Source organism: Lithobates pipiens, unplaced genomic scaffold, assembly GCF_037356315.1.
Source record: "Lithobates pipiens isolate NorthernLeopardFrog02 unplaced genomic scaffold, aLitPip1_a1.2 Scaffold_16, whole genome shotgun sequence".
Taxonomy (NCBI): Eukaryota; Metazoa; Chordata; class Amphibia; order Anura; family Ranidae; genus Lithobates; species Lithobates pipiens.
This window is the reverse complement of record NW_027507748.1, coordinates 444,268,068-444,382,526: the sequence shown is the minus strand read 5'-3', so window position 1 is coordinate 444,382,526 and position 114,459 is coordinate 444,268,068. Positions and strand designations below refer to the sequence as shown.

General features: G+C 44.5%; 2 protein-coding genes across 4 annotated transcripts; one reads left to right on the top strand and one right to left on the bottom strand.

Annotated features, from left to right (window-relative positions):
• Positions 1–15,253: 15,253 nt before the first annotated feature.
• MRPL30 (mitochondrial ribosomal protein L30) lies at positions 15,254–33,425 on the bottom strand. 2 transcript variants are annotated; one of them, XM_077482733.1, is made up of 6 exons: positions 33,271–33,425; positions 30,689–30,775; positions 27,008–27,091; positions 23,396–23,542; positions 22,529–22,602; positions 15,254–15,433 (listed from the first exon to the last, which is right to left on the bottom strand). In XM_077482733.1, exons 2-6 carry the CDS (start codon positions 30,737–30,739, stop codon positions 15,301–15,303), a joined length of 489 nt encoding a protein of 162 aa, XP_077338859.1. In that variant the 5' UTR covers positions 30,740–30,775; positions 33,271–33,425; the 3' UTR covers positions 15,254–15,300. The 2 variants fall into 2 exon arrangements, with proteins under 2 accessions (XP_077338859.1, XP_077338860.1); XM_077482734.1 differs by lacking the exon at positions 30,689–30,775 and having other exon boundaries at positions 33,271–33,393.
• On the top strand, positions 33,425–77,925 carry MITD1 (microtubule interacting and trafficking domain containing 1). 2 transcript variants are annotated; one of them, XM_077482732.1, is made up of 7 exons: positions 33,425–33,680; positions 39,485–39,586; positions 42,406–42,542; positions 50,873–50,959; positions 68,829–68,944; positions 71,231–71,291; positions 75,183–77,925. In XM_077482732.1, exons 1-7 carry the CDS (start codon positions 33,542–33,544, stop codon positions 75,276–75,278), a joined length of 738 nt encoding a protein of 245 aa, XP_077338858.1. In that variant the 5' UTR covers positions 33,425–33,541; the 3' UTR covers positions 75,279–77,925. The 2 variants fall into 2 exon arrangements, with proteins under 2 accessions (XP_077338858.1, XP_077338856.1); XM_077482730.1 differs by having other exon boundaries at positions 68,826–68,944.
• Positions 77,926–114,459: the final 36,534 nt, after the last annotated feature.

Here is a 114,459-nt window from a genome sequence, read left to right as displayed (position 1 = left end):
ACACAGAACATGGAAATGCAATATTTTAATAAATATAAAAGGATAAATACCTTTTTTCACCAGCAGTATATACCCTGTTTCCCCGAAAATAAGACCTAGCGTGATTGTTGGTGATGGCTGCAATATAAATCCTACCCCCAAATAAGCCCTATCCTGTTTCCCCGAAAATAAGACCTACAAGGACTTTAACTAGGGCTTATTTGGGGGGGGGGGGGGTAGGGCTTATATTGCAGCCATCACCAACAATCACGCTAGATCTTATTTTTGGGGAAACAGGGTAGGTTTTATTTTCAGGGAAACAGGGTAGCAGTCTTGTGACTTCTATCAGTGTCTGGCCGAGCACTGGTTAAAGCTTGTAGGAGAAGTTTTCATTCTCCTCTGACTGTCCTATGAGGCTGAATGACCCCTGACCCTCTGTCTGGACAGTGCTGATTGGCCCTGTGCTTATCACATGCACTCTCCAAAAAAAAAAAAGGAAAAAGATTCCTAGCAATATGCACCAAACTGAGCATGTGTAGAGTGCCCCCTAGGGCCCTGTTCTATCAGCAGATTAATTGGGGACAGTAAAAGGGGAAGATTAGAGAAGAAAGAATCAAACAGCCTCTTTACACAATCGCAGGATTAACCCCTTAGGTTCCACAGTGAGTATAACAAACATATTTTTGCTATGGCTGTAAGATTCCCTGGTCAACAGCAAAAAAAGGTTGGTGACATCATTGTCCAAATATAACCACTCACTCCTTTGTTTACTTTCAGCTGTCAGCTGACTGGGGCGAGGGATGAAGCATCCGTTGCTATGATGCTGGTGGCTACACAACTGACAGTGTTTTGGCTAGCAAGTAGCTGAAAATAGAGAAAGTTTTCATAGTATGAGCATTCCAATCTCAGTGCCACCCCTTCTCCATGCAAAAGATTTAGGTACCTGTTGCCAACATATACATACATATCTGTCACTCACAGCACATTTGTCATGTGGCAGAGTGATGGAATTCTAAAGAGTTTTATGAATTCCCCCCATTCTATTAACTGTTTGGGGAATAACTGTAATTCTAGTATTCAGTATTTAAATGCCTTTTTCCTATGTGGCTTTATATTTTCTTCACATTTATGGTGCATGCAGACAATGCAGTATTATGTACATGAATTGTGTTTTTTATTCTACAAAAAAATTTACTTTGCTATTTTGATCTTTAATGTTGCTAAATACTTACTATACACTGGCAGCTGTTAAACAAGTGGGGTAATTGGCATGCTTTTGTCCTTTCACCAAATCATGATCACATGACTGGACACCAAGGGAAGGTTTTTCTTCACCGAATCCTGATCACATAATTGGAACATCAAAAAAGGGGGTTTTCTTCACTTCCTGGAGCCAGAACTACAGACATTACAAGGGGTCCCACTATTTTGTGTTGGATTGTTTGTTACGTAGTTGAGTTGATTTATTAATTGAGTAGAGAATCTTCACAAAAAAATGTCTAAATATTCACTTCAATTATCCAATCAAGTGTATAGCATCTAAACATTAACAGGCATTCAAGACGAACAGAAATCTTCTTTGCACGATTGAATAACTGCGGTGAAAATTATTAGTGTGAACTCCATTAATAAATCAGCCCCAAAGGAGGTCCTTGACAGAGGTATATGAGCTAGGAAATATAAAGAACTATACCAAGCCACTGATTGATATAGTAAACAGCATACTTTTGCCCCTAAAGGTATATAATTCTAAGAAGATGCTATCACTTGCTTCTATTACCTTTTATCCTTTGTAAATTGTTCAAAACTAGGGTTGTTTTTGTACCCTAAAATACATACATTCAACGTGTCATACTCACATGCTCTCTGCAGTGTTTGTTTTTTTGCACAGAGCAGCCCCAATCCTCCTCTTCTCAGGTCCCTCGCTGGTGCTCTCTGTCCCTCTCTCCTGTCGAGTGCCCCAAAGCTCGCAATGGGGACACCCATCAGGCTCATTCCTGAGCCGCATGTCCATTCATAAACAGAGCCACAGCTTGGCCCCGCCCCCTAAAATAGTGGTAGTTCCAAATTTTTATGTCACACGATATTACCACAACATTTCAGTAAAATATACTTTAGTTAACCTAAGGGCACAAAAACAATAAATTACCCTTTTTTTTTTTTTTTGGTAAAACATAAAAGATAAGGTTACACCAAGTAAATAGATACCCAACATGTCAAACCTTAAATTTGCGTGTGCCCGTGAAATGGCTACAAACATAATATTACATAATATTAGTACCCTATAGTACCCTATATTTTTCCATAGGCAACACTTCATTGGTCATCAGTTTAGCGTTACGGAAGAGGTCTGGCGCTAGAATATTGCTCTTGCTCCAGTGTGCGCAGTGATATACAAGGTGTATTGCAATCTGCGTTTTCATGCTTTGGCATCCCCAAGGTGTGCGTTTATGTTCCTACCTGTGTATATGTGGGGGCGGGGGGCTTTGGTGTAACTTACATTTTTTACTAGTTAAAGGAAATTTTTTTTTAATCACATAGGGGACAAATAGTCCCCTATGTGATGATTCTTTGGTGACAGGTTCTCTCTAATGAGACATCCGGGGCTGTCTCCCCTGAGCTCCATGTATGTAATACAATGCAGATTGCCAGGTACACTGAGAGACAGACTCAGAAGTGACATCAAAGACATCGCTTTCCTGGTCTGTAACAAGCAGGAGAGGGGAGCGGACCGCTCTTATTTCTCCCCTCTTTCCGGTGGCAGATGGGCAAGCAAAGCCCAGGATACATTGCAGGGGGTGTGTGTGGGGGGGCCTGTTATAGAGGGTGTGGCATGTAGCCACCGGGAATGTGTGTAAACCCCCCACTGTCAGTTCTGTACGACGTACAGACATGGTAAGGAAAGGGTTAACACTATCCCCCCACCATCTCAAGAAAAGAGATGAGCATTGGAGGAAGAGACTGGGTAGCTAGAGAGGAGGTGATCTTGAGAGGAGCAGAGAGAACGGCTTGGGTGATATACTGAGAAAAAAATGGTGATGTAATGTAGCTTGGGCCTGAGTTGTAAATGGATTTGTATGTTAGTATTTTGAATTTTATTCGCAATCGGAAGCCAGTGGAGGGATTGACAGACAGACTAACACTGAGTAGTTGTTAAGGTGGATAAGTCTGGCAGCAGCATTTATGATTGAATGAAGGGGGAATAGCCTTCTTAGAGGTAGGCCTCTCAGGAGGGATTTGCAATAGTCAAAGCAAGAGATAGCAAGTGAGTAAATGAGTTGCTTAGTGGTTTCACTGGTTAAAAAGGGCATATTTTGGTGATGTTACAGAGTTCAAGACTACAAAATTTGGACATTGATTGGATTTGGGGCTGAAAGGAAAGGTCAGCGTTCAGGATTACACCTCGCACCCTGGCACAAGGGAAGGGACTGATAGTAGTATTATTGATCTTGATAGAGAAGGAGGGGGCGAGGGGGGGGATATTTGGTTTCATTTTAGAAAGATTGTGGTTGACGTACTGGTGTGACATTCATACTGATATATCAGTTAATAAGTTAGTAATGCGAGAGGAGACTGAAGAGGTGAGGTTGGGAGTAGAGATAGATTTTGGTGTCATCAGCATAGGATTGGCATTGAAAGCCATGGGAGTTTATCAAGTGATCAATGGAGGAGGTGTAAATGGAGAAGAGAAGGGGCCTGAGGACAGTACCTAGGGGTGGAGGGGACCCCTACAGAAAGAGAAGGTGGAGAGAAGACAAAGTTGTCAGCAACACTGAAGGAATGCTATGATAGGTAGGAGGAAAACCAGGAAAGAGCAGTGTCTTGGAGCCCAAGGGAGTACCATTTTTTGAGTAGCGGGTGACAGCAGTAAGGTCTAGTAGTAGGAGTATGGAGTAGTGCCATTGGTTTTAGCAGTTAGTACATAGTTAGTGAGTTTTAGTAGGGCAGTCTCTGTGGAGTGTTGAGAGTGAAAGCCAGACTGTAAGGGGTCAAGAAGGCTGTGTTCACGGAGATAGGAGCTCAGATGGTTGTAGACTTAGCATTCCAAAAGTTTAGAGGCACACCTCGCGGGTAAACTACACTCTGAACAAACTTTCTATGTACCTTACACCTGTTGATTTCCCAGTCTTGACGGATAAGTATAGAGACAGACTTGACTCCCCTATAACTTTAAAAGAGGTCCAGACAGCTATTTCCTCTCTTCAAGCAGGGAAGACTCCGGGGCCAGATGGCTTTCCTGTAGAGTTTTACAAGGCCTATGCAGTTGATCTGGCACCAAGGTTTCACACTTTGCTTGTGAAATCATTGAGGGATGGGACTCTTCCATCGACACTGTCTGAGTCGGTGATAGTTGTTGTGTCTAGTCCGGGTAAAGATCTTGGGCTTTGCACCTCTTACTGTCCTATTTCGCTATTAAATGTGGATGCTAAGCTGCTCACGAAAATCCTGGCTCATCAATTGAACACAGTTATCACTGCCTTAGTACATCCAGACCAGTCTGGCTTTATGCCGGGCAGAGGGACAGACGTAAATATCAGGCGACTATTCACCCACGTTGCTGTAGCAGATGAGGATTCCCCAGGAGTCGTAGCTTCTCTTGACAACGAGAAGGCGTTCGACTCTGTGAGTGGGAATTTCTCTGGATATGATGGAGTGTTTTGGGTTTGGTCCCAACTTCGTTAATTGGTTGAAGCTGCTGTATCAGAATCGGATGGCTAGAGTTAGGGTTAATGGAATACTTTCTGCCCCCTTCACGTTATCTAGAGGGACACCACAGGGCTGCCCTGGGTTTGTTTGCCTTGGCTATTGAGCCTTTGGCGATTCTTCTGTGCCATGACCCTAGGGTGAAAGGAAACCGGGTGGGACCTTTGCATGAAAAACTCTCCCTTTATGCAGAGCATTTTGGGAGTCGTTGATAAAAGAGCTCAATGATTGGTCTCTGCAGCTTTATCCACATATGGTGTTACTGGGTATTATGGAGGATGTTGTGGCCTCTAGCTAGCTGAAGATATTCTTATTTTTTGCACTATACTATGCCTTCAGGGAGATTCTGAGATGGAAGCAGCTCACTCCGCCCACACTAACTTGCTGGGTGTCTGCAGTCTTACCATTGTGCAAACTAACTTATGAAAGTAGAAACTGTCCCAAGAAGTTTGATAAAGTATCATCCACCTGGATCAATGCTCATGGGCCAGCTGAGATGACTGGTGGGTAACGTCTTTTTTGCAGTTTGGGTTTCAGAATTACTTAAGTTTCCTCCCTACTTTACTTATACTTGTCCCCCCATCCTGCCTTCCCACCCACCCTTTTTTTTTTGGCGCTACCTCTTTTCCTAGGGTGGTAGGGTGAACTTTTGAGTCTTGGGACATGGTATTATCTTTATGTACTCCCTGTTGATACCTCATGATGCTTCCATATGAATGATACTATGATTTAAGGTGTAATTTACTCTTGTCCCTATGTGTTGGCTCTCAATTTTTCAACCTTGTATGTAATATGGTAATTATGGTGAAAGTAATTTAATAAAACTATATCTGTTTAAGAAAAAAGTTTAGGAGGTAAATGGAAGCAAGGAGATGGGTCTTAGGTTCTTCGGGTTAGTGGGGTCCAGTGAGGGCTTTTTAAGTATGGGGATGGTTGGTGCATGCTTTAAAGGGGAGGGGTGGTGCCAGTAGAGAGGGAGAGATTGAGAATGCGAATAAGGGAGCATAGGATAGAGCAAGACAGTGACTGTAGTAGTTGCGGGGGAACAGGTCTAGCAGACAGGTGATAAGGTGGGTTTGCGAGAACAGTTTGGCGACCACTTCTGAAGTAACCAGGTCAAAAGTGGAAAATACTGAATGTGACTCTGAACAGGGTCTGCTAAGTGGGTAAATATCTGTGCAGCGAGATGTCCCCAGAAATCGCATCAATCTTGTTTTTTAAGTAATTGGCAATCTCATAAGCAGTGGGCGAGTTACTGGGCAGAGGTGGACAAAGTAGACGTTAAAAGTAGAGAAGGGCCAACAAGGACTGGATGACAGAGTATTAATGAAAGTGACAAAGTAAGATTGTTTGGCACCATTGAGGGAGGAATTGTATTTTAGGAAGGAGATTTAAATAGGGTGAAGGCTTGCAGTAATTTGTTTTTTCACCACAAATTGCTCCAGTAGACGGCTAGGTCACATAAGCACAAGGGCAATAGTCCAGGCCAGCTTGCAATCAGTTAACATTGCCAGGGGGTCTTGAATGTGTCCCCACAAAAAATTCTAATACACAGTGGGGAAAATAATTATTTGATCTCCTGAAGATTTTGTAAGTTTGCCCACTTACAAAGAAATGAAGGGTCTATCATTTTCATCATATGGGTATTTTAAAATGACAGAATATCAACCAAAAATCCAGAAAAAAAAACACAATACGTATGTTATAAATTAAGTTGCAGTTCAGTGAGTAAAATAAGTATTTGATCCCCAAGGAAAACATGACTTAGTACTTGGTAGAGAAACTCTTATTGGCAAGCGCAGAGGTAAGACGTTTCTTGTAGTTGGTTACCAGGTTTGCACGCATCTCAGGAGGGATTTTGGAACACTCTTCTTTTTTTTTAAACAAGTTTTATTTGCAATAACGTGCAGAAGACATACAGGCACAGTGCACAAATCACATAACAAAGAAGTATCATTTTACAAACGTGTGTAATTTTCTACTTTTTTTTTATCCCCTCTTCCCCTCCTGAGTAACTATAAAGGCCACATTAAGCACATTTACATCTAGATTTCTTGGTTATCCTCATTATGTTCATCAGCTTTGTTTCTTTAAGCCCCATACACACTATCAGATTATCTGCTGAGTTTTTCCTTCAGATTTACCAAAACCATGTAGTAGAAGGGCCTGCCTGATTGCATACACATTGAAACTCCTAAGGTTTGTCCTCATATGGTTTTGGTAAATCTGAAGGAAAAACTCAGCAGATAATCTGATAGTCTGTATGGGGCTTTATAGTATGTATGACTCTTACGAATGTTCCCGGCAAAGGTCACACCAGCGATATCCATTAGCTCCTGGTATACCAGGCAGTAGTTAGGCCTATTCCATACAGGTGTCCGGTGTAACGAGCCATCTATCCCAGACCTTATGGTATTTGTCCGGGCATCCCCTATGTTGATATATAACCTTTTTGTGCGGTAATGTTGCATTAACTTCCCCAATCCATGCTTGGACTGAAGGGGGGGGGGGGCACTTTGCATCCAGAACGTTGCTATAATTTTTCTGGCACAGAATAATGATTCACACAGGAAGATGGATTGAAACTTGTCTGCCGATGCAGGCAGTTTTTGGGATGTAATTTTAGCGGCAAGCCCATGCAGTCATGCAGGAATTGAATTACCTGCGTCCAGTAGGATTGGATGTCTAGGCACGTCCACATTAGATGGTAAAATGAGCAGGACCGATCGGTACATCTCAGACACCGTGGATCCCGAGTGCTCTGGTATTTGGCAAGTCTTTCAGGTGTAAGGTAGGATTTATGTATAATATATAATTGGATCAATCTGTCAGAGAGTCTGGGGGAAGCTTTTTTAACGTTTTCAAGAATCTCTTCCCAGTCTTTGTCCCCTATGGAGCCCATCTCCTCCTCCCATCTATGCTTGGCCGTGTCTATTATCCAAGCTACTGATCGACTTCTTAACCCGGTGTATAGGGTGGATATCATTTTACAGGGGTCTACACCAATTATCACTTCAGTCACGGGTAAGGTTTGTGGGCTAGGGAGACCGTCCTTAAATTGGGCTAGGAGAGCGTGGCACAACTGTGCATACCTATATGCCATGTGTGGTGGTAGCCCAAATTCGTCCTGTAGTGATCGGAAGCTGTGCACTCCTATCGGGGTGATCACCTGATGTAGGTATACCACACCCTTAGATGCCCATAAGCTGATACCGGGTAGCCTCTTTAGCTCCTTCAATTCGGGGTTATTCCAGAGGAGCGTGTGGGAGTGCACAAAATAGGCAACAATCATTTTAAGCGCAGACTCACATATGCGTCTGTGGTGTGCAAATAATTGATTACAGCCTTTCCCACCCTTCCCCCCTCTAAAAAGTACTTGTAAAGGGGAGTATGCACAATTGTTCAGCTTATTGCAAGTTAGGGCCAGGCATCTAGGTCCGTTTGTCTTGTGTAAGTGTAAAAAGTGGGATAATTGAGCCGCTATGTAGTATGCACGTATGTCCGGGAGGGCAGTTCCCCCTGAGGAAGTTGGGTTCTTAAGAACGTTCCACGCCAGTTTATGTCTGCTTGGCCCCCATAAGAAAGTGTTAAGGATAGTGTCAAACGCTTTGAAAATTTTCATAGGGATATAGATCGGCGACTGCCAGAGCTTGTACAAAAGCTTAGGCAGTAGGATAATTTTTACTAAATTAATTCTCCCCATCACCCCTAGTGGGAGTCGGGCCCAGGATTGTGTTTTGGTATAGGCAAACAAGGGCTCTATATTATTTTTTATGTATTCTAAAGGATGCCTGGTAATTTGGATTCCCAAGTATTGTATAGTATTTACTCTGTGTATGGGAAGAGACGCAGCTTCTTGTGTCGGAGGGAATATATCAAGAGGTAGAATCTGTGACTTAGTCCAATTTATGCGCAGACCTGAGTGTTGCCCAAACTCTTCCATGGTTTGAAGGACAGACTGGAGAGATGGGCCCGTGTCCTTGAGATACAGGAGCATGTCGTCTGCGTATGCTGACCATCTCCACAAGGGAACCCACTCTAAGCCCTCGAATGTTCGGCTTAGTCCTAATAGATATAGCTAGGGGCTCCGCAGCCAGTGCATACAGCAGCGGGGACAGAGGGGAAATAATTATTATTGCCTGTCGAAGAGAGTGGGGGAGGGCCTCAGACTCAAAAATGTAATTATATAGCCTAAGGAGCTCAGGGATCAGTGCCTCAGCATATGTCGCATAGAAATCCAGTGGTAGGCCATCGTGCCCGGGGGCCTCGGCCACCGCCAGGGCGACCTTGTCGCTAGTAATTGGTGCCTCCAGGTCCACCACCTGGGCGTCGGACAATTGGGGGAATTGTACACATTGTAGAAATGCTCGTGTGTCCTGCACCGGGGCCTCAACTTGAGATGTGTACAGGTCCCGCATAATAGGAGCGTAATATATCCGCCACCACTGCCGGATCTGTAATGAGGGTGTGTTGTGCATCTAATATGGATACTACTACTGGTGGTCTAGAATCCTGGTGGGCCAGGTAAGCCAAGAGCCTGCCTGCCCTTTCCCCCTGCTCAAACACCCGTTGTCTTGAGAAGAAATGTTTGCGTTTGGCTTGTTCGTAATGTAAATGGTCTACTATTTGTATGTAATTTTAGCATGGAGGCGTTATGCGGCGTAGGGTCTGATGTAAATGCACTGGTAGTGGACATTAATTGCTCAGAGGCTTGTTTAAGCTGTATACCTGTAGAGGCTTTCAACCTATTTATGCGCTTGGACAGGATGGATCAGGCCTGTAATTTGAACATCTCCCATACCGCACCCACCGATGCCGTGTCTTTATTGGTATTAAAGTAGAACCGCCACTCTTCGTCTATGTCCTCCTGTCCCCCTAGGGCTGACAGTTAGAAGGGGTGAAGATGTCACAGGCGCTGACCTGTCTGGGGGACAAGACGAATAGAGGTCCAACATGGGGCATGAGCTGACAGTGATCTGGTGTGATATCCCGCGTCCTCTACCAGAGGGATCAACACGTCCGATACCATAATATAGTCTATTCGGGACATAGTGGAATGTGATGCTGAGAAACAGGAGAATGTCTGGTCGTCAGGGTACTTATGTTGCCATGCGTCTGTCAAGGAAAATTCTCTAAAAGTGCGGCTCAGGTGGGAAGCATTGTGAGGTGTTATGGCGGTCTGCAGATGTAGCCTATCCACGGCTGGGTTTAAGACCATATTGAAATCTCCGAGCCATATGACCGGAGTTGCTGGACGTTGAGCTATAAATGATAAACCCACATTGATCAGACTGACATTATAAGGTGGTGGTATGTAGCAGGCCAAAATTAGGTATTGTTTGCCATATAGGGTACATTGCATAAATATGAACCGGCCCTGGAGATCCGTTTGCATAGATATTAAGTTGAATTGCATTGTCTTGGCTATTAGAACTGACAAACCACGGGAGTATGGGGTGTGCGTGGCATGGTAGGCCCCTATCCATGGACTCTTCAGTGCCAATTGGAGCTAGTCTGTAACGTGCCTCTCAACCAGGGCGGCAATGGCAAACGCGGTGCGTTTGATTATTACACAGATCCCTCGGGCATTCCACGTTAATAATTTTATGGTGGCCATATAACTGTAAGCACAAAGTTATCACATCGGATAACTGGGACAAACCCCAGGGCAGGATCACCTCTACATCCACAAGAGATACACACTATGTAGCATTGCACTATTAACCTTTGCCATGTATGCCATTGTAACACATAACCGATTTTCTTATGCACTAACAAACATCCCAAACACCCCTCCCTCCCTTCCCACCCAGCCCTCAGCGTCCCCAACTATGCTGGAGCATTCAACCCAAACCTGTTACCACCTAGACTAGACATCACCATATCCTGCCACGCCTGCAGCAGAGCCGCTAACACCCGTACCAAAATTTCAGGGTACCTGGGTGGTGGACATTGTGTCTAGCTAAGCAGGGGGATAGGCCTGCGTAGTGTATGAACTCTGCTGTAGAGATTAGTATCTCGTATTTCCTGGAGTGTTCATAGTCCCACTCTCAGATATTAGAAACATTATAATGAAGGGGAAGGGTATTACCATCCAGAGTTAAGAGGTATAGTCCCCCTTCCTGCGAGATCTGTGCAATCTTAACCATAGCAAACAAAACAGAAAAAAGGCGCAAACTCACCCAGCCATCTTATATCTTGCAGCCCATGTTGCCTCCAAAACAATATCTATAGGGGTTTCTATGTTTAATCCACGTTCACTAGGTGAGCAGGGTTAGGGCTGGCTCTATCAAAGCATAAAACAGTGAAACACATAGCACCTGTATTATCCAGAGGCATTGTAGTCAACCAAGCCCCGCTTTCCCCACGCCGTCAGTCCCGGATAGGCGAATCAAAGTCAACAAGTAACCATCTGGGTGCATAGACAAGGTGAATGGTCTTACAGGAGCAGAAATGTTACCCCCTGCACAGGGCAACCGTCACTTAGTTTCAAACATTACGATTCCTGTCCGCCTCCCTCTGGTCCAGCCATCCCGATACCTGTGCTGGGTCCTCAAAGAAGTAAGTTTTATCATCTCCAACAATGCGCAACCTCGCTGGGAACAGCATCGCGTATTTCAGGTGATGAGCCCTAATGCATCTCTTGACATCCATAAAACGGGCCCTCTGTTTCTGGACCTGTGCTGAAGTCCGGGAATACCATCACATGTCCCGCCTGAAAGGGAACGTTGCCCTTCTCTCGGTTCAGTCGCAGGATGGTGTCTCGGTCACGATAAAGCGGAGGTCCACCCTAAAGTGGACCTTCCGCTCATTGGAATCCTCCCCCCCTCCAGTGCCACAATTGGCACCTTTCAGGGGGGAGGGGGGTGCAGGTACCTGTACAGTACAGGTATCTGCACCCACTTCCGGCATAGCCATCTGCGGAAAGGGGCGTAGATTACGCCCCTTTCCAAAAGTCCCCCGCTGCCTGCTGGGAAACACACGGATCCCAGAGGCAGCGGGACCATCCTTATTGCGCAGCGCGACTCGCACATGCGCAGTAGGGAACCGGGAAATGAAGCCGAAAGGCTCCACTTCCTGATTCCCATACCCAAGATGGCGGCGGCAGCACCCAAGAGACGATCGAGAGATCGGCTTCGGGTGCCGACGTCGCGGGCGCGCTGGGTGGGTAAGTGTCCTTATTTTAAAAGTCAGCAGCTGCAGTATTTGTAGCTGCTGGCTTAAAAAAAAAAAAAAAACGGTGGAACTCCCGGCGGACTCCCGCTTTAAGTAATTTGGCGATGAACGTGTGCGGTGGAGCTCCCTCAGGTGGGCGGCGTGTGGGCATTCAATGAGCCTGCTCCACCACAAAGGTGGCGGACGGGGCCTCTCTGCCATAGGTCTTAATTAGGAGTTTTTCCAAGAATGTAAACTGATCCGATCCCTCAGCCTTCTCAGGTAAGCCAATGAATCTGAGGTTCGATCTGCGGGCTCTATTTTCCAGATTGTCGTGCTTTTGAGCCAATTGCTGAATCTGGCGTTGTATTTCCTCTTGTGCGTGCTGCAGGGGGTACAGGACATCCTCCGCCTGACTGATCCTAGTTTCTGCCTCTTTGACCCTATCACGGATCTTGGTCATGTCCTGCCTGATGAGAGAGATGCCCACTATCATCGCCTCAATTTTTGTAGTTAGAGACACACAGAGATTGCCTCAAGCACTTTGTTGGTATCTGTCCCTGTGTGTTCCGGATGAGCAGGCGGGGAGCCGCCATCTTGTTCCTCGTGGCCCTTCTTCACTCACCTGTATTTATCCAGCGATGAGGCAGCGTTCTGCTTTGGAGGTGACATTGCTGGTACACAGTGGGGATCACAGGCAGCCGGAGGTGTTGTTGATAGACCGGAATGGGCACTCAGGATATTAGCAAAGGATCTCTACCGAGTGTGAAGCTCCTCTCACTTGTGTCCTATACCATCGCCATCCAGACCATGCCCCCGGAACACTCTTCTTTACAGATCTTCTATAAATCCTTATGGTCGCTTGGCAACTTGAAGTTTCAGCTCCCTCCATACATTTTCTATAGGATTAAAGGTCTGGAGACTGGATAGGCCACTCCATGACCTTAATGTGCTTCTTCTTGAGCCACTCCTTTGTTGTCTTGGCGGTATGTTTTGTGTCATTGTCATGCTGGACCCATCCATGGCCTATTTTTAGTGTTCTGGCTGAAGGAAGAAGGTTTTCATCCAAGATTTTACAACAATACATGGCCCCATCACTGGGTCCCTCAATGCGGCACAGTCGGCATGTACTTTTATCAGAGAAACAGCTCCAAAGCATAAGGTTTCCACCTCTGTGCTTGACTGTAGTGATGGTGTTCTTAAAAGTCATAGTCAGATTTTTCTTCCTCCAAATAATGGCGAGTCAAATTAATGCTAAAGAGCTCAATTCTGGTCTCATTTGACCACAGCACTTTCTCCCAATCCATCTCTGAATCATTTAGATGTTTATTAGCAAAGTTCAGATGGGCCTGTACATGTGCCTTCTTGAGGAGGGGGGCCTTGCAGGTGCTGCTGGATTTCAATCTATGGTGGCGTATTGTGTTACCAATGTTTTGTTTGGTGATTGTGGTCCCAACTGCCTTGAGATCATTCACAAACTTCTCCCGTGTAGTTCTGGGCTGATCCCTTACTTTTCTCATGATCATCCCTACATCATGAGGTGAAATCTTGCATGGAGATTCAGACCAAGGCGCTTAATGGTTGTTTTGTATTTCTTCCATTTGCGAATAATAGCTCCAACAGTTATCTCCTTCTCACCAAGCTTCTTGCTGATGGTCTTGTGCAGATCTACAATCTTGTCCCTGATGCCCTTTGAAGGCTCTTTGCTCTTGCCCATGATGGTTAGGCTTGAATGATAGAAGAGATTCTATGGACAGGTGCCTTTTATATACATAACAAGTTGTCATTGGGAGCACCTTCTTAAATTGACAGGACTAATCTGTGTACCACATGAACACATACTGTAGCCAGAATTATTGTTGGTTGGTAGGGGATCAAATACTTAATTTAACTCACTGCAACTCAATTTAACACATTTGTATCATGTGTTTTTCCGTATTGTGTGATTGATATGCTGTCTCTATCATTTAAAAAACACCTATTGTAAAAATTCTAGACCCTTCATTTTTTTTTGTAAGTGGGCAAACTTACAAAACCTGCAGGGAATCAAATTATTATTTTCCCCACTGGACGTGCCTTGCTGTTTATTTATTTAAAGTAATTCTTTAGCGCCGTCACTTTACACAGTGCTTCACATATCTGTCCCTGTCCTCAAGGAGCTTACAACCTAAGGTCCCTAACACATTCATACATACTAGGTCCAATTTAAACAGGATCCGATTAACCTACCAGCATATCTTTAGATTGTGGGAGGAAACCCACGCAGGCACAGGGAAAACATGAAAACTTCAGGCAGATGGTGTTGTAGTTGCAACCAGGGACCCCTTTTACTGCTAGGTGAAAGTGCTAACCACTACACCACTGTGCTGCCCTACTGCTGTTCAAGTGTATCTGTCAGCTACAGCTCCCTTTCTACAGTCTGACTCGTTGTCTTGTCCACACCTTATTTGTTCTGCTTTTGGTTGTCCAAAATTGAATACCTCAGTCTATAATCTTTAATGTATAATTAAGAAAAAAAAAAAAATGATATATCATTTTTTTTTTTTACTTTCTTAGAGTATATTAAAGGACACAGGTCAATCCCCTCTCTTCTTATGTTCCATTCCTACTATTGCTTGCTGCAAATTTAAGGCAGGCTGGGAGTGGAAGGGTGTATGCTGGGCCGTTCTTACAGTACTGTTTGCCAGTTTCCAACTTCCTGAAGGCAGTAGCATAACCTTATGTACCTGCATCATTCATCCTGTGTTCCTTAAACCTTAAAAAGCTTTTTTTTTTATAAGCAAGTCAAAATACTACTTAGTTTATACAGCTGTAAAAAGCTTTACTAGAAGTTGGTATTGAAAGTTGAACTCCAGACAGCCAGCTAAATACACAGTTGAAACACATATTTAGAATTTGTTTTTACCAGCCAAATAATTTGTATTTCTGTCTATCCATTTCGGACCTTTAAAAAAGCTTGACCACACAGCACAATCAGATTAGGGGTCTGAATTTTCTCTGCCCAATTAAGCAGTTTAGCTAGGTCAGCTCCCTGCCCCCAACTTATGACTGGACATAGAAGTAGCAGCAGTAGGCCGAGGAACTCATCTTTTTAATCTGTACATGTCTGACCACATATACTTCAGCAGTTACCTAGTATCAAGTTTTATTGTACAGGGATTAAAGTGGCTGATATCAAGTCAAATGCGGGCGTTTTAGCTTAGCTGCATTAAAAAAAAAAAATGCATCCGATGGTGTTTAAATGAATTCAAGTGTGTGCGTTTTCTTTTCTGCTTGAAGTTTAGCTTGAATTGACAGATCTCAAAATGCTTCCTTCCAGAGAAAGAAGCAGATAAACGTTTCATGAACACTTTCAAGACAGAATATTTATCATACAAAATGTAGCTGCAAATATGTAATTGACAAGGAGCACAAGTTCCATACAAAAGATTTATTTAACAAATTACACAGATAGAACAGGCACTATGATTCCACAGATTTGGTTTCCACTGGCTGTAGCTTTTTACAAATGATCAGCTCATCCTTAGTGTTCAGATAAGCACCAGCCATTTCCTCTTCTGTTGGAAGGCCATATGGCAGTTTCAATGGCTTAACTCTGGGGGTAAAAAAAAGAAAAGAAAACATCTCAGTTGGTCAACCCATATTATTAAAAGACTCCAAATTTGTATGTGCATCCGAAGGTCAGTAAATAAGCAAGTATGAAGGCCACTGAATCAACAAGGCATCAAATTAGCCAGCAGTGGCTAATTTGTGGCGTCTTCAATTAATCCTTTGAGGGTGGTTAGGTTATTATTGATCCATCATGAAAATTCATCTATATCTTGATGGTGTGCTAACTCTTTTGGGTCTCCTATAAAAGATGCGTGGGGAAAGGCGGTAGAAGTAATTTTGAATTTTTTGTTATATAGTTTCCACAACGGATATGAGTGAGCTACTAACTGATTAAGCTTTTCTAAGGTGTGATTGGGAAATTATCCTATAATACCCCGGATATAGAATAAGGTAGTACCGAGTCCTTTTCAAATATAACCCATGGGATTTTGGGATTGTGTATGTGCCATTGGGATATCTGGAACCATCGTGCAGCTAAATAATATGACCAGAAGTCTGGGAGTCCCAAACCGCCATGTTTTGGGGATTTGTATAGTACTGATTTAGCTATACGAGGGTGGGAATCTGACCATATAAATTTATTAACATCTGTTTGAAATTTGGTAATCATCAGCTTAATTAATCTTATTGGAAAGGCCCTATATAAGTATAATAACTTTAGTAGAATAGACATTTTGATGGCTGTTATTTTACCTAAAAATTATATATTGAATTATTTCCATATTTTTAAGGTCAAGCTCAATTTTTGCAGCATGGGTGCATAATTTTTAGAGGATAAGTTATTGTTGTCTGGAGTGAGGTGGATACCTAGATAGGGTAGAGTGTATTTAGACCATGTAAAGGTGAATGAAGTGCGAATGGTGTCTAATTGAGATGGTGGAATATTTATTGGCATGCCAATGGATTTTGAGACATTTACCATATTTATCGGCGTATAACACAGGCCGGCGCATAACACGCACCCCAAGTTTAGGAGGGAAATTTAAGGAAAAAAAAAAAAAAACTTACATTTAAATGCCCATCAATGTAGCCTTATCAGTGTCATTTGCAGCCTTGTCATGCAGCCTGTCCATCATTGCAGCCTTGTCATGCAGCCTGTCCGTCATTGCAGCCTGTCCGTCATTATCCCCTTGTCAGTGTTCATTTCAGATTTTAAAAATGGCGCCGCCGAGATGTCCTGTGTATCTCGGCAGCACCTGGTAGTTCTTGGCCGCCTTTGGCCCTTCTTGCGGTTTTCGGCCACCTTCGGCCGTTCTCGGTGGCTTTCGGGCCGCTGATAAGGGCCGAAGGCGGCTGAAAGCCGCCCAGGGCTCAAAAATCGCACGAAAATCACAGAGGATTGGCGTATAACACGCACCCGTGATTTTCCCCTGATTTTAAGGGGGAAAAAGTGCGTGTTATACACCGATAAATATGGTAATTGACAACCTGATAGCGTAGAGAAATTGTTTTCAATAGGTTTGGTTAGCTATGTTAGGTTGGGTGTTGTAAAATTGCCGCTGCTAAAGGCTCAATTACTAGGGCGAATAATAGGTGAAAGGGGGCATCCTTGTCAGGTCCCTCTTCCCACTTTGAAAAGTTACAAGAGTTACAATCTGGTAGTTTTATTCTAGTGGAGGGGTTGTGATAGAGAGCATGAAATGCTTTAATAAATTCCCCTTTAAAGCCATATTTTTGCAAAGTTAAATCAAGGTATCTCCATGTTACACAATCAAAAGCTTTATGATATCAAGACTCAATAAAAAAAACGTTTGAGATTTGATGTTTGTGTCTTGGATTATGTTTGTTATTAAACTAATGTTGTCTGTGATCTGTCTGCCTGGTATAAATTCAGATTGGTAAGGGGATATCAGAGAGGGGATTATCATTGCTAATCTGTTGGCTAATAATCTAGAGAAAATTTTGAGGTCATTATTAATTACCAATATTGGTCTATAGTTTTGGGGTAGTGCATGGTCTTTGGTTTAGGAATTAAGGACATGTTGGCCAACAACATCTCCTTAGGGAATAATTTTCCTTTCAGGATGCCAGTGTATAGTTTTGTTAATGTTGGGGTAAGAAGTTGTGGGAATTGTTTATAATAAAAGGAGGAAAATCTGTCTGGGCCAGGAGCTGAATTTCTTTTAAGGGATTTGATAATTAAAATAATTTTGTCCTCAGTGCAAGAAGCATTTAATATGTCCATCTGAGTAGTGGTCAGTGAGGGTATAGGCATTTTGTTTAGCCATTCTAGCTTAATGGGTGGTATTGTAGAAGTTGGTTTAGAAAGAAGGTCTGAATAAAATTTGATGAATATGGAGAGTATTTCTTGCGGATGAGTGATCAATTGGTTGGTATTATTCTTAAGTTTATAGACGTGAGTTGGTTTAATTGTTTGATTTAATATACGGGCGAACATTGCCGAGTATGTGTTAGAAGAAAAAAAAATTGCTTTTGACCAGTGGAGTGCTTTTTTGGCCTTGAAGGTGAGTAAAGAGTCTAACTCAGTGCGTTTTTGGGAGAATAAGGTGTAGATTCCAGGGTAATGTGTGTAATGCCACGTACACGACCAGACTTTCTGGCAGAAAAGGTCAGACGGAATCATTCCAGCAGATATTACGATCATTTGTGGGCTTCATCTGACTTTTTTCTTCAAAAATTCCAATGGACCTAGAAATAGAATGTTTCAAATCTGTCCGACGGAATCAAATACGACGCAAGGGCAGCTATTGGCTACTGAAATTCATTTTCTAGTCCCGTCATACATCATCACGTTCAAAATGAACGGACTTTGGCCCGTTCGTGTGTGGGCAAGTGTGTTCGGTCAGAACTCCGTCGGGAAGACAGTCGGACCTTTTCCGCCGGAAAGTCCGGTTGTGTGTACGCGGCATTAGAGTGTTCCTTATAGAATTTATGAAATTCTTTCGTTAGGGAGAATATCTTGTCCCATCTCCCTCTGTTATTTTGAGAGGCTAGTTTGATAAGGCGGCCACGTAAGGCCGCCGTATGTGTCAGCCAAAAGGTAGTAGGGGATGTCTGGTGTGGCATTTGTTGCGAAACAATCTTTGATTGCAGAAGCTATCTCATGTTGATGTTTAAGGTCAGTGAGTAAAGCTTCATTAAGTCTCCAAGAGTATGGAGTTCAAGAAAGTCCTATGAATTGGGTGTCAAATGTAGTGATATGATAATCTGACCATGTGCATGTGTGTATTGAAGCTTCGCATGTGCTGGCCAGGATAATGGGTGCAAAAGATGTAATCCAGGTGGGAATGAGAATTATGGGGATGTGAATAAAAAGTGTATTCTTATGCTCTTCATGAATAAAGGAGTTGCAATTCATTAATATATCTAGAGGTTGTATTTGATGTTAAATGTTTTTGTGGATTGGTTTTGTTTACCACGGTCTAAATTGGGTTGTAATACTGAGTTGAAGTCCCCACCTAGTATTATATGAGGTGAATGATAATGTTGTAAGGTGTGAAAAAATTGTGGTAAAAAAAATGTGGTTTGTGCATCATTTGGTGCGTAGACATTGGTGATTGAGAGTTCTCTACCTGAGAGTAAACCTTTGATAATACATTTTTATTATTTTCTTCACACAAATAGAGCTTTCTTTTGGTGTTATTTTATCACTACTGTTTTTTTTTATAAAAAAAAATAAAAAAAAATAAAAAAAAGTTAGTTTCAGTCAGTAAATTTTGTAAATAAGTAATTTTTCTCCTTCACCGATGTGCGCTGATAGGCTGCACTGATGAGGTGGCACTTATGGGCACTGATTAGGTGGCACTGATGAGGAGGTACTAATATGCCGCACTTATAAGCACTGATAGGTGCCACTGGTGGGCACTGATAGGCGGCACTGACTGGCATCACTAATGGGCAATGATCGCTGACACTGCTGAAGCTTTATTGTAATCAGGGTACTGATGATCAGTGCCCCGATTAACCTGCCTTGCTGTCCCCTGCCAGGAGATGCCGCTGATAGTCTCTCCTTGCCACACACTGTCAGTGTGAGGAGATGAGAGATGATTACCGGCACTTCCGTGTTTACATGTGACCGACTGTGATTGGACACAGCCGATCACATGGTTAAAGAGCCAGGTCAGTGGCTCTTTAGAGATCGGGGTCGCGCTGTGTCCTGGCAATAGGGCGCGGGTGCACCATCATTTGATGGTGGGTGGGCGGCAAGTGGTTAAAATACTATAATTTTTTAGATTGGCAAATATACTGTAAAATACTGTATATGATTGATTACACCCCGTACCCAAACTCTTCCTATGGTTGCGCCTGCACATTACAGCACTTTAGTCTTCTATGGGGTTGTGTTCCAAGGCTAGAGGTGAAGGGAGATGCTGGGAAATACAGCCTCAGACTTCTGCCAGAATGTAAACAATCACAGAAGGCATCTCTCATTGGATCACACATCTCTAGTATATGTACAGTGCATCCGGAAAGTATTGACGGCACTTCACTTTTTACATATTTTGTTATGTTACACAGCATTATTACTCCAAAATGGATTACATTTATTATTTTCCTCAAAATTCTACAAATAATACCCCATAATCACAACGTGAACAAGGTTTGTTTGAAATCTTTGCAAATGTATGAAAAATAAAAATTGACAGCCCTTGCTCAATACTTTGTTGAAGAACCTTTGGCACCATTTACAGTCTCAAGTCTTTTTGAGTATGATGCTACAAGCTTGGCACGCCTATTTTTGGGCAGTTTCTCCCATTCTTCTTTGCAGGACCTCTCAAGCTCCTTCAGGTTGTATGTGGAGCGTCTGTTCACAGTCATTTTTAGATCTCTAAAGAGATGTTCAATCGGGTTAAAGTGTGGGCCACTCAAGGACATTTACAAAGTTGTCCTGTAGCCACTCCTTTGTTATTGTGGCTGTGTGCTTAGGGTCATTGTCCCTGTTGGAAGATGAACCTTTGCCCCAGTCTGAGGTCAAGAGCATTCTTGACCAGGTTTTCATCCAGGAGGTCTCTGTACATTGCTACAATCATCTTTCCCTTGATCATGACTAGCCTCTCATTTCCTGCCACTGAAAAACATCCCCACAGCATGATGCTGCCAGCACCATACTTCACTGTAGGGATGGTATTGGCCAGGTGATGAGCGGTGCCTGGTTTCCACCAGACATGATGCTTGCCATTCAGTCTAAATAGCTCAATCTTTGTTTCATCAGACCAGAGAATTTTGTTTCTCACGGTCAGAGTCCTTCAGGTGCCTTTTGCCAAACTCCAGGTGGGCTGTCATGTGCCTTTTACTGAGGAGTGGCTTCCACGTGGCCACTTCTACCATACAGGCCTGATTGTTGGAGTGCTGCAGGGATAGTTGTTCTTCTGTAAGGTTTTCCTCTCTCCCTAAATAAGGCCCTTCTCCCCTGACCTGGCCAGGTAGCCAGCTCCAGGAAGAGTCCTGGTGACTCCAAACATCTTCAATTTATGGATGATGGAGGCATTGTGCTCATTGGGACATTCAATGCTGCAGAAATGTTTGTGTACCCTTCTCCAGATCTGTGCCTCCATGCAATCTTGTTTATGAGGTCTACAGGCAATTTCTTGTACTCCATGGCTTGGTTTGTGCATTGACATGCACTGTTAACGGTGGGACCTTATATAGGCAGGTACGTGCCTTTCCAAATCATGTCCAATAAACTGACTTTACCACAGGTGGACTCCATTCAAGTTGTAGAAACATCTCAAGGATGATCAGTGGAAACCAAATGCACCTGAGCTAAATTTTGAGTGTCATGGCAAAGGCTGTAAATACCTATGTACATGTGATTTTTTTTCACTTTTTATTTTTAACCACTTCAGCCTTGGAAGATTTTAACTGGCATACAATGCTGTACCCAAATAAAATTCGCATCCTTTTTTTCCCACAAATTGAGCTTTCTTTTGGTGGTATTTGATCACCTCTGCAGTTTTAATTTTTTGCTAAATAAATAAAAAAATGAATCTAAAATTTTGAAAAAAAAACTTTTTTTTCTGCGTTTCGGTTATAAAAATTTACTCCTTCACTGATGTGCACAGATAAGCTGCACCGACAAAGGGCACTGACGGGTGGCCCTGATATGCAGCACTGATGGGTATTGATAGGCGGGACATATGGGCACTCATAGGTGGCACTAGTGAACACTGATAGGCAACACTAATGAGCAATGAAAGGCTGCACTGATGGGTACTTATGGGTGGCACTGATAGGCATCACTGATGGCACTGGCAGGAATTTTTAATGGGCACTGATTGGCATATCCCTGGTGGTCTAGGGCTGCATAACTGGTGGTCCTGTGCGGTGGCCATCCCTGATGGTCCTGGCAGCATCCCTGGTGGGTCCTGGGTGGGCATCCCCGGGGGTGCTGCACTAATAAACAAACAATCAGCACAGACCCCCCATCAGGAAAGCCGCTGATCGGCTCTCCTCTACTTGCGTCTGTCAGACGCGAGTGACAAAAAGCTGATAAATGGCTCTTCCTGTTTACATCATGATCAGCCATGATTGGACATGGCTGATCACATGGTAAAGTGCCTCCATTTAGGCTCTTTACTGAGATCACAACTTACTGAGAAAATAAAGTCCTACAATCAGCATCTTTGGGGCATTGCGGGAGTGGTGTATACACATTTCCTAAAACCCCCCTGCCATTGAAATCAATTGCCAGCGTTGCCAAAGTGCCTGCAAAGCGCTTTGGCAGCTGTGTATTTGACCCTTTTTCGGCCGCTAGCGGGGGTTAAAAGCTAAAGCTAGTGGCGATTTACTGCCGAAGCCCCCCTCCCCGCGTGTAAATGCCCAAAAGGACATGTTACTTTTTATAGCCCAAAAATTTACAAGACACTGAATTGGCAGTGTCAAACAAAAGAGTGAACACTGTATACAGCCAAGACCTGAAGTTATGACCCATACTTATTGGGGCTAATGTTATATACAAAAGGCACACAGAAAAATGTTTCTGAAATCTATAAAGGAGGTACACATGATATAAACATCCATCTTGTTGCCCAGTATTTTAAGTTTACTTGCAAAGTTCTTGGTGCCCATTATTTTAAGATTACTTGCAAAGATCTAAGAAAAAGACCTATAAATATACCTAACCAAGTGCTTGATCATTTTAAGTTTTTCGTTGACTGTTGGGATGTTCTTATGTATAACTGGCTTTTGAGCCTGAAAGAAAAAAAAAAGAAAAATAATAATTTAAAATAAATCTTGTTAAAACAATGTACATTAAATAATGTAGGTTTCATACAAACTGCTCTGTCTCTGCTGCTCCTCTCTGTCAATCTCTCCACTGGCTTCCACTCACACAACAAATTCAAAATACGAACAACTACCTACAAAGCAATCCACAACTCTGCCCCCAGCTACATCACTGACCTAGTCTCAAAATACCAACCTAATCCCTGAAAACTCATTTATTCAGGGAAGCCTATCCCACACCCACCTAACAACTGTGCCCGAGCCACCCCCATCAAATCATTCTCTGCAGCTATTACCTTTTGTACCACCTCCACCCCCTCCCTTTAGAATGTAAGCTCTATGAGCAGGGCCCTCCTGTACCTTTTGTATTGAACTGTACTGTAATGGTGTTGTCCCCCCTATACACTGTAAAGCACTGCGTAAACTGTTGGCACTATATAAATCGTGTATAATAATCGTTCTCTTCAAGACCTCCTGCTCACTTATCAACTCCTCCCATGCTCGCCTCCAGGACTTTTCCAGAGCATCTCCAAGCCTATGGAATTCCTTACCCCAATCTGTCCATCTATCTCCTACTAGATTGTAAGCTCTAACGAGCAGGGCCCTCTGATCCCTCCTGTATTGAAGTTGTACTGTCTTCCCCTAGTGCTGCGCAAACTGTTGTCGCTATATAAATCCTGAATAATACATATACACATATACACACACACACACACACACAAAAAAAAACTTTGCACATCTGTCAAAATAAGTACACTACCTTTTGAAGTCCAAGCTTCCTTACTACATCCTTTTCCCAATATGGTCTACCAATAAATGATCGTACTCTAGTGATAACATGTAACTTGTGTGGTTGTTCAGCATCTCCCCCATATTTTTCATGGTCTTCTGGCTTTGGTTGAAATGTCTGAGCGCATCATAAGAAGAATAAAAAAAAACAAAAAAAATAAAAACACACACACACCATTAAACAGGATCACAATAAAATACACATTATAAAATGTTTTCATTTAAAAATGAATTAAAAAAATATAATCTAATAAAAGGTTAAACACTCAAACAGCGAGATATGAGAATTGGAAAGGTTTTATACCATGAAACTGCTTCTGGGAACTCTCAGAGACTCCGGTGAAATATCTGCACCTCTACCAGGGAAGATGTGTAGAGGTAATCCCATTTAACAGGTCAAAAATAGATACCTCTAGGGACTGGTAGATCAATATATTTATCAAGAGACTAGTATATATTTTTTTAAGCTACATATCTTACAGCAAGGTTTAAAGTAAAATTAAAACGGTAACTTTTTTGTTTTAGTTTTGGATAGAGTGGAGCTGGGTTAGAACCCTTGTCAGATTTTATTGTTGTCTGTGCCCCTGATACGGAGATTCACCCTCTCTATTTGTCCCGTTTACATTGTATTTCATTTTAAAGTGAAAGTAAAACAAAAAAACACTAATTTTAAGTTGTCCCCAGAAAAGTAATAGAGGGGACATCGTCCAATGGGGACCTGGGTGTCCCCAAAAGATTTGTTTATTTTTCAGGCATTTCCTCTCAAGTTTTGCCAATAGTTCTACTTTAAGAAAGAACTGCTTAATAAAAATGATGCTATACCTCATGAACTTTGCACATGTTTTCATTTGCCTTACAGATCTGCAGGATATCCACAATAAGGATGTAAATAATCCTTTGGGACTGTATGACGGTGAGCGTCATACAGCCACTTCCTGTCTTTTACAGTGACTCCCTTCTGTAGTTCCAGGGACTACAGAGGTGACAGAATGATGTTCATAACCCTGCTACTAAGCAGGAATAAAAAGATACAATTTGCACAGAATCCCACCCAGTAACACCTTCCAACCAAATCCTGCTAGTATAGTATGGTTTATAGGAAGTGATCAGATAACATAGAAGAATTAAAAGTGCAAGTATGTAAGCAGCTATAAGAGATACCATACTTGGAGAGGCAAGTAAATCCTGGAGTTGAGCTTTAAGAGCTTAAAAGTAGAATTCCAGTCTATTACGAACTTATAAACATTCTCTCCCCTATCCTAACACTATATTAACTAACCTGTGTAAAAAAAGAAGAAGAAAAAAAAAAAAGAAGTTGATATACTTACCCATTCTCAGGCCGTCCTGTCCAGTTATGTGATCTCCCCCGTATTAGCCAGTGCCGGCTACGAGGGAGAGGAAAGAGCAATAAACAGCGGCTGGTAATGCCCAATCGGTGATGTCACCCATAGGTTTACTATAGCCCATCCATTGTCAGCACTTCCCCCTCTTATCTGCAGCAGCCGCTGATTGGCATAGGGAAGCCAATCACGTGACCGGACTGGAGCAGCCTAATAATAGGTAGGTATACAGATCTTTCCTCTACAAGGTAGATAGTATAGGTATTAAGATGCTATTGGTAACACAATATGCCACCATTGATTGAAATCCTGCAGCATCTGCAAGGTTCCCCTCCTCTAGAAGGCACATGTACAGGCCCGGTCTGAAGTTTGCCAATGAACATCTAAATGATTCAGAGAAGGATTTGGAGAAATTGCTGTGGTCAGATGAAACTAAAATTGAGCTCTTTAGCATTAACTCGACTCAGTGTTTGGAGGAAGAAAAATTATGACTATGACCCCAAGAACACCATCCCTACAGTCAAGCATGGAGGTGGAAACATTATGCTTTGGGGCTGTTTTTCTAAAAACAAAAACACTGAAGACGAGTCGTGGATGGGTCTTCCAGCAAAAAAAAAAGCACCCATCATAATTATCGAAACGCTTTGGATACTCACTCATGGATGTTTCCCATTTATGTAGTGAAAAATTTGGCCACATTTGTCATTTTTATGGATGTATGACTGTCTGCTTGAATACATTTTTAAATATTTTATTAATAAATTGAATTACTTTTTATCCTAATATTATTTCTTAATTTTTTTTTATTAATTGCCTTAAAAATCCCATATTTAAGGTTTCCTTTTTCAAAAAGAAGCACCCATTCCCTCTGTAATATAACAATAAGTGCCACTGTGTCTGTTATATAAAAAAATATGCTAATCTGTACCTATAACACAGTGGCTCCAGGCGATCACATGACTCCTCGACTTTCTCTCTCTCTCTCCTCCGCTGGGCAGAGGAGAGAGCTGGCGAGTCACCTGATCGCCAGGAGCCTCTGTGTTATAGGTACAGATAAGCATATTTTTTTTATATAATAGACACAGGGGCACTTATTGTTATATTACAGAAGGGATGGGAGCTTTTCATAGACGTGGGTTAACAACCACATTAAGGTCATGTGGCCTAGCCAGTCTCCAGACCTTAATCCTATAGAAAATGTATGGAGGGAGCTGAAACTTCAAGTTGCCAAGAGACAGCCAAGAAACCTTAAGGATTTGGAGATCTGTTAGCCCTTGTACACACGGTCGGAGATTCCGACAACCAAATCCGTCGGATTTTGTCCGAAACTGCGATGTGATGACGTTATTTCATTACGACGGGACTACGTTCACGCTAGTAGCCAATAGCTTTGATGTAGGAATTTGATCTGAGCATGTGTGGCACTTTGTCCGATCGGAATTCTCTACACATGATCGGAGTATGTCCGATCGGAGCATCTTGTCGGAAAATTTTACCAAGTTGGAAAACTTGGTCCGTCGGATACTCCGACGGAAACAGTCTGATGGAGACCACACACAGTCGGAATATCAGAGAAAACGTTCCGTTCGGACACATTCCGTCGGAATCTCCGACCGTGTGTACAAGGGCTAAGAGTGTACCAAAATCCCCGAGATGTGTGCAAACCTGTTCACCAACTACAAGAAACGTTTTACCTCTGTTTACCAACAAGGGATTCTCCACCAAGTACTAGGTCATGTTTTGCTTGGGGATCAAATACTTATTTTACTCACTGAACTGAAACTCAATTTATAACATTTGTATCATGTGTTTTTTCTGGATTTTTGGTTGATGTTCTGACTCCATCATTTAAAATACACTTATGATAAATATTATAGAGACTCTTCATTTGATTTGTAAGGGGGCACATCCTGCACATTGCAATGCCAGGCATACAGGCAGCCACTACACACACTGCAACATAGATCAATTAGGACTACGGCCTTTTGAGAAACAGGAAAGCCTTGTACATATCCAAATCTCAATTCTTGACACCACTGCGTTTTATTACTTATACTTTTATCTGTTGGACTTTTTATACATTGCCTCTTCAAACATTACTGTATTGATAGGAACCCCTATCCCAGTCAGAAAACAATTTTTTTCTACATTACTTTTGACCACTGCTATTCTGTTTATCTGTTTGTATGGAAGTATTAACATTCAAACATGCGACTTCAAAAGAGATAATAGTAAATTCTCACCTCTTCAGGAAGACGAGACCTTGTGAATTTATGGCGGATTGATCCAGGCAATACCAGTGACATGGCAGGGTGCTTTGTAAAGATCTGCGTACCAAACATATAGTCAGCAATAATGAGCATTATTCATCAAAAGAAAAGCAGTCACAAAGATGAAAATTGCTATGTAAAAATACTCCAGATGAGGCTGCAATTCTCTAACTCTTAAGCAACATACTAATTTGAGGAAAATCGTGTTTTGCAGGAGGAGGGGGGCCTCGTAAGCCCCTGTACACACGGTCGGAGATTCTGCCAACCAAATCCGTCTGATTTTTTCCGTCAGATTTAGTCTGACGGATTGTGTCCGAAACTGTTGCATACACACGGTCGGACTAAGTTGTCGAAAAATCCGATCTTTCAGAACGTGATGACATCATTTCGTTACGATGGGACTAGATTCAGGCTAGTAGCCAATAGCTTTGATGTAGGAATTTGATCTGAGCATGCGTGGCACTTGGTCCGATCAAAATTCTCTACACATGATCGGATTACGTCCGACCGGCCCAGTTGGTCGGGAAATATTTCCAACATGTTGGAAAATTGGGTCAGACGGAGATTCGGACGAAAATCAGTCCAATGTATACCACACGCAGTCGGATTATCTGACGACATGATCTGATAAGACGCATTCCGACGGATTCTCCGACCGTGTGTACGCGGCATAAGAGGTCCTCCAATATTTGGACAAGGTTGTCCGGTACCACATCCTACCAGAAATTTGAACAGAAAAAAACCCATAAACAATAGACTTTAACAAGGTACCAACAAGTTTTCAATTTCTTACTGTGTAGTATACAGCTATTTCTTCACATATGTGACTTTGTGTTATGTTATGTCCTCATTGTATGTATTTTTTTGTTTTAACAAGTTGTTATAAAATACATTTTGATCATTTTTCAACAAACCGTATTGGTACCTTTAAAGTCCTTTGTTAGTTTATAGGTTTTTTCTAATACCAATTTAAGGACAGTGACATTGAAACTATTCGGCTTACAAGCAAATTATATGACTGACCCAGAACTGGTATGCAGGCCAGAAGTTAGAGTATGCTAGTTTCCAATCACAGACTTCTTACAAGCATTTGGATCTGGCATTTTCCTGGCCCAGCTGCTAAAGAAAAGGTTATGTTGGGAGGTGAGGGGAGGGGCAAAAGAGCTGGGCCAGTACAGAAAGTAACTAGACACTCCCAGAAGAGAAGAAGGCGATGTGGCAGAAGGCGGGGAAAATGGATTATGCAAGGGACCGGACTCTTCCAAGATAATCTATTGCCTTGCCAAGTTCACAGGCACATTGCAAGTTCTTACGAAAAAAGGTTTATGAAAAGTAAAAATGCTGCAAATAAGTATTTAGGATATTTGATTTCTGTCTGTTTGCCTGCATTTAAAAAAAAAAAAAAAATGTAAACACTAACAAATAACTTATTTTATTTGCTCCCTTTTAGCCTGTTAAAATACCATTGAAAAAAAACATTCATTTGTTAAATCTGTTTGAAAGGTGCAAATAAACTTGGTAATCTTCACAGAATTCAGAGTTGTTACGTGTGCTCTGCACTCTGTCTGTTTTATGTCAAAGAGCCTTGCTTTTTTATTTTAAAGTGATTGTAATGTCTCATTTTTTTTTCTTCTCTAAAAATAACAAACATGTTATACTTACCTCCTCTGTGTAGCGTTTTTTTTTTTTTTACAGAACAGTCTCCTCTTCTTGGGTGCCTCTTCGGTGCTTCTGGCCCCTCCCTCCTGTCGAGTGCCCCCACAGCAAGCAGCTTGCTTTGAGGGCACCCGAGCCAAGTTACAGTTCTCCGTGTCCTTTCAGACACAGAGCCCCGTTTTGGCACCTCTCCTGATTGGCTAACTGACTTTGATTGACAGAAGCGCCATTGCTGTGTCTCAGCCAATCAGGAGGAGAATGCCAGATGGCCGAGGAACTCGTGGGCATTGCTGGATAGAGACAGACTAGTCACATGACACGCTAAGACATGACCAATTACTACTCCTCCTGCCCTCATTGTTTCCAATGAAAATATAAAAGTGCAGAAACTTTTTGAAGACCCCTCGTACTTGTCGGTTGCCAATGCATAAGGTGGTGCTTAAGACAAAACAAAGAGCATAATGCATACCCTCTCCTCAGTGATCTTCCAGCGCTTTCCGGACAAGGATATGGTGTATTTAATTCATGTCATGGCCTTCTTGAGTCTATGTTATATGAGGAGCCCTAAAAACATGATTGCAGGGCATTGCTACATTTGGCTCCAATCCCCTAATGGGGAAATCTCCTTCCCTCCATTCTCAAGTGTCCACTGCTTAAAGCGGAAATCCACTCAAAAAGAAAAGTTATGCTTTAAAAGGGGTTGTAAACATTCAAGGTTTTTCATCTTAATGCATTTTATGCATTAGGGTAAAAAAACTTCTGTAGTGCAGCAGCCCTACAGAGCCCCCCTTTAACTTACCTGAACTCAATCGTTCCAGCGACGGGGATGAGCACAGCAGGTCCAGCTGCTGTCTCGGGTCCTCACTGGATAGATTGATAGCAGCAGGAGCCACTGGTTTCCACTGCTGTCAATCAAATCCAGTGACAAGGGAGCCCGGGGCTGGGGCTGAGTGCTGCTGTCTGTGTCAATGGACGCAGCAGGACTCGGGAGTGTGCCCGCACGAGTGGCCCCATGAAAACAGCTCTCCATGGGGGCACTCGAGAAGAGGAGGAGCCATGAGCGACGCTGAGGGACCCCCAGAAGAGGAGGATTGGGGCCACGCTGTGCAAAACCCTTGCACAGAGGAGGTAAGTAGAACATGTTTGTCATTTAAAAAAGAAACTTTTACAACCCCTTTAAATCCTCATCCCCTGCTGCATTATGCATGTCATTTTGTGTGCGTGTGGGGGGAGGGAACGACACCATTTTTTTTTTTACCCCCAGAGTGAACCTCCGATTTAAGAGCTGGTCTTTTATCCCCTTTCTCCTTCATCTCCTACAACCCAACCCCCCATCCTTTTTTTTTCGTTATTTCCTTTTCATATCCCCCTATAATCATACTGATTGTTGTGTATACGTTTTTGATGGCCAGACTTGTTTTTAACGCTTCTTTCTTCAATCTGGTCATATAAATAAAAATTCAATGTTACCAGTAAATTTGTATGAAAATTCAATAAAAAAAACTTAAATTCTTCTGAAAGTCATACTGAAACTTGCTAATACTGGTTCCAGTGTGGTGGCAGTATAGGCAGAGAAGCTGTAACTAAGGCCTCATACACACTATTAGATTTTCTGCAGTTTTTTTGTCTTCAGATTTACCAAAACCACATAGTGCAAGGGCCTGCCTGATTGCATACAAATTAAAACTCTTAAGTTTTAGTAATAGTGTGTATGGGATCTAACAGTAGCTTTTAAGCAATCTAGCTCCCAGTAAGGATTTACTGCACTCAAAGCATGGCCACACAGATTTTCCAAATTACAAAGAGTTGACATGTCAAGGATGCCCATTTAATGTGACCAGCGTCCTCTAAAAGCAAAACAATGGACTATGAAAAATTTTACATGTAAACATGTACAAGTGCTTTTTTTATTTTATAGAAATGTGACTACAAAAAAAATGCTTTGTTCAAGGTAAACTACCAACCACAGAAACAAAAAGATGACCATGTCAGATATACCTTTAATCCTACTGTTCTTGATTGCACAGCTTTATAGAATGCCAATGCCATTCTTATTTACTCAGCTTCTAAAGTCCTAAGAAATAGCTAATAAAAAAAAAAAAGAAAATAGAAATAAAGAAAACATTTTGCACTAAAACTAACATTGGTATTAGAAATGTACTCTTGTCCCCAGCCACAAAGTATACATTTATGAAGACATTTTACAGAAAATATCAGATGTTACTAAATACTCAGTCCAAATAAACAAAGTTAATTGTTAGAAATTAATCTATATTTTACTTCCTTATATAATAAAACAGTACATTTTAATATAAAAAATAACAGATTTTCAATAAACCATTTCTTGTAAAAACGTTGGAATCTTTTATAAAGAGTCCAAAAGACTTACAGAAAGTAAGCAGAGCTTTACAAGTAATACCCCGTTTCCCCCGAAAATAAGACCTAGCGTGATTGTCAGTGATGGCTGCAATATAAGCCCTACCCCTCAAATAAGCCCTAGTTAAAGTCCTTGTAGGTCTTATTTTCAGGGAAACAGGGTAGGTCTTATATTGCAGCAATCACCGACAATCACGCTAGGTCTTATTTTCGGGGAAACAGGGTAGCAGCTTGCCCTGCAAAAATATACCTGAAAAGAAAAAAGTTAAATTATATACTTCCCTTACTTCTGTTTGTTCTCACTTTACACATAGTATGGCTTAAGATTTGCTTTAGATTAAGGCTAGGTTCACACTTGTGTGGACTGCATTTGCTCAGGCAGGACAGCCCATTAATTTGAAGGGGCTGTTGTGCCCCATGAAACGCAGGAAAAAAAGTCCTTGCACTACCTTGGAAATTGCAGCCTACACAGGAACAGAGAATATATAGTGTGGTTCCCAGTTTGGGTGCAATTTCCAGTGCGGGCGGCATGCCATTAGGATTAATGGCACCTGCCTGGAGGTCCCGTGTTTTACTGTGCGAGCGGTTGTAGCTGTGGGAATCTGTGTGGGTTCCGCAGGATCACCTGCATAGGTGTGGACTAAGGATGGGCTCTGGCGTGTTCGCACACACTACGTGCAGAGCCCGCCAGGAAGTCGGCGCAGCACTGTGCTAATCACAGGCAGTGAGACATTGCCCCGATGCGTGGCTGCAGAGATCGGGCAATGTCTCACTGCCTGTGATTAGCACAGTGCTGCATCGACTTCCTGGCAGGCTCTGCACGTGGAGTGTGCGAACATGCCAGAGCTCATCCTTAGTGTGGACCTAGCCTTACCAAATCTAAGATGTATTATAAGAACTGGAGCTAAACTATCCAATCAACTTGCATCCAATGGGGGATTACACCGATTAGAGTTGCACGATTAATCGGTAAGAATCGACATCGCAATTTTACCCCCCTCACGATCTTAACAAAGCATTTTACCGATTTTATGTCGAGAGTTCTCTGCTCAAGCCGACTGCTGTCAATAAAGGAAAAACAAAACAAAACAACAAACAACAGGCAGTCTGCCAAGTTTCACAACATTCCTCAGCCTGAGCTAACTATAAACCTTGTAAAGTTTTGTTCTTTAGATCAAAGGAATGAACTTCAGTCTGTAAATGAGGGACGTTTAACCACTTAAACTAAGACTAAAACTTTTTCTGACACTTCTGCAAGTAAATTACTTAGAACCTCCAAACATTATAAATTATATATATTTTTTAGCAGAGACCCTAGAGAATAAAATGACAGTTGTTGCAATATTTTATGTTACACTATACTTGCACAGCGGCCTTTCAAATTAAATTTTCTGGGGAAAAACAAAAACAAAAAACTTTATGAATTAAAAAAAATAAACAGTAAAGTTAGCACAATTTTTTTGTATAATGTGAAAGATGACTTTACGCAGCAAGAATCGTGATCTTTATTCTAAGCAAAAAATTGTGATTCTCATTTTGGCCAGAATCGTGCATGTCTAACATAGATCATAATAAGATTGCACAGTCAGATTGTAAGGTGTGTAGCAAGCATTACATAGATAAAATCTAAAAAGCGTCTTCACACTTTTCACAACAGGTGTGTGAAAACCATACAAAAGGTTGCGTGTGTGTGTGTGTGTGTGTTCTCTCTCTCTCTCTCTCTCTCTCACACACACACACACACACACACACATCAACACGCTGCCCTATGCAGACACACGTGGGTGCCATTAATTATTGATGGCACTCACATATATCTAGCAAATACACATGTACTATTGTACCATGCATTTTGGTGCGGTGCTCCTTTAAAAATTGTGCTGTCACTATTTTTGCACATCTCACATACATAGAGGTGTAGACTGAGATCAATGGGCTGCACAGGAACACGCGCACAAAAATAAATCATGGGCGTTCGGACGCACCTCCTGTTGTAACCAAGCCCTTGAGACAACCTTTTTACCTGTAAGGAATTTAATCTCATTTCTGAATGATTAAATATTGCAGTTCTGAAGTATAGCCACAATGTGTGTTTTATGAAAAAGAGTGTTTAAGGGGAATGCCTTCTGTTAAGTGTCAATGCTGAACATTGAGGCTCACACAGGGAGCCCCTGGATAAGTCCAATATGAGAGACTCGAGCTACCTGTATCAGCTGGGGGGACCGGCACCCCGATGTCCGCTTAGGAGCTCCGCACCCACAAGGTCACAGCATGGAACCCCTTGTCTTCTCTCCTAGGACCTGTCATAGAAGACCGCGCACGGGGATGACGTCATGCACAAACACACAGACACGTGATCCTGCGGTGTTTCCGGTGTGTGGAACGCGGAAGTTTGAACGTCTCAATTTGAGGCTCGCTCAGTGATTCATTGTAGCAGTGTTGTGTGGGGGGAGATTCCGCATCACAAGTGTCGTTATGTCTGTGCTGTCCGGTATGGAGAATTCGGCAGGAGTGGTGCTCAGGAGAGCAGTGGAGCTGGACAACAACGGCAGGTTCCAGGAGAGCTTGGTCTGCTACCAGGAAGGCATCGATCTGCTGCTACAAGTGCTGAAGGGTCAGTTTATAGGGGGGGACTGTATACAGGGGGGTGAAAGGTCGGTGAATGGCGGTAGTTGGGGTGATTTGTGTTGCCTTGTTATTATTTTTTTGTATAATTGTATATTATATATAGTAAGTCCAACATTCCTAGAGAAATATGAGAAAATATAAGAACAGGAAGGTCAGCTGTGCCAGTCTTTACATTTATCTTAGAAAGGTGCACTTCATAATTTGAAGACCCAAAGAATATAAACTGAGCGCATAATGAAAATATACACTCACCGGCCACTTTATTAGGTACACCGGCTCAATTGCTTGGCGACTAAGGATGAGCTCAGGCGTGTTTGCAAGACCATGTGCCCGCCAGGAAGCTGGCACTCTGCAGTGCTGATCACAGGCAGTGAGACATTTCCACATCTGTGCAGCCGCGGATCAGGAAACGTTGCGGAGTGTCGGCGTCCTGGCGGACACGCGGACTTGCAAACACGCCTGAGCTCACCCTTATTGGTAATCTGCCAATTATATGGTAGCTACTCAATGCATTTAGGCATCTAGACATGGTGAAGACGACTTGTTGAAGTTCAAACCGAGCATTCGAATGGGGAAGAAAGGGGATTTAACCACCTCAATACAGGGCACTTGCACCCCCTGCCGAGGCCATTTTTCAGCTTTCAGCGCTCTCACACTTTGACAATTGCGCAGTCATGCTACACTGTAACTATGTGAAATTGTTCTCATTTTCTTCACACAAATAGAGCTTTCTTTTGGTGTTATTTAATCACCCCTGGGTTTTTTTTATTTTTTTTAGGAAAAAATATTTTGAAGAAAAAAAAAAGTTTTTCTTAATTTCTGTCAGTAAATTTTGTAAATAAGTAATTTTTCTCCTTCACTGATGGGCACTAATGAGGCAGTACTGATGAGCACGGATATGTGACATTGATGGGCAGCACTGTCTGGCATCACTGATGGTTGGCACTGCTGGCAGTGGTGGGCAATCATTGCTGCCACTGGTGGGCCCTTAATTGTGATCAGTGCCCTGATGATCAGTGCCCTGACTACATACCTAGCTGTGCCCTGTGAGAAGATGCCACTGATTGGCTCTCCTCTCACTCTGTCAGTGTGAGGTGGGGAGTGCTGATTACTGGCATCTCCTTGTTTACATGTGATCGGCTGTGTCCAATCACATGGTTAAAGAGATGCAGCCGCAGATCGGGGTCGCACTGTTTCCTAGCAAAATGGCGCGCCCGCGATCACCGTGCTGCGCGCCATCGTTCTGGGAAGCCGTCATATGACATCCACCCACAACGAGAGCCGCAATACTCAGCCGTCATTTGACGGTGGGCGGGCAGCAAGTGGTTAAGGAGTAAAACCTCAGAGGAAAAAAAAAAAACCCTGCAAGACAAAGGCATAATGAGCTAGTATGCATCACATACTAGCTCATTATGAAATACTTACCTTAGAACGATATCCTGAATCGGTGTCAGCACTCCTTATACATATTGGACATCTTCCACCGGAGTTACTTCTGGAGCCGCGATGACATCACGCTCGCGAATGCGCATGGGAGCCACCAGTCACGGCACAAGTCCTGAAGGAACTGCGCTAACGGCCCGTTTTTTCAGTGCTCATGTGCTGATGACGTTGGCAGCAGCGCAGATACTCATTATCTCCTAAACTGCAAGTTTAGGAAATATTCACGGTACCTGCTGGTAAGCCTTGTTATAGGCTTACCTGTATGTAAAAGTGGTGTAACAGAGTTTACAACCACTTTAAGTGACTTTGAATGCAGCATGGTTGTTGGTGCCAGATGGGCTAGTCTGAGTATTTAAAAAAAAAAAACTGCTGATCTACTGGGATTTTCACACACAACCATCTCTAGGGTTTACAAAGAATGATCTGAAAAAGAGAAAATATCCAGTGTGCGGCAGTTGTGTGGACAAAAATGCCTCGTTGATATCAGAGGAGAATGGGCAGACTGGTTCGAGATGATAGAAGGGCAACAGTAACTCAAATAAGCACTTGTTGCAACCAAGGTATGCAAAATACCGTCTTTGAACGCACAACACATCAAACCTTGAAGCAGATGGGCTACAGAAGCAGAATACCACACCAGGTGCTACTCTTGTCAGATATGAACAGAAAATTAAGGCTACAAATCACACAGCCTCGCCAGAATTGGACAATGGATAATTGGAAAAACATTGCCTGGCTTGATGAGTCTCGATTTCAGCTGCGACATTCAGATGGTAAGGTCATAATTTGACATAAATATGAAAGCATGGATCTATCTTGCCTTGTATCAACGGTTCAAGCTGGTGGTGGTGTAATGATGTTTCTTGGCACATGTTGAGCCCCTTATTCCCAATAGATTATCTTTTAAACACCACTGCCTACCTAAGTATTGTTCCTGACCATGTCATCCCTCTATGACTACAGTGTACCAATCTTCTGATGGCTACTTCCAGCAGGATAATGCAGCATGTCACAAAGCTCAAATCATCTCAAACTGGTTTCTTGAACATCACAATGAGGTCACTGTACTCCAGTGGGCTCCACAGTCACCAGATCTCAATCCAATAGAGCACCTTTTGGGATGTGGTGGAACGGGAAATTCACATCATGGATGTGCACCTGGCAAATCTGGAGCAACTGCGTGATGCTATCATGTCAATATGGACCAAAATCTCTGAGGAATGTTTCCAACACTTTGTTGAATCTATGCCATGAAGAATGAAGGCAGTTCTGAAGGCAAAAGGGGCCCAACCCGGAACTAGCAAGGTGTATCTAATAAAGTGGCCAGGGAGTGTATAAGCTGGCATTAATAATGTACTAGTCATACTCGTTACTAAGTCCAGCAGTATATGGAACTCAAAATCTAAAGTTTGACTCTTTCCTGCCTGCTACTGAAAAAAGGATAACTACAGGTTAAAACTTTATTTGTATTTTTGTTTTAGTATTGAACAGAGTGGGGAGTGATTAGAACACCTATTAGGTTCTTATTGCTGTCTGTGCCCCCAGTAGGGAGATTCTCCCTCTCTATTTGTCCTTCCAGTGAGGACACTAGTTCTAGTGACAACAAGGGATTCACTCACTTTGGAGGGATTTCCTGTTTTGGTTGTGAAGGGAAATGTCTCCAATAGAACACAGATGGCAAAAATAAACTCTGACAGGGGTTATAACCCTCCCTTATTCTATCCAAAATGTAAAAAAAAGTTTTGCTTTCACGATGGCCCCTTTTGTAGGTATAGCTTTGTTAAACTATAAAAATAAGTTCCTATACTGCTAAAAATCCACAAATAGACTGTCTCGCCCTGCTCTGCACATGCTCATTTTCTCTCTATTTTTAGCCATTTTAGATAGAGGCTGCCTTAAAGCGGAATTAGCCCCTGGTCACACCGGTGCGACTTGACCGTTTCAAATCACAAGTTGCATCCTATTTTCCGCATTGGAAGCGGTCAAAATTTTTAGTTCCTGCACTGCATTTTGCAAGCTCAGATGTGACTATAGACGTCTGTGCATGAAGTCACAGATGTCTTTCAAGTAGCACTACTTTGAAATCGCGCTACTTCAAGTGAAGTATCATGATTTCAATGTCGAGATCGGTGTGACCGGGGGCTTAAACCCTCCTATACTTTACAGCCAAAGAAGCTGCTTCTGTTTGTTCTCCAACTGCACATATGATCAGTTATGACACCAGCCGTTTGACAGTTTGGTTGATGATACAAGCAAGTGTGACAGTTGACAATCCCGGCATTCCAGGAATGTAACTTTTTTGAAACTGTTAAATCAAAATTCATTCCCCTTATGATTTACTTCTGCTCAGGGGCTCTGTGCTTCAACAAAATGTCAGCCTCCAGCAAGAAGAAACGGGAGCAATCCTGGGGGCAATTTACAGCACACACTGATTTTTGGTAGCATAATTATTAAAGTGGAGCTTCAGTCTCCCCCCCAAAAAATTACAAATACTGTAGCTGCTGACCTTTTTAACATAAGGAAACTAAACTGTCCAGGTATCCAGCAAAGTCCGCATGCGAGCTGATTCCGCTAGTTTGCAGGCTTTGCAAAAAGTGGCAGTGGGGGGTTGGGGGGTTCGGGCGCAAACAAACGGAACACCTTTTTTCAGGTGAATGCATGTTCTTTACTAAAGAACATTATTTTTTATAAAGTTATGGGTAAAGTTTCCCTTTTAAGGTTCCGTATTGTGTTGGCAAGCCTCACTAAAGAAGAAGACCTAGAAGTTAAAGGTGAACTCCGGCATTTTCCAGACACATCTCTATCTGAGAGTCCACTTTGCAGCACATGTAAATGAAAGGGTGGGATGCTGGTGATGGGAGTGCTCTTATATGAACACATCCCATATTTAGGTAATGTCATTATCCCACCTCTTTTTCTAGTGTGCTGCAGACCAGGGAATGACCCAGTCCATAGCTGATTGGACTAGAAAATAAAGCCAAGTGGAGGTTCAGATAAAGATGAGTTCGGGAGGACACCCAAGCTCATCTCTACAGGGAAGGTAGGATGGCGGCTGGGGCAAACTCAGATTTAACAGGAAAAGTCAACATTGATATATAATTTAAGCTGCCAATTTGTCTCACTTCGCTAATCCTTTTCACATGTGGCTTTCACTTTAAGGTAACATTTAGGCCCCTTCCACATGCAGCAAAGTCCCATCAGCAGGGGATCTGTGAGCAGATCCCTTGCGAACTGAACAGATGAGAGTGTGTTGACATTGATGCCCATTCAGTTACTGACCGGTGGACCCATTAGTGCTATGGGCAGATGGATCTGATCAGAATAGGCACCCAAAAGGGGCATGTGGGTTTCTTTTTTTTTAACATTTTTATTATTTGAAATGTCCTATATAGCCTCTGGTAATGAATAAGCGCACCTGTTAATGTGTGAAACGCGTCTACCATTTGTACTGTCTGTAACACTTGGGATGTTCTTTATTAAACAAGAATTTTGATGGATCTTGGAGTGCAGCCATTTCTTCAGTGTTGATCGTATGCGGAGGCGGGCACCTGTGATATCATTAGGCTTCCTGTCTCACCTGGAGCAGCGAGTTCTTTTGTTTGGATATCCTATAAAGCCTCCCTTTAACCGTCTCATGCAGATATACTGTGGCAGAATGGCTCTCCTGGGTGAAATCCCGTGTGTGTATATACGGCTTTGCCCAGGAGTGCCACCAGAATGTGCGTGCCCGCTGCACAGCGGGGGACCTGATTCACGTGGCCGGCCACACATGATTGCGTGCACTAGAGCCAGCATGGGGATTTGTGTGTGTAAACACACAAATCCCTGTGCTGTCAGAGGAGAGAAGACAGATAGTGTGTTCCTACAAAGTAGGGACAGCAATCTGTCATCTCACCTAGTTAGTCCCATCCCCACACAGTTAGAACACAGTGAGGGAACACACCATTAACCCCTTGATTGTCCCCTGGTGTTAACCCCTTCCCTGCCAGTAACATTTATATAGTCTCAGATCTGTTTTTCACAATACTGCTAAAACTCGCAGATCACCATCATTACTAGTAAGAAAAACTTATTGTGATGGAAAATATATATATATTTTTTTTTCAAAATTGTCACTTTGTTTTGTTTATAGCTCAAAAAATAAAAACGGCTGAGGTTTTGTGGGGGGAAAAAAAAGGACACAACTTTTGTTTGGATGTAGCATTGCATGACGGCGCAATTGTCAGTTAAAGCTACACAGTGCCAAATTGTAAAAAGTGCTCTGGTCAGGAAGGGGGTAAAATCTTCCGGGCCTGAAGTGGTTAAACATTGGCTTAAACAAGTTTTTTTTTTTTTGGTTGTTTTTAGGTACAAAAGATGAACCAAAGAAAACGCACTATAGACAGAAACTGCGAAGTTACATGGACAGAGCTGAACAAATTAAACATCATGTGGTAAAAGAGAAAGAAGGTTAAATGTCATCTTCTGATATATTTGTTCTTGTTTAATAAAAAAGTGATCTTTTAATTCTGTTACTTCATGGTTCTACCTGATAAGATTTTTCTGGACTATCATCTGGTCTGTAGGTACATTTCATCATCCTTTTCAGTTTGTGTGCTTTCTTAGTTGTCTGGTTTATATAATAAACATTGGTAGATCTTAAAGTAGAGTAGATTAGATCTTCTGTTAATTGCTGTGTTCCCACCAGGGGATGTGCCCCTCTTGGTCCCGGTGGCCATTGTCACAGAGACAGAAAGTGAGGGGAAATCAAAACTTTTTGAGTTGTCATCGAAGCAAGAAGTGAGGAAAAAAAATCTACCTGTGGCAACGTATTTCTTTTACAACTCTCTAAGATGGGATTTTGCTTTTGGAGAGATTTCTCTTCATTTACTGCTGTGTCTAGTAGAGGTAACTAGCTTGTAGGAGGAGTTTTCATTCTGCTCTGATTATCCTATGAGGCTGCAGGACCCCTGACCCTCTGTCTGGACAGTGCTGATTTGGTCCTGTGCTGATCACATGCACTCTCTCAAGAAAAAAAGAAAATCTCTCTAGCAATACATACCAAACTGAGCATGTGCAGCTTGCCCCCATGACTCTGTTGTATCAGGAGATGATTTGGGGTCAGTGGAGGAAGGGAAGGATCAGAGAAGACAGGATCAAACAGCCTTTTTACACAATGCAGAGGATTAACCCCTTAGGTTCCACATTGAGTAGAACAAGCATGCTTTCCTTCATACACAGACTGATTTTACTGTTGTGGGTTTAGTAACACTTTTAAGGGGAATTCCACTTAATTTTAACAAAAATTATATGTCTTAAAAAAATTGCCATACAAGCGGTTTTTCTTTTTCCATTTTACACTGAAGCTGCTATAATTTTTTTAAACTTTCAAAAATCTCAATGCAATATGTCAATCCTATGGCATTCTGTACACACTTTGTAAACAGGATGCCCCCAGAATTGTCATTTTCTGCCCTTGTGATTGGCTCACTAATTTTGCATCTGCAAAGATATAAGTAAAATTGTATGCATCCTCTTGAATAGGAATTGCATTTTTGTTGAGATACTCCCTAAGGGTTACTACTTCTGAAGAAATTCAGACCCTGCAACTTTACCCATTAGAACACCAAGAGTACACCTGGTGGTGGAACACAGAACCCTCCCCAATCCTTATTCAGGAATCAGTCTTGCGAGGACGCTTTTTCTATTTCGTATTTTACTCCATTGTTGTCTTTTGTTTCAAACTGTTCACACCTGTACAGATAAGCTGCAGAGAAATCTCATCCATGTCTCATTAAATATAAAAGGTAACTGCTTGCACATTGGACGGTAGGGATGTAAGATGCAATTTGAATGGTTTGCACCCATTCAGACCGCCTTTCTGCCATAAGTGTGGCTGGCCTTATCAATATCTTCTTGGTTTACTCACTTCAGAGAAAGAAACATCACTAATGGGCTGATCTTCATGAGTATAGGAAGCTTTAGATGAGCAATTTTCACTGAATTGCTTCAAAGTAAAATCAAAATATATTACAGACCAGTTTTAGTTCTTGGCCATGGAAAAACTAGAACATACCTGATATGCTATTTTTCATTTGCAGTGCCACCACCTCATCTTAATTTCACTCTTAATGATGGGTTAAAGCGGTATTAAACTGAAAAGCAAGCCTTTTTTTTTTTTTTTTTTTATATACTGCAACTTAATTCTTGAATGTGATGGCTGTACTAGTTTTCCTTTTAGACTTTCATTCTTTTCTTTTTTACTTGGTGAGCTTGCCAGTAAGTCTGTTGTTTTTCATCAGAACAAGCTGTCCTGCAGATGTATTGTTAGATAGTTGAGACAAACCATTTAACATTGGGTGCTTACGTTAATCAGCTTTTATTAATTTATGTAAAACCTTTAGCCTAAAAGGAAATATATAATGTTGCTGTAACTGCTTATAAAGTATTAGCTTGAGTTTTGCTCCAATTTGTTAGTGTATTTAAATTTGCTAGTACATCTAACACTCCCCTCCGCCCAGACTGACAATGCTGCTGTCCAAAGGTTTCTCTGTGCTCCTTTATCCAGATTGTCAGCATCCTAATACAGGAGGTGTCCTATTTGTCAGATCACCAGGTGAAAATGAGGGGGGAAAAAAAGCCTAAAAAGTTACCACTTTAATGCAGTTGTAAAGGTGTGTGTGTGTGTGTGTGTGTGTGTGTGTGTGTGTATATATGTATGTATGTGATATATACATTTTTTTTTTTTTTTTTAAAGAATAACAAACATGTTGGTATGCACATGGTATTGCACAGAGCAGCCCCAAACCTCTTCTTTTGGTGTGCCCCACCAGCGCTTTCAGCTTCTGTTCTTGGTGCGCCCCTATGCTTCCTATGGTGGTGCACTTGTGGGCTTGCTCCCGAGCTGGGCTGTTAGTGTCTATCGACACACAGCTCGGCTCGGACCTGCCCCCCCCCCCGTTTCCTCCTCACAGATTTTTAATGATAGCAGCTAGAGCCAATAACTCCCACTGTTGTCTCTGAGCCTGTGAGAGGGGAATGAGAGAGCTAGTGCTGCTGAAGATGGGCACAGCACTGGACTGATACTGGACTCAGGTGGGTATTTAGAGAGAGGGTTGGGAGAATAACTAGTGGAAGGCTTTCTACATTAATGCAGGTAATGCATTAAGGTAATACATCTTTTGGCTTTAGGATCACTTTAACATGAAATTTAGCCAGAATTATGCACTCAAATTGTAGTCCAGATTAATTTGCTTCTGGTTATTGACACTTATCCTTTTTTAACACAGAGGGAAAATATCACAAGCAAATCAAGATTGTAGAAAATGCAACGGGTTACAGTTATGAAAACCTTTTCAAGCCATATGTGGATGAAACACTAACAGAAGTGTGGGTGGAGGACCCATATATCCGGCACACTCATCAAGTAAGTGTGAACAGGGTTGTCTAGAAGGCAGCAGTTATTCTCACACATAGGAATTATGTATATATCGAAGCCTGTCTATATTTCCAGTGCTGTAGGAGATAGAAATGTGTTTATACTGCTACCTGTATAGCTATATTTAATGTGCTTATGTGGATTATATTCAAGTATTTCATTGTAGCTTAGTTCCAAAAGATTACCTTGATGACAAGCACTAGATGCCTCGGATTCAATAGCGATTTGTTTCGCTATTTTAAACTTTAGAAATAGAACATGTTTCAAATTTTTCTGCCGGAACTCTGCCGGACCCAGTTCCTATGGAGAAATCCGTTCGTATGTATGCTAGTCTGACTGACAAAAACCGACACTAGGACAGCTACAGGCTATGAACTTCCTTTATTCTAGTCCGGTCGTATGTCATCGCGTTTAAATCCGTCGGACTTTGTGGCCAAGTCTGTTCCTTCGGAAAGTCCATCGAAACTCCGCCGAAAGACCGTTGGACCTAGTCCATCGAAAAGTCCGGTCGTGTGTACAGGGCACTATCAGATTTTTTGCTGAGTTTTTCCTTCAGGTTTACCAAAACCATGTAGTGCAAGGGCCTGCAACTCCTAAGGTTTGACCTCATATTATATGGTTTTGGTAAATCTGAAGGAAAAAATCAGCAGAAAAACTGATAGTGTGTATGGGGCTTTAGCCCAGGTTCACACTGACAGCGGGAATTTTATTATGTTTCTGCACAGATTTTAATGGAAATCGCACCCCAAATCACCAAAAGTAGTACAGGAACTACTTTTCTAAAACAGTGTGGCTCTGCCAATACGGCGTCTCACGGATTCGGACCATGCCATTGCTGGAAAGTGCCACCGATTTGACATGTAATATTGCATCAATGTGAACCAGGGCTGTTGGGTGGAGGTTTAGGGCCTCTAAATGGGGGGTGTTCTGGAATATTCTGGTTGAATTCACATGGCCCACTCTAGTAAGCCATGTGACCTCAATTTTAAATGAACCAATTATAATCAGGCTCTTATCTAGCCTGACTATACTGTGGCAAGACTCACATGGCCTACCCCTATATGCCATGTGACCTCACCTCAGGTCGCTAAACCTAAACAAGGCTCACAAAGGGGAGCCTTGAAACTGCCCCCTGTCATCCCATGAGGAAAGGGGGGGTTCCTGGAAGCATTTTCCCCTTTCCTTTCATTCTTGTATAGAATTAAAACAATTATAACGTAGCTGTACTGTCTCACTCCATTTTGTAAAGCATTGCACAAACTTTTGGCGCTATACAAACCCTGTAAAGTAATAATAGCTTGAGACCAGAAAGTCAGACAAATTGGCTGCTTCCATTGCACAGTTTGGTAATGAGGATTTGGCTATCCTGGAGATTACATTAGAAGTTTGAGTATTCATGAAATACAAACTGATAAACCCGGGTTCTGTAAAAAAAAAAAAAAAAAAAAAGAAGTCCTATTTATATTGATCTTTATTCATGAATTGCAAAATTGCAACTCAGGAGCTCGAAGAGTATTGGAGCTCTGTGAAAGCTGTATTTTAGATTCCTCCTCACCTCTTGTCCCATGTTGACACAAGAACAGGATGTAATGTGAAAAAACAATGTAATGTCCTGTGAGCCACCACTTACTATAAGCCCAAAATAGGGTCTCTCAAATGACACTATAATTTTGAATCTGCAGCTAGCGTTGCACATGTCTTATAAATCATGCAAAGATCATCCAGTATTCTAAAGTACGCTGCGCTTTCAAGCTTAAAATACAAATAGTGAAACGAAAAGAGGTGCTATATAACAGAAATAAAGTGATAACGTGCTGTAAGTGAATACATACAATATTCCAAATAAAGTGCTTTCATGCAGGATATGATAAAACGTTCATATGGTGAGGGGGAAAAAAAAGCAATCAATAAAATGTACTGTATTGGCCCTGTCGGCCATTTACATCCCGGAAGTGGAGAACTGGCAGGCGGACTATCTGAGTCTGCAGATGCTGGACCCAAGAGAATTTGCGTTGCATCTGGAGGTATTCAGGCTACTGTGCCTGAGGTGGGGCACACCAGACGTAAATCTTCTGGCCTCCCGTCTCAATTGGAAGGTGCCGAGATTCGTGTCCAGGACAAGAGATCCGTGGGCAGACGCATCAGACACGCTGGTGGCTCTCTGGGATCAGTACCAGCTGGTCTACGCCTTTCCTCCACTCCAACTGTTACCACGTCTGCTCCGCAGAGTGGATGTCGAGGGGATCCCAGTGATTCTGGTCGCCCCAGATTGGCCTCAGCGTCCTTGGTACGCAGACCTAGTGCGCCTGGTGGTGGACGCCCCATGGCGTCTGCCGTTACGAGAGGACCTTCTGTCTCAAGGTCTGATTCTCCATCCTGCTTTACCATCGCGGGTTTTAACGGCATGGCTATTGAGAGCCAGGTGTTGAGGAACCGGGGTCTGTCAGACTCGGTGATCCCAACTATGTTGAGGGCACGGAAATCTTCTTCTCGGAAGATAAATCATCGTACCCGGAAGGCTTATATCTCCATGTGTGAGGAGAAAGGATAGCATCCGCGCTCCTTTTCTATATCCAGGATCCTGCTGTTTCTTCAGCAAGGAGTAGACCAGAAATTGGCGTTAAGCACCATTAACCACTTCAGCCCGGACCATTTTGCCAAAGACCAGACCGCTTTTTGCGATTCGGCACTGCGTCGCCTTAACTGGAAATTGTGCGGTCATGCGATATGGCTCCCAAACAAAATTGATGTCCTTTTTTTTTTTCCCACAAATAGAGCTTTCTTTTGGTGGTATTTGATCACCCCTGCGGTTTTTATTTTTTGCGCTATAAACAAAAATTTTGAAAAAAAAGCATTATTTATTTTTTACTTTTTGTTATAATAAATATCCCCCAAAAATATATAAAACTTTTTTTTTCCCTCAGTTTAGGCCGATACGTATTCTTCTACATATTTTTGGTAAAAAAAATCTCAATAAGCAATTATTGATTGGTTTGCGCAAAAGTTATAGCGTTTACAAAATAGGGGATAGTTTTATGGCATTTTTATTAATAATTTTTTTTTTTTTACTAGCAATGGCGGCGATCAGCGTTTTTTTTTATTTTTTTTTTTATTTTTTTTTTTATTTTTTTTTTTATTGTGACTGCGACATTATGGCGGACACATTTTTGGGACCATTGTCATTTATACAGCAATCACGGCTATATAAATGCATTGATTCCTGTGTAAATGACACTGGCAGTGAAGGGGTTAACCAGTGGGTGGCAGTGTAGGGGTTAAATGTTCCTAGGGGTGTGTTACTAACTGTTGGGGGCTGGGCTTTCATTTCGTGAACACTGATTTCTGCTGCAATCACATGGAGCAGAGATCAGCGTCACTAGTTGTTAGGCAGAACAGGGAGATGCTGTTTACAACTGCATCTCTCCGTTCAGCTGCCCCGTGAGACTATCACGGGTATGCCCGCGGCGATCGGTCACGGGTCCCGCAGACTCTGACTCACGGGGGTCCCAACCCCGGCACGTGAGCGCGGCGGCGCGCTCGCGATGGCAGGGCAGCAAATTTAAAGGGACATGCAGGTATGCCCATTTGCCTGCCCGTGCCATTCTGCCGACGTACATCGGCATGCTCTGGTCGGCAACCGGTTAAGGGACAAATATCAGCATTGGCTGTCTTTTTTTATTTATTTATTTATTTTTTTTCAGTGATCCCTGGCGTCTCACTCATTAGTGAGTATCTTTGTTCGGGGGGTGCGACATGTAGTCCCTCTGGTGTGTCCACCGTTACCCCCGTGGGATCTGAGCCTGGTCTTATTGGCGCTTCAAAAACCGCCGTCTGAAAATATCAGGGAGATTCCCCTGTTGGCTCTTTCCCAGAAAGTGGTCTTTCTAGTGGCCATCACATCGGCCAGGAGGGTTTCAGAACTGGCGGCCTTGTCCTGCAAGTCGCCTTATCTAGTTATCCACAAGGTGGTGTTGCGTCTGCAACCGTCTTTTCTGCCGAAAGTGGTCTTGGCTTTTCATATCAATGAGGACATTGTATTGCCATCTCTGTGTACTAAGCGGACACATCCTCAGGAGGTGGCCCTTCACGCTCTGAACGTGGTTCGGGCTCTGAAGGTGTATTTGTCTGCCACTGCTCCCTTTCGGAAGTCAGACTCGTTGTTTGTTTGTTTTGGTAACTGGTCCAAAGAAAGGCGTGGCAGTCTCGTCTGCCACCATTTCCTGGTGGCTCAGACAGATTGTAGTGCAAGCCTGCACCTTGAAGGGGCAGGTGCCCCCCCTTTCCGGTCACAGCCCACTCCACAAGGGCAATCGGAACATCTTGGGCCTTGCGATACCAAGCGTCTGTCGCTCAGGCGTGTAAAAGGGCAACCTGGTCGTCTGTCCACACTTTACCAAGTTTTACAAGGTAGACGTCAGTGCATCGGCTGATGCCTGTTTTGGGCGAAGTTTTGCAGGTGGCCGTATAGTTGCAATTGAATATGCAATATATTTAATTTTTTCCTGGTTTTTCGATAAAAACGCAGTACCATTAAGTTAATGCGCTGTTGCATTTATATTCCGCAGTTGTTGGTGCAGTTGTGGGTAATCACTCCTGTTGAGGGTACCCTGGTTTTTGTATTTTTTTTTTTTATTTTTTTTTTTTTGTCGGTAAAGTTTTTAACTAGTTCCCACTTGCTATGGCGGATGAAGTTTTCTATGCTGTTTTCCCACCCACCCCTCGTTTGGCACTGCTTGGGGACGTCCAAATGGCTAAGAGAGGAGCTGTGTCAGTCGGTGAATATAAGAGAAAATAGGATTTTTTTGTACTCACCGTAAAAATCCTTTTCGCTGTAATTCACCGACCGACACAGCACCCGCCCCTCCGACCGACACAGCACCCGCCCCTCCTTTTTTCTCTTTACGTTATACTGCTTGTTGACGTACTGATGACTGCATGGCAGGCTGGAGGGTTGTTGCCCAAGGATGGAACTAAAGAGTTCTGAGTTTTACATAAGTAATGCCTAGTATTCTCCTAGTAGTGGGCATAACAACCCAATGGCTAAGAGAAGAGCTGTGTCAGTCAGTGAATTACAGAGAAAAGGATTTTACGTGAGTACAAAAAATCCTATTTTTCTCTTTTTTAGTAGATACAGTAATAGTATGGAAAGTATGGAAGAATAATATCCTCTGCCAGGCTTTAGTGCTGTCCTTGTCTTCACCTAGTGAATTATTTTCTCCTTATTTTTCATATATGTGTCTTAGGAACAGAAAGTGAGAGTGAGAAGTTAGAAAGTGAGAGGAAATCATCTCAGACAGTAATAAAACTTGAGAGATGTTGTAACAATTATTTTCTCTATCCAAAACCCCAAAAAATTGTTTGGCTTTATTATACTACTTTAAATCAAATGCAGATTCAGAACATATAAAACCTTGTATAATATGGTTTATGCAGTCTGTGTTCTGAGAGGAGTACACAATCATCAGTTATGTCCCAGAATATATGAAAGGGTAGAGGTTGAAATGATACACTGCGAAACGCATGGTAAATACAGCAAAATAACTGGCAGGTGACACTGGTTTGAAACTGGCAGGTGGCACTATTGGCACTGGCAGGTGGCACTATTGGCACTGGCAGGTGGCCCTGGTTGGTGATGGCAGGTGGCCCTGGTTGGCGATGGCGCTAGTTGTCACTGGCAGATGGCACTGATTGGCGGTGGCACTGGTTGGTGTTGGCAGGTGGCATTAGTTGGCGGTGGCACTGATTGGCGGTGCCACTGGCAGGTGGCACTGATTGGTAGTGGCAGGTGGCACTGGTTGGTGGTGGCATTGGTAGGTGATGGCAGGTGGCACTGATTGGCGGTGGCAGGTGGCACTGGGTGGTGGTTGGAGGTGGTATTGATTGGCGGTGGCACTGGTTGGCACTAGCAGGTGGCACTGATTTGTGGTGGCAGGTGGCACTGATTGGCGGTGGCACTGACTGGCGGTGGCAGATGACACTGGCAGGTGGCACTGGTTGGCACTGGCACTGATTGGCGGTGGCAGGTGGCACTGATTGGCAGTGGCAGGTGGTATTGATTGGCGGTGGCACTGGTTGGCACTAGCAGGTGGCACTGATTGGCGGTGGCGCTGGCAGGTGGGACTGGTTGGCGCTGGCAGGTGGGACTGGTTGGCGCTGGCACTGATTGGCGGTGGCAGATGGCACTGGTTGGTTGCAGGTGGTATTGATTGGAGGTGGCACTGGTTGGCACTAGCAGGTGGCACTGATTGGCGGTGGCACTGATTGGCACTGGCAGGTTTCACACGGAGCACTCTGTTACTGAAATGTAACAGAGGAGCTGGCGGGACCCTGCCGGGTGTGAAACTGACAAGTAACAGAGAGGTGGATATGTCAGATTTCAGCCTGATGTCGGGGTGGGCGGGACCCGGCCGGGGTGGGCGGGACTCAGCAGCTATCAAACACCAGCCAACGATTGGGCTGCTTAAAAAAAGGGGCGGGCCACATACACGTAGCGGCCCGCCCAGATCCCATTGGCTGGTGTTTGATAGCTTGCTGGGTCCCGCCCCCACCCCGGCCGGGTCCCGCCCACCCCAACATCAGGCTGACAGATCCTCCTCTCTCCATTGCGTGTCAGTTTCACACACAGCGCGGTGCTGCAGAGTGTGAAGGAGGGAGGAGGACGGCAGTCAGTGTTAATGCTGCTGCATGTCTGGGGCATCGATAGTGAGTGGGCTGGTGGCAGCTTAGGCGCCAGGTCGTGATTTCTGGTCGCATTGGCGACCTGGCGCCTGGGGTTTGTCGAGCCCTGTCCTAAACCATGTAGGTTTAAGAGATATTTCTTGGACCTACAGGTAAGCCTTAATCTAGGCTTACCTGTAGGTCAAAGTGTGTTGTAAGGGTTTACAACCACTTTAAGGAGCTGGCACCCGCCAGGCTCCTAACAACCATTACTCATCCCTGCTGTCAATGAGGGACTCCCGCTAAACCCTCTGTGTCTAATCCCTGCGATCTAAACAGATGTGTTGTATGGATGAATGCTGAATACATTATCTAATAAATACATAGCCATTTAAGCAGAATATAGAACTCTGTGTTTTAAAATATCTGAACAGTTAAGCCTGTAAAAATGTGAGAGATACATAAACTTACTTTCCAGGTAATTGTTACAAAAATGTTTTAAATGTATCCCCATCAAAAAACGAAGGCGCCTCTTCCATGTTGACAGATCCCATTGATCATCTTCAATAATTTTATTTTCAAACTTTTTGTCAATCAGAATTTCAGTGTAGATCCCTGCTGTTGCCAATTAATATACTGTAGGAGTGCCTACAGGACCCCTATGCATTATGACTTTAAGAAAGTAATAGAATACTCCCCTATATGATCAAATGGGAACAAGAAATCTCTCATTCTCCGCCCAAGATTGGGAAATATGTATTATTAATAATTTACATAAATGTACTAGATCAATTACGGTTAGAGACTGCATTAAAATTATTCACCAGATGGTACTATACCCCAGTCAAATTACATTCCATATTCCCCACAACACTGCAAATATGCTACAGAGGCTGCAATTCCCCAGGTTCATACTCACACATTTTGCCTCTGAGATCTCAAATAGTAATATAAACCTAACTTCACACAACTGTCTCTTATTTGCCCCTGTCACTAGTCTCTCCTCTCATAATATGAGATTAATACATACAATCTGTGTTGCAATTCATTGGCTGATAGCATTTCATTGGAAATCCCAATCCACTCCTCTGGAACATTTAAAAACCAGAATCAATAACATTAATCTTATGGAAAAGATATTTCATATCACACAGAATACCATCCATTTATATAATAAAAAATGGGACCCTTGGATTAAACATTCCACATCTTTTTTTTTTTTTTTAACCCTGTTCAAAAATTATTGGCCACAAGAGGCCGTCTAATCTCATATATACTGTACTATTATAGATCACATTCACAATTTATACTAACACTAGTCACAAACTATGGCAATATATATATTTACCGCATTTTGTGTGTATATATACTATTTTTCTAAAATTTTCTAATGTACGACCCGCTATTATTGTAATTATTCTGTTATATTTATGCATTCTTTTTGTACTACATTTTGTACCAAATAAAAATAGTTTGTAAACAAAAAAAAAGAGAAAGTAATAGAATATGTGACTATTTTTGTTTTCCATGATGTAAATGAACAAAGACATATTGGATGTTTTGGTTGTTCATGTTGCAGATTAAATCATTCTAGTAAGAATAATTGATTGCAAAAGATTGTTTGTATTTCATACTCATTTGAACTGTCTTTATTTTTACAGCTGTATAACTTTCTACGATTTTGCGAAATGCTTATTAAGGGGCCTTCCAGGATCAAGAAAATCAACTTACTGACTTCAAGAGATGAAGTACGTTTATCAGTATTTCTGGTCATATACTGTATATGGGCTAGGATGATTTGAACTTACAAAAGCTCAGTTTTATTAATGAATGAATAAGTGGGGGTATCCACAGGGGGAAAGGAGAACAGATCAGTGCTAGGTCTTAGTACTATCTAGTGACTGACCTCCACCTCAGTAGATTGTGTATAAACTCAAATACTAAGCTAGACCTCCACAGGGTCGCAATTCAGAGTCAATCTGATTGATCCTCCACAGAGTGTGGTGAGATCCTAAGTGGTGACACAGGTGTTAATACGTGAGGTAGTGCAGTCCAACTGTCTCTGTAACAGTCCAAGAGGCCATTCAAACAAAATATCACAATGCTATGCTGGTATCCACTATATCACAGCCATTAGTGAAGCCACCCATCAGCACATGTAAAGCATAAATTCATGGCAGACGCATCAAGCAATAAGCAGGTGCAACCAGAGCAGCAGGGGAGGAGAGCAAGATCAGCAGACACCTAAACAGTCTTCACCGGGCGAGCCACATAGTAAGGAGGCAGCTCATATGAACAGTTATAGTCCTGGCAACCACCTCCCAATAATCTCACCCGGAGGTTGTGTAAGGTCACTAGCTGCTCCTGTTGACATCCATCGACTTTGTGCTGTATCCCCTCCAGCCACGGCTAATGTTTGTGCACAGGCCGACTCAGTGGCATCTCAGTATGGTGGAGTCAAGCCGCCAGGCTCTAGCAATCAATGTGAAGTGGCAGGTGGATGAGCCACATGGAGTGATCTGGAGTGCAGGCAGAATGACGTGAACCTTAATGCATTTCGCTCACTGGATCATGTGAGCTTCTTCAGGACGCTGTGGCTGTCTCATAACAGGCTTATAAAGTGGCTGACAGTCATTTCCAGATTTAACTCCTCAATAGCTACAGTATCATTCTATCAAGATCATGGTCATAATTATTCATGAGAATTATTGGTAAGTGCATAAAGTCCTGAAGTAGACCGAAGAGCCAAAAGCTAAATACACATTATACTTATCTGGGTTTTCCATGCATTCAAAAATACCCAAAAAAGAAGACCTGTGAACCACTTTAGAGCAGTATAAAGGAATTTACAAAAAACACCCTTAGATGATAATATATTCAAGATGTTCCAACACATAGGTCAGGAGAAAAGAGGGGAAAAGGAGGGTGGAGAAAAGGGAAAGCAGGATAACCTAACAATATAGGGAACCATTCACATAGGCAATATAAAGGAGAGAGCGCTCCTAGTTCCATTAGAAACTACAAGCTATGGTTCATGAAACGCCTGCATACTTAATTTGGTGTTGTGTCCCTTTGGCACCAATGTCTCCAATCTAAAAGTCCACTCCTTTTCCTTTCCGCAAGGGGGCTATATAAAAGTCATCCCTGCAGTCGGATAGATTAAGCACAACAAAGCCTTTTATCTTGAGACCTTCCGGACATGCGTTTTTATAGAAGGTCACAAAATGTTGAACAATGGAAACCTTATAGTGTTTTGTTTTTTATACTCCCAAGAAGTTCACCAGTGTGGACACACGGTTGCCGTTTTTAGTTTTACCAACATAGTTTTTGCACAGGCACTCTAATACCTAGAGAACTCATGCCGTTCCATAACTCACAAATAGTTTTATGTAGCTATAAGCACAAAAATCTACAATAGAAGCACTGGGGGATTATATGAGTCTGTACAGCCACAGACCAGTGTTGTAGAAGCTGGTGGCTGATAGATGTAGTTCCACATCAATGGAAGACCAAAACAGTTGGTGCAAACATAAAATATATTGTTATTGGTCCAACAACAAACTTAAGAGAGAAGCTCCTATGTGGACAGACTAGTCTGTATAGATGTCAGTCACATATTGCCATCTGGATATGGGATCAGAAACTGCCGCCATGACGACAGCCTTCTGAGAGATTGCTCCACGGAACGCCGTTGTCATTTCCTGGTTCCACACTATACACATCCAGTGACCATCGCGGCCTGGACGTCAAATCTGGCATGCTGTCCGGAAGCTTCGGCCATCCACCCTCTGCCTGAGTCTCCCGGAGTTGCCTTGGGATTGACCGGCAAGCCAATGGCCCCACTGCACAGCCTTATGTCATATCTGGCTGCTACAATACAGCCTTTGCTTTTCAAGATTGGGCCAGAAATTCATCACAGCAATACACATTGTGCTCTCCACTATATCTTCCATGCAGCATCTCTGCATTTTTCCATCTAGGGCAGTGATGGCGAACCTTGGCACCCCAGATGTTTTGGAACTACATTTTCCATGATGCTCATCCACTCTGCAGTGTAGTGGAGCATCATGGGAAATGTAGTTCCAAAACATCTGGAGTGCCAAGGTTCGCCATCACTGATCTAGGGGAATGAGTGGCTCTACCCGGGCAGACCATCTCCTCTCTCCCCTGCAGCACCCGCTTGATCAATGGTGTATTGTTTCAGCCTTTCAAGTTGCGTTTATGTGGGATTATGGCAATATGTGACTGACATGTATACAGACAGGTCTGTCCACGTAGGAGCTTCTTTCTCTCAAGTTTGTTGTTGGACCAATAAACAATATATTTTTGCAACAACTATTGTTTTGGTCTTCCATTGATGTGAAACTACATATACCAGCAACCAGCTTCTACAACACTGGTCTGTGGCTGTACAGACTTATAGAATCCGCTTCTATTGAGGATTTTTGTGGTTATAGTGACATGTTTGGGCACCATTTTCACCTTCCAGCCATGAGGGATCCCAGTTTTGTACCACCATTTATGAATTGAGTAATATTGCATAGTGCCTGAATTGTCTAATTTTGCAAATTGTTTTATGTCTCAGACCTTATGCTGGTCCACATCGGTGAATCTATCAGTTCAATCCACAAACCTGCAGATATGGCAGTGTCCACATGGAAACATACCATTCAAACGGGTTAGGTCAGTCAGCCAATTCCTAGAGGCAGTTTGTACAAATTTAGATTGCACCAGATTATCCCTTAAGTTTCTGGCACACAACAGTCTCACATCTGATGATAGATTAGCCTTTGAACTCAAGGAGGCCCCTAAACTGGTAATAAAACCTAGTGACGGGGGGGGGGGGGGGGGGGTGTGTAAGGTAGTTCTCCTGTCGGAAAAGACCTATGAGCAGGAGGTTATGCGGCAACTAGGTGATCAGTCTACATATATGAAACTAAGCAGCAACCCATTCCCATCATTGGTAGGGGGTGCGCATCATCCCTGGTCTCGTGATTCGATTAAGATTGTCCTGTTCAGGCTTTGATTCGATTCCGCAATGCATCCCAATTATTGCGCATGGGTTTTTATCCAAGAATTCAAGCAGTCAGAAGGATCCCATTGCTTTATTTTCATCTGCTCGTAGTGCAATATCCTGTTTGGGGAGGGTAATTCTCATAACCATACCAAAAGAGATCTACAAGTTATTCACCTAGAGGAAAACTCAAAGGTTTATTTGCTGTAAGAGCTGTGAAAATGTGGAATAGACTGACTCTCTCTCAAACTGTTTTTGGGCTGCTCAGTAGATTGTTTTAACAAAGACCTGAAATACATTTCTGTCCTAAATACACAAAATATAAGTGATAGAGGGATGGTGGTGGGTGATGGGATCCAGCAGAAGAATGGTGGTTGGGGCCATCAGGCAGAGGGAGGGATGGATGGGATCAGGGAGAGGGAGGTATAGTGGGATGGATATGGGATCAGGGGCAGAGGGGTGATGGCAGTGGAGGGATGGGATCAGTGGCACTGGCACTCACCAGCTCTTCGTGTCAGTCAATTCCTGTGATTTATATTCAACGCACCTACTCATTGGTCAACTCCTTGAATTACAAACTGTTCCTAGCATAAGAGCCAGACCTTGACACTAAGAGGGCGTGGGACTATTTTCGGGTGGATAAATATAATACTCCCACCATCTATGTAATCCTCAAGGTACATAAGAACCTAACAATTCCCCCATGAAGGCCCATAATATCGGCCATCAAAGGACCCCTGGAACGAATTGGCAAATTCTTAGATGCCCTAATTAAGGGAATGGTGACAGAATTGCCATCTTATGTCCAGGATACAAGAGATGAGCTGTTGAAGATAGTGCAGAGTGGACCATCCTTGTCTGTATCGACATTGAGTACCTTTTACACCTCCATCCCGCATGGCTGCGGTGGCTCACTTACTGGAAGTAGAGTATCCATCCATCCATGGGTTCCCAAAATGAGTTCATCCTGGAGCTCCTAGCCTTTGCTTTAAACCATAACTATTTCAGGTTTTCTGGGGTGAACTTCTGACAGAGAAGTAGACTCTCCATGGGGGCTTACGCTTGTGTCTATCTTGGATGGTGGGAGGAGGATTTGGTCTACTGCTCCCCGATGTCCCTAATGTACCGATGTTCAGCTATGGCTGAGGTACATCGATGATCCTGGTTATATGGAATGGATCAATTGAACTGCAGGATTTCCTGGTGGAGTTGCATACAAATAATAATAGAAACATCAAACTCGCATATACTTTTGATCACAAAAAAAAATTTCCTTTCTTGACCTTTCCATTTTCATTGAGGGCAGGAAACTAGAGACTAAAACCTTCAGGAAAGAGACAGTGGCCAACACTCTTCTATTGGCCTCTAGTCATCACTCTAAACCATTTATTAGGGGTATCCCAATAGGGCAGTTCCTGCGTATATAGATGAGCTCAATGGGAGATTTTGTGAAAGGGGATACTCCCATAGGACAATCAGATGCTCCAGCAAAATGGCCTCGGCACCAAAACGGGAACTCTTGATCACACGTGAAAAAGATCCAACCCTGCAGAAATCTGCTCCAGTTCACATTATCGCTCATTATGGATCTCAATGAGAGCAGGTCCATGCAGTGCTAACCAAGCTCTGGCACATTCTGACACAGTCACCTGGTATGTCTAAGATTGTGGGCCCTAGACCTCTATTAGTTGCTAGAAGGGCCAGAAACTTGAGGGATAATCTGGTGCAATCTGAATTTGTACAAACTCCCTCTAGTTATTGGCTCATTGACCTACCCTGTTTTGAATGGTATGTTCAAAAAGTGGGAAAGGAGGACGGGATTATTATGGTGCCAAGAAACTTCGCACATACAGCAAATTTAAAATACGTATACAATTTATTTTTATTACGTCGACAATGGTTATAAAGTGAGAGTACTAAAAACCATACAATTATAGGGAGCGATATACACACAATAAAGGCTCTTGTTGGTAATCGGTCTATGGTATGATATACAAGTTGGATCTTCCCTACATGTTTCGCCAAACTATTGGCTTCCTTAGGGTAATAAAATACACTGACAAGTTGGTAGAAAGCTCTACAAAGATAAAAAGAATGAACGATGAAAAAATACGATTGAATTTAATAGTAAATTTCGCACACAAATATAAATACAAAAATGACCCACTGTACGATATTATGGAGTGGCCTGAAACAAAAAGGGCAGATCTAATCAACTGCTCCCACGAGGGTATATGACCACCAGAGTGTGGCTGCAGGGCCAACAGCGGGTAATAGAGCTGAAAAAAACCAAAACATGACATTTTTAATGGGCATGAAACATTTTGGCTGAAACCGCCAATATGTTCCAGGCACCAAGGGCCAACAAGGCCTCACTACCTACCTAGTCAATCAATGCAACCAAATATATCAATCGGGGATGCTGAAGAGATCATTTAATAGATGGTAACTTCAATGTGCCAAAAACAAACAATGGTGATCACTAAAAGGATAAAAACAATGAAAATAGGAATTAACATAAAAAAATAAAAAAACACCAACAACTTACCTGACATCCGCCGTTCGTATCGGTGTGTCGGTTTTAACCAAAGCACCAATAGATACAAAAGAGATAACCTAAGGATAGAGATCCTCCAGATAAAGGGCAAAATCGTCCTGAAAAGCCCAGCCACAATTGTCCTAAACCAGGAGAGCCAAAAAGTCCCGTGTGGACACTGCCATATCTGCAGTTACAATTTGTGAATTGTAGAATGGCATGGGTTCTCTAGATTTTTTGAAAGTGCACACTTATATGTTGGTAAAACTAAATGCCAGCTGCGTGTCCACATTGGTGAACACCTTGGGAGTATAATTGAAAACAAAACACAATAAGGGTGCCATTGTTCAACGTTTTGCAACCTTCTATAATGCTTGTCCGGACAGTCTCAAGCTAAAAGGCTTCTTTGTGCTTAAGCTATCCATCCATTTAATGTAGTCCTCCTGTGGAAGGAAAAGGAGTGGATTTTTAGATTGGCGACACTGGTGCCAAAGGCACCCAACACTCAATTAAGTATGCAGATGTTACTTGATCCATAGCTTGTAATTTCTAATGGAATTGGGAGCGCGCTCTCCCTTATATTGTCTCCTTATTCCTTTACCCCTTTCTGTGGTTCACCTGTTTTTTCTAATTTTTCGGGTATTTTTGAATGTGTGGAAAACCCAGATGGGTATGTGTAGCTTTATCTCTTTAGTCCAATTCAGGACTTTATGCACTTGCCAATAATTATGATCATGATGTTGATGGAATGTGTAGCTATTGAGGAGTTAAACCTGGAAATTACGTCGGCCCTTTTATAAGCCCATGATGCAACAGCTACAGCATCCTGAAGAAGCTCACGTGAGCCAGCGAGTGAAATGCTTTGACGTTATCACGTGATCCTGCCTGCCCTCCAGACCATTACATGTGGCTCGTCCACCTGCCACTCCACATGTCACTCTGCCAGACACTAGCAATCAATCATGTGAGTAGCCATTTTTCTGGAAATATCAGTTGGTTTTCTGATATAAGCACTATTGGCGATCCTTTCTTTATACATGCTTTTTGGTGAGACTATTATGATGTGAGGCAGTGGCATCAAGGAGGAGGAACGAGGAGAAAAGGAAACCATATACCTGGTGGCACTAGAAAATATGTTTGTCCGAACTTAAATGTGAGGTCACAATCATTCAGGTGAGAGTACACCCAAGGGGGAGCATGAGTGAGGTGTCGGACAGGCATATTAATTGAGCACCTTAAAAAGTAAACGGAGTGAGAATCACTAGGAGGTACTGGTTTATGGCAGCACTGTATCAATAAATAGACTTTTTTTCACTGGAATGACACTAAAGACTGCACTTATTTTTATATTTATTTTCTTACACCATGATTTATTGGCACATTATTTGTGTGAATTTTAATATTATTTTTTTCTTAGAGATTAGACACTATATATGGTTTTTAAATTTGGCATTGGTCAATAGGAGCACGGCACATTGGTTTCTTTGGCGTGACTCCATAAAATTGAGACGGTACTGAGTCGGCCCATGCACAAGCCCATGCACAAGCATTAGCCGTGGCTGGGGATACAGCACAAAGTCGATGGAGGTTGACCGGAGAAGCTAGTGACCTTCCACAACCTCCGGTGAGATTATCGGGAGGTGATTCTTGGGACTATAACTGCTCATATGAGCTCCCTCCTCACTATGTGGCTTGCCCGGTGAAGACTGTGTTTGTGTCCGTGGCTCTTGCTCTCTCCTGCTGCTCTGCTGCACATGCTTATTGCCTGACTGCTTGAAGCATCTGCCATGAATTTATGCTTTTACATGTGCTGATGGACGACTCCACTAATGGCCATGCTATAGTGCAGTGGTTCTCAACACTGTCCTCAAGTACCCTCAACAGGCCATGTTTTGGGAATTAGATGTCCAAAATAGCAAGCCATTGACTCTGATTTAAAGCACCTGTGCAAGATAAAGGAAAACCTGCAAACATGGCCTGTTGGGGGTACTTGAGGACATGGTTGAGAACCACTGGAACCAGTGGATACCAGCATAGCTCTGTGATACTTTGAATGGCCAATTGCCCTCTTACAGAGAGAGTTGGACTGCACTACCTCGCATATTAATCCATGTCACCACTTAGGAATTCACTACACTTTGTGGAGGATCAATCAGATTGACTCTGAATTGCGACCCTGTGGAGGTCTACCTTAGTATTTGAGATTATATACAAATACTAAGTGGCTCACCTCCACCTCGGTAGATTAACACCTACCACTGATCTCTGTTCTCCTTTCCCCCTGTGAATACTCCCACTTATCAGCTGCTGCTGGTCCCCATTTCATTTATAGCTGCTATTTACCTCTCTGTTGCTAGTATCAGTGTGTGTGTGTATGGTGAGGAGTCTGTGAGCTTGATCTATGTTTTTAATAGTACTTGACAACATTGTCTTTTGTCCTTTTATTGGGGTATAGTGAAGGTTTTGTGTGTTTTATATCAAATTACATAATTTGTTGTTAAAGTGTTGCCAAAACCATTTACTATATCTGGTCTCCCACAGTACACAGAACATGGAAATGCAATAGATTTAGTAAATATAAACTGCTAAACACTTTTCTTATCGGCAGTTAGAGCCGTTTTGTGATTTCTGTCAGTGTCTGGTTAAAGCTTGTAGGAGGAGGTTTTTATTCTCCCTTGTTTTGTCCTAGTGCTGATTGGCCCTGTGCTGATCACATGCACTCTCCCAAGAAAAAAAACACTGTAGCAATACACACCAAACTAAGCATGTGCAGACTGACTCCACTAACTCTGCCTTATCCAGAGATGTTTTGGGGAGGATCAATCTGTGCATACAGGATCAAACCGCTTTTTTACACAATGCAGAGGATTAACCACTGGTTTTACTGTTGTGGGTTTATTAACGCTTTAATAAAACTGAGCTTTTGTAATGATGCAGTTTAGTTCCTGCTTGGAGCCCATTTTTTGATGCAAACTCACCTTGAGTTCAAATCATCCTAGCCCATATACTGATTTAAGGTTCCAGTAACACCATCTGTAATTTTGGCGAGTCGGCAGGTAATTTACTTATAACACAGTGGTATACCCTTTCCATTTAATTTTTGTTCCATTATATTGTCATATACTGTAACCTATACACAAGCTCAATTTATCCCTGCCTCCATGGTTTGCTCAGGTGTGACCAGTAGAATAATTACTAAGAAAACATTTAAAACACCCAAATATATCTTTATGTAAATTAAAGTCTCATTTAGACTGAGCATATTTTTCCACAGCACATTTATGGACCGAAATCTAGGGCTATGAGTATCACCTACATGGAGAATGGAGACCAATACTCATACATGTCCCTAAGGTGCTGGAAATAGAAATCTGTGACGATGTTAACAGAGTAGCTAAAGTTTGTCAGCATACTGGAAGTTTTTCTTCTTGTCCTCATTTTTGTTTTTACTGAGAGTAGCATTTTATCACCTTGTAAATCATTTATTTTTCGTGTACTTGTACTAATTCATGGGTGGGCAACCTTTTGAGCACAGAAAAATGTTTTCAAAAAAATTGAGCATGCTGATTTTAGAACAAAAAAATGTCAAATTCACACTCTCGATCACGAAAAGGATTTTTTATAAAGTAAATGCTGTAAACTGCTTTAGTAGTGAAAAATTAACATCCTGCACTCTCACACCTCAGATCAGTGCCAATTCCTGCAACTCCACACCTCAGATGAGCCCCAATTCATGCACCTTCACACCTCAGATCACTGCCTCCCCTGCAAATCTGTTTCACCACTGTACCTCCTTGATCATCTGCCCCACCACTGTACTACCCTGCACATCTGCTCTGCCACTGTACCCCCCCCCCCCCCCCCCCGCTCATCTGCCCCACCACTTTATCACCCTGCTCATGTGCCCCACCAATGTACCTCCTTTTCTCATCTGCCCCAGCACTTTAACCCCCTGTTCGTCTGCCCCAGCACTTTAACCCCCTGTTCGTCTGCCCCAGCACTGTAACCCCCTGTTCGTCTGCCCCAGCACTGTAACCCCCTGTTCGTCTGCCCCAGCACTGTAACCCCCTGTTCGTCTGCCCCAGCACTGTAACCCCCTGTTCGTCTGCCCCAGCACTGTAACCCCCTGTTCGTCTGCCCCAGCACTGTAACCCCCTGTTCGTCTGCCCCAGCACTGTAACCCCCTGTTCGTCTGCCCCAGCACTGTAACCCCCTGTTCGTCTGCCCCAGCACTGTAACCCCCTGTTCGTCTGCCCCAGCACTGTAACCCCCTGTTCGTCTGCCCCAGCACTGTAACCCCCTGTTCGTCTGCCCCAGCACTGTAACCCCCTGTTCGTCTGCCCCAGCACTGTAACCCCCTGTTCGTCTGCCCCAGCACTGTAACCCCCTGTTCGTCTGCCCCAGCACTGTAACCCCCTGTTCGTCTGCCCCAGCACTGTAACCCCCTGTTCGTCTGCCCCAGCACTGTAACCCCCTGCTCGTCTGCCCCAGCACTGTAACCCCCTGCTCGTCTGCCCCAGCACTGTAACCCCCTGCTCGTCTGCCCCAGCACTGTAACCCCCTGCTCGTCTGCCCCAGCACTGTAACCCCCTGCTCGTCTGCCCCAGCACTGTAACCCCCTGCTCGTCTGCCCCAGCACTGTAACCCCCTGCTCGTCTGCCCCAGCACTGTAACCCCCTGTTCGTCTGCCCCAGCACTGTAACCCCCTGTTCGTCTGCCCCAGCACTGTAACCCCCTGTTCGTCTGCCCCAGCACTGTAACCCCCTGTTCGTCTGCCCCAGCACTGTAACCCCCTGTTCGTCTGCCCCAGCACTGTAACCCCCTGTTCGTCTGCCCCAGCACTGTAACCCCCTGTTCGTCTGCCCCACCACTGTAACCCCCTGTTCGTCTGCCCCACCACTGTAACCCCCTGTTCGTCTGCCCCACCACTGTAACCCCCTGTTCGTCTGCCCCACCACTGTAACCCCCTGTTCGTCTGCCCCACCACTGTAACCCCCTGTTCGTCTGCCCCACCACTGTAACCCCCTGTTCGTCTGCCCCACCACTGTAACCCCCTGTTCGTCTGCCCCACCACTGTAACCCCCTGTTCGTCTGCCCCACCACTGTAACCCCCTGTTCGTCTGCCCCACCACTGTAACCCCCTGTTCGTCTGCCCCACCACTGTAACCCCCTGTTCGTCTGCCCCACCACTGTAACCCCCTGTTCGTCTGCCCCACCACTGTAACCCCCTGTTCGTCTGCCCCACCACTGTAACCCCCTGTTCGTCTGCCCCACCACTGTAACCCCCTGTTCGTCTGCCCCACCACTGTAACCCCCTGTTCGTCTGCCCCACCACTGTAACCCCCTGTTCGTCTGCCCCACCACTGTAACCCCCTGTTCGTCTGCCCCACCACTGTAACCCCCTGTTCGTCTGCCCCACCACTGTAACCCCCTGTTCGTCTGCCCCACCACTGTAACCCCCTGTTCGTCTGCCCCACCACTGTAACCCCCTGTTCGTCTGCCCCACCACTGTAACCCCCTGTTCGTCTGCCCCACCACTGTAACCCCCTGTTCGTCTGCCCCACCACTGTAACCCCCTGTTCGTCTGCCCCACCACTGTAACCCCCTGTTCGTCTGCCCCACCACTGTAACCCCCTGTTCGTCTGCCCCACCACTGTAACCCCCTGTTCGTCTGCCCCACCACTGTAACCCCCTGTTCGTCTGCCCCACCACTGTAACCCCCTGTTCGTCTGCCCCACCACTGTAACCCCCTGTTCGTCTGCCCCACCACTGTAACCCCCTGTTCGTCTGCCCCACCACTGTAACCCCCTGTTCGTCTGCCCCACCACTGTAACCCCCTGTTCGTCTGCCCCACCACTGTAACCCCCTGTTCGTCTGCCCCACCACTGTAACCCCCTGTTCGTCTGCCCCACCACTGTAACCCCCTGTTCGTCTGCCCCACCACTGTAACCCCCTGTTCGTCTGCCCCACCACTGTAACCCCCTGTTCGTCTGCCCCACCACTGTAACCCCCTGTTCGTCTGCCCCACCACTGTAACCCCCTGTTCGTCTGCCCCACCACTGTAACCCCCTGTTCGTCTGCCCCACCACTGTAACCCCCTGTTCGTCTGCCCCACCACTGTAACCCCCTGTTCGTCTGCCCCACCACTGTAACCCCCTGTTCGTCTGCCCCACCACTGTAACCCCCTGTTCGTCTGCCCCACCACTGTAACCCCCTGTTCGTCTGCCCCACCACTGTAACCCCCTGTTCGTCTGCCCCACCACTGTAACCCCCTGTTCGTCTGCCCCACCACTGTAACCCCCTGTTCGTCTGCCCCACCACTGTAACCCCCTGTTCGTCTGCCCCACCACTGTAACCCCCTGTTCGTCTGCCCCACCACTGTAACCCCCTGTTCGTCTGCCCCACCACTGTAACCCCCTGTTCGTCTGCCCCACCACTGTAACCCCCTGTTCGTCTGCCCCACCACTGTAACCCCCTGTTCGTCTGCCCCACCACTGTAACCCCCTGTTCGTCTGCCCCACCACTGTAACCCCCTGTTCGTCTGCCCCACCACTGTAACCCCCTGTTCGTCTGCCCCACCACTGTAACCCCCTGTTCGTCTGCCCCACCACTGTAACCCCCTGTTCGTCTGCCCCACCACTGTAACCCCCTGTTCGTCTGCCCCACCACTGTAACCCCCTGTTCGTCTGCCCCACCACTGTAACCCCCTGTTCGTCTGCCCCACCACTGTAACCCCCTGTTCGTCTGCCCCACCACTGTAACCCCCTGTTCGTCTGCCCCACCACTGTAACCCCCTGTTCGTCTGCCCCACCACTGTAACCCCCTGTTCGTCTGCCCCACCACTGTAACCCCCTGTTCGTCTGCCCCACCACTGTAACCCCCTGTTCGTCTGCCCCACCACTGTAACCCCCTGTTTGTCTGCCCCACCACTGTAACCCCCTGTTTGTCTGCCCCACCACTGTAACCCCCTGTTTGTCTGCCCCACCACTGTAACCCCCTGTTTGTCTGCCCCACCACTGTAACCCCCTGTTTGTCTGCCCCACCACTGTAACCCCCTGTTCGTCTGCCCCACCACTGTAACCCCCTGTTCGTCTGCCCCACCACTGTAACCCCCTGTTCGTCTGCCCCACCACTGTAACCCCCTGTTCGTCTGCCCCACCACTGTAACCCCCTGTTCGTCTGCCCCACCACTGTAACCCCCTGTTCGTCTGCCCCACCACTGTAACCCCCTGTTCGTCTGCCCCACCACTGTAACCCCCTGTTCGTCTGCCCCACCACTGTAACCCCCTGTTTGTCTGCCCCACCACTGTAACCCCCTGTTTGTCTGCCCCACCACTGTAACCCCCTGTTTGTCTGCCCCACCACTGTAACCCCCTGTTTGTCTGCCCCACCACTGTAACCCCCTGTTTGTCTGCCCCACCACTGTAACCCCCTGTTTGTCTGCCCCACCACTGTAACCCCCTGTTTGTCTGCCCCACCACTGTAACCCCCTGTTTGTCTGCCCCACCACTGTAACCCCCTGTTTGTCTGCCCCACCACTGTAACCCCCTGTTTGTCTGCCCCACCACTGTAACCCCCTGTTTGTCTGCCCCACCACTGTAACCCCCTGTTTGTCTGCCCCACCACTGTAACCCCCTGTTTGTCTGCCCCACCACTGTAACCCCCTGTTTGTCTGCCCCACCACTGTAACCCCCTGTTTGTCTGCCCCACCACTGTAACCCCCTGTTTGTCTGCCCCACCACTGTAACCCCCTGTTTGTCTGCCCCACCACTGTAACCCCCTGTTTGTCTGCCCCACCACTGTAACCCCCTGTTTGTCTGCCCCACCACTGTAACCCCCTGTTTGTCTGCCCCACCACTGTAACCCCCTGTTTGTCTGCCCCACCACTGTAACCCCCTGTTTGTCTGCCCCACCACTGTAACCCCCTGTTTGTCTGCCCCACCACTGTAACCCCCTGTTTGTCTGCCCCACCACTGTAACCCCCTGTTTGTCTGCCCCACCACTGTAACCCCCTGTTTGTCTGCCCCACCACTGTAACCCCCTGTTTGTCTGCCCCACCACTGTAACCCCCTGTTTGTCTGCCCCACCACTGTAACCCCCTGTTTGTCTGCCCCACCACTGTAACCCCCTGTTTGTCTGCCCCACCACTGTAACCCCCTGTTTGTCTGCCCCACCACTGTAACCCCCTGTTTGTCTGCCCCACCACTGTAACCCCCTGTTTGTCTGCCCCACCACTGTAACCCCCTGTTTGTCTGCCCCACCACTGTAACCCCCTGTTTGTCTGCCCCACCACTGTAACCCCCTGTTTGTCTGCCCCACCACTGTAACCCCCTGTTTGTCTGCCCCACCACTGTAACCCCCTGTTTGTCTGCCCCACCACTGTAACCCCCTGTTTGTCTGCCCCACCACTGTAACCCCCTGTTTGTCTGCCCCACCACTGTAACCCCCTGTTTGTCTGCCCCACCACTGTAACCCCCTGTTTGTCTGCCCCACCACTGTAACCCCCTGTTTGTCTGCCCCACCACTGTAACCCCCTGTTTGTCTGCCCCACCACTGTAACCCCCTGTTTGTCTGCCCCACCACTGTAACCCCCTGTTCGTCTGCCCCACCACTGTACCACCCTGCTCGTCTAGCCCATTACAGTACACCCCTTCTCATCTCTTCCACTGCTGAATTCTCTTCTCATCTTTTCCACCGCTGATGGGGGATCCTCTTCTCATCTCTTCCACCAATGTACCTCCATGCACATCTTCCCCAGCGCTGTTACCTCCTGCTCTTCTGTCCCACTTCTGAACCCCTCCTGCTTATTTTCCCCACTGCTGTACTCTCCTGCTCATCTGATCCACAGCTGTAACCTCTTTTCATCTGAGATGCGTGATATGCAGAGTAGTGAAAGGAAGCAGAGATGAGACACATCTTCCTGTCCTAGCACACTCATCCTGCTGATCCACCTCTCGCATCCAGCCCACATGATTTATGCGATGTCACATAAAAGCATCTGGAATGGATGCGCAATGATGTGCTCAGGTCAGGGGAATTTTATGAAAGCAGTGGGCCTGTGTGCAGGATCATAAATTGGGCCCCCGCAGCTGAGAAAAAGTAGTTGGGTGTGATTTTCATTGTGCTGAATTCTGGCTGTGGCACAAAGGGACATGGAGTGCAGGGGTTCAGTAGTAAGTGATTCAAAGGTTCAGGAATAATTTCAACAAAGTTACCAAAAAGCTCAATAGTACAATTCCACAAAATGTCACTTGACTGCGGTTTTCTCAATCGCAGTGAAATCCCTTCTTTCTGGGATTGGTAGTGGCAACCAAGCGAGTCATCTTCCTCCAGATGGTGGACGGGACTAGCAGGACTGTGATGTTGGCTTTAGCAGTGGTGAAGACAGTCCTCCTCCTGGAAACAGGGACCGCCTGCCCCCTCCCCTTCCCCCAATGTGTGGGGGCACAGTGCCTCCCCCTCAGTGCAGGTGTGGTGTGGGAAATTCTGCAATTGGAATGCATTAGTCTCTCACTGACACTTCCCTGCGGGGCTCTGCTGATGGAGAGGCAGTTGAGTGCCAGCAAAAGAGGCTTTGCGTGTCGGGGGTTGCCTTCCCTTTGTACTAATCAATGAGATGTTCATTCTTATCTTAAAAAATTACTTTAGAGCGTAACATTTAAAAGGAGCAGGAACCAATTACATTGTCATTTCAGCAGCTAAGTGTGGCCTGGCCAATGAGAGCTGACTTCTACAAATCATAATGCTTCCTAACCACTGTGTTCTAAAATAAAGCCCAATTCACCTATACAAGTGTGTGATGTACTTGCCTGCTCCCAAATAAAACAGTAGGTCTAACCGTATTTCTAATTCTGCTATGCCTCTGCTATATAAGAGTAAGCTTATTTCCACCCAAAACTCACATTTAGTTTTGTTACATGCTGGAGAGTTAGGCCTCATTTACAGGGGCGTACTTAAGCATACGTTGGTGCGAGGGCCGTTTTTGCCAGCATGAGGATGCACAGATGTTTTGTGCATCTCTGTATAATTACTAAATAAATATTCAGAATGGGCAGTGCAGTCACAAACGTTGTTTGTCTTATACATGTTAAGACACATCGCACATTAAAAACTAGAGTCGTCAAAAGGGTAAATGGACCGTGTTGTTGCCAACTTTTGTGGTAGCAATACTAACTTCATACAAAAGGGGATTGTATAATATCCATAAAGTGTAAATATTATGTCAGGATGTGTATACTGACTTCGTATGGCTTTAGAGATGAAGTGATAAACAAGACACCTAGGTAGCAGATTTGTTTTTATTATTTTTACGCTGCTGTCTTGATTGATCTTAGGGATAGTGTAAAGTCGTGTACACACAACGACCGGACTTTACGGCAGACTAGGTCCGACGGTTTTCCCGACGGACTTGCGAACGAACGGACTTGGCCACATGCGAACGGACTAAGTCCGTTCGTTCTGAACGTGATGACGTAAGACGGGCCAAAAAAGGAAGGTCAATAGCTTCCCTTGCGTCGTATTTGGTCCGTCGGACCAGCATACAGACGAACGGTTTTCCTGATAGGAATTGAGTCTGTTGAACAGATTTGAAACATGTTCTATTTCTAGTAGAGCTGCGCAATTAATCGTTATAAAATCGCGATCTGGATTCTCTCCTCTGACAATCTCTCCCACTGAGAATAGGCAATTCTTTCATATAAACAAGTGGAGAGATTATCTGCTCACTCAGCTGTCAAAATAAAGCATCCCGGGCAATCTGCCAAGTTTAGAACTTGCATGAAACATTGTAACTAACTTCTTAGATCAAAGGCATAGAACTTCTTGTGTAAACAAATAATCTGGGCAGGCTGCCAAGCTTGCAACAGCGTGTAAATGCAGGAAGTTTAACCACTTAAAGTCTAAGTGCTCATGCACATGGACGTTTTAAAAAACTGGCTGCAAAGCTAGCTCCGACGACTGGAAAAATCTTCGTTAAAAATGCGATTTTTACCACGTTTTGCATTGGCGTTTTTGCGCGTTTTTTAGTGTTAGCGTTAAGTAGCGTTTTTTAAGAAACACATCTCTTGGCTATAGCACTCAGAAAACAAAGAAAATATGTTGCGCGTTTTTGCGCGTTTGTGCGCGCACTGGTCCTGGGTTTTTTTTACAGCTTAAAAATGCCTATGCCATTTGCAGCTTAAAAACGCCTAGGTGGGCATGAAGCCATAGACTAACATGGACAGCCGTTTTTAAGCTGCAAAAAAAGCTCAAAAAAGCGGCTGTAAAAACGTCCGTGTGCATGAGGCCTAAATCTTTTTCTGACACTTCTTTCTTAAGTTAAAATCAATATTTTTTGCTAGAAAATTACTTGGAACACCCAAACATTAATAAATAAATAAAAATTATATATTTAAGCAGAGACCCTAGGGAATAAAATGGCAATTGCTGCAATATTTTATGTTGCACTGTGTTTGCCCAGCAGTCTTTCAAATGTAATTGTTTGGGGAAAAAATTCACTTCAATAATTAAAAAAAAAAAAGTTAGCTAATTTTTTTTGTTTTAATGTGAAAGATGATGTTATGCCGCGATAATCGTGAGAGAATCGTGATCTATCTTCTAAGCAAAAAAATCGTGATTCACATTTTAGCCAGAATCGTGCAGCTCTAATTTCTAGGTCCGTCTGTTTGTTCGATTTTTTATTTTTTTTTTTATAAAAAACAGATTAGCGCACACAGGATCGGATTGTCCAACGGACTGATTCAGTCGGACCTAGTCTGCCGGAAAGTCCAGTCGTGTACTCATCATAAGAGAACTTCAAGTCCACATTTGTATATTCGTGCTGTTTATAGAAATAAAGGGCTATATATTTTTTTGTACGATTCAGATAGCATTGTACTTGTTTACCTACACTATGTGCTGAAGACAAAAAAAATTTGATGGTTCTTACAAGTTCTTTAAGCAGAGGCTGTTTACATATCTGTTTGTTGTAAAGCATTGTGTTATGTATATTAAAAACATTATAATTTCTATTTTTATCAGATTTTATTTTTGTTTAAAACAAGTTTTCTATCTGTTGTATTTGAAGCAGGAAAATGGGAAAGATCAACAGATGTGCATTCTTCAAGAGATAAAAATCTCCCTTTTGGATTATGGCGTTGTTTTAGAGTTCAGCTTCTCCCCATCCATCCACGACCGGGAGATCAGGTAGACAAATAACATAAATCTGTCTTGCTTACTAGTATTGATACAAAGTACTGTTGCATTTCCAGAATATTCAGTATCAGATGGCATTTGATATTTTCCTGATACCTTAGGTTCTAACATATGTTTTAGTATTTATTGCAGCATTTGTTGTACAAAGGCTCCATACACGTATCCCCATGCCAAAGAACATTGGTGTGGTTTGAATATTTATGTACAGATCGGAAGCAACTCAAAAGGCACTCAGAAGCATCTCAAACACATCCCAAATACAATCTTAATGCTCTAAGGCAGGGATCCTTAACCCAGGGCCTGTGGATCGCTAATCTGTGGGTTTTAGGTGGTCTGTTAGGATCATATAAAAATAACATTTACTATCACTATACAGCCCTCCCCTTGTATCAGTCAGTGGTTTCCCTTTTAAAATAAATTAAACAAAACGCACCCTGCCACTGTTTATAGCACCAACCACTAAGCATCTCTTGAATTGTTGCCACTCCATGATAGTATGTGCTAATGTTCATGTAGTAGTAGTCACAAGAGGAGTGTATTTCATTTTTGTGATGAGTGGCCATTACTTTTTGAATGAAAAGGAGTGATCTTTTTTGTTAAGATTGTTTACTTTATTCAAACTTTTTATGTCATATATGTACTTATTCTGTCGTCTATTACCTAAATGAGTGCCATTAGCCTAGTCACTAAGGTATTTGTTGTTGTTGTTTTGTTTGTGCTATTTTTACAAAAAAAAACACATTATTTTTGCTTTTCCAACAAGATAAGACAGTACAAACATTCCAGACATAAGACTTCCAAACCATCTGTTATACAATACTACTAAAGGCATGCAATCTGAATGAAAGGATTTTTATAATTATAAAACTTACAAAATAATGCTGAAAGCAGACCTTAAATTATAGGACCAGACATAGGGAATTTGATATCAAGGGAATTGGGAGCCAGGGAAAGAGATGGAGGAAGATACATCACAAAGGGGAGTAGGGAGAACAAAATAACCCTCCCAGCTCCAAGAACAAACTAGCAATAGGAACAAAAACAATGTACATGATAGCTGTTCCCTGGTTGACCAATCCTACAATAAAAAGCGATAGGACTTCCACCCAGAAAGGTCGGAGAATAGGAAAAGCCCACTATAGGTGTAAGATGGTACCCCTCTGCCCACAACCTCTCCAACAGAGAGTCCTGATCTCGTTGGATATATGCAAGACAGTCTGTCTGGAACCCTATACCATCTCAATAAAAATTTATAGTCTGAGTCTAATGCCGTGTACACACAACCGGACTTTTCGACGGACTGAATTCCGTCTGACTTTTCGATGGACTTCCATCGAATCGGACTTGTCTACACACAATTACACCAAAGTCTGATGGATTCGACTGTGATCACGTACGACCGGACTAGAATAAGGAAGTTCACAGCCAGTAGCCAATAGCTGCCCTAGCATCGGTTTTCGTCCGTCGGACTAGCATACAGACGAATGGATTTTTTTCGACCAGACTCAAGTCCATCAGAAAAATTTGAAACAGGTTCCAAATCTAAAGTCCGTCTGATTTTTCGACAGCAAAGGTCTGATGAAGCCTACGCATGGTCGAATTGTCCGGATTCGTTCCGTCGGACCTTTGCTGTCAAAGTCCGGCCGTGTGTACACAGCATTAGAATTGACATAGGAGGAATGGGCTAACAGTGATTTTGTCTATGCTGCTGTCAGGTAAACTACGAACTAGTTCCATATATTAAGGGTAGTATTTTGATACTTTGTTTTCCTTGAACTATCCATAGGTGCACCAGTTTTCTATTTAGTTTCATGAGACACCGTTACACAAGGTTAAACTGGGCCGTGCTTTCAGAGTATAGCTCAGCCTTAAAGATTATATCTGGTACATCTCTCTGGTGTGGTGTTGTGGAGTGTAGTAGAAAACTGAAACTACTCTCTATTGAAACTTATGAATCCTGTGATTTACTTTTTCTTCATCACTGGAGTATAGTGAAGCTGATTGCAGCACAGCACTTGGTAAGGTGATGGTTCCTGTTCTTTGTCAACAGCTATAACCTGTTGTGTATGAAAGCTTTTGCCCATTTTTTGTTTTTGTTTTTTTGGATGAGCATCCAGCTATAGTTTTTAGAAAACCAGGACTGAGGCTGATTTTTTATTTTATTTTTTCTCCCACAAGAACTGAAAACCTTGTCTGTGGTACAATTCAGTTATTTTCAATATGTATGCTCTGTATTTCTTATTTTGTAATACATATTTCTGTTTTCTTTTGTGATAGATTTAACAACGGCTGGTTGATTAAAATTGGTCGAGGTCTTGACTATTTTAAGAAACCTCAGGTAAGGACATTAACATTTTCATAGTGAATGAACCAATGAGGAAAAGGCGTTTGATTAAAAATCCTTCACCAATTGTTGCAGAAACCTTTCTTTGTCACTCCTGATATTTTTAAGATTTACCCATTTAACGAATTAATGCCTTAAAGAGGTTGTGTACCCCCAATGTGGAAGTTGTACCTAATAGATACTTTTATATTAAGGCTTACCTATAGGTACAGTAAATATCTCCTAAGCGTGCACCATTTAAGTGATATTTACCTTGTAGTGTGCCGTTGATGTCATTGGCACATGCACTTTTAAATGGCCCTCCGTGCTGTTTCTTCACTAGCGAGTGCCGTGACTGGCAGCTCCCCGCGCATGTGAGTCACAGAGCAGGAGTCCGTGGCCCCGGAAGGAAGAGGGGCGAAGATGGATGCGTCCTCGAGAGGGGACATTGCTGCCTTTGTAAGCACCCTATGCTTTTTCTTTGCAGGAACTAAAAAGGAAGTAAAGCCCATCAAGATTTACTTCCTCTTTAAGAGTAACATGATTTGCAAGAGATTATCTTTTAGTTGGATGTTGCTGGAACAGAGAAAATGGACTGTTCAGAATAGGAGTATGAAGGTTGCCATTACTGACTGTGCTGTTCTCTTTATCCCTGCATGACTAATTAGTGAGTCTCTGACCTTGAATAGGCTTGCATATTCATGGTTGAAACATGCACATCTTTTTTCCAAGTTGGGGACTTTGTAAATAGTGATGTGGCCAAAAGGATGACGGCCATGGTATCAGAACCTTAGAAATTTCAGTAATAGTACCCGCCATATTTATTTTTTTCTGAGTTCTCTTTAAACCTCTCTTGCTTAAAGTAAACACTTGGCCAGACTATTTGCACCATAATATTTACATAATCTGAACAAACAAATTCTTTTAAACCCTAATTCACCTTAGCTATAAGAGTTGTGGAGCAATGTATCTTAAACGTTAAAGTAAAGCTATTTTTCTATTACCTTCAGTTACAGCATAATCTTGGCAAGCTGCCAGCCTTTTGATGCAGCCTTTAACAACCAGGGTGTTGTGGCAATGCCTGCAATGCCACCTGGAATCATCAGGGGTGCCATAGTACATGTAGAAGTGGTCAAGTTTGGCTATACTATTGGCTGTTGCTATAGGTCAGTGGTTGTTAACTCCAGTCCCTAGTACCCACTAACAGGCCAGGTTTGCAAGATAACTGAAATACACCACAGGTGATATCATTTGCTGCTTAGTAATTGCAGTATTCTAGTCTGCATCTCTCCAAGGTAATACTTAAAGTGGTGTTGCCCCCCAAAAAATAAAACTACTTAAAATTCTTTAAAAAAATCAAAAAAAAATAATTGGCAAAAAAAAAAATTTTTACTCACCTCTAAATACCGGTTGCTAGGGGGTCCCTCGTAGTCTGCCTTCTTCATTGCCCGGGCTGGTGACATCACTTCCCCTCGCGCCGCACATTCACCTGGGACCTGTCACGTGTCCCAGGTGACTGTACGGCGTATCACGGCGCCCTGCGCCGCTCGCGCATGCGCAGTGGGTGCCCGGCTGTGAAGCCACAGCCGGGTGCCCACAGTATGCATGACGGCGCCGCGAGCGGAGCGGGGAGCGAGGGGGGGGGTTTCGTTCCCCCGCATCGCTGGACCCTGGGGCAGGTAAGTGTCCGATTATTAAAAGCCAGCAGCTGCAGTATTTGTAGCTGCTGACTTTTAATTTTTTTTTTTTAGGGGGTACCCCACTTTAAAATCTGGCCTGTTAGTGGGTCCAGAGGACAGGAGTTGAGGACCACTGCTATAGGTGGTCCTGCAATCTGTTTGACATTATCAATAATTTGTTTTTTTGAAGTTGTTGGAGGCTTGACTAGTCGGCAGGTAATAGGAGAGCTGTGGTGTGGGGCTTACTGGTGTAAGGAGGGCTGTAATAGTTCTGGTGTACTGAATAAGGAAAGGTGGAGGAAAGTTGGTTGTTGCACTGTTGATTTACTGGCACACTGCCTTCCCACACTGCAAACTGTGCTTGTTTCATTCTCCATGTTATGTTAGTCTATGGGTGCACATTATTTTTTAGGTTCAGGCATTTCCCATCATAAATTTGGCTTCTGGGGCAGGTCTGCAGATCATTTGTTTTAAACATGACTTTCTGCTCTTATCCTCCAGGAAAACTGTATGGAACATGTACACACGTGTTGTCAGCTTGTGACGTCATCATGTTGTCACCACCATGCTATGTGTGGTTTTGTACTAAAACATGGTGATAGTTTGATGTCTGGCTTGGCTTGGACAACACACTCATTTTTGGCTGGAAGCAAATAGGTGGACTAGAATTATTGTCGGTCAGTTGCCTGAAACACGACAGGTGCTTGTAGTTTATTGTTTACTATATTAGAGCTGTTCATATATGCAATTGATTCACTGGAGCTATGCGTAAAATATTGGTCATGTCCAGTGTGCATGAGGCCTAAGACCCCATTCACACCTGAATGTTTTGTAGCTTGAAGCCTGAAGCTACAAAACGCCGGAGGGGAAAAAAAATCTATTATTCTCAATGGAGATGGTTCACATCTCCACTCCATGTCGCCTGAAGCTCAAACAAGTTCTGGACCCTTTTTTGTCACTCAAATCTGGCAGATTTGGGCGTTTTTCTTCTTTTTACATTGGTGACTTTTTGCCCTGCACAAAATAGCAGCAAAACGTGGTAAAAAATGCAGCAAAATCGTGGTAAAAACTTCATAAAATCGCGCGATTTTCTGCCTGAAAACGCTATCTTCAGGTGTGAATGGGGCTTAAAGGTTATATACTGCAAATATCTGCATTTGTTAGGTATTCTATTACAGATGAATGTTGGGTGGTCCTCCATAAACACCCTTAGGCTTGACAATATTACTATGAAAATGTCACCTTGCATCATTTATGGCAGGTATTTTGTGATAGTTTTATCCAATTTATATGCTTGTTATTAGCTACTAACTGGTTAAATTTGAGACATCTACTTCATTGTTTTAATGTGTCCTTTTTTTTTTTCCTTTTTCAATTTTCTAATTCAAGTATAAATAGCCTATGTGGAAACAAGGTACTATGAATTGTAGACCTGAGTAAAGATCTGTTTATTTAGCTGTTGACTTTCCCAGCTTTTGGAATATATTAAGACAGCTAGGCTTTAGATGCGCTATCATGTAAGCGGTTGATCAGAATCCAATCCCTGTTTCATACATGCTGAACATTTTCTGTCATAACCTTTAATCTTAAATCCTTTTTTTTTTAACAGCTGAATATTGAATATTTTCATGTTTATTTAATTTATGGCTGCTGTGTGTGTATTTAAATTTGGATCTTCACCTTTTAACTTGTATCTTGTCATGTTATGTAAGTATTTAAAGTGGATGTAAACCCTCACATATACCCAGTGAAGTGAACAGCCACAGATGATACACAGAGATGAAACAAATCTCCCTGCATATGTTTTACTTGTATATCTGCTGTCTTCAGCTTTATATACTGTTTAGAAAGTGCACGTCCTGTTAGCATTTCCACTTCCTCATTCAGCACTGGGTGTGGATTCTTTGCTTACACTGAGAGACAGCTGATTGGAGGAAAGGCACACACCCCCCTCCACATAGGAAGATACTTTCAGAGCTGTGCTGTGAATAGACCAGCTCTCTGCTAATCTATTTATAGCACCCACTCTGACACAAAATTCAGGCTGGTTTTATCACAGTTGACAGAGCAGGAAAAAGCCAGGGGATTTAGGGCTTTGAAGGGTGATAATAAAACACTGGAGACATATGTGCCCAGCTCAAATTTCTTGAGTGGGATTTCCATCCACTTTTAACATAGTTAACTATATAACAAAATAAAAAGTCTACTGTTTGCCCTGTACTTTTAGAGTCGGTTTTCTATTGGCTCCTGTGACTACGACTTGCGGCCCTGCTACGAAACATCAGTCGATATCTTCCACAACAATCACACAAGAAAAACGTGACTAAAGTCTATACAACTTTTAAAGAGGTGTTCTAAGTAGCTTTGGAGCGGTGGTAAAGTTTGGCATATCTTGTTTTTCAGTGCTGAAACCGAATCCAGGGACCATCGAGGGTATAAGTGTGCTTTGGGGCACAAAAACTATCCATGTTGGAAGAACCAACATTTGTCATTTTGCTGCTTCTGTTGCTGTATTAGTACACTGGACATTCATTCAACGTAATCTGTTTTATCAGGGAAACCATACCTGTGTTTTTATGCCTTTATATTTTATTTATAAAATTGTGTTTATTGATAAAGTAATTTATATGATGTTATATGGAAGCATGCAAACACAGCTTTTCTTACTTGGCATGTGTTCTTGAGCTTTACTTTATACACTTCATGATGTAATGTGTTTGAGATAAAATATGAAGCACTTCCTTTTGGTACGTTCCCAGCATATAGTAGCGTATAATTGTTGCAAGATCTGTTAAATGATAACTTGAGATAACCATTTCGTTTTGTATCTGTATCAGGCAGCTATTATTCTATTACTACCATTTGCACTCAATGTCTGTGGAAATAGCAATTATTCCTTAAACATCAGAAATCCCTGGACACCAAGGAGGGTGACACCATGCTGAGTTAAAAAAATAAAAATAAAAATGAATGAACATTATCTTCATTATGGCTTACCCCAGGAGATAAATGCTAATAAGGGTAATGCAGTGAAGATTTTTAAGTAGCATAAAATGGGGCTGTCTAAAGTCCCACCTGTAATTTGCCAATTAAAGTGTTGTAATATTTGCAACCATTTTATATTGCTGATTTTGGACTGTTATTGGAGCACATATACATGGATTTATTTATTTTTGTTATATCTCCACACAGTATAAAACTGCTTACTGTAATCACATCCTTTCTATGGGTTAAGCTACTAAAAACTTTTAATACAGGATTTTGGAGAAATGTTTATAGATGCAATTAGAAGTGCAGCAGAGTACATCATAAAAATGATAACTTGGTGATATCATAAACGAGTAACGCCCATGCTTTCATGAATATTCTGTTGTCGGGAAGTCGCGACTAACGTGGAAGTCATTATTTGATGTAACAAAATCATCTCCAGCTATGATATTGTATGATTGCTAGAAATGATTGGTCGTATTTATACTTGTACATGGACTATTATGATGCCGCACTGCATTTTCACTACTTGTGATGCCATACCTCTGAATCCTCATTACGTTTCCATTCAGAACTGTTTGCCCCCCCCCCTCCTCCATGCAGGAAATCAGTACAGAAAAACCTTTACTTATTGTACACTATGCACTGTTAACAGGACAAATACCCAAAACTCCAGGCAGATAATCGCCTCTAATATTTTTCTGCATAACAGGACTCTACAAGGGAGAGGGAGTAGTGTGGGACAATCAAGGGTCTTTTCCATTGTCACTCTAGCACTGGTAGATGGCTTCCTACAGGCACTCACTAAGGCTGGGTCTACACTAGCTATGGCCGCAGCACACAGCAGGGAGTCCCTGTTCTCCTTTTCATGTGCGATTCGGGTCCAAAATTTTAGCTGAATTTGCACCTGAAAGGGACCAGAAGATGCACAGGACCCTTTTTCAGTGCGAATCGTGGCCGTCCGGAGCTGTGTGAACTGGCTCCATTGAGAGCCAATCACAGGCTCTCTTGTCATGCGAATTGGATGTGGACAAACCACACTGCTGACCCTGTCTAAGAAAATGCACATTGCTTGCTTGTGTTTTCCGATCCAACGACCTTTAGTTTATATTTAAAAATAGTTATTCATACACACATTATAAATAGTTTATTATTATTATTTTTTTTTAAATATGTGATCACATGGCCTCTGTTCTAAATTACATAAGGGGCTTAGAGAAGTAAGGGTGAAGACTGCAGGGTGGTATGTCAGCAGGAGGCAAAGAAACTGACGTACAGTGATCTTATCTGTGCAGGGGGCGTGTCAGTAGAAGTCTGACCATTGGAGTACAGGCAGGCTGTGCGCAGGTAGAATACAAAGACGAAAACTGACCATTCTGGGATAGATGTACTTCCATGTGTGGCATTGGCACTTTTAAATAGGAAAGCAGGGGACTGACAGGATCACCAGGTATTTCAGACAAAAGAAAGAAAAGCAAAGAGAACAGAATACTTTATCATACAAGTACACGATAACACAGACACATATGAGGAATGTAAAATGTTGGGGTAGCATACACTTTACATGTTGGATATCATTAACATGATTATAAAGGAAAGGATAGCATTAAAGCGGGAGTCCGTCGGTTTTTTTTTTTTTTTTTTTTTTTTTTAAAGCCAGCAGCTACAAATACTGCAGCTGCTGACTTTCAAAATAATGACACTTACCCGCCCAGCGCGCCCGCGATGTCTCTCGATTGTCTCTCGGGTGCTGCCGCCGCCATCTTGGGTATGGGAATCAGGAAGTGGAGCCTTTCGGCTTCATTTCCCGGTTCCCTACTGCGCATGCGCGAGTTGCGCTGCGCAATAAGGATGGTCCTCGCAGTCTCTGGGATCTGTGTGTTTCCTAGCGTTAGTGTTGCGGAAAGGGGCGTACCTTCTGCAGAATCTACGCCGGAAGTGGGTGCAGATACCTGTACTGTACAGGTACCTGCACCCCCCTCCCCCCTATGGGTCTCACAGCCTGCCATTGCCATCAGCTCCCGTTTTATCACAGTGTGAGTGGTTAAGCAGTTTTAAACATTTATAATTATCATTCTATTGCTTCTTGAGCGTGTGCCGTTTTCTCATTGTGTAGTTGGCATTTGAGATGCTTTGAGACTGCTTTCTAAATGCTTACTAGCTGCCTAAAAAGTGACAAAAATACAATGTAGGCATTCTGCGAAATGCGTGGTAGAACAAAGAGTCATTGAGTGTCCAATCTTATGCTGCCCATACACACAGCTATATGTAGCCACCAGCGGTTGATGGTATAGATCAGGGATCTGCAATTAGCGGACCTCCAGCTGTTGCAGAACTACAAGTCCCATGAGGCATAGCAAGACTCTGACAGCCACAAGCATGACACCCAGAAGCAGAGGCATGATGGGACTTGTAGTTTTGCAACAGCTGGAGGTCCACTAATTCCAGATCCCTGGTATAGATCAAGGTAACCAGCCATCCGTAGCTTTGATTGTTTTAGGCCTTTGAAAGAAACTGTTGGTAGTGTATTGCCTTGACCTGTTCACTTATTTCTGTGATTGACAACTAGTTACATTTATCCAAAAACTGACCTGTGTATGATTAGCATTTGTATTGTATTTGGTTACTTCGAAACACAGAATACCACATCCTACAACTATGTCACTCAATACATACGTGGAAGTCAAAGGTATACATACAGAGTTTTTCTATAACCTCATGAATTATATACATATCTCTTTACTCTGTGTTCTCATATTGAGAATGTTATTACTGTATTTTTATATGTAATGATATTTTTAATAAAGAAAAGTACAACACACACATGTATTTTTGCAAATTTGTTTCAGAATTTGTTTATGTATTGTGGAGTTTTAATGTTAAATGCCAACCGCATGGACTTCAGTATCAGTTTCTTTTGTGAAACTTTGCCTGTGCAGCTACATCATTCACATAGTCCTTTCCAGTTGTATGACTGTCAATGTTATCTGGACCCATGTTGTATGCTGCTAAAGAACCTGTGACAAAAATAAGTCATATTGTATAAAAATTGACCAATACGGTTTAAAAAGGACAATATCATGTGCCTAGAAAATGCAAATTGGCTGTTCATTTTGCAAGGGCAATTGCAATTTACAAGAGCGTGTCCCCCAGAGCTTGGTGAATGTGGTAAAAATTCAATTTGCAAAGAATACTGAATCATGTGCAAGGAAAATTAAAAAAGCAAAACATGCTTTTTTGCTTGCATGCGGTTTACTTACAAAGTGAAGTCTATTTGCCTTCAGTAATTCAACCCTATAACCTTTGTCTTGTCTTCTGCGGATAAAAAGGAACCTCTTTATAAGCCCTGAGTTGCTCCAAGCTTTTATACAAGAGAAGTCGCTGCTCAAGGTGTGTGATGAGAGACTAGGGAGTCTCATGGAGTCCCAGCCCACCTTTGTGGGAAACTTGGAAAGAAGAAATGGCTGCACATCCAGAACTCACGGTTGCCTTTTTATCGATCACAAGGATAACACCAAATACACCAACAAATGGTAGGTAGACGCGTTTCACACATACATCTTGTGCTTCAGCATTACTGATGAAGCACAACATGTATGTGTGAAACGCATCTACTTGACCATTTGTTGGTGTATTTGGTGATATCCTTGTGATCAAAAGGGCAACCGTGAGTTCTGGATGTGCAGCCATTTCTCTCTTTCTTTCCATTGCTCTGCGCTTTCACAGGACTGAGCATTGGAAGGGTTTTTTTTATTTTTATTTTGATGGCTTAATGGTGAGGCAAAGGAGGGGGACATTAAAATTAACCTGTTTTGCTTTTTCTCTATTTCTCTGCTAGAGATTAGTGACTTAACAATTAGGAAAGATGGGAGCCCAGGTTCACACTGAGCTGCGGGAATGAAGCCATGCGAGTTCAGCTGATTTCACCCGGGCACGTCAGTCCCAATTTCAGCGGCAATTTCAGACATCTGTGCGGGTTTCTGCACAGATGTCAATGGAAATCGCAACCTGATATCAGCAAAAAGTAGTACAGGAACTGCTTTTTGAAATCAGTGCTGCGCCGCAAATGCGACGTCGCACTGATTTAGGATGGTGCCATTGCCACCAATTTGACATGTCAAATTGTTCCAGTGTGAACCGGGGGTCCGTATGCTTTCATAAAACACTGACCGCTCCCATATTTAACATGACATGTTCTTTTTAAGATATCTAATCATTATATATATATAATATGGTATGCTGGCTACTTGAGCATTTGAATCTCCATGGATTACACATTTGATAATGTGGATGATTACCTTTCGTACCCTGGTTTGTTGACCAGCTTGGAAATATTTGCTTGATTGCTTCAAAAATGGAAATCAAGTATTTCTTTATCATACATCGCTGGACGCAGAGCACCATAATAATGCCTATCTAGGTTATATGCTACCTTTAGGTGATTGGACACTAACAACCAATAGAAAGTAAGTTCCCCCATATAACCCCTCCCATACAGGAAGCACCTCAGTTTTTTTTCACCAGGGTCTTGAAGGTGTTGGTCACAGCTGTTGGAAGCTCTTCAAAACTTAATGATGTCCCAGTAAAAGGACATTATGATCGGATCCATTTGGATGGCATGATGGCTAAAATGAATGGTACCCGAGCCTCATGGGAAGGAGAGAAGATTCCTTGAGGTTTTGCCTGTAATGCAGCCTTGCGGCACTGGACCCTGTGTAATGGAAACCTGTGCAGTTTGTACTGACCAAGGCGCTTTTCCTGCAGGGTCCAGTGGTGTGGACCCTGGATTAAGGGGGGCTCAGTCTCTGAAGGTCTTTTATGACAAAGCTCGCTGTGATGGGTGAAGATTGGACTTATGACTCGTTATGTTCAGAGTCCTGCAGCAGGAATGATACGTATGCATTTGTGTCACGTATCAGGTGTGACCAGAGCTGTGTGGACAGCAACAGAGGAACAAATGCAGATAAGGTGAAAATATATAATTTATTAAGATAAGTGAATAAACCACCTCCAATATACTACAATGTGCAACCAAACAAAAACCCACAAATATATACAAGTAAAGGGGAATACCAGAATCCTAAACAGGGCCAGGCCAGGGTCAACAATGGGGTGTCAGCAGCTGAGGAAGGAAGACACAGGACAAGGCACGGATGGAGGGATCACAGGAGGGACGGGTCAGGTACAGGACTCAGGGTTTAGGTAACAAACAGGATCAGGTTTAGGGTCAGGGCACAAGGAAGATACCAAAGCAAGCCATCAGTGCGTCCGCCGGGTACTTATACACACCTCCTGCAATTACTCAGGTCATGCCCAATTGCAGGAGATGTCGGCCCCACACTGCCAGGAACCACCCGCTGGTGGACGCCAGTACTGTGACCCAAGGGTCATATAATACTACTAGCAGGGGAAGGCTCCCCAGGCAGTTCCAGACTGCCAGGAGATACCTGCTGGTGGAGCACAGTACTGCACCTCAAATGTCAGACAGTATCATCAGCGAGTGGAACCTTTCCTGACAGTACCCCCCCTCAAAGGAGCGGCCTCTGGACGCTCCAACTAGCCACTGCTGAGAAAAGTACATGATATCAAGTTGGACAATGGATGGAGGTACATCAAGCCAGGCAGCGGGCACATCAAGGCAGATAGGTCATTGGGCTGGGCAGTAGGCACGGGCACATCAAGATGGGTAGCAGACAGTGGCTCATCAGGCCGGCCCGCAGACAGAGGCTCATCAGATTGGAACACTGGCAGCACAACTTCAGGCTGGAACATGGACACAAGGTCATCGGACCGGTCAGTAGGTACTGAAACATCTGACTGGGTAGCAGGAACCGGGACATCAGGCTGTAGTGGATTAGCGGGTACGGAGGCAGGTTGGGTTACTGGCAGGATCAAATGGGTAGGAAAGAACTTCCGTCTGTTTTTAGGTTTAGCTACTGGAGTCCTGTAGGTCAGTGGTCATCAACCCTGTCCTCAGGGCCCACTAACAGGCCAGGTTTGCAAGATAACTGAAATACATCATAGGTGATGATATTTGCTGCTCAGTGATTTCAGTATTCTAGTCTGCATCTGCCTAAGACAGGGGTGTCCAACCTTTTGAAGAGCGAGGGCCATTTAGGCGACTTGGAAACTGATCGTGGGCCACAACGAGCAGAGCAGGCGGACACAGCCCACTCTACGCTATGGTCCTCCGATCCGCCCTGATGGAAGGGGATTGATCCCCTTCTGTTTTAGTTTTTTTTTTTGTTTTTTAGCGAATCAGATTGGAGGTAGGCGGGTGTAAAAGGACACAAATCCATTTACATCTGCCGTTTCATAGAGGTGAATGGAGGGTCCAATTGAGTTGTACTGATTGTGTGAAAGGGGCCTTTCACACTAATGCAACGCAGTGCACCTGTATCTTTCATGTGGGTTAGCTACACTTTGCCATAGACTTCTGTTATATCCTGCAGGTGTGGTGCATGTTCTGAAAGCTCACCAAATCCGCAGGTAATAACAGAAGTCTTTGCCTCAGTGCAGGTAACCTGAAGGTGCACTGCACCTGTGATTCAGTTTGAAAGCAGCCCAGTAACCACTGCGCAGATATGCGCATATATACAATGCAATTTTAGTAATAAACTGACCTTTAATAACAGTCTTCCATTCAGGTATTGCTTGCCGTTGCTGTCCCAGGCAGCGTGCATTTGGCATCACTCCACCTGTGGCAAGAGATGGCACTAAGCATCAGCTTATATAGCTCTGCTCCACAGCTGCTTGCTTTGCCGGCTTCATTAACAACACAGATGCTCTGTGATGGCTGGTCTGCGACCCATGATCTGGGCTTGCCCATCTGCCATCCCACAGGAGGAGGTTGCGGGCCACATCAGAGGGCTCCGTGGGCCACTGGTTGGACATCCCTGGCCTAAGATAATACATAAAACGTGGCCTGTTAGTGGGCCCCGAGGACGGGGTCGATGACCACTGCTATAGGTAACTGCAGGACTGTAGATAGGGAATGAAGCAGCCTGGAGAGGAGGGTTGGAATAAGGCAGGGAAGAGGTAACAGTAGCTGGGGGAAGTTCTTGAGGGATTGCAGGCAGCCGAAAAGAGGCAGGTGGGTTAAAGGCAAGGAGTAGAAACTGGGTATTGATATTTGGTGGGAAGCAGGGTGTACTGAGCTGTGACTAAAGTTGCCATGGGTGAAGGGGAAAAGAGATTTGGGCTGGCAGGTGTCTGATGGCAGACGTGGTTAGTTGTGGGTTGGCTGGGGCTGATTGTAGCATATCAGAGCATGCTAAGAGTATTGGTTGCACAAACTGTAATTTACATTCTGCCTGTCTGACCAGGGACTGAACAGACTCAATGCACTCTGTTATCATTTGTTGTGAGCAGGCTGAATAGTGTTCACAAAAGTATGTTGGGTCATCCTCCAAAAGCAATACCAGGGATACAACTTGATTAATATTGAAAAGGTGGAGAAAAGTCATCATGGCCTTTGGGAATACTGGGCAGGGCCATCCCCAAACAGCAAACAACCCTGATCCACCAGAGAGTGAGCTAAAGATAAGTGAATAAATACAACCACCTCCAATATACTACAATATGCAACCAAACAACAACCAACAGAAACCCACAAATATATACAAGTAAAGGGGAATACAAGAATGATGAAAAGGGCTAGGCCAGGGTCGACAACAGGGGGTCAGCAGCTGAGGAAGGAAGACAAACAAGACAAGGAGTGGATGGATCACAGAAGGGTCGGTTCAGGGAGCAAGGAAGATACCAAGGTAAGGCATCAGTGTGACTGCCAGTTACTTATACACACCACCTGCAATTACTCGGGTGATGCCTAATTGCAGGAGGTGATGTTGGCCCCACACTGCCAGGAACCCCCCGCTGGTGGACGTCGGTACTGTGGCCCAAGGATCATATAATACTACTAATGGGAAGGGTCCCCAGGCAGTTCCAGACTGCCAGGAGACACCTCCTGGTCGACCACAGTACTGCACGCCAAATGTCAGACAGTATCATCAGAGGGTGTAACCTTTCCTGACAATTTGTTTGCAATTTCTTAAAAAAAAAAAAAAAAAGAAATCTGACTGTCTGTTCTCCCGGTGGCCATTGGGAGCAGTGTGCCGTTTGATCATGCTATGTATTCTTACTCATCTGACTGTGTATTCTCCTCCAGCCACTAGAGGGCGCAGGCTTGCTCAGTATGGCCTATTTTTATATAGGCAGGAAGTGGAAGGGCGGCCACACCATGTGGCAACAGGTTCAATAGGCCTCTGGAGACATAGCAACAGCCTAAGGATATTAACAAGGTGTGAGTACCTACTATGGGAGAACTATGTGAAGACAAGTCATGATTATATTCTGCATATTATACACTTATCGGGGGGGTTACAACTGTAGGTTAAAATGCCCCTGGATGGTTAACAGTGCTTTAAAGAGGAAGTAAACCCTGATGGGTTTACTTCCTCTTTCATTCCCTGCAAAGGTAAAGCATAATGGACTACTATGCATCGCATAGTAGCCCATTATGTGTCACTTACCTGACACAGGAGCCAGCGATGTCACTGTTGTCCCCTGTAGTCCGGCGCATCCATCTTCTCGGTGGGGTCTCGCAGCTCCGCCGCTGTCATTCGGTGAAGCCGCGATGACATCACTCCCGCGCATGCACACGGGAGCCGACACGCGCGGCATTGCACGGCATCTTCTTCATTGACGATGCCGCGCTCAGTGCGCCTGCACGCCGCTGTCTACGGCGCATGCGCCGTAGACAGCGGTGCCTGTCTTCGGGCAAATATCTCCTAAACCGTATAGGTTTAGGAGATATTTCTTGGACCTACAGGTAAGCCTTAATCTAGGCTTACCTGTAGGTCAAAGTGGTTTGTAAGGGTTTACTGCTCTATAAGCAGGTGCAGCATATTATACATGCTTGCAATCGTGTTGCTTAAATACATGTTTAAATATACACGTTTGGGAAAACTTGAGCATGGATGCATTTTTTAAGGAGCTTGTATCACCAGTATAGTGCATATGTGCTTGATTAAAAACCTTCAGGTCTAGTATGGGCCCAGCAGCAGATAAGCAGGTGTTTGCAAACCTGTTAAAATGCACATTTGATAAAAAGATACGGTTGCTAAAGATGCATGATTGCACAAAGATGCATCTTTTTTTCATGTTTTGCATAAATATACATGGTTCTACATGTTTGCAAAGAGATACATGGTTGCACAGAATGCATGGTCACTTAAAGAGGAGTTTCCCCTAAAAAAAAAAAAAAAAAACTTAGTCAGCAGCTACAAATACTGCAGCTGCTGGCTTTTAATAATCGGACACTTACCTGTCCCTGGGTCCAGCGATGCGGAAGAACGAAGCCCCGCTCGCCCGCTCCTCCCCTCCGGTGCCGGCATTGCAACTGTGGGCACCCGGCTGCAGCTTCACAGCCGGGCACCCACTGCGCATGCGTGAGCGGCGACGTGATTGGCCACACAGTCATCTGGGACCTGTCACGTGTTCCAGATGACTGACAGGCGGGAGGGGCCAAGCTGAGCCTGAGGGGAAATTATGTCAGGAGCCCAGGCACTGAAGGAGGCAGACTACGAGGGACCCCCTTGCAACAGGCATTTAGAGTTAAAAAAAATAAATAAAAAAATTCCAACTGTTTTTTTTATTTTATTTTTTTAAGAATTTTAAGCATTTTTTTGTGGGTGGAACACCATTTTAAGCATGAATGGATGCACAAAGATGCATGTTTATTCGTGTTTGCAGAAATGTACACGAATTCACATGTTTGCATGGAGATACATGTTCATGGTTGCATACAATGCCTAATCATATAGAGATGCATAGTTATTAATGTTGCATAAAGATGCAGGTTTGGACATGTTTATATAAATGGACATTGATTATTCATGATCACCTAAAGATGCATGGTCGCATAAAGATGCATGTTTGTATAGATATACATGATTTTACATAAAGATGTTTGATTGCATAAAGATACATGATTATACACGTTTGCTTGAATATACATGGTTATACATGTTCATATGGAGTTGTCTGCGGAGGACAAATCCACTTTGCACTGCATGTGCAGTTGGGGCTGCAGTCGCTCTGAATCTAGGCAGTAGATCTGAGATGAGGGGAGGCTCTGCTGATTTTATCACCCAATCATGTGCAAGCTAAAATGCAGTTTTTTTTATTTTTCTTGCATTTCCCCCTTGGATCTCGAGCAACTTTACTTCCGAGTGCACTTGTACACTTGTGGTGTGGGGTGGGTTTGCCTTTGGTAAATACCGCTCATGGTTGAATAAAAATACATAGGAGGTGGGGTGAGGCTGCGCTACGGATTAAGCTCTTCAGAAAATGCCTTATATGTTATGGGGTTAAAGCTGCCTCTACAAATTATTCCCCCCACAGGCGGGAATATATGTAATTAGAAAACTGAGTAGAAGTGGCGCTGACTCCTATTAACTCGAGTAGAGAAAAATTTACCAGTATACTAAACAAGTACTGTTTAGGTAATAGCTGCAGAACTATGCATATGAAAGGAGTGAAACACTAGAAAAAAGTGAATCTATAAAGAGAAAATATATTGAAAAATACTTTTTTTTTGGTAGAACTAGTGTTAGAACCCCTGGCGGGTGTTAAGTCATAAAAAGGTAGGTGTTTGACCTAATGTGTTAGGCTCAAAAAATATTTAGATACGTTCAATCGCCTTATATATATCATACCATGTGAAATAGTTGTTTATATCAAAAATATAAAAGAACTCTTAAAAAGAAAAAGGGGACAGAATGAAAATGTGAAAAATTCTAAATCTGTGGGGAACTCATAAAAGTGCTGTAATTATGCTGGAATGAAGGTGCCAGTGCGCTTATCCATGCAAATAGTTGTGATTTTGCACTCACCAGATGCTTTGCCCCAACAGGGGCAGTGGCGCCTTCACAGTGTAAGCCCTGTGTCGCTGTATGTTGTTATTCCCGGGACCTTTGATTCTTCAGCATGTGTCAGCCTTCACGTTCAATATGACCATGTAGAAAAGAGGAGTGTACATAGCGCAGTATCGTTTTTTAAACTCTATTTTATTAGATAAGAAGTATACTCGCATTTATTTAAAAATTGACAGGCAAAGAACGCTGCAGCAGCCGCCGCTTAGTGTAATTCCAATCGGCAACGAGAGTGTGCGTCCTATGGCCACACCCTACGCATTTCATCATCAAGACGTCATCCGTAGCCTGTTGGGGCAAAGCATCTGGTGAGTGCAAAATCACCACTATTTGCATGGATAAGCGCACCGGCACTTTCATTCCAGCATAATTACAGCACTTTTATGAGCACGAGTCACCTCTCATATGTTCATGGACTAGTATATGCAATATATCTTTCATGGACTTTAAATGTATTAACTAGTATCTGTGGGGGGGGTGTGGCCGGACGTGAAGCTGAGAGGACGTGTGGAGACAGAGCTCCGCTCCACCGTCCACAATCCCGAGCCATCCACCGCCCTGAGTGGCTCCAACGAACTGCCACAGACACCTGGAGAGAGTGGAACCGCCGCGGGAGGGGACCACGGCGGTATTTTTGCAGTTTAGCGCACCGTTCGCGCGGCCCGGTCCGGAATTGCGTATCGCTGCCATCTTGCGGCCTACTCGCCGCGGGCGCCTTTCTGGAGGCCGCGGCCGACCGCCGGGAGCCGATCCGGAAGCACCGCTATCCCGGGTACCCTGGACGCCACCAGGAGCCTCCCTGCACCAGGGGCATTCTCGGATTCAAGCCGCACGAGCCGCGGAAGAGGACGGACGGCCGCCATCTTGAGTAGGCCCCAGTGCCCAACATAGGGGTGAGTGCTGTATCAGACTGCTGTGCCACCCCATACAATTCCCGTAATCCTGTGCCTGCCACCACCCGGCGATCATTACCCCGCTGCCCCTGCCGGAGCCATCTCCCAACACCAGAGGCCTGGGTGGCTGGCCGAAGCCTAGGGACAGTTTGGCAAGGTCTCGGGGCTCCTTAGCCCACCCCCATCTCCCCACTGTGGCCACGTCGGGGTCCCCCCCGCTAGAAAGCCCGGACCCCCTCCGCACACCCTTCTGGCTTGGCACGAGGCTCCCCACAGTGACCTCCAGGGCTCCACCTGTCTGCGACCTGATAAGTACGCTACACTCTCAGTGTCCCCCACATCAACGGTTAATGACTCTGACAATCCTCATATGTTATGCTTAACTAACTTTGCATGACCCTGAGCCCCGTCCAGCGTTCAGCTTCACCGCCACAATTATGCCAACTAAGAAACCTAGATCTCGTTCCACAACTAACAAAGGATCCGGAAAGGGGCCAATATTAACCCATTCGAGCTCCGGATCGATACAGCACTACCTCGCCGCAGGGAAATCGGGGTCGGGCGAACGGGATAACCACGCCAGAACCCCTAAACGCACCTTCTCCCCCTCCTCTCTTGTTGCCTCTGTCCGGGAAAGCTCGCCGGCCTCCTCCTACTGCTCTGAGCCTATGGAAGACCCTGAGTCCCCAGGAGGCTCCGACATGTCAACCTTGGTCAGCGGCCTTAAGAAGGAGCTGGCGGGGATGTTCCATGGCCTGGAAAAAGCTATAAAGAAGGAGATCACCGGAGTCAGAGCGGATATGGCGCACATTCTGGATAGGGTGGAGGAGACTGAGCTCCGGCAGGACTCGCAAGCCTCCGCTATTAAAGAGTTGCAAGAGACGGTTACACAACTGGCGTTTGCTCAGAGGGCCTCGAGAACCGGAATCGCAGGAATAATCTAGTAATACGGGGTCTCCCAGAAGCCACTGGAGACAATGATCTTGAACCGTCGATCCGGGGCATCCTTAATACGATCCTGGGAAACCCGGTTACTGCACCTCTGCGGTTCGACCGTGTGCACCGAGCCCTTCGCCCCCGCAATTTCTCATCGGACCAACCGCGGGACGTCATCTGCCGCCTTCATTATTTCTCCGATAAAAATGCAGTAATGCTCAAAATGCGGAGTACACCTACCATAGACTTTGATGGGGCCACCATCAGCATCTTCCCAGACCTCTCTAAGGACACGCTTGACCGTCGCAGAGCCCTCAAACCCCTGCTGGATCTCCTTCGCACTGATGGGATCAATTACAGATGGGGGTTCCCAGCCTGCCTCATTGCCTCCAAAAACGGCCGCACCCACACCTTACGGTTTCCAGAGGACTTACCCACGTTCCTGAAGGACCTCAATTTGCCACAAGTTGAACTCCCAGGATGGCAAGCCCACGTCCCTCAGTTCTCCGCCACTTCGGACCCTCAATGGCGGAGGACCCCGTCAAAAAAACGACGCACGTCCCTTCCAGGATCTACACAAAAGAACGGGTGAATGATGAAGATACCTGCCTTTTGCATCCCTCGATCCGGATCACTTGTTCAATACCACTTGACGTTCATGGCCCTTGTTTGGCATACACATGCCTACCTGTTGTGAGCGGGTCCACAACCCCTTACAGTTTGACTGCTTGGCACCACGTTAGTGGACTTTAAGCACTTCACCAAGCAGGGGTCCGTGGTGTTTTCAGGTTTTTTTTTGCATTTCTTCATTTATCATTGTTATTTCTTTTATTTTACCCCTTTTTTTATTTTTTATGTGTGTTCCTACCTGTTTGCTAGGCTCACTGGTTCTTAATTGCAGACGAAGGTTTTGGTTGCTGCAACTTTATATGTTTAGTATTGGTATTTTCATGTTCTCTACCTCAGGTTCGCTTTGCTGAACGCTGGCGGGGCACATTGCTCCCATGTGCCTCTCGCTCAGTAAACCCCCTACCCTCCCCCCCCCTTTTGGGGTTGAGGAGAGCGGCTGGCATTCCTCTTTTGGCTCCCGATTCCTGGTTTGAGGACGGGGTTGCCGCCTGCTCTCCCCTTCCCCTGAGGGATCACGGCAGATTGCTGCGTGACATACTAACTGTTCCCAATGGTTTCACGTTAGAAATGATTCTTAAACGCTTCAGGTTCTCTTTTCTACTCCAATTTCTCTTTCTTCCCCCTGTCTTCTCCCTCCTCTCTTACTTCCCCCCCCCCCGGTGGCTTGCGTGGAAATTTAAGCCTAGAGGTAACACTCTGCTGATGCTATGGCCTCAATAAAAATTTCCTCATATAATGTGAGGGGCCTACATGTTGCCGCAAAAAGACACCAAATTACCCGTGAATTGAAAAAGATTGCATGCTCAATTGCCTTTCTTCAAGAGACGCACTTGACGCATACAACACCGGTCAAGTTGACCTCCCCCCAATTTCCGCAATGGTATTACAGTCTGTCGGATACGAATAAAGCAAAGGGAGTGGCCATAGGCTTCAGCAGCAGTGTTCCCTTCCGTCTTGTCGAAATGCTAGCGGATGATCATGGTCGATATCTTTTTTTAAAGGGATTTTTGGGCAATACGCGCTGCACCTTGGCTAATGTGTATTGCCCTAACAGGCACCAACCTGCCTTCCTTTCTCAGATTCTCTCCAAATTAGCCCACTTTGCCGAGGGTTTAACTATCCTAGCGGGTGACATTAATATACCTCTTGATCCCAACATGGACACCTCCCAAGGCCGCTCCCACATACCATTTAAAAGACTGTCCGCACTTAAACGCAGGCTCATTGAGCTACAATTGATCGATGTTTGGCGTATACTCCACCCCAAAGACAGGGATTACTCTCACTTTTCTAAAACGCACCAATCGTACTCGCGCATTGACAATATCTTTTTAGATCACCATCATCTCCAACTTCTGCAGTCCGCTCATATAGGTACAGCCACCATATCTGATCATGCACCGGTATCAATGTGCATAACCATGCCCTCCTTAGCACAACGCTCCAATAATTGGAAGCTCAATGACTCTCTCCTCTCTACCGAGGCTGACGTTTCTGAGTTAGTCTCGCACATGAAACAGTATTTTGACGAAAATACTTCTCCTGAGTCCTCCCCCTCGGTTGTGTGGGAAGCTCACAAGGCTGCCATGCGTGGACGACTCATCGAACTGGGCTCTAGGAAGAAGAGGGAGCATGGTCGGCAGATTGAGCAGGTCATTGGTCAGATTGCAGAGTTGGACAAGCAGCATAAACTTACCCTGCACATGGCTCATTTACAAGCCCTCACCCTGAAACAGGAGGAATTGAAAACCCTTGACCTAGACACAAACAGGAAATTCCGACGCCTCGCTCAGTCTATGTATGAGTGGGGAAATAAACCCGGTAGGCGACTGGCAAGATCCCTCAAGGCGACACAAACCAGGTCTTTCATCCCCAAAATAAAACTTCCCAGTGGCGCTTTGGTGCATGCTACTCCCCACATAGCCGCGGCGTTTCGCGATTATTATGCGGCTTTGTATAATGTACAGAGCTCAACGGCCTCGCTCGCTCCGGGGGAAAAACGCAATCGCATACAGGCATATTTAAGAGAGGCCAATTTGCCCGAGTTACCTGCTTCCGCACTTCAGGCCCTAGAAGAGGACCTTATGGTGGAGGAATTCCGGGCAGCTCTAAAGTCGTCCCCCACGGGAAAGGCCCCTGGCCCTGACGGGTACACTGTCTGCTATTATAACACGTTTCGGGACATCCTACTCCCCCATCTCACGGCTTACGCCAACTCTATATCTCGCAAATCCTGTCTGCGCACGGAATCTCTCGCGGCCCGCATAACAGTCATACCTAAACCAGGTAAAGACCCTAGGGCATGCAGCAGCTACCGGCCGATCTCCCTCCTTAACGTGGATGTCAAGTTATACTCCAAGGTCCTGGCTAATCGGCTACTTCCCTTGATACCTAGCTGGATTTCTAAGGATCAGACTGGCTTCATACCTGGTAGAGAAGCCAGGGATAATTCCCTCCGGACAATTTCCCTGATTCAGTATGTTCGACGGTGCTCCCAGCCCACCCTACTTGTTTCTACGGATGCAGAAAAGGCGTTCGATAGGGTGGACTGGGATTACCTCAAAACGACCCTGCATCACCTAGGTCTTGGCCCTAAAATGTTCTACCGCATAACCTCACTTTACTCCACTCCTACAGCTTGTGGACGCATAAATGGCTCTCTGAGTGACTCATTCTCTCTACACAATGGGACCAGACAGGGCTGCCCCTTATCCCCGCTCCTATTTGCTCTCACCCTCGAACCCTTCCTGTCCACAATTAGGCATAACATTAATATCCATGGGGTTCAGGTGGGTCCCACGACCCATAAATATGCAGCGTATGCTGATGATGTTTTATTTTTTGTCCAGAAGCCCCGTATTTCCCTGCCTAATCTGATGTCGGCCCTCTCTACCTACCAAACCCTCTCCAACTTTAAAATTAACTTTTCGAAATCGGAAATTCTAAACATTAATCTCCCCAGACGAGAAGCAGATCTAATGAGGCCCCTCTTTCCTTTTAAATGGGTTCAGCGTCATATGAAATACCTAGGAATCAACCTTACACCTAATATTCACTCCCTTTTTCGATATAACTACCTCCCACTACTTAACAATATCAGAGAGGACCTGAGAAAATGGAGGGACCTTTCACACTCCTGGCTAGAGAGGGTTAACGTTATTAAAATGAACATATTGCCCAGAGTCTTATTCCTATTCCAAATGATCCCCATGGGGGTACCCATAGGATTTTTTACAACACTACAGACCATGATCTCCCGCTATGTTTGGAGGAACAGCCATCCCAGAGTATCTAGGGATGTTTTATACCGTGCCAAAGATGCTGGGGGCCTGGCCCTACCAAACTTTAGGATGTATTACCATGCAATTATACTCACCAGGATAGCAAATTGGAAGTACGCGGTTAACACCAAGCTGTGGGTGGCCATGGAACACTTTTTATCTGGGGCAGACCTCAAAGTTGCACCGTGGATCCCTCGTGTTCACAGACATCTCGGTACTGAAACCTCCTCGCTTACTTCCTCCACCTTTGCTGTTTGGGACTACTTACACAAACGGTTCTCCTGGTCTTACAACTCCCCTCTAATGCCACTTCTCCACCACCGATATTTTCTACCAGGTCTACTAGATCCAGGCTTTCATGCCTGGTCCTCTGATGGGTCCCTGATGCTGCACCAGGTCCTCCGGAACACTGCCACTAAGCCTTTGTCAGAAATACTCGGCACCAAGCCGATTACATTCCTGGACAAGTGGAGGTACGCTCAATTACAATGTTTCCTGCGGGCCCTGCCCCGACCACTGAGAGGCTCCGAGACTCTAAATGAAATTGAGGTAGTGTTTTACCCCAAGGATCCTCCCTTGCATTGCATTTCATTGTTCTATAAGGCCCTCAACAGTCTCCTCCACAACTCATTCCCGTCCTTTCTGGCCTCATGGGAAAAAGATTTAGGTGCCAGCCTCACTGACCTACAAAAACGGAAGGTGCTACAACTGACCCAGGTCTCATCCATCGCCTCACAAATGGCTGAAGTTAACTACAAATTTTTTTTTCTATTGAAAAAGCCCATGGCGTGCAAACACACCCAAAAAACTTCCACCCGGTGCATAAAAAAAGTGCACACACATAAAGAGTGACCCACTAAAAAGTGCAGACGGGTGCCTGATGTCCTCCAAAAGAAGGACCATACCCTGATCCCCCGGGGCGTTAGGCTCCAGATGGGGACTGAGGTACCAGACTCAACAAGTGGTCCCCGGACTAAACCGGAAGACCTCCTTTCCCCGGGAGGACTGCCGAAACAGAACCTCCTAGGTACTTGGTACTGTGGGGGCTTCCCCAAAGGTAGGCCCCCCCTCATGGAGATTGGACCAAGCCAGAAGGCCTATGTCCGCTCTCCCACAAGACGTTCAGGATTGGTCCGAGGACCGACACCCTACTAATCAAAACATGAAGTGACATACAGTGACAAACACACACAAATAAAATAAATAAAAAGTGAGGAAGGGATAGTGGAGAGGAGAGTGAAAAGTGGCCATTGTGCAATACAATGACCGGCCCTCCGGCCAGGAATCAAAAATTCCTCTGGTCCTAGCCAAAAGGCCGGGCCCTAGAGGCAGGTGTAAAAAAAGCGTGTAATGGTGACGTGACCTAGGTGCCTAAATCAAAGTGCAGACGCACAGTGAAAGAAGGCACCCCTGGACTGCCACTCCAGGGGCACATCACCATGGGCTTTCCAACAAAAGCATCCCCGACAGCCCAGCCAAGACCACGACAGCCCCCACCACAGCCAGAAAGGCATGGAGATCAGCGAGCTTAGTGAGACCCTTTACCATCAGGTCAAACCCTCACTCCCGTCACTCCTACCTAATTATATTCGAAAGGTACAGGCCGCCCCTCTGCTGGAACAGAAGAGCTAAGCTTTCCCTCCCGAAAAACTGACTGGGGCTAAAGCTGCCACAATCCAAGCCGGTCTGCCAGGGTCCCCTCCCCTGGCGCCGACCAGTGGTTCTCCGTCCTCATCAGGAGGCTTCCCGGTCCGGCTACGAACCGTTCCGGGTCACCTTTACACCAACAGGCTTTGCATTGCAACCGCCACCCCTACTCCACCTCGCCGTAGAGTAGGGACGGTAAACAAGCGCCACCTATTGGCAACTGATAAGAACAGATACTACACTTGATCTTAGCCAAAAGGAAGTTAACTACAAATTGCTCACCAGATGGCACTACACCCCGGTGAAGTTACACCGGATGTTCCCTATGCTGGAGGAATTGTGGTTTCCAGGCCACTCATGCACACATATGGTGGTCATGCCCCATTATCAAGCCGTTCTGGTCGAATGTCATCCAGATTATTCAACGTATTTCTGGCACCCTCCTCCCTAATGAACCCTGGACCATTCTCTTCCATGCTACTACAGACCCTGTGGGCCGATACAAATGCTCTATCATCCCACACCTGCTGAACACAGCTAAGGCACTGATACCTGCCCTGTGGGGCCAATCAAAGATTCCGTCACTGAAAAGTTGGATGCGTAAAATCGAAGCAGTTCACCTCATGGAGGACATTACTCATGCCCATAAGAATTCCTCGCAAAAAACCCTTTTGACTTGGTCTTGTTGGAGGGAATTTACCTCCACTACATTCTACGCAGATATCTTAGCACAACCCCACTGAGCAACGCAAACTAAGCCTCTACATGTCACCATGCAAGCCACCATACCCCCACCCTCTCTCTCCCCTCCTTGACCCTCCTCTTCTTCTCTTCCCCCCCCCCCTTTTTACACTCGCTTGCCTTTTTCTGTTATTTCTCAGTTTCTGTGATAGACAACATGATACCCGGTCCTTGAATCAGGGCTGTGTACTTTGCTCATTATCTCTAGAATTGTTTTTCGGTTTTGTTTTTTTGTTTTTCTTCACTGGCACTTCCGTTATTGCTTTACTGTGTTTGCCCTAAGATGCTCTGATGCTAATTGCTAATCCTATCCCCTGGTATATGGGACTGGGTGCTGTATGTGGATTTTACAGTATATGTTTGTTGCTTATCTTTAATAAACATTTATTAAACAAAAAAAACTAGTATCTGTGATATATATTTTCCAGATCATGGCTTAGTAGCACTTTTTGGTTTGCATAATTAAAAGTATATATTTTTTTCTCTCTGATATCCCCCCAGAGGGGCCAACACTTCCCAAACAGATCCAAATACACTTTTTGAGTAGGAGGCACACCGTAATTAGGAGACACCTAGCACCGGTCTCCCAAACACCTGACAGAGGGTATGGCACACATACCAGTTTTTAAACACTAGTACTTAATTATCTCTTTTTTATTTTTTTTTATTCATAAAATTTTTCTTTTTCATTCACTTTCACAATTAAGCACATACCACATAGTGTTTTTACTCCCCACAGAGGGTATAGTACATCATATTTATAAAATTAATTTTAAAATATTCTATTACCCGCATGTTCCAAAGCAGGGGACACACACCTCACTTAAGCTAGAGGAATATTGTCTCTTAGGAGGTCATAAGCTATTTGATTTCATCAAGTTCCCCACAGATTTATAATTTTTCACATTTTCATTCTGTCCCCTTTTTTCTTTTTAAGAGTTCTTTTATATTTTTGATATAAACAACTATTTCACATGGTATGATATATATATATAAGGTGACTGAACGCATCTAAATATTTCTTGAGCCTAACACATTATTAGGTCAAACACCTACCTTTTTATGACTTAATAACACCCACCAGGGGTTCTAACACTAGTTCTACAAAAAAGCCTTTTTCAATATATTTTCTCTTTATAGATTGACTTTTTTCTAGTGTTTCACTCCTTTCACATGCATAGTTCTGCAGCTATTACCTAAACAGTCCTTGTTTAGTATACTGGTAAATTTGAGTTAATAGGGGGTCAGCGCCACTTCTACTAAGTTTTCTAATTACATAAAAATACATGGTTGCATAAAGATGCATGTTTATACATGTCTACATAGATACATGTTGCATAAACCCATGCTTGCTTATTGCGAGATTGCTTGTTTCCATGGGTACGTGTTGCATGAATGCGTGTATAGAACGCACACTTTCATATTTTGACCAAATGCATATTTGCATGAACGCATGTTTCCATAGAAGTCTATTGCTTAAAAACATGCTGGCATGATTTCATTTGTACTGCATAAACATGTTTATTACATTAAGCTGTATACAGATGTACTTGTTTTCTCCGGGACTATTTACCTATGTACTTATTTACATAGGACTACATGCCAATGGGCCTATTTGCCGGGGTGCTTGTTTGCCTGAGGGTCAGGGGCGGACTGACCAGTCAGTCACTCGGGCACGGACCTAGGGCCTGTAGTCAGGGGGGCCCCATGAGTGGCCCACAGGGGTCGCACCTCATAGAACCCTCAAAAATTGCGCTGAGGTATTGGCATACAATTCACATTATTTCTTTTAAATAATATTGTACCTGCTGTGAATCCTGTCTGCTACTTGGCTGGGGGACTCTTTGTAGACGAGGGATACAGCCGCATAAGCCGCTGATGTTTAGTTAGTCCTGGTGTCCTATCATATATGGTCCCCCATCGGATAGTGTCCGCTGTGTACTGCGCATGCACACACAGATTCCGAAAATAGCCGAGAATGAACGGCGCCTGCGCCGTGAGTCCAGGTTGTAGACCCACCATCCAAGTGGACACAGAGTAGGAATATAAAAGAGCCGAGTGCAGCGAGGCTGAGCCCGAAGCGTGGCGAGCGAAGCTCGACCGCAAGGGGCCTCTAATTTTCACAACCCTATGTCCGCTTGGATGGTGGGGCTACCACCTCCACTCACGGCGCAGGCGCCGTTCATCTTCGGAGATTTTCCGAAGCTTCTTCTGCCCCGTACTGTGCATGTGCAGTACAGGGCAGACACTATATGATGGCAGGACACTATCTGCCAGAACACCGGCTGAGAGGGGGGCGGATTGATTCAGAATGTTGTGCAGAGGTGCTACCTTTTAAAAGCCCCCTGTGTCACATGGTGCCTCTGCATCTGGCACAAGAAAGGAGAGAAGAGCGGGTGGAGCAGAAAGAATGAGAGCCCAGAAGCAAGGAAGGTATGATGACAGCTGAGCTACAGGCTATTTCCTTGGTAGACCGCGGGGGAGGGAGCAGAGATGCTGTAGGCAGAGAGCTGACTGAGTCTGCAGTGCTCATCATCTGACAGGAGAGGGGGGGAGGGGGGTTCCCAGTTCTGCAGGCTGTGCTCCTAGGAGGAATCAGGATGGTTGATGGCTGTTCTTTTTATAAGGGAGCTGATTGCTGAGCCTGGGGAGGGGGAGGGAAACTCCACTCTGTGGTCCTGTCATTTGATTTATGTCAGCAGCACCCAGCCTGATCTGCTGCAAGAGGAAGCCTGTCCTGTGATCTTGGCACTCTGATTTGCCTTGGGCACTGCAATCATTAGACTGCCGCCCCTCCCAGATCAGGAGTGCCTGATTTACAGTACCCAAACAGAGCCAGTGCTAGACTATGCTGTACCCTGGGCAAGCCCAACCCCCACCCCCTTAAAAAAAAAAAAAAAAAAAAACAGCAGAAAATTATCTAAAATAAAGATACTCCATGCATTCACCACACCCCCTATACTCACAACACACTCCATGCATTCCCCGCACCCCCTATACTCACAACACACTCCATGCATTCCCCGCAGCCCCTATACTCACAGCACACTCCATGCATTCCCCGCACCCCCTATACTCACAACACACTCCATGCATTCCCCGCACCCCCTATACTCACAGCACACCCCATGCATTCCCCGCACCCCCTATACTCACGGCACACCCCATGCATTCCCCGCACCCCCTATACTCACGGCACACTCAATGCATTCCCCGCACCCCCTATACTCACAACACACTCCATGCATTCCCCACACCCCCTATACTCACGGCACGCTCCATGCATTCTTAATATACCCCCTATACTCACAGCACACTCCGTGCATTCACCACACCCCCTATACTCACAGCACACTCCGTACATTCACCACACCCCCTATACTCACAGCACACTCCATGCATTCCCCACACCCCCTATCCTCACAGCACACTCCATGCATTATACATACACCCCCTATACTCACAGCACACTCCATGCATTCCCCGCACCCCCTATACTGACAGCACACTCCATGCATTCTTCATACACCCCCTATACTCACAGCACACTCCATGTATTCATCATACACCCCCTATACTCACAGCACACTTCATGCATTCTTCATACACCCCCTATACTCACAGCACACTCCATGCATTCATCATACACCCCCTATACTCACAGCACACTCCATGCATTCTTCATACACCCCTATACTCACAGCACACTCCATGCATTCATCATACACCCCCTATATTTACAGCAAATGCAGCTAACTGTGCTCCATCAATTGCAGGATTTGTGCCCATAATATGCAGCCACTGTGCCTGCCCGCCTGCTATCTGCCTGGCACCTACCCCATCAGGGAAAATACAGGGGAATGGTACCAATGTATGCCATTCCTCTTGTCCCAGTTTCTTTTATTTCTGTTGCACAGGTCCCCCTGTGTGCCAACCTGCCCCCCCCCCCCGCACCCCCTATTGTTTTAGGATGATGAGTGGGGAAGAGGCCGGTTAATATGCATTTGTGACATATGTGTTGGAGCTTTGAGGTGCACACTCCAATACAGTAGGCTGCACACACCTATGGACAGGGCTGAGAGTCATGGCACAAGGAGGGGATCCTGTGAGGACCAGAGTGAATGAAGGGTTACCCCTGCTGAGGGTAAATCCGTATGAGCATATTGACCCTGTACTGCATACGTGAATGCATGAATGGCAAGTGCACTTGTATACCTGCATGTTTGCATGCCTAGGTACTTGCATACCTAAGGGCTTGTGTAGAGGTAAACCAACGTTTAGGCCTGCATCCTTGGAGGACTGTTTATTGGGATACCTGTTATAGCAGTTAAATGGTTCCAAAAAAGAGAGGCAGTTGGGAGAAGCGGGAGCACAACTCTCAGGTTCAGTGATCTGGCAGGTATCCACGTCCCCTGATGGACAGTGGTTTCGGGTGCATCAATACCACTGTGGTGTTTGGCATTGCAGGGTGTCCTGGCACATTCATTTTTCATCAGACTGCAGCCACATCACCTTGTTCATACCTGATCTTGGTTGATTGAAGCCTGAGCAGGATCAAGCCTGGTTAGTATACAGATGGGAGACTGCCTGGGGATACCAGATGCTGTAAGCTATTCCCCACCGGGGTAAGGGAAGCACCTGAGGCGGATGAGTCTTTCGAGATTATCTCAGGCCAATAAGACTTAGGGCAGTCTCTGAGGTGGTATGTTCCATCTTTTGCCGGCAGAAACTTGGTAGGTTAAGGGCACCTCTTGGGTGGGGGCAGGGGCAGTGGCGGTGCTTCCATAAAGGGAGCAGGAGCGCCGCCCACCTCTCTCACCATAGATTCATGCATTGCATGAATCTATCTATGGTCGCCGCTGCCACCCCTTGTTAGGAGCTGGGCATCAGAATTAGAGGTGTTTTTTTTTTTTTTTTGGGAAGCGACTGATTAGAGCTGTAGGCTATAATAAGTTTCCAAAATGGTAAACACCGGGTGCAGTGCTGTGTGTTTACTCGGTGTTGTGTTAAGAACACTGACCCGCCTCTCAGCCAATCAGGCATTCGGGTCTGGTTACCTGTCACCTGATTGGCTGAAACAGGCGCTATCATTGGATGCCTAATAGGATCGGAGACATCGAGGAGCGTGGACGTGGAGGATGCCACCATGACCCACTGCGAGACAGGCAAGTCCCGACTCACAGGCGATGCACACTGGCAGCATTTGATGGGGCAGAGTAGCGGAAATTGATTGGGCACAGTGACTGCAATTAATGTTTTTTTTTTTTTATGCCCCTCCCACAAAAATGTTCAGCACCAGCACCTGTCGGAGTCCTCAGTCCTTTGCCTTACATTTTACCTTGGAGCAGAAGTTATGAGCTCATTATTGTGAGACAATAAAATGGTGGCAGTTCCAAAATCGGGTAGGAACATGAGGTCTATCTTAAGATCTCAACTCGCTGAACATCCTTCTGTTTTCAGATAGGCTACAGCAGGGGTCTCAAACTGGCGGCCCTCCAGCTATTGCTAAACTACAAGTCCCATGATGCATTGCAAGGCTTACAGTTACAAGCATGGCTCCCACAGGCAGATGCATGATGAGACTTGTAGTTTTGCAACAGCTGGAGGGCCGCCAATTTGAGACCTCTGGTCTAGACAGTTAAGTGATGATCTCTCTGCAAGAGGTAGGTTTCATGTGGCGGTTTATTTCCAGGCTCATTGAGGATTTCTGTAATTGCAGTGGAAAGCTTCTAGCCCCAATGCTGGGCTTGCTGAAGACACCTCAATACTCTTTATCTCAATCTTTTCTCGAGAAGCAGTCGATTCCAGGGGTTCCTTCGATATATTTCTACAAAAGGAAGCTGTGTGGTCAAAGCATGTTCTCTACATACAGCCCTACTCCAGGTCTTGGTAGAGGTTCATTCCCTGTAGGGAAATTGAGGATCCAGGCATTTGCTTTGCCGGAAGGCTCTGTTTCCGGGGTGTTGCAGAGCAAAGATTGGTGCTTGATATTCTTCCTTTTCAAGAATCTCGAAGATAACCACTGATGCCGGTTTCTCTAATTTGACTTGGGGCTGGCTACAGTTCAGTAGACTTGATCTCCACAGGAGAAAATACTATACGATAGCTGGTAATTTGTTGGCCAGTATACCTTGCTCTGGATTATATGACAAACCTGTTGTAGGTTCAATCTGGCAGTACATATTCCAGGTATAGGATAGTGGCAAGGGGAACTCTGCAGGGAAATCTACTAGATTCCAAGTTCTACAACAGTTGGGACCGGTGTGTCCAAGACAAGAGTCCCACTGCCAGTGGTGGTACATACGCTGGTAATACCTTAAGGACTGGTTCTCCCTTATTTGACTTTCCCCCCCCCCCCTTGTTTAGGATTCGGCTACATTTGTTGCGAAGAATCCATAAGGTGGTAACACTGATATTAGTGTTGGCTGAATTAGCCCAGGGGGGTTGGTACACAGGCATAGCAGGTCCTGCGGGGGAGCTGAGCCCGATCGTTCCAGCGACCAAGAAGTTGCACCAGCAGAAATATGTGGGTGGGAGTTTTTCCTCTTTCTTTCTCCAATTGGTAGAAGAAAGGAGTTTGACCCTAAGTACTGTTAAGGGTCAGGGTTCATCCCTATCCATGTTTTTTTCCAATGGGTCGTTGTTTCTCACTGCTTTTTTTTTTTTTTCCCATACCTCACAGTATGTAACTTGTACAGTCCCACCTGTCAGGCCTTTCTTGTGCCCTTGGGACTTGAATTGGTCTTGACTGTCCTTGCAGAGACCACTTGTTGAACTAATCAGGTGATTCTGCTGGTCCTTTTATCTCAGAAGGTGGCATCTAATATTAATTAATATTATTAATACTAATAGGATCCCCCTTCCATCAGGGGCATTGCTTTAGGACATCCCAGATAGTCAGTCATTATGGTGCTCTGTGTCCCGTGATTTATTACAAAGAAAATTTTTTTTTTTTTTTTACAAAGTGAACCTTATTCAAAGTCAGTGCAGACAGGTCAGCTTATGGTACAGTCATTCAATGCTAAACATCTATACACATACATCAACAGAGTACAAGTCAACCTATAATGTTCATGGGTAAGAACGTGCTTGGGAACCGGGCGGGGTATGGACACATTTGTTCAGCTTATGATAAGGGGGGTGGAGGGAAGGGAATACCAATAGGGGAGAGGGAAATAGAGTAGGGTCCGATAAGGAAGGGAGCACTGGGGGGGAGGGACGGGACAGGGGCCGGGGGGGGGGCAGGAAAGGGGACCACAAGAAGGGGGAGACACTCCTCACCAGTTCCACAGTTCTCGCTTCCTGCCACTGAATCGTAAATCCCCATCTGGGTCAGGGGGAGACAACTCCAGCAGTAAGGATCCCCGCGAGTCTATCCAGGAGGACCAGATCTTGTCAAATTTATTCGGACAGTTTCTATTGACATATGTAAATTTATACAGTGGCAGAACGGTATTCAAAGTATTTCTCAAAGCGGTGATTGTGGCGGGATGTCGGGCCTCCATTTCAACAGCACCTCCCTTCGGGCATAGTATGTGGCAAATGCCACGAACAATTTCCTATATTTCCCAATAGTAAGGTCGTCTATCTTTTAAAAGCAAAATTCCTGGTTTCAAAGGGAGGGAACATTCAGCCGTCCGATTAAGATCAGCCAGAACCTGTACCCAAAACCCCTGTAGCGCAGGGCAAGACCAGATCATGTGGATAAAGGTGGCCTCCTCACTTTCACATCTAGCACAGTTGGGTGACCTATCCCTGTAAATAGCTGCCAGCCTTTGCGGCGTATAGTAAGCCCGGTGCAAGAATTTCAGCTGTATAAAACTGTCCCTGGCCGAAATCAAGGTCGAGACGTATGAGGAGACACAGGACTCCCGGTCTTCTTCTTCAAGGGTCGGTATGTCCCTTTTCCATTTAGTATATAGCTTGGGTAGCTTAGGTGGCCTAGAGGCTGTCAGATGAAAATAAATCGTAGAAAGGGGAGCCATTAGGAGCTTGGTGGTTGTTTCTCAACATGGTCCGTCCCAAGAATCACCCCACCCGGGAACTGATGCTGGAAGACATGCCTCACCTGTAAGAACCAGAAAAACATCCAGGTCGGCAGATTATATTTAGTTTTAAGTTCTGGGAACGTGCTCAGCCTGCCCCCCCCGCCGTCACCACATGTTTCAAGGCCACTATCCCTCTATTAGCCCAAACCTGTGGGTCCGGGATACCACGGAAGTGGGAAAGATTAGGGTTACCCCACAAAGGCACATGAGGGGAGACCGCACCTGGGGTCTGGTGTATCGCCCTAGCTCGGCCCCAGACTTTGATAGTTGTGCGCATCAGGGTAGTTATGTTGGATTGGGATCTAACACCGCGGAAGATCAGGTTACTAAGCGCAGCGTAGGACCCCAAAATTGCAGCCTCTAGGGTCAGCGCTGGGTTGTCCCTTGGCTGCGAAAACCACCACCTAGCGGTCACCAACACCGCCACCCAGTCATAGTCATGGTAGTTGGGGAGGACGAGCCCGCCCTGCCCCACTGATAATTGTAGGGTGGACAGCGCCAGGCGAGTCACCTTGCCCTGCCATACAAAGGAGGTGACTATAGACTTTATTTTGTTAAAGTAGGACACAGGGATCTCAATTGGGCTATTTCTGAATAGATAGAGGAACTTTGGTAGGAATACCATTTTAAGAATATTCACTCTACCTACTGGGGTCAGGGGTAGCGACCTCCAGTCCATACAACGCTTGGAGAAATGGAGCAACAGCGGGGTCAGGTTAAGTTCCATGTACCTAGCTGTCGGTCCACCCATACATATCCCAAAGTACTTAAAACCATCCACCCAAACTAGCGGATTCTGCATAGAAGGCCTAGGCTTGTCAGGGTTTAGGGTAAATTAAGAACTTCTCCCAATTGACCCTGACGCCCGAGTAAGTTCCAAATTCATTGACTATCTGTAGAGCCGCAGGGAGTGAGGAGGAGACATCAGCCAGGTACAGGATAGTGTCATCCGCATACAAGGATATCTTCTTCTCCACCACTCCCACCCAAATTCCCCAAACTGTAGGTGCATCGCAAATTTTAGTGGCTAGGGGCTCCACCGCTAGAGCAAAAAGCCCAGGCGATAGTACCCCTTCCCAGTGGGAAGGCCCATGAGAGAGCGTTGTTGGTGCATATAGGGGCACTAGGCGGGGCATACAACAAGTGCAGCCACTGGATAAATACAGGTCCAAATCCAAATTTCCGGAGGACAGCCCAGAGGTATTCCCATTCAACCGCATCAAAGGCTTTTTCGGCGTCCAGGGACACCACCACCCCCCCCCAGGCTATCCGCCAGAGCCCTATCCATGTGCGTCAGCAGTCTCCGTATATTAATATCTGTCCCTCTGCCCGGCATGAACCCGGACTGGTCCGGGTGAACGAGAGCTGTAATTACCATTTTCAGGTCTACGTTCAGGAGCAATATGGGCCGGTATGAAGAACACAGTTCAGGATTCTTGCCAGGCTTAGGGAAGACCACGATACCCGCCTCCGACATAGACCCTGGTAGTACCCCTCTCTCATGCGCCCGCAGTAGGACCTCTCTAAAGATGGGTAGGATATCATCCACGTAGTGCTTAAAAAACTCCGCTGGGTACCCGTCCGGGCCCAGCGTCTTCCCACCCTGCAGTGATTTAACCTCTATTTGGACCTCTAATAGAGACAGGGGTCTATGCAGTGCCTCCCTGGCGGCGTCAGTAAGACACGGCAGGTCCACTTGGTCCAGATAAGTACTTAGTTCCTGATCTGTATACTGGGCTCTTGAGCTATAGAGATCCCGATAGTAGGAGGCAAACCTGGCATTAATTTGAGACGAATCAGTAAGGATTTCCCCACTGGGCGACTTGATTCTCAATATGGAGACCGGAGAGGAGTGCTCCTGGGACAGCCATGCCAATAATCTACCATTTTGCTCGCCCTGCTCAAAAATTCTCTAGCTCTGGTGTAGCAAGCGGATCTTTGTAGCAGAGGCCCGCAGATGATTGGCATCTCTCAGGGCTTCCCAAAGGGGTATTTCGCCTGAGGGGTACGGTTCTCAACATATATAGACTCCATAGAGCGAGCTCTTTCCTCAGCTCTCAGTAGGTCGCTCTGGGCTTCTCAGGCTCACATTACCAATGTGAGCCTGAAACTGCCCGCACATGCAAACTGCAGACAGGAACATCCCTGTACCTCGTATTCCAGAAGGCCATTATATCTGCTTTATCCGGGAAGTGTTTTTTTTTTTTTTACTTTTTTCTCTAAATAAAAAAAGACCGTAAATTTGGTGAAAAGTTACCTTTTTCTTTGTTTCTGTCATACAATTTAGCAAATTAGTAATTTTTCTTCATAAATGTTGGCCAAAATTTATACTGCTACATATCCTTGGTAACAGTAACCCAAATTAGTGTATATTATTTGGTTTTTGTTAAAGTTATAGAGTCTACAAACTATGGTGCCAATCCCTGAAAATTGATCAATCTGATCACCTAATAATTTCTTGAGATACTAGCCAGAAACCAGATACTAAGTCAGAAAAGTACAAATACCCCCCAAATGACCCCTTTTTAGAAAGTAGACATTCCAAGGTATTAAGTAGCATGGTGAGTTTTTTTAAGTTGTTTTTTTTCCCCACAATTCTTTGCCAAACGAAGATTTATTAATTTTTTTTTTTTTTTACAAAATTGTCATATTAACTGGTTATTTCTCTCTTAGAGCATATGCATACAACAAATAACACTCTAAAATACATTCTGCTATTATTCCTGAGTATGGGGATACCACATGTGTGAGACTTTTACACAGCTTGGCCACATGCAAAGGCCCAACATTGAAGTAGCACCTGCAGGCGTTCTACAGGTATAAATTGCACATCTCATTTCTCAACCACCTATTACACTTTTGTAGGCTCAGGAGCACCAGGACAATGGAATTGCCCGCAAAAAGTTTTTGGAAAATGTGGGAAAAAAATGAAAAAACATTTTTTCTTTACACAAAGTTTTCCATTTAGATATTTCCAACACAGAGCAAAAATGACACCCCAAAATACATTCTGCTACTCCTGAGTATGGGGATACCACATGTGTGAGACTTTTACACAGCTTGGCCACATACAGACTCCCAACATCCAAGTAGCACCATCAGGCATTCTAGGAGCATACATTACATATATAACTTCCTGGCAACCTATCATTTTTGAAGACCCTTCATATTTCTAACACATATTATGTACATACCAAAAAATATCAAACCAAAATAAATTCTATTCTAAAAAAAAAAAGTATTACCTGTGCTTCTAGTAGTGTCCACAGAAGAGAGCACTGGTCCAGGCTGCAGTCAGGGATGTGTTTAGCGACAGCAATAGTAATTATCCAGGCAGCAGGCAGGAATATGGTCTATGGTCAGCACAGCCAAAGCATTTGTCCATAGAAATTGTCCAGGCAGAGATAGCCAGCACAGCCATAATATTGGTCCTGGTACACGGTTACCTGCAGACACTCATTATTGTACCACTCTCCAGCCCTTCATAAACATACTACCTCTTGCTACAGCTAATTATTTGCATAGTCCAGGTAGCAGGCAGAGGTGTGGTCCATTCATGCGGCAGGAAAAGGCATGATGGCAGTGAGTTAGCAGGCTGAGGGCCGCAATTGGGTAAGACCTGTGCAGAGGGGCACAGGTGTAGTGGCTTTGACCTACCCAAATCTCTATGAAGCCGCCGGACTCCATTTGGAAATTAGGAAACCCTGAGAAAACATAAAAAATTGTTTTCTCCATCCAGGAAAAACTATTCTGGAGCCCATCACATATGTGAGACCCCTGTGTACTACAGTAGCAGGGCAACAGATCAGTCCAAGCGCTAGGCAAAAGCATAGTCCATAAAACAGGCCAGGGTCAGTTCACGTGCAAGCAGTCCAAGCGGTAGACAGAGGCATAGTCACAAAACAGGCCAGGGTCAGTTCTCACGTGGAAGCAGTCCAAGCGGTAGGCAGAGGCATAGTCAAAAAGCAGGCCAGGGTCAGTTCACGTGGAAGGCAGTGGCATAGTTATTTGGGGAAGTATGGAAAATGGTCAGCACAGATGATGGAAATGGTTTAAAATATGGGCTAAAATTTTAGGGATGTATGATAAAGTTCAAAGCATTCACCAATGCAAAGGCCAGGTTAGGAGGGACACTGGGGACAATGGTAGATAGTATCTTTTCGAAATCCTCTTCTGCTGCACAGGCAACGTCTTTTTTGCCGTCTTCGGCCTGCTTCAGTTGGTGGAATGTTGTACGGGAAGTGTTGTTCATGAAGTCGGCTAACAGCATCAGAGTGAAGCTCTTCTGGGGGGGGGGGGTCTTTGTTGATAGATGAGGAACATGACTACTGATATGAATTTTAGGATAAGTGGCGGGGCTTTCTGTGGATTTGGTGTAGACTATGTAGGAATTATAAATGGCCAAATGGATGAGATAAATTGCTACCACCTTGTACCAGAATCGGGACCTCCTTATTGACAAATGGGGCTGTATCATTTGATCATTGAAATCCCCCCCCCATGTAGAGATTATAATCTTGGACACATGTCTGCTTTTCAATGGGACCTCGTCTTCGCTGAACTACAGCTGTAGTGTCATCTTAGTGTTGCTCTTTCCCCCCTTTGCAGCTTTTTGTTTACTATGCATTGTGGGAAGCCCTTCCTATTTTTTCTGGAGGTTCTGCAGGCCAGGGTTTTTGCGATGTATAAGTGTTTGAAAAGGGGCAGGCTGGTATAGAAGTTGTCAAGGTATATATGATATGCTTTTTTCAGAAGTGGGTAAGCCAGGTCCCATACAATTTTTCCAGTTGAGCCCATGTAGGCTGGGCATTCGGGGCTGGAGCTGGGAATCTCTTCCTTCATATATGTGGAACGCATAAAGATATCCCGTGACTCTCTCACAGAGCTTGTAAAATTTTACTCTGTATTTGGCCTTTTTGCTAGGAATATATTGTTTTATTCCTAGCCGGCCTGAAAAGGGTACCAGGGACTCCTCCACACATATATGCTTCTTTGAGACTAGGGATGAGCCGAACACCCTCCGGTTCGCACCAGAACTTTCGAAAGGACCAAAAATTTGTGCAAACTTTAGCACCCCATTGAAGTCTATGGGACTCGAACGTTCTAAATAAAAAGTGCTAATTTTAATGGCTAATATGCAAGATATTGGCCTAAAGGGGGTTTGGGGACCTGGCTCCTGCCCCATGGGACATGGGTCAGTGGCAATTTTTTTTTTTAAAGATGGCCATTTTTTCGGGAGCACTTATTTTAATTACGATTAAAGTGAAAAAAAAAAAGGGGGAGGTGACCGGATGTGTGAGGGGGCGTGGTGTGAGTGGGAGGATGTGGCTGGGCTGAGGTGAGTGAGACGCCGCTGCTCTGTCTCCTCCTCGCCCTATCTTCGAGAGTCACACGCTGGATGGCTTGACGTATAGTTCAGGGAGCAGCGAGACCCGAGGACCGGGAGGTCGGAAGTGCCGGCACAAGCCGAAACTGGCCGAAAACGGCCGAAGATTCCTAGAAGCATGGCGAGCCCGGCCGAGGACTTCCGGGATATCGCTAGTGTGAAGGCACGGTAATCTGCGCCAGCCACTAACGGCCGAAGCTACAGACAGACCAGCGTGTGCAATATTCAGACGCCGTCACCTCCCAGTCTATGGTAGCCGTGAGTACCCCCAGTGGGGGAATATAGCTGAGGAATACCCCCCTCGTTGAGAGGAGAGGAGTCAAGCCTAGCACACTGAGTGTTTCTGTCTTTTCCGTTCCACTTTTGGTATATAGAAGCTAAGTCAGCTGGATGCAATCTATACTCTCCCTGTGTTCCATACACCGTTGTGCATTCCTCGGTGTTAGGATTTAAGGCTTATACAGTTATAATGCCATATATTGAACTGTAATTCTCTCTGTTTCCCTGAGGTTGATAAGGACTATTTTTATTTTTCTCCCTTTTTTTTTTTTCAAACCTCCTGAATGACATTTTGCTGATATCCTAAATACAACTGTATAACGGCACGCTTACTACTGGTTAAATGACTTCTGGACGCAGTTAATGGCGGTCACAGCCAGAAACGTTATTTCTATTGTTTCCTCTCCTGTGTATGGTAAAGAGTTGGGGGTCTCCTTGGGAGGTCTCGGTACTGGTTCCCCAGTTTCCCGGCTATATTCAAGGCTTTATTCTGGGGGGAACGGCCTATATAATTTAAAATGTCTAGGCGTCGCGGGGAGGACCAGTTGCAGCATGAGGGGCAGGGGACACAAAATCTCTGCTCCTCTAAAGAAAAAGATAAAGAAAAAAGCACTCAGGCAGCAAGTTCAGCCGCGGCAAAATTAGAACGGTTTACGCACACACCAGTGCATACCCCAGATCAAACACCAATAAAAGGGGTTCAGGCGGTACAAACCAAATCCCACGCTGGAGGTCCCGCAGATAGAAAAAGCCAAGGCCATGCGGCCTCGTTGTCTACCCTGGTTCCTGAGGGCAAGAGTAGGAAGAGCACGGGGGCACCCAGGCAGATCCGGAGTCTGATAGGCCTGGTAGGCCGCAAGAGGAGGCCCCAACTCTGAGGGATGTACTACAGGCAGTTAATGTATGCCAACTGTCCTTGGGAGACCTGGCAGCTCAGCTAACAGGAATGAAGGAGGACATACTGTTAGTGCGACAAGACATCCAGAAAGTAATTGAAAGAACAGCGGAGCTGGAAGTAAGAATAAGCCAGCTGGAGGACGATTTAAACCCAATACAGCATACGGTTAAGAATATGCAGAAGAACTTGGATAGCTACGCTTCTAAAATGGATAAGTTAGAAAATAGAGCACGCCGGGTTAATATTAGACTGCTGGGGCTACCCGAGAAAAGTGAAGGCCCAGACGCTATAAAATTCTTGGAGTCATGGTTACCAGACAAGTTCGGAAAGGAAGGTTTCTCACCGTTCTTCTCGATAGAGCGAGCCCACCGGTATCCCTTTAGAATACCACCGCCTGGGGGGCATCAAAGACCCCTATTGTTGAAGTTTTTTAATTATAAGGATAAGGTGACATTAATGCGTAAGGCAAGGGAGATGGGGGATATTTTCTTTAATGGATCAAGGATCTCCCTTTATCCAGACTATTCTCCCGATTTGCAGAGGCGCAGAGCGGAATTCCGGACAATTAAAGCCACTTTTCAGTCATATAATTTAACATATGCTCTTTTATACCCAGCAAGACTGCGAGTGGTAACCCCGTCTGGGGTACAGATTTTTGACTCGGCAGCCGGAGCATTGAAATGGCTGGAGGATAATAAGGAGTCCCTACGGAGTAGCCAAGGGGAAAGGGAGGGGAGATAGTGAAAGAGGGTGACTATAAGCGAGCTTGTTAAATTCTTGGTTGAATACCGTAGTTAAGAATTTGCAGGATGGGGAGGGGGGGACTACTGTGGCGGTGTTTGCGAGACAGGGTGTGAGGAGGGTTATGGATGGATCGGTCACGTTAAACTCCCGTAGGGAGCACCTTGTTAGGTGGGGGGAAGGTAGGGAGGGTTTGGTATTAAATAGGTGGAAAGGAGGGTGGGGGGAGGGAGGAGGGTCTGGGGGAGTAGGGTTGGGGGGGTCGGAGGGGGGAGCTGGGCTGGGTGGGGTCGGGGTGGGTGGGGGAGTAAAATTGTTTGAAAAAAGTAAACACACGGAGGTAAAATTGGAAAATAGCACGATAACCACACAAGAGAGTAAACACGTGAAGGGAAAATATGAAAGTGGAAGGACAAATGCGCAGGAGAGAAAGAATACGAACACAAAGCACTATTACAAGATATTTTTTAGGGTTAAATTTAATCGCCAGTTATTACTGCACAAAGTTGGGAAACACCAATGGATTATGATATTTGGTTGGCTGCACTTAATGAAGATAGGTATCCTAGTAGATTTTATACTCAATAAGCACCACGTGGCCGCTCCTTGCTTAGCTGTGTGGCGTATTCTGTTTTTTAGCTTGTCTTCTTTTTTAATAGTTGGTAAACCGGATGCAGGGTAAATCTATTAATTTCGGATCCTGGAACGTGAGGGGCTTGGGTACCCCGGCCAAAAAAGCGATAGTTTTTGCTATGCTGGAGAGATTTGACATTGGACTGGCATGTTTGCAGGAGACCCACCTAACCAATATGTCTAAAACATTGTTAAACAACAGGAAATACCAACAACAATACCACTCAGTTTACTCCTCTTATTCAAGAGGGGTAAGCGTGATAATAAAGGAGGGGGTGAGTTTCTCCTGCAACCAGGTCAGCATAGACGAGTTGGGGCGATATGTTTTCGTGTATGGTATACTTGAGGGCAATAGCTGCATTCTGGCAAATATATATATACCCCCACCGTTTAAAATGGAAGTTATGTACAAACTGATGGAATTTATTGGGGATAAAGAGGATATTCCAATTATCGCGATGGGAGACTTCAATGAAGTCCTGGATGTAAACTATGATAGGTTCCCCCCTAAGGCGCGGCCCGGGGTCTCGGGTGAAACTAGGCTGAGCTGTTTCCTGAATGAAATAGGTCTGAGGGACCTCTGGAGAGAGAGGTACCCGAGAGTTAAACAATACTCTTGCTTGTCAGGATCGTATGGTACCCTGTCTAGGATAGATATGGTTATGGGAAATGTGGAAGTGGCACAAAATATAAGGGAGATAGAATATTTGCCAAGAGGGATCTCAGACCACTCCTTGGTGAGGGTCGTGTTTAACACGGGGATTAAAAAAATTCAAGGGTGCTGGAAGATTAGTCCATTTTGGTTGGAACTTATGAAGGACGAAGCGGAAGTCAAACTAAGATTAAGAGAATTTATAAGCCTTAATACGAGCTCGGCACCAATGAATGTGGTCTGGGATACCCTGAAGGCGTTTATTAGGGGCGTGCTGATCCAACAGGTAGCAAGAATGAAGAGAAAATCCAGAATATGGGAGGAGAATATCAGGAAGGAACTCTTAGAAGCAGAGAATGCCTATGTTATGGACCCAACTCCAGAAAATCAAAAAATTTGGTTAAATAAACAACAAGGTTATAAAATAGCGATTGTAAAAAAAGAAGAGAGTAAACGATTTTTTGTGAAACAGCGCTACTTTGGAGAAGGAGAGGGGGCGGGAAGATTGCTTGCACAGTTGGTTAAGACAAATTCTTCACCCTCACTCATTTCAAGCATTAGAAATTTAAATGGGGTGACAACATGTAACAGTGAAGAGATAGTAGAAATTTTTGGAAACTACTACAGGGAGCTGTACCAGTCACAAGGTATAGGCGAGGTTGGGGCAACGGATAGCTTCCTGGAAAATCTAGAAATGGCGACTCTTACTCGGGAGGAACGGGAAATCTTAGATGCCCCGATCACCTTTAGCGAGCTTCAACAGGCAGTGGCCGGGATGCCAAATCATAAGGCTCCAGGCCCGGACGGGCTCCCGGTAGAAATATATAAATATTATGGAGAACTGTTACTCCCTGAGTTGCATAAAACTTTAATAGACACAGCGGAAGGGAAACATTTACCTGCATCAATGACAGAGGCAACGATTATAGTGATCCCCAAAACGGATAAGGACCCGCTGGAAGTAGCCTCGTACAGGCCAATATCACTACTGAATGCGGATGAAATTTTTTTAGCTAAAGTACTTTCAAATAGGTTGAATCAATTTATGACAAGGTTAGTACACCCAGATCAAACGGGGTTTATTATGGGAAGATCCACTAGTATGAACATCAGAAGAACCTTCCTAAATATGCAGATACCAGCAGAGAATGTAGGGGAGAGGGCTATAATGTCTCTGGATGTAACAAAAGCTTTTGACAGCTTAGAATGGAACTTTCTGTGGCGGGTGTTGGAGAAAGTAGGAATGGGCCCTATTTTTATCGGCTGGATTAAAAAGATGTATAACGCCCCTAGTGCTAGGGTAAGGGCCAATGGCAGGTATTCTGAGAGGATCGAAATGAGCAGAGGGACAAGACAGGGTTGTCCCCTGTCCCCTCTGCTCTTTGCGATGGCCATAGAGCCTTTGGCCATAGCTATTAGGGCCAACTCTGGGATCAGGGGTTTTCAAAGAAGTGGAGAGAGACAGGAAAAGATAGCTCTTTATGCAGACGATGTGTTATTGTTTCTGGGAGATACCGGCCCACCTCTGACGCAGGCAGTCACCTTAGTAGAAAGTTTTGGAGATCTTTCAGGGCTGGCTATTAATTGGGCGAAATCCGAGCTGCTCCGGGTTGACCCCCCGGGTGCTGCACTTCCGCCGCCGGGGATAAGGGTAAGAGAGGTAGATGCGTTGAAGTACCTTGGTATATATCTGACACGGAACCCTGATCAATATATTAATAAGAATTTAATTCCCCTTCTGCACAAATTTAAGTGCAAATGCGACGTCTGGAGTAAACTTCCGCTTTCAGTAATGGGTCGTTGCAGCCTGATCAAGATGATCTGGCTGCCGCAGTTGTTGTACGTTTTGCACAATGCGCCGGTATGGATTTGTAAAAAATGGTTTAAGAAATTGGAGACCCTTTTTCGGGAACTTATCTGGAAGAAAGGCACGGCCTGGATACGACTCCAGACGTTGCAAATGCCAATAGATAGAGGAGGCCTGGCGGTTCCTCATCCTAGGAGCTACTACTTGGCGGCGCAGATGCAGCATCTGACGGGTTACGACTCGGAGCAGGGAAGGAAGCTAAAAGGAGGGATTAGAATGATAGGAGCCCCACATGAGTTTATAGCTGAGGTCCTGGAGGCCGACTCCTTTCAGCATAACAACTCGATAACTAAAATGTTAGTTAAGGTTTGGAAAGCGGTGAAATTAAAAATGGGCTTTTCAGGGTTGTTAGAATCTACACCCCTCTGGGACAACAAAAACCTACCTGAAATATTTACTATCGGTAAGATTAAAGCATGGGAAAAGAAGGGTATAACTAAACTGATCCATCTCTACGATGGAGGGGCCTTAAGGACATTCTCGGATTTAAAAAAAGTATATGATATACCACAACACTCATTCTTTAGCTACCTGCGGGTGAGGCACGCCTTAGCAGCACAATTTGGGGGAAAAATACCTCTACTTCAGAAGTTGCTTACCACAGATAGGGTAAAGGGGTCCATCTCAGGTATTTATAATCAATTAGGTATGGATTTTAATCAGGAAAATGTCCACCCGAACTTGAAAAGGAAATGGGAAGAGGATATAGGAGAAATATTAGATACACAGTGGAGGAGAATAATGGAATTAGGGCCGGTGACCTCGATTTCCCCTTCCCAAAAGATCTCACAGTTGATGCTGGTGCACAGGGCTTACTATACACCTAAAAGATTACGCCAGTTTGGTAGGAGGATAGACGATAGGTGCCCTAGATGTCAGGGACAGGGTGATCTCTTACACATGCTGTGGCGTTGCCCGAAGCTTTTTCGTTATTGGAGAGAAGTGTTGGC

What these genes read in the sequence shown, in the direction of transcription:
- MRPL30 (XM_077482733.1), bottom strand. Translation starts at nt 30,739, where the DNA reads ATGGCATTGGCATTCTATAAAGCTGTGCAATCAAGAACAGTAGGATTA. An exon ending in CAAGAACAGTAGGATTAAAG is followed by an intron (nt 27,092 to 30,688) that starts GTATATCTGACA and finishes TTTGGTACGCAG; the next exon opens with ATCTTTACAAAGCACCCTGC. An exon ending in GGTCTCGTCTTCCTGAAGAG is followed by an intron (nt 23,543 to 27,007) that starts GTGAGAATTTAC and finishes TGATGCGCTCAG; the next exon opens with ACATTTCAACCAAAGCCAGA.
- MITD1 (XM_077482730.1), top strand. Translation starts at nt 33,542, where the DNA reads ATGTCTGTGCTGTCCGGTATGGAGAATTCGGCAGGAGTGGTGCTCAGG. An exon ending in ATATCCGGCACACTCATCAA is followed by an intron (nt 42,543 to 50,872) that starts GTAAGTGTGAAC and finishes TTATTTTTACAG; the next exon opens with CTGTATAACTTTCTACGATT. An exon ending in ATCCACGACCGGGAGATCAG is followed by an intron (nt 68,945 to 71,230) that starts GTAGACAAATAA and finishes CTTTTGTGATAG; the next exon opens with ATTTAACAACGGCTGGTTGA.